Genomic DNA, 144,179 nt, shown 5'->3' with positions numbered 1-144,179 from the left:
AGTTGCCTGCACCACTCGATGATCCGCAATTTGGACTTTGAAAGGTGCTGGTTTCAGGTTAGTAATTCCTATCCTTTGCTGAAGATGTACTCCCAAAATGTTTACCCTTGCTCCTCCATCTAGTATGACGCTTGAGAGTGGTTCCCATTGTTTTCGCACTTTGTAGTCCACCTGAATGAACGGCACTTCATCATCTCTAATCTTCATCATCACTTCAACAGCTGTCAAGTCGACTAATCTGGCCTCCGCCTCAACCTTCATTCACTGCCTAATGAACTTTGCTACTTCAGGTAAAGTTCTTCTAATGTCCTCTAACTCCCAGTGATTTTCTGAATTCTATCACAAATTTTGACATGAATTTCCTGTTTCTCATGATCCGAGTTGTTTTCAAAACTTGAAGAACTAGTAGTATCTTCACAATACCATTTCTTTGGTTCAATGCTTTCAACTCCTTTAGCAGTTCCCAACTCCTCCATCAACCCTTGTACTGCAGCCAACATGGTCTCACGCATCCTAGGCTTCAACTGATTTCGTTGTGTTGTCTCAGACAATTGGGCAGGTATCTTATGAATGACCCGGGCATCAGAACTCTCTGGTTGCTATGGCAGCTTCTTGGCTAAATCCTCAGTGATTTTTGCCGCTAGTTCTCTTTGCTCCTGCCATTCATCAACCACCTTTTCTTTACCCTTGGCCTTCCATACCTCTCTCTGCTGAGTCCATTTGCTACTTTCAGGAGTAACTAGTTTCGCTGGGCTTTCTGGATTTCCTCAATCACCACCCCTTTACTTCGTGTAACTGCTCGTACAGGAACCAATTCTGGAACCTTCGCCTCGGTATTCGCAGCCCCAGGTGTTTCTGGACACTGAGCCACGAAGTGCCCATACTTACCACATGTATAGCAATTCAAGCTTCGATTCTGGAAATTACCACGACCTCGACCCCTGCTGGTACCTTCTTGGTATCTACCGTGCCCTGCACCAGTACCACTTACACCTGGTTTCTCTTCTTGAGAAGCATTGGTAGTTTCCACTCTTATTGGTTCAGCATTGGTGAATGCCACCACTGACAAATCTTTTCCCTTCTTAAAGTGATGAATTCGAATACAACAGTTGTTCCATAGATGGCCATAGGCTTTGCAATAAGTGCATTGTGGACATTCGTTTGAAACATGGTCTTTAGGTTTACACTTGAACACCAGGTTTCCATTCTTCTTACCGGTTGTCTGGTCTGTCTAATTTCAGCAATTTGTCAGGCCATCTCTTCAATCTTCCTAGACCAAGATCTGAGCTTCTTTCATCTGAGTTGCTTTCAGAGCTACTGGAGGCTCTACTAGACTCAGAATCTTCAATAGAAGTACTACTACTACTTGGCCTCCTCTTCTTATGACTCTTTTCCTTCTTAGCTTGTTGTTCTAGCTTCAGGGCCCGCTGCACCAAATCATTGAATTTCTTGGTTGGTACCGGCACCTCCTGTTACCTAAGCTTCTTACTGCGAAAACCATTCAAAAACCATGCTTGCAGCCGCTTTTTGGATGGTGGTTCCTACAGTTGTCTAGTTAGTTCCTTAATTTTCTCAACATAGCTTCTGACTGATAATTTTTCCTGCCTTATCTTATCCAGTTCACAGAGTATATCCTCATCCCCTCTGTTGTCTAAATATTCCAGTCATAAAGCTTAAGCAGTTTATTATATGATCTGAGTTGACAAGCCAAGTAATGGTAGTACCATTTTCTTGCTGCCTCCTTTAATGTTTATGGAAAGTAGTCACCCCAATCATCTTCATCAATATTCTTTAACTCAGCATACTGCTCAAAGGCTTGGATATGAACATCCGGGTCATCCTTCTTTCCCCCTTTAAACATGGGAAAAGAAATTTTCAATGAAGATGTGTAATCATGTCTATCAACCTCATTTCTTCCTCTTCTCACCTTGAAATCCTGACTCCTTCTGGAAGCTTTCTTATAATGGTCCGTGTCTGCATCCCAATTAATTTCTGCCTCCGTCTTAGTTGTTGTTGTTGGGATTATAGCCCAAGTGGACTCTTATACGGATATGGCCGGCGGGCCGCCTAGTTCGCTTATCACTAACTCTTTGTATATACTCACATATACTTGTGTGAATAATAAGATTTCGGAGATAACCCTTCAACGAATTCTCTGCGTACTGTGTAAGCTCTCTGTCCGTGTATCTCTGTGTGTGTGTGAGTCAATCTAAGCTCCGCTCCCGACTTCAATTGGTATCAGAGCAAGGTTCAGTGCGTTTTTCGCGTGATCTCGCGCGCGTGCACTTTTCAGGCATATTCTAGATTCGAAGCTTGGAAATTCACACTCGGCGTTCCGAGAGTATTTCCAGCAGGTGACCTGCAGTTTTACCCCCCTTTCAAAGCTGTTTATGCCCTCAGAATTTTGTTCTCAGCACTACATCAAAAGATAGGTTTCAGCCGCAAAGAAACCCGTCTTGTGTAGATTGGCAAGCAGGAGGTGGTCGGCATCAATATCGGCATCGACATACATCACTCATTAGTCTTCAAAGCATCATCTATAAACCAGGTACACATATATATCATCAGATATATATATTGCAGTCTGCATTGCTACTTCTTGTGCTTGCTAGGTTCTAGGGGAGGTGTGGCCATACGACGGCTTGACACCACTGGCATGTATTACAAATTGATGTACTGGATTGTGGGTCTGCTAGTTGTGAGTCACGCTAGCAGACAAACTGTCGCAGCGGTCATAGGACAGTGATTGGTCTATTGTAGGATGTATGCTAGTTCCGGACAGTTTTCTGAGCCATCTGAGAGGGTCTTGTGTGAGGTTTTTGAAGCCAAGCACTGGGGGCTGGGTTACCCATTGTGAGGTGGATTAGGTTGCTGGAGTTCCCCTCTACATGCATCCTCTTTGGCGACTTTTATCCCATAGGATGTATGACTTTGTGTAGACACTGGTTTGCGTCTTATGCGTCAGGCCGTTGAGGCATTGTTCAGGGTTCAGTCTTGAGACAAATACAGGTTCTATGATCGCCCAGATAGGAGACAATGTATGCTTACAGGATAGCATATTACATAGATTTTTAGATTTGTCATTGGTCAGCTATTTATGGTTTTTTTTTAGCTATCTTTTGGTTTCTAGAGCTTAGTTTACAGGGGAGACTCTGTCAAAAAATTTTGAAATACTGACAGTTCTTGAGGAGAGGTGTTCAGCTTGTTGTTTACAGCTTGTTTATTGTGTACAGAGGCCAGTTTAAAGGGGAAACTCTGCTGGATTTTTCCCAGGAGTAAACAGTTTGGCACACATGGCATCTTCTCAAAGTGAGACTCTTTACAACATAAAGAAGCTGGATGGCACAAACTTTCCATTTTGGAAGAAGCAGATTTGGCAGGTTTTGGTGCAGAAAAAACAAGTGAAGCCACTGAAGCTTAAAGGGGAGAGACTAGAAGGTATGGCTGAAGATGACTGGGAAGATCTTGATGAGTTAGCTTGTTCCACAATCATGTTGACACTGGCAGAAAATGTTTACTTCAACGTAGCAGAAGAGACTACAGCATATGGCATATGGCAAAAGCTATGTGGTATGTACGAGAAACAAAAAGCTGCTTCTCAGATTTACTAGCTCAAGAAATTGGTGGGTTTGAAGATGAAGGAAGGGACAACCATGTCAAATCATCTCAATGAATTTCACACAATTTTCAACCAATTAACAGCACAGGGGATAGTCTTTCCAGATTCAGTGAAGGCCATGTTTCTCTTAATCACTTTGCCAGACAGTTGGGATACTTTTCGCACGGCATTAAGTAATTCTGTCACGCCAGAAGGTCTTACAAGTGCCAATGTAGAAGGAAACTTGCTTACAGAGGAAGTGAACAAGAAGAACATTGACAAAGGCAAAGGCAATAGGGCTTTGCTTGTTCGAGGGAGACAACAGTCTAAAGAGAAGAAGGGTAAGAAGGCACAAAACCGAAGTAAGTGAAGATTGAAGAGGTGAATGTCACGGGATCTGGTTCAGACAGTGATTCTGGTATAGCAGCTGGTGACATCTTCCTCACAAGCAATTTTAATTCTGTTTTCTTGACTGCAGAAAAGGACATGCTATGAGTGATTGGATTATCAACTCAGGGGCATCTTTACATGTTTCTCTGCACAAAGAGTGGTTTACATCATATGTGGCTACTAAAGATTATGTCAGACTTGGCAATGAGCAAGTTTGTGACATACTTGGAGTAGGAGATGTGCAGTTGAAGTTTCACAATGGCTCTTCTTTATGGCTCAAGAATGTCAGACATGTTCCAGCAATCCAAAAGAGCTTGATCAGTATAGGGAAGTTGGATGATGTGGGTTATATGACAATTTTTGGGAACAGCGCTAGGAAGATCTCCAAAGGTTCGATGACCGTAGCACATGGCAACAAGCCAGGAACTCTGTACACTTTACATGTTTCATAGGTTAAAAACCATATAATTAATGTGATTGGGCAGCTAAGTGTGTCACTGTGGCATCGTAGGCTGGGACATATGTCAAAAAGAGGAATGGAAATACTTTCTCGTTATGGTTATTTGCCTGGCTTTTTATTTCAAGAGTTCGAGTTTTGTGAGCATTGTGTTTATGGTAAGCAAACACAGGAACCACACAGATCAAAGAGGAATCGTAGGGATGAAAGGTTAGCTCTTGTGCACAGTGATCTATGTGGACCAATGCCTAGTTTGTCGCTAGGGGGAGTAGCGTACTTTTGTAACTTTATACACGACTATTCTCGCAGAGTATGGGTTTACTTCTTGAAGCACAAGGATGAGGTACTCAAGTTCTTTAAGACATTCTTGAAACTTGTGGAGAATCAGAGTGGTCATAAGCTGAGATGCTTAAGGATAGACAATGGTGGAGAGTACGTTTCCAAGGATTTCTAAGACTTTTGTGAAGCAAAAGGGATAAAGCAGGAACTTACTGCACCATACAATCCTTCACAAAATGGAGTTGCAGAACGTATGAATAGGACCATACAAGAGAAGGTCAGAAGCATGTTGTTAAATGCTAAGTTCCCTGATGGATTTTGGGCGAAAGTAGTGGCTACAACAGTCCATTTGATCAACAAGTCTCCTAGTAGGGTTCTGGATAAGAGTGAAGTGGCCGAGATGCTATGGACAGGCAAAGCACCTTTGTATAAGCATCTCAAACTCTTTGGTTGTGAAGCTTATAGCCATATTTCTAAGTATTTCAGGAATAAGTTAGAACCAAAGAGCAGGAAGTGTATATTTCTTGGCTACAGAGAATCGGGCGAGATGGTTACTGGCTTTGGGATCTTGAGTCCATAAAAGTTATCCGTAGCAATGATGTGCATTTCAATGAAGCCAAGTTTCACGCTAAGCTAGAGGAGATCAGAAGAGTTGTCTTCAAGGAAGATGGACCTAGTGCTAGCACATCAAGACAGCATGGACAGGCTCAGGAACAGCCTATAGTGGCTAGAGAGGCAGAACCAGTTGTGGTGAGACGTTCTGAGCGTGTCTCCAAACCACCTCATCGTTATGTGCCACCTCTAAATTATGTCATGCTCACGGATTGCGGAGAATCATCTTGTTACAAGGAGGCATTACAAGTGGTTGACTCGAAAATATGGCAGTTGGCCATGGAATCAGAGATGACATCTCTGCATAAGAATCAAACGTGGGATTTGGTTCAATTGTCAGAGGGCAAGAAAGCTCTACCTTGTAAGTGGGTTTATAGGTATAAGCTTACTCCTCATGATGGACAACCAAAATACAAAGCACGGTTGGTTGCTAAGGGTTTTCAGCAAGAACACAGAATAAATTTTGATGAAGTCTTTTCACTAGCTGTCAAGATGACAACATTGAGAAGTGTACTTGCTCTGGTTGCCAAACATGATCTGCATTTACATCAGATGGATTTGAAAACGGCATTTCTCATGGAGATTTTCATGAGGAGGTTTATATGCAGCAGCTAGAAGGGTATGTTGAGAAAGACAAAGAGAAATTGGTATGTCTTTTGAGAAAGAGTCTCTATGGCAAAGAGAAGTTTCACCATTTTATGCTTTCTCAAGGATACAAGAGAAGTGAGACAGATCATTGCTTGTATACTCGACAAGCTAAGGATGGTAGCTTGATAATCCTCATCTTGTATGTGGATGACATGTTACTTGCTAGTAGACAAATGGCAGAAATTTCAGCTCTTAAGTCAAAAATGGCAAAAGGTTTTTGACATGAAAGACATGGGTGAGGCAAGTCATATACTGGGTATGCGTATCCAACGAGATAGGTCAAAGAAGATGCTTTACTTATCTCCGGAAGATTATATTCACAAGGTGTTGCAACGTTTGCATATGGACATGAGAAAGGCATTGATGACACCATTACCGTCATATGTGAAACTAAGCAACCAAGATTGCCCACAGGCTGAGGGGTGGATGCATGAATAGGTGGCCCGGTTTTAACCGGTTGAAAGTTGCTTTTGGAGGCTTAAAATTTAGGGGGTATGAAACTGGTGTTATGGGCAAGAATTGTTTGAATTAAATAATCGTGTGGAGGATACAAAATCTTAAAAATCATGTGGAGGATTCAAAAACACGTGTGGAGCCCACGTCAGAATGAATGTTCAGTCGAATGTTTTCATGACTGTGACTTCTCTATATCTCTGTGCCTTTCTCCTTCTGCACCTTTCTCAGCTCACTCTACAACCCCCTGTGCACACTGCTTATCCTTCGCTATGGATAGCAACCTAAGAAAGAGCCCAAGGAATGCAGCCTGACAGGTCTCCCCCACAAAGACCCGACGTTCTCCCACGAAGGTATGTCACCTCTCTCTGTCTCTCTCTGTGTTGTGTACAACGGGCCTGTATGTGTAGTAGAGTACTGAGGTGTGGATACATTGAGTAATGAATATGGATTTATTCCTTTCAGAGACAGAAGTTATAGCCTCCTCCCAAAATCAGCCGCTTTGTTCGCCCCAAGGATGTGGAGGTGCCATTAAAGGCATTCTGCACGACAAAGGAGGATTTTCACAGGGAATATGGGTTAAGTCTTGAGGGGAAAGATGTTAGGAAGCTGACAGATGCAGATGTGCCCATATCCGACTGGATGAAAGTTTTCACGTGTCTTCCAGTGAAGGAGAAAAAAGTGCCGATAAAAACAGCAAGGCCGGATCACTACAAGGCACTCTACCAGCTCTACAAGTAGGTGTACCAATCCAAACCACCAAACTATTTGCTGGGAGTCAAGTTTGCACGCAGATATGTTTATTTCGTATGCACAGGTCCAGTAAAGTGGGATGAGTTTGCATCTGAGGTGGTGAAGAATGTGACCAATGAAGGTCACTTAGATAGGAAAAGAGAACAATGGAAGTTAGAAACTTCCCAAGTATCCACAGGAACCCCAAGTGGTTCTGCCATCTTCTTAGTAAATACCCCATCCGAAAGTACACCAGTCGGAAGTGGGCTTTTTGCGACTACTCAGTCTACGTTTAGGGTTGAAGTATCCACTTCCTTGCAAGAACTTCTTGTTGAGGTTAGAAAATCTCATGACAATGAAGCAGCTAAGTGTCAGAAGGCTAAGGATTCAGTGGTCAAATCTGTTGCTGATGTGCACCGTTGCGAGGGTGCCCTTGACACCATCCGAATGCACTTCCCTGACGATGCCAATGTACCAACAAGCTTGCTTGACAGCCTCAAAGAAAAATTTGACCAAGAAAAATCCACCCTACAGCAGGCACATGTATGCTTTTAACTCCGTCTGATTGTAGTATAATACCTGCAAAGTACCATAAGGTATGATTTTTCATACCGGTAGGATTATATCATATTCGGTAAGGGTAGATGACAATACCGGTAGGATGTTATCATACCGGTAAGATTACACCCTACCGATATGATTACATCCTACCAGTATGATTATATCCTACCGGTATGATAACATCTTACCGGTAGGATTTAGGATATAATCCTACCGGTATGATAACATCCTACCGGTATGGTTACATCCGACCGGTATGGTTAGATCCAACCGGTATGATAAAATCCAACCGGTTTGATGTTAAGCTTTCGGTATAATGTTATCCTACCGGTATGATGTTACCAGATGTTATCCTACCGGTATGATGTTATACTATCCAATATAATAACATTATACCGGTGGGATAACATCATACCGGCAGGATGTAATCATACCGGTATGATAACATCATTATACCGATTTTCAAGCATTCATACCGATTTTATACCTGTTTGACATTGTCTGATAATAGAGATCTCTTGCCTACAGGAAGAATTATCCAAATGCTTGGAGCGTGAGGAAACCTTTGGTCTCTATGTCACGTTTGTGACAGACATGATTAGTCAACCAATGCTACCTGAAACCATAGTCTTGCCTGCACGAGTTTCAGCTCCTGAACATAGTGTTGTTCTCATTGATGTGTGCAATGCTTGTGGTGTAAAAATTCATGATCACAATCGCTCAAGCCATGTTGTTCTATTGCCTTGTTCACATGCATACATGCATTCTGCTATGCTCACTTGGCTGAGAAAGGAAAGTGCATGCTTAAGGATTGCCCCAGAGTTATTTCTGCAGAAGACCAATCCCTTCTAAAGAAGAAGCCAGTTGAACCATGCCCAAAAACAGGTGAGAAAATTGTTTCAATGGGTAATTAGGTGGTTGATTTTTGTCTTCTCTGATGTTTTTTCAGGTGGTTGATTTTTGTCTTCTCTGATGTTTTTTCAGAGTCAAGCTGCTTCAAAACTACTGCCGGTAAAGACACAGGGAACGATGCAGTGACGCCTGCATACAAGACACCTGCGGAGGTATTGCTTGATGAAAATGTCCCTAGTAATGCCGAGAAACCTGTTTCGGAAACAACAGAAGAAGAACAAAACTTTGAGGTAAAGGAGCAGAGTACGACTGGTGCTGAAGGGAAAACCCAGAATGAGGAAGACGATGTGTTGCTAGACACTGGCGTGCGGGTGACAAGATCAAAGACCCCGAGAAAACGAGGCCAACATGGCAAGAGTAAGTTTTTTCATTGATTATGGCTCTAATAAGTGATCTTTTGCTGCACAGCTTTCTAAAGCTGATGGTCGTGTAGATGTCAGGCTGGAGGGAAGTCCCGAGGAGACCCTTGCTTAGCATATAAGAAAGGCAAAAAGAAAAAAAATCGAGAAGACTGGAGATGACAAGCCTGAAATGGAGCAAAAAAGCAAGGAAGAGGAAGAGACCCAGGGGCAGCCAGAAGAGGAGATGGACATAGAAGACACTAAGGAGATGCAGAATACCGGCACAAGTTCTGACCCTAAACCCAGAGCCTGCAAAAGATTATAGTTTGCCCCCCCTATGTTTCTTTTTATGTAACCACTTCTGAAATTAATATAACTTTCTTTCCCATTCGACGTCTCTTTCATCTTGTGCCTAATTTTTGAACATTGTGTATTTTTATTGTATGATTTCTATCTATAGATATATCCTAATTGCATATTTAAATTTGAGTCTTGTGTAATTTTGCATGTGTAGATATGTTTTCAATTGAAGAATGGTGCCTTGCAGATAGGTTCAGGGCTGACAAGCAGAATGGCAGGGCTGACATTCGTGCAATATGGAATTGCGTGTTGTCTCCTGCAGTGCTCGTGTTTCCTCTATGGTTTAGACTAATTAAAAGAATCCCACTGATATGGCCAAGGCCACCACCTCCGTTGAGCGTCCAGCATAGGGTTCTCATTTTGGACCTTAATGGATTACTGCTCAAGAAATTTGATGGAAAATATGGTGAAGAATTGCCCTACTGGCCAGAAATGCGGTATGTTGTTGAAGGGGATACACAGTTTTGGGTAAGGCCCGATGCAGAAGTGTTTCTGAATTTTTGTTTCAGATGGTTCGAAGTGTGGATATGGAGTTGCTGCGAGTTTGAGAAGCTCAAACGCACGCTAGCGACAGTGTTCCCTGACCACCACACAAGATTCAATAGAGTGGTAAGTCAGGCGCAGTGCACAAGGGCCCCTTTTAAATTGGGCATTTGAGTGGGAGTGGTTAGCAGATATATGTCAAATCCCGGCAAGAAACATTGCGAGACAGTGAAAGGTATCATGAGATACTTAAAACATACAAAGAGTATGCGCATATGCTATGGTAGTCAGGATTTGAGTGTCAGAGGATACACTGACTCAGATTATGTAGGAGACTTGGATAAGAGGAGATCTACATCAGGTTATGTCTTTACATTGGCTGGAGGTGCCATATCATGGTGATCTCAATTACGAGATTGTATTATACAGTCTACTACAGAAGCTGAGTATGTTGCATCAAATGAGGCATGCAAAGAAGCTATTTGGCTTGGTAGATTGGTAGCAGACTTGGGAATCAAAGTAGATATGCCATAGTTATATTGTGATAGTCAAAGTGCTATACAATTGGTAAAGAATCCAATGTTCCATTTGAAGACTAAGCATATTGATGTGAAATATCACTTCATTAAGTAAGTACTTGAAGACAAGCAGATACAACTGATGAAGATCCACACCAAGGACAATCCTGCTAACTCACGAAGGGACTTCCAAGAGAGGGCTTTGTGCATTGTCGTGAGTTATTGGGCATTGGATAGATGGCAACCATGTAAATCTTTGTACATTTATGTTCATAGATTTACAGTTACTTAAAGTGCCACATTGGACTTTTTAAAGCCCAAGTGGCCTCTTATACGGATATGGCCTGCCGCCCGCCTAACTCGCTTATCACTAACTCTTTATATATACTCACATATACTTGTGTGAATAATAAGATTTGTGAGATAACCCTTCAAAGAATTCTCTGCGTACTGAGTAAGCTCTCTGTCTGTGTATTTGTGTGTACTGTGTGTGGGTGTGTGTGAGTCGATCTAAGCTCCGCTCTGCGACTTCAGCTGTCTCCTCCCTGGCTTTTCTACTAGAAGTATGACGACTTCCTTTACTTCTTTTGGCTCCTTTGTCTCCATGTGTGGTCCGAGAACTCTTGGCCTTGTGTTGCTCCCTTTCAGCCCTGCGTCTTCTGGATTGACTAGAATGCTGAGAGTCATGTGCCTCATCAGCATGACTGTGTCCTCCTGAGCCTCAGTGTCAGTTACTTGTTCATCCTTGGGATCAGAGTCTCTTTCTGACTCCTCAGGAATAGAGTCAACACGGTAGGATGGTTTTCGGCCACGACTGGGTTTGGGTGCAGTTACTGTAGCTGAAACTCAAACTGGAAGAGGAGTCTGCTGGTCAACGAGCAACAGCTCTAGCCACCATGATCACCAAAATAGAATTGGAGCTGGTCTCTTTAGATAGCTGATTCCAGTGTTAGAGTTTACAGCTACTGGTGATTCATTAGTTCAATCAGTGGAACTGGAGGAAAAGATAGAAACTGAGCTAGAACAGCTATATGAATTGGAATACATCTGCTGAGAAATAGACAAGCTGAATGAATAGAATTAGTGTTCAGATTTAGATTCAGAGTCAGATTTAGAAGGAATGGATACAAAGCATATCTGGCTGAAGTATACTTGACTACTGTATTCAAAATTACAAAGTAAGAGTACAAGTGGGGATAATGTAGCTTAGGAACAGCTTCCACATACTAAGAGTAGGGAGTCAAAAGATAAAACAGCCCAAAAGTACAGTCAACATTGCCAACCCGATTACAATGTAATGAGTCCTATTTATAGACTCTTTGAGTTACTGTGGTAATCGTCATGGTAATTACTGATTGATCCGCTGCTCGGTTTTCCAGGAGCTGGTTCCCACCTAGTGGAACTGCCTCCGCTAGTGAGACTGCCTCCACCATCTACAGACCGCCAGCTCCACATAAATCTGATCCTCAACAAGTTCTCTAACTCTCTCTCTTGTAAAAGTATTGCTCATGCCAAATAAATTAAGTATAATGATTATGTTGCTACCACTAATTAAGTTCACCCTCTATTTTCTCAAAGTAATCTCATAAAAATGTTCGCTATAATTCTCTTAATTTCGTTATTCTCAATGTTCATAGGACATTTGCATTATAGGGTGGAGAAACACAGCTCATTATTGTCAATCATCCAGAGAGGATAAGAAGATTACAAGTATTAATCTTATGCTAAAGGATATGTTAAGTACATACGTTAGTATCAAACAATCCAATTGGAAATTTTATCTCTCTAGTTAGAGTTTACTTCCCATGAAACAAAGCATGTTTCGACTAAGTTTAGTCCCTTCATGTTTAGGTCAATCTCGATCACCAATTATGATGGGATTGTTTACCGTTGAGAAATGATAACAAGTGAAGGACTTAATCTTTACTAATGAGTTATGTCAACATGTTACTTTCATGAAAAGTGAGAAAATGTATCCTCTTGATTGTAATAACTTGTTAAGCATACTCTTGTGAGTTATAAATAGAGTCTACATATTATTCTAAATATAGGTTGGTTATTGTAATAACTCGTTAAGCATACTCTCGTGAGTTCTAAATAGAGTCTACATATTATTCTAAATATAGGTTGGTTATACAAAACGGTTGCAAATAGACACAATGTGGAAAATCAAGATGCTCTTCTTGATTTGATTGTACTCCTACTAAACTGAGGCAGTTGGATGCGGAAAGGATACCACTGTGAAAAACATTAGTGTTCTTATGAAAGAGACACAATGTGAAAAATCAAGATGCTCTTCTTGATTTCATTGAACCTTCTACTGAACTATGTTCCAATCAAAGAGGCAATTGGTACCGAGAAGGATGCCACTGAGAAAAACATTAGTGTTCCAATCAAAGGGACACAATGTGAAAAATCCAGATGCACTTCTTAATATCATTGAACCTCCTACTGAACTATATACCGATCAAAGAGGCAATTGGATCCGGGAAGGATGCCACTGTGAAAAACACTAGTGGTCTCATGAAAATATCATCACTTTTTTAAGGATAAACTTCTCCAAGTGGGAGTAATGTCAGGTCTAAGATGAGATCGGACAAGCCAAGGGCCAGGACAAAGAGGGTCCTATATGTAGTATGGCCAAGGGCCTATATATGCAGTGGTTGGGTAGTGATTTGCATGTACCAGTCCCCACTATCTTAGAGACAAAGTCAGAGATTAAGGGTTTGTAAAGTGAGCCAAAATGAGAAAAGAGATAATCAAGTCCAAAGGAAAGGCTTACCGGATACTCTGAAAACCTTTAAATGATAGCTAGCATGATTAAACTTGAAAACATAAGACTAGCGTAAGATTTAGTTATTCAATTATCATAGCACAAGAAAGAACGAGAGTAAATAACCAAGCTTTAGGAAAATTGAATTATCCCTCTAAAGATGTAGATAATTTCACAACTTGGGAAGCTTGATTGGGTTCAAGCTAGGAGGTTTGGATATGGGGTTTGAGTGCGAGAACTTAATTAAGACTAAGTAAGCTTAATTAGGTGAGAGAGAGAGAGTAATGAAATCTATCTTAATGTTAATTAAGCCTATGAGCTTGGTGAAGATGAGAGAGGATAATTTCCTTAATGAAAATTAAGCTAAGGCTCAATAGAGAGCGAGAGATTAAGGCTCAATAGAGAGCGAGAGATTAAGCTAAGGCTCACTAGAGAGCGAGAGATTAAGGCTTAACTGGCTATGGAGCCTGAAGGAGAATATATAAGAGCTATAACAAAGGATGAGAGGGAGAGATTAAGTGGCTATGGAGCTTGAGGGAGAATGTATAAGAGCTATAACAAAGGATGAGTGAGAGAGACTAGGTAGCTATATGATTTTTTATTAGCTTTGGAATTTGAGAGATTGTTTCTGAGAGCTTAGGGCGAGGGAGATACAAACGGATTGGGTATGAGGGAGGAAGATAGGAACAGAGAACTAGGCAGAAAGAAGGCTATGAGCTTGATTATCTTGAGACGACAGTTTTCCTCACGCCATCGTGAGCACAAGAACAGCTTGAATCTTTTTTTAAATAAAGGAATACCACAGAAGCTTTTTGGAACCCCAAGCACCAAACCAACTTTAATGGGTGCTAATCTCTTTTGATAAGCATTGATAAACAAGCTTGAAGAGTTTCTGCGCTCAGCCCTTCACCTCCCTGCAGCGCTTTCCTTTTTTTGCTCCTCAATCCCCCTCTCTGCTTGTTGCTTGCGGCCCTCAGCTCCTCTGCAGTTGGCCCCCTCTGTTTGTTGCTTGCGGCCCTAAGCTAAGATTCCCTGCAGAGTTCCCTAAACCACTGCGTTGAGTACTGAAGCTCCTAAATCATCAGGATATAACGTGTCCTTAAATCACCCCTTTTCTTTGCAGATGGGTGTTCGGTAAGCCAACAGGCTTCCGCGCATCTGGCCCCCAGTTAGCAACTATCGACTCCATGCAATCTCCTCTTAATCGGGCTCTTCGCCCTCCATAAACCGCCGACTCCTCTGCATGCCTCCTCGTGCTCCCTCCTCACTTGTTCTGTAACGCCGCCATGCAATCCGCTGCAGCTCGTATGTTTTTATTTTGTATATTAATCCCAGCTTAATGTTAAAAAAAAAAACCCTTGCATAACCTTCGTCCTCTTTGCCGGTGCTAAAAAAATTAGCTCCGTCATGGCTTACATATCAACCAAGGCATTGCCTAGTACAACATGCTTCTGCCAAGAACGTGATTTCATGGGAGCATCACATTAGGATGTTCCTTTAATAGCCCCCGTCGAGCCGACAATATCCTCGCTTGCCTATGTGATCGGCTTTGTAAGGCCGCTTGTCTTCAAGACACAAGCATAATTAAAATATTTGGAGAAGGTTCTTCCCATCGCATCTGATTAAAAATAGTCCAAAGCTTCCCAGTCCCACCTAGAATGTATTCAATGTGCTCGATGTCGCTACCAAGAACCCTTTGTACTTTTGTAAGAGATCCACATTTGACTTGTGTATCAACCAAGCCATTGTTGACCATTGTTATCACGGTCAATGTCCTCTAAGTGACTACATTCTAACCTATAGCTCCTCGAACTCCTTAAGTGCACCATGTTAGGCATAGATTTCAATAACTTTATCTTGAATTGAAAACAAAGCACCATATTTTAGTATACCCTGCAAATAGGTCTGCATCCGACAACAACCTCGAAAGAGGCAAGACAATCATGATGCAAAGTAATGTGCTTTGTAGCACCAATATCAAAGTACCAAGCATTTGTCTTTAATTGTAGCAACTCCGACAACAACTTCGAAAGTCGAGGCAAGCAAATCATGATGCAAAGTAATGTGCTTTGTACCACCACTATCAAAGTACCAAACATAGGGCAAACATATGACTTTGTAGCAACTCACATACATGCTCAAAAGTACACTCTACACTTCATGCCCATTATGTATCTACATCAACATCAGAATCTCCATTTACAGAAGATTCTACAATAGTTGCATTGGTAGTAGATCCAACCACTTTCTTCTTCGCTTATTTTGCCTTCAAGTTAGGACATTGCTATATCAAGTGACCATTAGCCTTGCAATAATGGCAACACACCTTCTTCTTGCCTTTTGCACCAGAATTCCTAGACGAGTTGCTACCAATAAAAGCACTAGACATAGGTGATCTACTACTCACAGATGAACCACAAGAAGTGGCTACATTGCTATAACCACCTCCTCTTTGAGCAGCAACAAAAACATGTTCAATCGTGCGTTGGTTAGCCATGTTCTTTCTTGAAAGTGACTCTTCCAATGCTCATAATGCATCAACCTTGATATCTTGAGGGGTTCCTTAGGATATAATTCTCCTAGAACTAGCAAAAGTTTGGTAAGAATTTGACATCGCATCAAGAACAGTCTAGACAAGTGAATTGTCAAAAATAACTTCACTTGCAAAAAGGAGTTGCTCATTAATACCCTTGATGCCAACAAGAAAAGTATCCATGTTATCTTTCCCTTGCATAATCTTTGACTCCAACTCTTTATGCAACAATGCAATTTTAGCCTCATTGCAACTTGCATAAAGACCAGCGATAATATCTCTCATAAAATCTAATATCTAACCAATCCAAATGATTTTCTCATATTAAACTGATCAATTAATGTGGGAGAATAAACAGGAACAAGTGTTAGAATATAGCCATGTGCTTATGGATCTATCTCAACACGGGGCCAATGTTAAAGGGTCCAAATAAGAGATGGTATGTCAAAGAGAAAGGCTAGCTAATGGAGCTTAAAGAACTTAGAGTTAGCTTCATTAAAGACCTCCAAAGGTTAGTGTTAAAAGTCCTTTGACCTTAGGCAATTGACCTTAGGCAAAGCTAGGGTTGTGCTTGAGGTGGAAACCCAGCCCAAGCTTGAGGTGCTTGTCGTGCTTGCTGACTAAGGTGCTTGAGGTGCTTAATGACTAAGGTGCTCCATGCCTAAGGTGCTTAAGGGGTTCAACGTGTTCCCAAAAGTCAACATAATCCCTACTCAAGGTGAGGCGAGCCCTCATTGTAGGATCATGAGAGAGAATACACACACCCTCACACAAGTCAAGCTTGGTCTAAACAAGTAAAAAGGACACTTGTCAAGTTCCTCTTCATGTTGCCCTCATGGTGTGCCTAAAGCCTATTGGTTGGCCTCACAAGGGGTACAATGATAATTTAACTAATTTATTTAATTGATTATGCATTTATCAAGTCTCCTCTCTCAAAGGGGAAAGGGGAACACTTGTCCCAAGGCTAGCATGGTTGCTTCATATGCACCATGCATGTGACTGGCTAGGCTTGTAGGGGTCCAATCATCTTCTAGCTTGAACTACAAGGGGGGGTCAACCAAGGAAGCTAGGGGCTAGCTTGGGAGGTATACTCTTCCCCACACACACACACACACACACACACACACACACACACACACACACACACACAAACATTGTGTGAAGTGCAAAGTGCAAGAGCTCCATCTCCTTCTCCAAGCTTGTTGAGAAGTTGAGAGCCTACACCAACACTCTTGGCTATGAAATGCAAATCCAACCAAGAGCCATGCTTCAATGCTTAAGCTTGCCATCTTCTTCATCATCATTATTATGCTATTATGCTATGCTATGCAAGAAGAGTGATGACAAGTGAGGAATTCTCTCTTTCTTGTATGTTACTTCTTCTTCCTCTTTTCTACCTTCATTCCTCGCTAGCTCTCTCCACCTTCGAAGGTGTTCGAGGCCTTGGGACTGAGGTCGGGGATGGTTAATGCTTTTAAAAAGTTTATGTTATGCTATTGATGCATGCAGCTTTCCATCTTCATTGCATCACCTAGGTCACAAGGAATGCAAAGATTGCATTGTACCAAGTCTCTCTTGATGGGAGAATCTATAATACATAAGTGTATTGGAGGGGAGACCAGCTTCACGTAAATCCAATCCTCAACTGTTGTCAAGTTCTCTAACTCTCTCTCTTGAAAAAGTATTTTTCATGACAAGCTAATTAAGTATAATGGTTATGTTGCTACCCCTAATTAAGTTCACCCTCTATGTTCTCAAAGTAGTCTCACAAAAATGCTCACTCTAATTCTCTTAATTCCGCTATTCTCAAAGTTCATAGGCCATTTTCATTACATTGGTATCAAAGCTATTGGTTTCTCTTTTCTTGCTTAAGAAGAGAGGTCCTTAAGTTATCCATGAAAGATTGGACCTGTACATTGTAATAGGGTAAGTGGGACAAGGATCTGTTATCTTGGTTGAGAAGGACTTAGTTCGAGGTACACCGTTGGGAACTATAGTCTTAATAATGGAGTCTCTCGCGGCTTGCCTTTGGCTTAACCATTATTGAGCTACGAGCAAGCTCAACATCAACCATAATCAACTGAGCAAGGTTAGACCATCTCCACTAGTCTTTGCAATCAACAATGTCTAAACCATGGGTGTGGCTGTTTGAGAACTAATTTTCAAAGGTAAAGAAGAGTAGCTACTAAGGTTTTTGAGGTTACCAAAGCACAAAGTAATTCTATACATAAGGTTAATTAGCATGGCTGATAAGAACCAAGAGAGTAGAATGAACGACGGGGGCATCATCATTATGCTTGTCACTCCAAAAGGGAAGAGAGGAAACAAAGGAAGAAAAAGGTCACCCTCTTCTCCTTCTTCTTCACCTTCCTCCTGTTTCAAAAAAAGCAACAACTATTCTCCTAGAGAATCCAAGAGGAGAGGACATCGCAAATCTTACCCTGCATGGCAAAGGTCCCAAAAGCTCAAGAAGTTCAAAGAGGGAGGAAAGATTATCTCTTTTCTCACCTATGATGGCACCTTTGGTGCTACCGACAAAGCTACTGGCCTTCTTTATCTTCTAGCTAGTAGATTTTTGAGTGGAGATTCAAATTGTTCTTTCTGAACATTTTTTGTACCCAAATCCTTTTTAAGGACCTTGGCCAAGTCACCCTTGACTTGTCATACCTCTTTCTCAAGGTTCTCATCATACCCTATTACTGCATTCTTAACACTAGTCTTGACTAAATTTAGAAGTTGGGATTTCCACTCTCTGAGCTTCTGAAGCTGTTGGTGAAAGCCTCTAAATGAATCTAGCTTTTAAGCTCTCTTGTCTTTTTGGCCTCCTTCTCTCAGTGAGTAGAGGTGTGGAGCGAGCTTTGGAGTGAGAGTTTTTTAGATATTGCTTAACTAACCAATTCTATATAAAAAAAAGCTTGCTCTAAAAAGCTTGCTCCAAAAGTGTTTTTGGAGAGAGATTTTGGAGCAAGCTTCTCTCTCTCTCTCTCTCTCTCTCTCTCTCTCTTTCAATGCATCCATTTTTGACCTCACACACACACACACACACACACACACACACACACAAAAGAAGTTATGATCAAAAGAGTGAAATTGTTGTCTATTAGGTCAAAAATGGATGCATTGAAAGAGAGAGAGAGAGAGAGAGAGAGAGAGAGAGAGAGAGAGGAAAGGAGGGAGAGATAGATGAATAGAGAGAGAGAGAGGAGGTATATAAAAAGGGAGAGGGGATAGAGAGAGACCGATGGCTGCCTCTCAATCTACAATGATCCAATGGTGAGCAAAGGTATGACATGTTCGCTCCACCTACGTACTATCTTTATATTGAATTGATATGAGTTGGGCAGGTCATCGTCAACTCTTGTCGGTGCTCCCCCATGAGTCAATCTAGACAAATGGTGAGCCCACTGATGTGTAGTTCCTTTTTTGACTACTATGCTGAAGTCAAACTCAAGCAATATAGAACAATACGTCCTATATTGCATGGTTTATTCATCAAGTATAATAGTGCTTGATGATCCACAAAGAATACAAATTTATTCGCAAAAAGTTGGTGTCTGAACTTTTTCACATCATAGACATTCCTAACACTTCTCTCTTTGTGGTCGTGTAATTTATATCCGCACTACTAAGTTGTCTACTGGAGTAACAGATGGAAAATCCATGTTGTTCTCTCCATGATGTGCTGAGATACATCCAATTGCATACATTGATGCATCAACATGGACATTAAATATCTTATTCCAATCAAGAGCTTTCAAAATCAAAGTAGAAATTAATCTCTGCTTCAATAGCTAGAATGCTTTCTCACACTTTTCAATCCACTTAAACTTTGTAATGAGAGCATAGAGAGGTTTGGTAATGACAATAAAGGCTTATAGCTCTCTAACTTTTGTGAGTCTTGGAAGAGAAACATTTACTTGTATCTTCTCAAGATTTGTGGAAATGCCATTTTTCGACACAATGTGCCCTAAAATATTTCCTTCTCTTACCATGAAGACGCATTTCTTCAAATTTAAGCAGATATAATAAGTTCAACATTTCTCAAAGATCTTTTTCAGATGCTCTATGTGTTCATTTCTCAAGAGAGAATGCACGTATAAGTCATCCATGTAAATTTCTAAGAATTGTCTTAGATATTCTTTAAATGCATGAATCATCAGCCTTTGGAAGGTGGCAGGTGCATTGGTCAAACCAAATGGTATCACTCTGTAAGCAAATATACCCCACTCTATTACAAAGGCCATCTTATGATGATCCTCTAGCTTCATGGCAAACTGATTTGTAGCTTGAAAAGCCATCAAGAAAGTTGTAAGCTTCCTTGCCCACAACTCTCTCAATAACATGATCAGTAATCGGTAAGGGATAGTTATATCTAATGTGTGGAAACATTTACCTGCTTGAGGTTTACACAAACTCTCAATTCGCCATTTTTCTTGGGCACTGCCACAATTGGTGACACCCGATTTGTATGTTCAATCGCATAGATAAACTCCACTTCCTTAATCTTCTCTATCTCCTCTTTGATCTTTCTGGCAAAAATTTCATTGTATCTATATGCACATTCTCTATGAGGGTTTGCATCACTCTTAAGGGGTATCGTATGTTGCAAAATGCTCAGATCAACTCCATTAAGGTCCTTGTATGACCATGCAAACACGTGTTTATATTGTTGTTTGACTGATGGGTCAAAAAGGCATTGTAAGCATGACAAGGTTTAGGTTATTCTTTGATTGTATGCCTTGCATCCATATAGCATCTTCAAAAGGATAATTCTTAAACTTAATAAGATATCATCGGATAGTCTTACCGCCTCTTAGTACCTTGTCTTCATGTCAGAGAATGAACTCGGGCTGCAACACCTCTTCTTGGTCCTGCAAGACAAAATGTCAGGGCTCAAGAGGAGCAAGGACGGGATAGAGTGGAACCACAGGTTGTGGCTGAGCCTCAGCCACCTATTTTGCGTAAATCGGGACGGATCTCACGACCTCCTGATCGGTTTGTTCCCTCTATGAACTATGTCATGTTGACTGATTGCAATGAGCCTTCATGTTACCATGGGTTGGACATATACCTAGAAGACCCTCGCAATACAGTAAAGGAAATCATACATGAATTTATTGCTTGAATAGATTCCCTTTGGCTGACCCCCCAAAGTGTCTCTGCTATAGACTTTGTTTCCACATAGAGCCTTAATTGAGTTTTGGGCTCTTATTATTGGCTTTTAATTGCTTTCTTAAACTAAAGCTTTGAATCCTTAAACTACAAAAAAAGGCCCTCCCAATCTCCATTCCCTTCCTAATGCACAAGGCTTGATACCACGACCATAGGTGTGCTCCTTTCTAGACTAGAGAATAGCTCTAATAAGGTGAAATACACTTGGAGATTTTGCCGCCCCACTAGTCGTCTCCTCTAGATCATAATTTCCCTTCATAGCTTTTATATTTCCCTCTTTGCCTTCAACTATGCCATGCGCTTTAGGGTTATCAATACTTCCTCCCTGAGTAGTCTCCTTACAACCCTCTTCCCCCTTAGACTCATCCACTAGCCCTATGTGACAGTGTGGAGCCATGTCCTCTTTGGCGTCTTTTCCATTCTTCTACTCCATGTTGGCCCCCTTCTTCCCATTAGCAACCACTACCAAACTTCTTGTACTAGTACTTGCTTCTTGAGTAAACTCACAACCCTTTGCCCCCTCAGCCTCTTCTAGCCCTACCACGCTCCCCTTTCCCTCCTTCCCACTAGACTTCAAGTCTTGTAGTACATCATGTATGTTCTCCAAACTGCCCATGTCCTCAAGCATATGGCCTGCTGACTTTTATGGTCCTTCCCCATCATACTTTACCTCATTTATAGTCTACCCATCTTTTAACACCTTGGTCGCATGTACCTCAGTTGTAGAGTATGAGAAGCATAATCATAGGCACATAAAATCACCATCATGAGGTTAGACCAAACCCTAGTCAGAAAGTGCCAGAAAACGCTAAAATTGGCTTAGAATATTCAAAAGAGGTCTAAAGTGAGCCAAATTTGGTAGGTATAATCTATAGAGAGTGTGGAACTTAATAAAACAAGAAAAGCTTCATTTCAACAAATCTATGTTAACCTAAGGAGAAAATCGTGATTTTTTCTTGAAGGTTGTTGAGAATATTCAAAAACAAGTGGAACTTGGTATGCTTATAGGCCTTGGTGCAAAAAACTCAATGGTATTTTTAAATATCAAATTTGGACACCCAGATGATAGGTTAGGCTCAAAATAGCCAGAAAGAGACCCTAAAACTTCCAAAATAGGGTTTAGGGGACCTTCTAAAACTCCAAATTGGACCAAGCTTGGTGGGTAGACTATTCATAAGGTGAGGGACCCAAGCAAAGTGAAAAAGTTTGAAAAGGATGTCAAGAAAGGATCTTTGAGGGAGAAAATCGTGATTTTTTTCCAAGTACTTCAGAAAAATGTTAGATTAAGCCCAAAGTTGGTGTGCTCGAAGTCCATCATGTATTGAGTGCGCAATCAAAATTTGGTGTCATTTGGACATTAGGAATGCAAGATACAAGCAAAACAGTCTGTCAAGACAAGCTAAAACTACTATTTTCTGTATTTTCCTTTACCAAAAAAGATCAAAACTTGATAAACAAGGTATACTGAGAGTGAGGAACCCAGTGAATTGAGAAAAACTGAAAAAAAGTTGCAAAAAGAATTCCTTGGAGGAAAAAATCGCGATTTTCTTCCAACGCCTAGCTACAGGATCAAAATTTGACAAGACTTGGTGACCTTGTTGTTCATGTATTGTACATTGTAGTGACTAAGGCGGTCACTTTTCAAAATGTATATCATATCACGTGAGTTAACTAAAGAAAATTATTAATTATCTAGACTGAATACTTTTATGTATACATTAGAGGGGGGTGGGAGTTTTAAAGTCGGGTTTAAAATAGGCCCGTAAATATAGGTTGTATATGGAGGTATTATTTACAACCTCTTGAATGCACATGATATACCGAGTTTTGTCTACATCAATTGTAGCAATCTTACAAGAAAACAATGAGAGAGGTTGTTAGAGAATATAGGTAGGGTTGAGGGGTATTGTCAAATGTAGTGATGTATACACAAGATAACTTTGAGAGAAGGTTGTCCATTTTTTGTACTGGGAAAATATATAGATGGGGTTGAGGTAAACTGTAATGATGTCACAAGGAACTTTGAAAGAAGGTTGACCATTTCTTTTTGTCAAAAAATATATACAAGGGGTCGAGGGGATACGCCAACCTAGCCCGTAGATACAAACTATGAACCATTTAGGGCCACCTAATGTAGGGTAAGTGGGAGCACATGAGAGAGGAATTGACCATTTGTATGTTAGAATATATGCACAACGTTTAGGGACACATTGACTAGACATGTAGATGCAAAGTGAGAACAATTTTAAGGCCACTTAATGTTAAAGTGAGAACATGTGAGAATGGGGATCCAAGACTAAAGTCAAGTGGCACTCAAGGGTTTAGATACTTGTATTAAAAAGACAATCTAAATCCCACAGAAAGATCTCAATTTCCCATTTCTTTGCACTAAATCAAGGTAGTCAATCAACCATATCCTATTGATTCATAATTGCAAAGTTTCTCTGCACTAAAATGGATAATCATATTCTAATTGATAAGCCTTTTGAGGATGTCTTCTGATATCTTAATTCTTAAATCTCATACAATGTCCATTACAATCGACCTTTCGACGACTTCCTGTCAAACATCTTCATTATAAAAGGTGACTCAAGAACTCAACTTGTTACGGGGAACAAGATCAGAGGTTTTAGCCAACAATCTTTTCATCTTTCAAGCCTCTATGTGGAAAAAGCTTGCATTTTAGTGGATTGGACCTATTGAACACACCGATGGTTGAAGCTATAACTCATAGAATTGTAAAAAACCTTGTAAGCAACTATAGAGACAGCAAAATTTATTAGCAAGAAGAACAAAATTAACTATGAATCACAAATTGCGAGTTTAAAGAGTCCGGTGATCAACCCAAGAAGCGTAGCTCAGTTGGTAAGACCTTTGTGATGTAACCCCAAGGTTGAGGGTTCGAGGCTCATGGGTTGCATTCTCTTCGGTGTATTCTCCTCCCCTATTGGGGGGGTGGTCCCACGGTTGTCCCACGAGGGTGTAATTTATGGCAATGTATAGTTGTAAATACATGAGATATGTATAGTTTCTCCCTACTACCTTCCCCGCGTTGATGGTAAAAAAAAGAGTCCGGTGATAACAATAGGGAAGTGTGTTTTTTGTTTTTCACTCTTCAAAATGTGGGAAAATCAGCATGACTTTTTTTAAGGATTGATGATCATAATTCAATTTGGAAAAAGATTTTGGCAGAAGCCATTTAACTTATAGCTTGGGTAGCTGCGCAGGGGTTCAAGAAAAAGATTCACTGAAACATTAAACAAAGTCAAAACAATAATGTTGAAATTGGTTAAAAGGGACAAAATTAAAAGGGGAAAGGAAAAGAGGCTTGTAAAATGAGACCTTCGGATTAGAAAAAATTTCCACCTTCCTGGAAATGTTTCAATGCCAGTATGTGATATCAGAAGACATCCTGAAATACCACAAAATAAACGTGCATGCGCGCGTGCACACACAGCTTGCCCATGTCTGTGAGGCTTTAAGAGACTAACCTCTTTAATCCCGCATGAAGGAAAACATATACATCTGTTAAAAAGCATTTGAAATGAAAGCAAAAGAGCTGGTAACATTTTTTCAAAAGAAACAAAAAGCATTGCATGTTTCTACATCAAGCAAAAAATATTCTCTCTTATACTCATACAGAAGAAAACCATATTACAACATCTTTGAGCTGATAGAGAGAATCCTATGGATTTTATGTATTAATGCTTGTAGAACCACACTTAACTTCAATTCATCAGACCTGCCACAATAACCAGATCATGAAGGCTTTGGGCTCACCCTCACGATTATTACCTATTTGCGCAAAAAAGTTTTACTTTGCCAAAACCCTATCACACTATGCTTATACATGTTGAAACCTCTCTTGCCCAAAATAAATACGTCTGTTAATAATAAAAAGGTATCAATATTGTAGCTGTAATCTGTCAAGTGTTTAGCAGTTTCTAGCCTTGACATATATGAGGTGCTCATAGAAGCATAGAAACCTCGTTCATGTCGGAAATGAAAATTAAGGGTGAGTGTAAGACTCTGGAATGGGATCAAGAAAAAGGATTGAAATTAAAAATAATTTGAATGTCTCGAGAAGTAATTCAATCACTACAAAGGCCACTATGGCCTATGATTGAAAAAGATCCACAGCTTATAAAGATACAAGACTATGTTCAACCTTGTACATAATCTTCCAAGTCACAAAAACCACCACAATCAACACTTCGGGTGAAGCTTTCACAGAATCTAAAAAGAATTCTAGATCATGTTAACTTTTCTCCCAAAAATGACTTCCGTGCAGGGAGATCATATTTATGCATTTGCACCATATCGTGCATTTGCAAGTACAGACATGGGGCCAAGCCGGCTACTCGTGTTTTTTGATTTCGCTCCACCTTATCCAAGGTAAATAATATCTAGAAGCAACGGTCTCCATATAGCATAAAGGTGTCATTTTAAGCAGAATGCATAATGATTCATAAAGCAGAAGCTTCAAGGAACAATAGTTTATAGCTTGATCAAGTTTGAAGGGGACCCGAGTTATTTACAATTCCTATTCATAAAAACACCTTTGAATGCTTGGCCTTGATTCTTCCCGGAAGTTCACAAGGTACCATGATAGTGAATGCTGTACAAACGAGAAGAAATGGTATGAACTTACAACGTCACTTCATTTTGGACGTTCTTTTGTATAGTCTACATCAAAGCTTCATGTTTTCCCGGACATGGAGCCCCGGAAACCATCAATTTTGAAGAATTAACCGGAAAGTAGGAATCCAGGTCCAAGCGTTTGAGAATTTCTCCAACATTTGACAGGTATGATGAGTGACCATTAACTAAATCTGTTACATCAATCTGGAGAACCCACGTGGCAGAAAGTCAGCCTAGTAACGATTGTATGTCAGATTGCACACCCTCAAGTTGACATGAGTGCACATTCACAGCAGTTCTTACTAACATGCATTTTAGGTGCCACAGAGATTGAGGTGGGGGATTGAACCTGGCACCTCACAACTCACACACACATCCCAACCAACTGGCCTAACCCATTTTTGGCACTCTCATGCTACCTAACCAAAACAAGACTATGACAAAAGAGGCATTATAACCTCTCAAAAAAGTGCCAATTCTGTAAAATGGATTGCAAAGAGTACACGTCACAGGGCTCATGCAGGCAATGATAGATCAAGACAAGCAAAGGTGCACTTGGGTCGAACAGCCAGCCACTCACATTTTCAATACCAGGAACATCCACCGGTTGAATCCCAGCTATCCCCTGTGACATCAAACTGCAAAAGCGATATGCTAAGAAAATCAGTACACCTTGCACCAGCAGTCTGAAGGTGACGTAAATGCTGGGATGCCACACCTTGCACGGTAAACCACAGCCAGCAGCCAATCATTGGTTGAGTAGGCATTTATAAATCGTCCTGCCACAACCTGTTGATTGAAAAGCCCAGAAGTTTGACACTAAAGTCATTGAATCTCCCACCCTCCCGTCTGTGCATGGGTGCATGCATGCGCATGTGCTATGAAAACACCTCAACTTTGAAATCTCAAAATACAACCCTTGCATGCATCACTGACCTGACGAACAGTTTTCCATCTTTGTGTGTCTATTGAAAGTGGGGCACCAAGCAGAACAACCCTCTCCACAATTCTACCTGGAAAAGCAAGCAAGAAAAAAGTGTATACACTTCGAGTTTTTCTTCATTAAAGCACCACGGTCATGCTGATTATAAGAAATGACTTGCTTTTCTGCAAAACTTTGCATGCATGCAGTGAAAAAGGCTTGATGTTGAATGGCCTAGCTTGCATACCATTCTCTCCTTTCTCCGCTAGTTTCTCTAAACATTTAAAAATCACTCGAGCACCCAAAGAGAACCCCATCAAAGTCACTGGCCTGCCAGAGGACCATACCACATATAAGTAACAAAGATGGTTATTGAGACGACTATGATTAAAAATTAAATCATCTTTCATAAATACATTACCGGTTTCCTTGCAAGCCTCTCAAAAGAACATCAGCAAGAAGCTTGCCAGCCTTGTCAGATCTGCCAAAAAACACATGGTGGGTGACGGGAGCATTGGATAGGGAATATTCCATACTCAGGAGAGATTCCGAATTGAGTTAGAGTTGTGCGGAAGCGATGAGACAAGGACATGGGTTTTGAGTAAGCTTTGAAGAAATGTTGTTGCTTTCTGACAAAGCAAGCTGCTTTTTGGGAAAGCAAATGCTTTCCTGTAAAGGACTATGTAGGCATTGCATCTGTGCATGAGACTGCCTCTAGGGACGCCTACGTTGTGTTTGTATAAGCATAAATTTCAGCTTATAAGTTTTCACTGAGTTTTTAACCGGTTCATACAATTTTTAGAAGTGCCCGGCCGCCCACTTAATACGTGGGCAGGCGATAAAAATAGGGCACCCCCACTCTCTCTCTTTTCAGCAGGAGGAAAAGCGAACCCTCTCTCTCTAGCCCTACGCACCCCCAAACTGCCCTCTGTATGTTGGGAAGACCACCTCTATTCCTGCCAGCTGCCAAAGGCTATAGAAGTGCCTCCTCTCTCACACTCGGGCATCAAAAAAGCCAAGCACCAGAGTTCAGCCCATGCTGCTGCAAATTTCAGCCAAGAAGCAAAAGAAGAACACGACGCCAAAGATTCCTCTATGCTGCTACAGATTTCAACCGCAAAGGAGATGATGCGGACAACCTCTATGGCTGCCCCAAGTGTACTAGACGTCCAATGAATAAGTAGACCAGTTCCATCATGAAGAAGTACCTTCGGAGATTATCTCCATCGCGATAAGCTGCTGATTTTCTCTGTTTTCAGCCCATACACATCATAGTCGGGGCTGATCTAGGAGAAGGAAGCCGAGAGCACACCTTTCCGTTCTGTAGATCTGGACAAGAAGGTCCTCTACATAAAGCTCTGTTCTGAGGAGTCGCTTTCTGAGTTTCGAGTCTTCACAATTGATGCTTTTCATGCTTAGATGATGTGATATATGAGTGTTTGTTTGCAAGTGTACTCACTTTGCACGAGGGAGTAGGAGTAGAGGAAGGCAAGAGCCTCTGAGAAAAGCGCTTTGTGGAAACAGAGCCAGATCAATCCAAAGGGTAAGATTGGGGGTAGATCCACAGATCTGCCGCTTGAGTCGGAAATCAAGGAGTGGAGGTACTTCCTGTCCAAGATCTGAAAGGTAGATGCTATGGAAGAGGACTCTGGGAATAGAGTTGGAATAGACTAAAAGGGATGCCATGCCCTAAGACTCAAAGGTATTTATTAAAGATTATTTGATATTGTTATGCGCTCCCGTTTGTGATAGTGGTATCGCAGCAAGGTCTCCTCTCTTTCTCTGCAATGGAGGACAACAGTAAGAAAATATGGGAAAAATCCATGACAAGTCAAGAGAGAAGCAAGCACGAGAAGCTTTAGGACTTGCAACGAAAGCTCACAAAGTTACAAAAAATTTTCTTTCTGCAAGAAGTCCACAAGACATGGGATTCTCTGAGAAAGTAACAAGAGCAAGATGATCAAGAACCTAGAGGGTCCGAGGAGCGGAATCCTCGAGATCCTTTAGAACCCACGAGTGAGCCAAATTTTCCTATCTCTGTTCAAAGGAGCCTAAAAGAAGTTTCTCTAACATCCAGTTTCACCTCACTCCTCTTTCAAAATACCCATGAACACCAAGTCCAAAACCATAGTCAAGAAACCCCTCCATTCCGAGAAGGATATGAAGGTCTCCAGACTTGAAAATAATCCGGGCAAGTTTGATACTTTTACTTTTGATAGAAGCGGAGATATCCCAAAGGTTATCTCTTTCATTCAACAGTTTGAAGTTGCCTTGGCCAACAACAATTTTTTAGAAGAGTCAAAGATGAGGCACGTGGACAAGCACCTCAAGGGGATTGCGAGTACTTGGTGGTATACCAAAGCTTTACAGGGAACTCAAGAAAAGACCTAAGTTTAGTTCAAGGCCGAGTTTTTCGAGCAAATTTTTTTTCGTCCACAATTTGAGGAAGGCATCAAGAAGAGTGGGATTTGTTTTCCCAAAAGGAGCAGGAATGAGTTACGGACTATGTGAACACATTATTGGTTCACTCTTTCCAAGGTGGCTCCATGACGAAAAGATGAAGAAGTTCGATGAAGAACTTCTACCCGAACTTCGTAGAAGCATGAAGATGTCTCCGCAAGATACTTGGTATGCATGGTAGAGTCAACAATGAAAGCTAAAATTTTACACTTCAATGTACGAAGAATGTAATCTCCGCAGTGGGATGAGAACCATAGAAAAAGGAAACAATACTTTTGTTGCCTCCCCTACAAGGATATGTTGTTATCCTTTAGGATGTTTTGGAGTATAGGAATTCGATTGAACTCCTGAGTTTTAAAGACCCTCAAATTTAAGTGAGAGGGCAAGTCTTTGAGAAAACATAAAGTGCGTTTTTGCTTATTTGCTATTTCGCACGAGACACGGATGTGTCTACCGAAGATTGATCACTCTCGAGTGTTTATGAGTGTAGAAGCAAGTGTTTTGTCCGACAAATTGGTTTGGTCTGACGAGTTCCACTCCCAGATCACTGGCCCCAAAACCCTGGCACCCCTTCCGGTATTTCTTTTATATTGCTTGACAAAAGGTATAACTACCGGGCTGCTCTTCCTTTGCTTCTGCAGACGCGAGAATGCCAAAGTGAGCCCCAAAGGGCCCTTAGCCTCAAAAGAATCACTTGTGAAAAGCATGCACCCATTGATCTGTCTCCACAAATCGTAGACTGATCCATACAATGTGTCATGTCATCATCCGTAAAACGTTGAGCGTTTGTACAATGGCTGCCATGTCAACACTTTTAGGTTTAGATGTCCTTCAGCCATTATTGTCCATTGCAGCCCATGGGTATCCTCTTTGGGGTCATGCCATGTCCCCAACTTGTGACAAGTTCTCCATAAAATTACTTGCTACTATGGGTAGGATACTACAAAGGAATCCTTTAGAGACTTCAACAACAGTCTACTTTAACTAAACGTGAGTATCTTCGAAGTCCAAAATCCCTACCAATTAAGGGAAGCTATGGTGATGCTTACAAGATTAGAGGTGTTTACAACATCTGTTAATCTATATATGAACACTCTCTCTTTATGAGGGAAGGAGCAACAGAAGCCTACAGCCCGTGCTCGAGAAAATTGCAGGACCGGAATCCACGTTACTTGACGAACGAGTTTGCTCTAAGATCGAGTTGAGGGATCATCAAGTTGAAGGTTTTCACCAGATAATTTTTCGTCGCGAGGAAATCTCCCGAGTTCAGCCACGCTCAGACACATCATGAGCATTGTTTCGACCTTCGCGTACATGGATACATTATGTAGATGCAGACCTTGTTGCCAAAGTGAGTCGACCATTGGTCAAAATCTTCTTTTCCCTACTTACCTCAATGAGATGAGCCAATTTTCTTTCAAGAAGTTGGAATTTGAGATACTCTCTTGGGCGCCTTTTTGTGCGCAATGATATTCCAACACAGAATCTCTCTTTAAGATGTGTTTGATCCATCTAAGTTTCTCTATTGAGAAGTGATCTCTAATGGTCATTTCAAGATCATTGAGTGAGCTAGGTGGTTTGGCCACTAAAGTAGCAAGTTATGGTTGAATTACGCTTCTCCATAAGCGAGCCCAAGAACATTGGCATATTGATAAGTGAACATGGGTTCATATGTTCGGGATGAGTGTATGATCGGCTAACCATTACGAGACGGAAGACCAACCTTAACCACTTATGGAAGAACAAGACCGAATCTTACAACATTCATCTCCCTAAGATTCAAAATGGTTCCATCTTATCTGAACCGAGTTCACGCATACGTTCAGAGGATACTATGGCTAGAATTCTATTTCCTTGCCACATGAAACTTCTTGAAGACATTTAGCCAATTTTGGCAAGATGGCTATCACAAAGTGATGACGTGGCATGACCTAAAGGATGGAGGCCGGACAGAAGGGGCCAAAACCCTAGCAAAAGAGGTAGAAGAAGTTTTACCAACTTGCAGATTATGGCCGAGTGGCCCAGATGAGGTTAGGTTTTTACCAACTTTTGGAACCTAGTTGAGGGGCCTAGAAACTGTTAAATAAAAGCACAGCCCCAAAATTTGCGTAGCGATGATGACGTGGTAGGCTGTACGAATGCCCAAGAGAGTAAATGTTATGGATGTGGGGAGCAAAGGCACGCTCTTGCCAAGTGCCCTAACAAAGCGTCCAATGATCAAGTCGAGGACAAGCTAGAGAGTTTCAAAGCGGCACAAGAGCGAGCAAAGAAAGAAAAGACCAAGGCAAGACTGGTTCCAGACTTTGTGGGGACTGACCCAGAATAGATGGCCGAAAGTATGGAGCTCTATAGAGTGGGGGGCGAAGTACGAGATTAGGAAGCCCTTATCTTCTTCGACAGAGGAGCCAAGGCCAACCTCATTTCGATTGAGTTGGCAACTCGACTTGGAATCATACCCGAGAAAATGGGACCACTGGCAAAGGCAATTCTAGTGGCACCAGAACGGGATGTTGCCATTACACCTATCATAGGCAAACTTCGGTAGCATTGTCAGGAATATGTAGGGCAAGAGGAATTTTACATCATGCCTTTTGAAGGGTGTGACGTCCTTTTGGGAATCCCCTGGTACCACAAGAACAACGTTGTGATCGACTATAGGGCCAGAAAGGAAACGTTGAAGAATGAGAAAGGGTAGCTTGATGTGAAATCAAAGGGCGAGTCCGTCCCATTTGTATTGGCTTCAAACATTTCAAAATTAATGAAGTCTAGCCTTTTTGTTTAGTCGATTTACTTGAATGAGTTAAACGACAATAAAATGTCAAATATGTCAGACCTAGAGAAGGAACGACAAGACAATCTGCAAGCTCAAGCCCATTGTTTCTCCGAGGGTTCGCATGGAGAGTTACCTCCTCAGTGACCTGAAGATCACACAACTGATTTGATTCCCTGCAGCACGCCTCCGAACCGGCCATCTTATAGAGTAAGCAGAGCCCATAATTAGGAAATTATGAACAAAGTGAAAGAGCTTTTGGAAAAGGGTCTAATTCAGCCCGGTACATCATCTTATTGTTTGCCAGTGTTGCTTGTATTCAAGAAAGATAGATCTTGGAGACTGTGCATTGACCACATAGCTCTCAAGAATCACCATCAAGAACAGGTTTCCAATATCTAGGATCGATGATATACTGGATAGGTTACAGGGTTCTACATGCTTTAGCATAATCGACCTGAAAAGTGGCTACCATCATATTAGGATCGCTACTGAAAATGTATATAAGACCGTGTTCAGGACGTCCTTCGGATTGTACGAGTATTTGGTGATGCCTTTTGGTCTCACAAATGCCCCTACAAAGTTCAATAGGATGATGGACATGATTTTTCGAGAGTACCGGTCATTTGTGGACACCCTTTTTTGATGATATCATCGTATTCTCCAAGAGTGAGGCAGAGCATAGACACCATCTCTTACAGGTTTTTCAAGCATTATGGAAACATAGATCGGTGCTTAATGGGAAAAAGAGCTAGTTTTTCTTATCAGAGATACACTTTTGGGACACATCGTCTCTTCTGAGGGTATAAACATGGACCTGGCCAAAGTTGAAACTATGAGAGACTCGCCAGATTTGAAGAATGTACATGAAGTTCGCAGCTTTTTGGGCTTATGTTCCTACTACAGGTGGTTCATTCAAAAGTTCGCGGAGATTGCTTCTCCCCTACACATTTTGACTCAAAAAGGAGTGCCCTTTACTTGGGGACCATCGGAAATTGGTACAATTCAAGACTCTTAAGAAAAACTTGGCAACTGGTCCGGTGTCGACTCTACCAGATTTGCAAAAACAATTCGATGTTTACCGTGGGAGCGGTCTTAATGCAAGAGGGCCATGTTGTAGTTTATGAGAGTAGAATGTTCTCACACTAGAGCGGGTTGCATAGATCTACGAGAAGGAACTATTGGCCGTCGTAGATGCTCTTACTCAGTGGCGCCATTTTCTACTCGGAGCAGACTTCATAGTGTTCATTGATCACCAGAGTTTGAGATACTTCTTGTCCCAGAAGTAGCTTTCAGATAAGCAGATGAGATGGGCAAACATTTTGTTGCAATTTCATTTTCAGATAGTCCACGTTAAGGGAAAGAAGAATTTGGTGGCACACGCATTGTCTTGGAAGCCAGAAATATTGGATATTTTGGCAATACACCATCAAAAATTCGAGGATACGGTTGATGAGAACGCCACAGATTCAGATTTTGCAGACATCTTTGACCGGTTACAGAGTGGGAGACAATTATAGGCCATGCTCTCAACGAAGGTTATTTAATGCCAAAGACAATGTTGTAGAGGTTGAGGAACAAAGTTTGACAGAGTGACATAGTCCATATTTTGCTGGGCATCGAAGGCGTAGAGAAATATTTCTATTGGCCATGGCTCAAAAAGGATGTGGACCAGTTCGTTCGCAGTTATTTGGTATGTCAGAAGGTCAAGTTTGATCAACACAAGGCACCTGGTCTCCTACAACCTTTACCTATTCCTAACCAACCTTGGGAGAGTATAGCAATGGACTTCATTTTTTATCTTCCAAAGACTCAAAGTGGGCATGATGGCATTTGGCGACGGTTCACTAAACAGGCTCACTTTATTCCCGTAAAGAAGACAATTAGAGACGACAATTGGCTAAGCTTTTTGTCTCGCAGATTTTAAGGTTACATGGTTTGCCTGAATCTTTAGTATTAGACAGAGATCCCGCTTCACAAGTTTGTTTTCGAGAGCAATCTGGGAGAATATAGGCACATGATGAAGAGGGGGAGTGGGAGCACACCCAGATACACACAGAATTGCCTCCTTATAGCTCAAGGCATTCACAACATCCCACTCCTCTCAAAAACACCATCGAAACGACACACTTCCCAACAAATACACACTCGGTTGCACACGCCACACACAATCTCTCTCTCTCTCTCTCTCTCTCTCTCTCTCTCTCTCTCTCTCTCTCTCTCTCTCTCTCTCTCTCTGTAAAACCAAGGTCATGGTATTTAATACCATCCCACAGTGGATCGGGAGGTCAGCGCCCGCATTCACATACGGCCAGGAGACGGTGGAATATACAAATGCTTACACTTACCTTGGAGTGGTTTTCAGCGGACCAGCTTTTTCAGTGAGGAGAGCAGCAGAGACAAGACTGACCAGAGCCCACGTAGCATTGGGTAGATTGGAGAGGATGTGTTCACATGTTCAATTTCAGGAGCCTCGGATGAAGCTCTGGCTCTTGACACTTTGGTGGCTTCTGCATTGCTCTATGGAGCTGAGATTTGGGGACCTTCATTGGCCACCATGGGAGGACAGGTCGCACTGATGGATGGGGGGACATGGAGAAGCCACTAGTCTCTATGATCTCACGGCTCATTAGAGCCAAGGCTTCAATACCACGTGCCATTATCCGGGCAGAGCTAGCTGCCCCCCCACTAGTGGTGGAGGCGCTCACCAGATCTCTCTCTTTCATACACCGCATGTGGGAACTTCCCAGAGACAGATATGCCCGCCTTGCACTTGAGTCCTCTCGACAGTTAGCCATGCAGGGAGATACAACATGTTGGTATGGGGAGATGACATCATGGTTTCAGGCGCATGGGTTCAGCATAGACAGATTGCCCCCCTTCCAGTACTCATTGGATGCACCCTCTCTGACTCTTACATAGTCCGAGACCACCAGGCTCATCGGCCAGGACCTGGCTCAGCTAGACACCAGGAGGATATGGATACAGCCAGCACAGGAGTTGGGCACGAAGATGACTTTCCACAGAGATCATCTTCTCCAGCTTATGGAGGACGGTTTTGTGATGAGGCCCACATACATGGACACCCACTTGTCTCATGGGATACGATGTGCTATTGGCCAGATACACACATCTTCACACCCAGCTGCGGATCGAGACTGGGAGATACAGTGGAGTACCAGCAGAGGCCAAGACATGCCTCTTGTGTGACATAGAGCCTGCGACAGAGTTGCACTACACTTGCCACTGCCCCGTCTACTACGAGATACGTGGCCGCTTCCATTGCTTGTTTAGAGAGGGCTTCGGACCGCTCTCCTTAGTCATGCGATACGAGGATCAGAGATGCTTGGGTCTGTTTTTCCTCGAGTTGTGCAGACACAGAGAGAGCCTGATGATGGGAGAGGCTAGCCAGTCTCAGAGACGGATTACAGACTTCTTCAGAGCAGACATTGGACACCCGGAGGAGCTTCTACCATCGGAGAGCTTGTCGCCTCACACCAGAGGCACACTGATCGACCGAGCGACCGAGCTAGGGAGATCCAGACGCCCACGACCAGCATCGACGGAGGCTGCATCAGAGGATTTGGATCACTTTGGCTCGACATGCACGACGCCCGATCAGGCTATTGACCATGGAGGAGATTGATGAGATCCGCCAACGACCGATGTTGGATCTTTTGTGATTTAGCTATCCCACCTAGTTGCTTAGCTCACACCTAGCAGTTTAGGATTCCATAGTATTTTATTGTCATTTTTGTTAACTCTAACCTTGTATCAAATCCACCACATTGTAACTTTCGGGGCTCATAGGTCACTTTGGCCTTTTGAAGACGTTAATATAACATTTCATTTCATCATCTCTCTCTCTCTCTCTCTCTCTCTCTCTCTCTCTCTCTCTCTCTCTCTCTCTCTCTCTCTCTCTCTCTCTCTCTCTCTCTCTCTCTCTCTCTCTCTCTCTCTCTCTCTCTCTCTCTCTCTCTCTCTCTCTCTCTCTCTCTCTCTCTCTCTCTCTCAGAGGGGAGACAGTCGCAGCTCACAGACTTCTTTCAGAGGATTGCCGCCCCTCCCTCACCAGACACTCAAAGGGGAGTGACACTCCCACAGGCGGAGGTGAGCCGAGCTAGACGACGACCACGAGTCACAGGCTACAGGGGCGCGAGCTCCCACCACCGACAGATCGAGGAGATCCGAGCCCGGGAGCGCCGTGCCACTGAGGAGCGAGTGGCTCAGATGAGGGCCGACCCGACAACTTTCATCCGGGTAGCCTTGGCACCAGACCCGCCCATGTACCACATCTTACATCCCCCCATTAGTACAGGATGGAGCTAGATAGCTTGATGCATTCTCATGATTGTACTACCTTGAGCATATAGACATGCATATACCCCTAGAGATAGAGCTCCATCCCTCCTCAGATACTCCACTACCTACATTCAGTTCAGTTTTGTATCAGTTTTGTTTCATTTGTCTTTCCGATAGACGGATGACATACACACCATGTACATTTGATTTGTCTCATAGGCCGATTTCGGCCTGACATAGACGTTAAAAATCTTTCTTTCTTTCTTTCTTTCTCTCTCTCCCCTCCCCCCCCCCCCCCCCGAGTTCAACTCTCCTCGTCGGATAGATCTTTAAGGTCTCTTGGGATAGTTTCCTACGACGTTAAAATTCTCTTCTTCTTCTTCTCTCTCTCTCTATGTGTGCACACCAAAAGCAGTCCGGGGGCACACCCATACAATGGCATCGACACACCAGGGGAAGAGAAGGGTAGTGGATAGACAACAAAATGAAGAAGCTATGTAGCTTGATTCACTCAAAAAAACACCACACAAACGTTCTACAAACTTGACGGCTCTTCCACTAGCTTGTTAGGCAAAAAAGCCTCGAGATTTTACAACTTTGGTAAATTTTCCTCATTGGACATGTGTCCGAGCTCATTTTGGCATTATTTGCATGATGATTTCTCCCTAGTAGGGCGGTGCCGACTTTCCATATTCTCTCTCTCCTAGTATTCCACATGAACACACCCTTCCTCCCTCCAAGCACTGGCAATATCGCTTGGGGGGTTGTGGGGGGGGGGGGGGGGGGGGTTCTTTATGCTCCAACAAAGGGGAGGCTTTATGGCCCTCCAGTGTGAACGGCCCCCATTGGGCGCCACATAGCAACACTAGAACCACCACCAGCGGCCACTACCGCCAACGCACCACCACCAGCAGCCAAAGCCATTCTCGATAATCTCAAATAGTACCTTCCCCGTAGACATCTTATTGCAGGCAAACATCTTCTTGACACTCTCGATAATCTCAAATAATACCTTCCCCATAGACATATGAACCGTGTTATTGTAGGCAAACTCCCCCAAGGGCAAATACCATGTAATTGACAAATCTGTGAGACAAACAGCTTGGCCAGATGGTTGGCGTTAATTGCCTTCTTTACCAGACTGAAGCGAGTTTGCTTGTTGAATCAATTAATGACTGTCCAAATGCCATCATGCCGACTTTGAGTCTTGGGAAGATAAAAAATGAACTCCATTGCTATGCTCTTGCAAGGTCGGCTAGGAATAGGTAGAGGTTGTAGTAGAGCCGGTGCACTATGAAACCGGCCCGTAGGGCGGTAGGCGTTGGCTTTCACCCGTAATTCTTTACTTTAGACACAAGGAGACCTGTAGCGGGAATTAACACTTAATCACACACACGGCTCGGAAGCTAGAATGCTCCGAGCAGACACCGACAACCTGTAGGCCCCAAAATTGGCGCCCCTTTCGGTATTTCTTTATTCTTTATCAAAGGGAATAAAACCTGTGATCTCCCACAAGCTGCCCCGCACAATCTAGGCTAAGAAACACTTGTTCTGGCCCGATTTCGGCAACATAACTGTACTAGGACGCTTCACAGTCAGTATCCCCACACAATAGGTGACATTCCCGACGCATACGGACACTTTGCAAAACCTGGCGAGAATCTGCAGCACGCTAAATTCTCTGTTTTCTGCCCCGAAAATGCGCCAGTTCACCTGTACATCGGTCCCCTTGCGTCCCCGAACCTCCTGGGGGTATTAGGGTCCGTTTAGGGCCGAAACCCTAAACCTGCAAAAATACACAGCAGGCTGTAATTCCCTGTTTTGGGCTCCGTTTCGCGTGCCGGTCGCATCTATAGCAAGACCTCGAGCTCCCGCACCTGTAGGGCTACTTGCCCTTTGAATCGGACGAGATTTCTGGCGTAAAACCTCTCCGAATTCACCTGTACCTGCGGGGGATTAGCCGCTAGCTAATCCAGTACATGTGCAAGAGGCTCTTGCCTCGGCAATCGCGCATGAACCCACATAACTGTACATTGGTCAAATGAAAAGCCCACTAGTGGGGCATAACATACTGCTCGTAGGGGAGAGAGAGGGCAGTGCGTAGCGTGCAAGGCATCACTCCTGGCACCGCACTGTACATAAGAGGGAAAGGAAGCACTCCATAGCTCTTAACCTGTGAGACAGATTGCATAATGAGGCCTCTCCCAGCTTAAAAATCAGCGCCCATTTTTCTGCAAGAGGCAAGTGCATGAGAATTTGCAACTTGGCGCATTTTCAAGCATTTTCCTGTTTCGGGTTCGCCGCTTAAAAATATACTGACCGGTTGCCCAATTGACTTCGCGGCAGAGTTGTAAAATGTTCCCCTAGTCATACCGAAGGTAATGACGCGAACACATTTCTCGGCCCAAAATAGCAGTTCCCTAAATTTTAGGAGATGCTTCCGTTGGGCTCCCACTGGTCTTCGATCATCTATCCTCATTGGGACCGCATCCAAAAATGCAATGTGGCCCAACTATCGCATACTTTCTGTTGGTGATCCCACCTTGACTTTATGCCTTTATTGAGTTCACTTCCTAGTATCCACCAACTTGCTAAGTGCGACGGGGGGACCTATATGATCTTGCTCTGAGCCTAGACATCCTCTTACCATACGAATTCCAATGCCGACCACTTCCCGTCTGCGGGTGAATCTACCGTTCACATTGGCCATACGATGTCCGACCGTTTGCTACTTCAAAAAGAGGGTCTCAAAACAAATAAAATAAACCCCATTGGAAAGAAACCAACAACCAAGGTTAGCAGTTGCCACATCCTTGTGACATGGTTAATAACTGCCACGTCCTCGTGACATACCCCCCTCTTGAAATGGCAAACGTCCTCGATTGCATACCATAAATACACGCCACTGATGATCTTGTGCTATTAACACTCTTTTATCATCGCATGTATCCGCAAGAAAGGTCGTAACATACATAGATACAAATGACTTAATGAGACCTTCATACTTTTGCCATTTTCATCTATGGCACTGAATTCATATGTACATTTGATGTACTAGCTCTATCATTACCCCTCCTTTACACACGTTGGGTTGGGGCATAAGTAGGCTGTAACCCAAAGGCTTCAAGGTAAAGCTGCAATACATTTGGTGACTCTGACAATTCATGCTCTTCCATCCACTTTGCATCCATAGGCGGATAGTTCTTGAACTTCACCAAATAGCGTCTTGCAACTTGTCCTTTAACTTTTCTGTCCTTATGTGCCAAAACTTGCTCAGGTACCAGGATCTCATCAAGTTCCTCAACTTCTGGCTGATCCTCAACTGGCATATCTTCTGGCACATCACCCGCGAAGGGTCTCAGAAGACTCACGTGAAACGCATTATGAATCTTCCATGCATGAGGCAATTTCAGCATGTAAGCCACATTGTTGATCTTGTCAAGCACTTGAAAAGGCCCATAGTAACGCATGCTGAGCTTAGGAAACAGCCGTTCCTTGCTCTTCATCTTCTTTAACCTTGCCTTTTTGAACCTTAACAGAACCCAATCACCAGGTGATAGTAGCAATTCACGACGGTGACGATCAGCAGCCTTTTTCTGTTTTTCCTGAGTCTTCTCCAAGGCAACTTTAATCTTCTTATACATCTCATCCATGTTCTCAACATATCGATCTGCCTCAAAGATCTTGTCCTTTGTATGCAAAATGGGAGGAACCTTTTTGCCGCCTTCAACAATCTCAAAAGGTGCTTTGCCAGTAGACGAATGCACCGTATTATTGTACGCATACTCAAGCATAGGCAAATACTATTCCCACTTGCCCTTATTATCTGACACATAGCATTTCAGCAGATCTAAGACAATAGAATTAGCCTCTTCTGACTGTCCATCAATTTGAGAATGAAACGAAGACGAAAACTTGAGCGTAGTGCCCATGTTCTCAAACAATCCTCTCCAGAACAAATTGGTCATGCGAGGATCACGATCACTGATAATAGATTGTGGCATACCATGGTACTTAAACACATTGTACATAAACAAGCGTTCCATCTGATCAGATTTTATCTTCTTCCTAACAGGGATAAAATGGGCCTGCTTGCTGAACCTGCAGATAATGGTCCATATACCATCATTCCCTGTTGGCGTCCTTGAAAGATCAAAGATAAAGTCCATAGCAATGCTTTCCCATGGCTTATCCGGAATCGGCAGTGGTTGTAACAACCCTGGTGCCTTTTGCCTGTCAAACTTGACCTTTTGGCAAACTATGCATGCTCGCACAAAAGCATCCACATCTCTCCTCAAGGTAGGCCAATAGAAGAATGTCTCTACCGCTTTAACTGTTGCATCAATGCCACGATGCCCTGCATACGGTGGGACATGACTCTCTTCCATGACCTTATGTCGCAGTGGCCTAGTGACACAAAGTCTACCATGCATCATCATAAAACCATCTCTGAGGAGGTAGTGCTCGTGATGTTGCCCCCCTTGTAACTGTTCAAAGATCCTTGCAAAATCTTCATCAGCAGTATACTGTTCCTTCATGTCATCTAACTCATGATGATAAGGAATTGATACAGCTGAAATTTGTGGCTTTCTTGATAACGCATCAGCCACAACATTCTTCTTGCCTTCCACATGCATAATCTGGAAGTGGAACATGGAAAGAATGTTTGCCCATCGCATATGCTTTTCGGATAACTTTGACTATGTTAAGAAGTATCGCAAGGTCTGATGATCTGTTTGGACAACAAAATCAGCACCTAAGAGGTAGTGCTTCCAGCTAGAAAGCTCATGAATCACGGCCAAGAGCTCTTTCTCATAGACTTGCATAGTCCTCTCTAGCCCTTGCAAAATTCGGCTTTTATAAGCTACTACCCGTCCATCTTGCATTAGCACTGCTCCGATGCTACTGCCACACGCGTCACACTGGACCACAAATGACTTCCTAAGATCTGGCAAAACAATAACTGGATCTAAAGTCAACTTTTCCTTTAAGAGACTAAAAGCTAAAATCTCTTTTTGGGTCCATCTGAAAGTGACCTCTTTCTTTTGCAATGCGTGAAGAGGCGATGCTATCTCTGCAAAATTTCTGATAAACCTTCTATAGTAGGAACACAATCCCAAGAAGCTTCTGACATCGTGCACAGTCTTCAAGTCTGGCCATGTCTTGATAGCTTCGACCTTTGTGGGATCCATTCTAACACTATCCTTTGAGACTATGTGGCCCAGAAAGTGGATCTCCTCGAGGAAGAATTCACTTTTCTTAGGATTGACAAGTAACCTGTGACTGCGCAGCTCTTCGAACACAATGGTCAAGTGACGCCTATGCTCCTCTTCATTCTTCGAATACACTATCATGTCATCGAAGAACGTTCCAACAAACTGTTGATGCGAGCGCAAAATCCGGTCCATCATTCTGTTGAACGTGGCAGGAGCATTTGTTAGCCCAAATGGCATCACTAGAAACTCATAAAGACCAAATGTCGTTCTAAACGCAGTCTTGTGCACATCCTCTGGCCTTATACGAATCTGATGGTACCCACTCTTAAGGTCTATCCTGCTGAAAATTCCAGCACCCTCTAAACGATCGAGAATATCATCAATTCTAGGAATAGGGAACCTATTCTTGATGGTATTCTTATTCAACGCACGGTAATCAATACACATGCGCCATGAGCCATCCTTCTTCTGCACTAGGAGCACTGGGGAGCAAAAGGGTGAAGAACTAGGCTGAATCAGCCCCTTCTCTACTAACTCCTCAACCTGGCCCATAATCTCTTTCTGCTGCGCCGCACTAACCCTGTAGGGAGGTCTATTTGGTGGGCTACACCCTGGCACCAAATCTATCCGATGGTCCTCAGGTCTCTCTGGCGGCAATTGCGACGGTAATGAATCAGAAAAACAGTCACTAAACTTTTGCAAAAATGCTGACCTTTCTTTATCTAACACAGATAAATTTGACTGATCACTATCTGAGACATCACGTGCAAAAATCAGGTACACAGAAAGATGATTCTTTATTACAGAAGTGATAGCACAAGCAGATACAATAGGGACTGACTCTCCTTTAAGCTTTACATCCAAGATGTGAGTTTTGCCCCTATGCTGTACAGTGATCTTTTTGTTGTAGGCATCCAAGACTCCATGCACTCGGAACATCTACGGGATCCCCAACAAGGCGTCACAACCTTCCAACAGCATGATGTAAAACTCTTCAGTGTCCACATACGACTGAATATGCAGACGCAGCTTTCCAATGATGGGAGTAACACACTCTGAGTGGCCAGGACATGCCAACCCTGCCTCTGTTGTGTACCCCATCTCTTTAGCTCTGATGCCCAGCTTCATAGCTAACTCTGGTGAGATAAAGTTGGCTTTGGTACCTGGATCAAAGAAGATGAGTGTCGTCTGATCCCTAACTTTACTCCATGCCCTGTATAATTCACTGGCATCTATGCTGGGCCTGTTACCCACCATGTCTGGCACTAAACCTACCGTGGGTTTTGGCTTCTTGCCTTTCTGGTCTTCTTTATCCTCTGGGTCAGCTGGCCTTTTCCTTTGTGGACAATTGATAGAAAAGTGACCAGGCTGCTCGCATATAAAGCATTTGTTCTCAGCCATTAGGAATTCTTTTCCTCGAGCGACTTGCGCACAAAAGGCTTCCTTTTCTGTTTCTTTGCCTGCGCTCCAGAAGTCCCAGCTGAATCCTTGTCTTTGGTGGCCTTTTCTGACCCCTGTGATGCATCAGGAGCCCTTTTCTTCGCTGAATTTTTCTTTTGCTGCCCTCCTTTGTCACTGCTCGGAAATCCAGTCCTCTCCTTTCAACAAGGCAAGACCAGTGTTCACAACTTCCATAAGCTAAGTAAGGGTAGCCACTCTGTTATTTGTACAGTAATCGCGAAGCCCTTTAGGCAGCCCACAACAGTACTTCTCTATCTGCTCTATCAATGGCACAAATCTGTAGGAGGTCACTGAGAGTAATGCTTTACAAAACCTCCTATTGTACTCCAGCAAGCTCTTGCACGAAGCTGAAGTAAGTTGGTGCCAATCTGTCAGGACGTCGGCTTCAAATTCATTTGATAGCCAAGCAGATGCAAACATTTGCTTGAAGTAAACCCAAGTGGCGGGTGCCTGTCCTTGCATTAACAATGTCATCCACCATGTAAGCGCATTGTCCTTTAAGAAAGTGGCAGCTTTCCTGACCTTCGAGGCCTCTGTAAAATTCCCTCCCGCATAAGCTGTATCAAACTGCTGGAGGAAAGTGAGGGCCTTTGTCTTATCCTCGAAACCACTGAAGGTACTGAACTTTACCGCTGCACCACCTTCTTTGTAAGCCTTCGGCTTCTCTAGTGCCCCCAAATTGTCATACGGAATGGTCTGCAACATGGGCACTGTAGTAGGCATGATCGGCACGCCTTGGCCATTCACATTTTGCGTCAGAGGTGCGATATCTGGCTGCTGTCCAGATAAACCAGCCATGCCAAAATGACCCTGTGGCACCCTAAACTGGCCCTGGTTGCAGTGGAAACCTTGCTGCATGCCGCTACTACCATACATGGGGTTTGGCATGATGCCTTGCATACCCCCGAACACTGTTCCTGGCATGTACGGCTGACTTCCAAGCGCATAACCAGCCATACTTTGGAACACTGATCCACCCCCGAAATACCCAGGATGTACCGTGGGTGGTGGAAAAACTAAGTGCATTGCCTGATATCCAGCTCCCTGTCCATTCAAGACAGCATGCTGGCTCTGAGAGGTGGCGGGCTGAACTGGCATAACCTGTGGAATAGGCGTTCTAGCCACCTGTTCAAGCACGGGAGGAACCTGCTTTGGAGCCCCCGACTCCGCAACATGCGAGTGTTCCCTTTCCTCCTGCGCCACATGAAGTACCTAGGCTTGAGCATCAACAAGCTCCGTATGCGGCGTAGGTTGCCTATTTTGCTGTTGCACTGGTGGCGCTTGCAAGAATTCCATAAACCTCGGATTCTGCACCAGCTGCGAAAAGACATTCACCGCGGCAACCAACTGAGTCTTGAACGCATCATCCTCAAGTTTCCCAGTCATAAAGCCCTGTACTACTGGAGGAACATTCATGTTGACAAGAGGTACAGACTGACGTGGCCGTGAGCCCTCGCCAATCTCAAAAACCATAGGAATCTCCTGCTTGTCCTTTGAAGAGGAACCCTCTTCCATAATTCCCTTCCCCTTGTCGGCCATAGTGTAATCCCCGCGTTCCTGCACTCTGTCTTTACCCTAAACAATCCAGGCTCACTCTTTAAGGAAAAAGTGATTGAAGTCCAGGCGACGGAACCATGAAACCGGCCCGTAGGGCGGTAGGCGTTGCTTTACTTTAGACACAAGGAGACCTGTAGCGGGAATTAACACTTAATCACACACACGGCTCGGAAGCTAGAATGCTCCGAGCAGACACCGACAACCTGTAGGCCCCAAAATTGGCGCCCCTTTCGGTATTTCTGTATTCTTTATCAAAGGGAATAAAACCTGTGATCTCCCACAAGCTGCCCCGCACAATCTAGGCTAAGAAACACTTGTTCTGGCCCGATTTCGGCAACATAACTGTACTAGGACGCTTCACAGTCAGTATCCCCACACAATAGGTGACATTCCCGACGCATACGGACACTTTGCAAAACCTGGCGAGAATCTGCAGCACGCTAAATTCTCTGTTTTCTGCCCCGAAAATGCGCCAGTTCACCTGTACATCGGTCCCCTTGCGTCCCCGAACCTCCTGGGGGTATTAGGGTCCGTTTAGGGCCGAAACCCTAAACCTGCAAAAATACACAGCAGGCTGTAATTCCCTGTTTTGGGCTCCGTTTCGCGTGCCGGTCGCATCTATAGCAAGACCTCGAGCTCCCGCACCTGTAGGGCTACTTGCCCTTTGAATCGGACGAGATTTCTGGCGTAAAACCTCTCCGAATTCACCTGTACCTGCGGGGGATTAGCCGCTAGCTAATCCAATACCTGTGCAAGAGGCTCTTGCCTCGGCAATCGCGCATGAACCCACATAACTGTACATTGGTCAAATGAAAAGCCCACTAGTGGGGCATAACATACTGCTCGTAGGGGAGAGAGAGGGTAGTGCGTAGCGTACAGGGCATCACTCCTGGCACCGCACTATACATAAGAGGGAAAGGAAGCACTCCATAGCTCTTAACCTGTGAGACAGATTGCATAATGAGGCCTCTCCCAGCTTAAAAATCAGCGCCCATTTTTCTGCAAGAGGCAAGTGCATGAGAATTTGCCAGTTGGTGCATTTTCAAGCATTTTCCCGTTTCGGGTTCGTCGCTTAAAAATATCCTGACCAGTTGCCCAATTGACTTCGCGGCAGAGTTGTAAAATGTTCCCCTAGTCATACCGGAGGTAATGACGCGAACACATTTCTCGGCCCAAAATAGCAGTTCCCTAAATTTTAGGAGATGCTTCCGTTGGGCTCCCACTGGTCTTCTGACCATCTATCCTCATTGGGACCGCATCCAAAAATGCAATGTGGCCCAACTATCGCATACTTTCTGTTGGTGATCCCACCTTGACTTTATGCCTTTATTGAGTTCACTTCCTAGTATCCACCAACTTGCTAAGTGCGACGGGGGGACCTATATGATCTTGCTCTGAGCCTAGACATCCTCTTACCATACGAATTCCAATCCAATGCCGACCACTTCCTGTCTGCGGGTGAATCTACCGTTCACATTGGCCATACGATGTCCGACCGTTTGCTACTTCAAAAAGAGGGTCTCAAAACAAATAAAATAATCCCCATTGGAAAGAAACCAACAACCAAGGTTAGCAGTTGCCACATCCTTGTGACATGGTTAATAACTGCCACGTCCTCGTGACGCACTATGCCTTACAAACTTGACCTTTTGGCATAGCAAGCAATTGCGAACAAATTCGTCAACATCTTTTTTGAGCCTCGACCAATACAAATACTAGTCTTCACCTCTCAAAGTGGCCTCTATGCCGCGATGGCCCGAAAAAGATTAACAGTGGCACTTTGTAAAAACCTTGTTCCTCAACCTCTTTGTAACACAAAACATAGTTTTCCGCATCAAATAGCCTTCCTTTAGAAAATAACCTGCAACTGTCTTCCCAATCTGTAACCAGTCAAAGATATCTACAAAAGCTAGATCCGTGGCGTACGGATCAACCATATCCTCGGAGTTCTGATGTTGAATCACCGAAATAACCGAAATTTGTGGCTTGCAAGACCGCGTCTGCCACCAAGTTCTTTCCTTTAACATGGACGATCTAAAAGTGAATTGCAACAAAATATTTATCCATCTCATCTACTGGTCCGAAAGTTGTTACTGGGACAAGAAGTATCGCAAACTCTAATGATCGGTAAACACTGTAAAATCGGAAAATGGCACCACTGAGTAAGAGCATGGATGACTGCCAATAGCTCTTTTTCATAAACCTGTGCAGCCCGCTTTGGTCGCGAGAACATTCTGCTCTCATAAGCTAGCTCCCTGACTGCGACCACACACCTCACAATAAACCTCAAATGGCTTTTGCAAATTTGGTAGTACCAACACTCGACTAGTTGTCAACTTGTGTTTTAGAGTCTAAAATGTTGCAATCTCAAATGGTCCCCCAGAAAAAAGAACCCCTCTCTGTGTCAGAATGAGTAACGGAGAAGCCATCTCCGCAAACTTTCAAATGAACCGCCGATAATACGAGCACAAACCCAAAAAACTGCAAACTTCATACAATTTTCAAATCTGGCCAATCTTGAATGGGTTCAACTTTGGCTGGGTCAATTTTTACACCCTTTGCTGAGATAATGTTTCCCAAAAAGTGTAGTTTTGGTAAGAAAAATTCTCTTTTTCCCATTAACCACTAGTCGATGTTGCCTCAATGCCTGGGAAATCTGTAGCAGATGGTGTCTGTGCTCTGCCTCACTGTTGGAGAATACGATGATGTCAACGAAAAAGGTGCTCACAACTGTCCTGTACTCTCTAAAAATCCTATCCATCATCACATTGAACATTACAGGAGCATTCATGAGACCGAGAGACATCACCAAATACTCGTACAATTCAAAGGATGTCCTAAACGCGGTCTTGCATACATCTCCAGGAGCGATCCTGATCTAATGATAGCCACTCTTCAGGTCGATTTTGCTAAAACGAGTAGAACCCTGTAGCCTGTATATATTTGATCCTAGGTATTGGAAACTTGTTCTTCATGGTGATTTTGTTGAGAGCTCTGTAATCGATACACATTTTCCAAGATCCATCTTTCTTCAATACCAATAACACTGGCAAACAAAAAGGTGATGTATTGGGCTGAATTAGGCCCTTCTCTCACTTGGTTCATAATTTCCTCGGTTTGGGCTTTGCTAACTCGGTAAGGTTGCCAGTTCGGTGGCCTGCTGGCGAGAATCAAATCAATGGTGTGATCTTCAGGACGTTGAGGATGTAACTCTTATGGTAAGCGTTCAGAGAAACAATCAGCTTGAGCTTGTAGAAAATCTTGTTTGTTCCTTCTCAAGGTCCGACAAATTTGATGTTTTATTGTCATTTAACTCATGCAAGTAGATCGAGTAAACAAACAGATTGGATTTCATTAAATTGAAAATGGCCGAAGCTGATACAAGTGGGACAGACACGCCTTGTAATTTTATTTTACATCAAGCACTATATCTCTACCCTTCTCCTTCTTCAATGTCGCTTTGCTCGCTTTGATACCACTATAATGGACTTGGACACCCCAAGCCAAAGCTCTAGTGCAACACATGCGAGAGAAAATGAAAGACTGAACAAAACTTAGAGAGAGACGACACAGCATGGCGTAGTTCCGTGCCCAGAAGTATTGGCCCCCAAAGACTGGCGCCCCTTTTCGATATTTCTCTTGGGATAGTTTCTCACGGCGTTAAAATACTCTTCTTCTTCTATTATTAAGCTTCAACAAGTAAAATGTCTGAGGGTCCTCTCGCTCTGTAGTGCTCCCAAGCAAATCTGCCGGAAGAGGGACCCTTGCAATTCTTATATAGGCCCTTGGCCTGGCCTAAAAGCAGTTACATGAAAAGCATAAACTCCCACAAGCTTATGGCATCCCAAAGCTAGCACCCTAGGGATTGACCGTATGTTGCTCCCACATCAGCCTCCTTCCACAAAATCCACTGCAAATCGTGGGCATCTGTACAATTTGCCATGTCAGCAGTCGCTCGCTTATTTTAGGCCTAGCTTTAATTTTGAAAAGTCTAGGCCCCTCGATTGGAGTACCATAAGTTGGAATAATTTATTGAATGAATTCTTCAAAACTTGGGCCTCTCCGTTGAGTTTCATAAGTTGTGTCAAACTTTTCTCGGCTCTTTCCCTAGGGTTGGCCCTTTTATGTCCGACCTTTGTCCTATAGGCCGTGCCATGTCATCACTTTGTGTAAAGGGGGGGTGGGAGAAGTTGCATGCAACAATTGCAAGAAAGACACATCAACGCACAGGAGGTAAGGGGAGAAGAGTGCGCCATGATGCCATCAAGAAAACGATCAAGCGCGAGGAAGTTGGCAGGGCGCCCAGAGAGCCCGGTGGGGTATACCTCTCTCTCATTTATCATGAATGCCATGTTGGTTTTGCGTCGTGATGCACATAGGATAGAACGTATATCTTGTTGTTTTTTTCATGCACAAGTTTTTTTTTGGAGTGGATTAATGCTTAGAGTGTGAAGCTATTGTGTAACAAAGATCGGAGCATCATCCTCCTGCCTAGCCGTGTGATTATCTCGCTATGCACCATATGGCGTAGCTATCACGAGGTCGCTACTTCCAACGTCACGACATCACCGTGCCTCCTCTTTGATGTGGATTGTTGCTAAATGGACTATTTTCTTATTTTCTCGAGTAATTTCTTTTTATTGAAATTAGGATATTTACATGTGTGCACTTGAACCGTAAGGTTAAGAACTGTAGATCTCCGAAATAATTACTAAAAGCCATCAGGAACGGACAACTCTGGTGTGTCATATGATGGGTGACATTAAGTATCGCGAAGGCGTTGTACCGTTAGTTCGGTAGGAGAGACCGGGAAACGGATATTCTTGATGCGTGCGTGATGGGGTGACAGGAGCATCGAAAAGGGAATATTTTGTTGGTCTAGCAAGAACCTGAACTGGAAAAAGGAATACGTGTAAAAACGCGAGCACAAAAATAAAGATGGGTTCTGAGAACTTTTCCGAAAAGCGGAGTATTTTTAAGTATTTTCCGAGAAGCGCGAATGCTTTACTGCGAGGAATCTGTGTTTGCATTGCATCTGTGCCTGAGAACTACACCTAGGGACGCCTGGAATGTAATTGCATAGCATAAATTTTCAGCTTACTGAGTTTTGTCCAGGTTCACATTTTTTTAAAGAAGGGACCGGCCGCCCACTTAAACTAAAGTAGGAGTTTATAAAAAAAACACTAGCGATCTCTGTGCGGCTGCAAATACAGCCAGCGCTGGACTTTCTCTCTCCTCTCTCTAGCTGCCAACGCCAACCCCCGCTCTCTCTCCTCTCTCTAATTGCTGGCTGTCAGCCCTCACTCTCTCTCTGCTTTTCTTGTGCCCCAAGCTTGGCTATTTCTGCCAGGCAGTCCTCGCTATTTGTGCCAGACCCCAGGACCTATAATAAGAGCAGCCAATGTTCAGTTTTGGGGGAGAAGAAGCCAGCACTGGGAACTGGGAGGAGACTTTGCCGCCAAGTGCTCGCATGAAGACAGCATACGGAGGTCGTTTTTCCGGTGCAAGGAGCGACACGTAAAGCTTGAGAATACGCTCTATGAGTTGTTGCTTTGTGTGTTTTCCGTAGGTACCTCATTGCGAAGGAGAAGCGGGAAGGCCTCGCGAGGCCTACGCTTGGGAATTCCGAGAGCGGAATTCGAAAATTGTCTGTGGAGCCTCGACTCTGAGTACAGACGAAAAAAGGATTGAGAGCTCGTCTCTCAGATTTCCCTCACAGAAAGGAACAACCATCGAGTCTGAGAATAGAACAGAGGGGGTTTCTCCGGTTCTTGTGCTTGTAAAAAAAGATTCTCCCTAATAAAGACTCTCTTTAAAGGGGGGGGGACCAACCCATCTTCTAGTCCCAAACACTGTGTCGATCTTGTCCCGTATCTCTTTTATTTTCAGCTTGTTGATTATTTGCGTGCGCTCCCGTTTGTGACATGGATTCTCATGGTGGGTGAGTGTTGTTCTCCCCACTTCCATTAGAAGCATGATGTTGAGTGTCTCACCATATCACTGCCCGTCACACCCTCCGTATGTGTGACCCCTGGTTGTGGATTTGTTGCGTCATAGTCGAATACCCGCTAGGTGGTGCCCCCATTTCTCTTTGGATGGAGCTTCTCTCCCTGAGCTGATAGGTGGCTCGGCTAGATGGAGGTGTAGAGGCCACCCCCACCCGACTGCGATTGTTCCCTCTGCCTTTGCGAAGGGAACAATCGCAGCCAAGTGGAGGTGGCCTCTACACCTCCATCTAGCCGAGGCCACCTATCACCTCAAGGAGAGGAGCTCTATCCAGAGAGAAAAGGGGGGGCATCATAGAGCGGGTATGCGGCAAGCATGTAACAAATCCACAACAAGGCGTCACACATACACGTAGTGATACAGTGAGACACTCAACATTATGCTTCTAATGGAAGTGGAGAGAACGACACTAACCCACCACAAGAATCCACATCAAAGAGAAGGTAACACGATGTCATGACGGTGGAAGCAACGACCTTGTGATAGCTGTGCCATATGGTGCATAGCGACATAATCACACGGCTAGGTGGAAGAATGTTGGCGATGCTCCCATCTTTGTTCCAACAATAGCTTCACACTCTAAGCATTAACCTACTCCAAAAAAAAAATCGTGCACAAAAAATACCAACATATACGTTCTATTCTATGTGCATCACGACACAAAACCAACATGGCATTCATGATAAATGAGAGATAGAGGTATAGAGAGAGAGAGAGAGAGAGAGAGAGAGAGAGAGAGAGAGAGAGAGAGGGAACAATCACATGGCCCCCAAATCCCTAGACATAGCAAGCAACTTACAACAATCTACGTGGATGCGCATGTCTACTCCATGCGTATGAGGGTGACATTGCTCATGCTCTTGGTGCCTCATTCTCCTGGTGTGTGTCTTGACTGATCTCACTTTCTCTCTCTTCTCGAAGAGACCCCTTTCCCACCTTTTAGAGGTGATCCTGGATACTAGAGATGAGGTTCGGCTGTGCCATGAGTCGTCCATGACATAATCCACTCTCCTGGCTCCATGTCTGTGTGGAAAGCATGTTGAACCTCCCGCAACGGGAAATCTCTGTGGGCCATTCAAGATGGCCAATCCATGTCTATCAAGTGCCGTCCATACTCAGTATGTTCCCCATCCTGTGATAGTCTGGATAGGCCTGTCTCTGCAACATCCAGCTCTCTCAGCATCTCCTCTGAAGTATCATAAAATATTGTCTGATGATGGGCAATCCTAGCATTGAAGTCCCCTAGAATGATAATGTCACCATCTCTAGAGAATTCCCATATGTCATCATCCAAAATAGAGAAGGGGGACTGTCCTCTGGGTGGTGCATATACTGATGTACTCAGGGGAAAGTAGCAAATAGCAATGTAAAGATATCTGCCAGTCTCTGCTCTCAATCTCACCCACATGTACCTAGCTTGCTCATCCCTGCGGGCTATACGTATCAATGGCTGCAACTCCTCCCTGAATAACACTGCCACTCCTTCTGAGCCCCGCCCTCGGTGCTCTGATTGTGTCTTCTGTCTACAAGCTGTCTCCCATCTGTATCCACTAATGTGAGGCATAAACTTCCCAGGGGCCTGATGTGTCTCAGAGTAGAAGATGATGTCTCTCCCGGTAAAACTCTCCTCAAAAGCACCCACATAAAGACGCATAGATCCATTACAATTCCAAGTAGCAACTTTGAGTGTGGTCCCATAGGCCTCACACCGTCATGTGGAGCGTGGCCCCAATATCACCACTCTTTCATCTCGGTACAAAGCAATCTTACCTTTTTCTCTTGCTGCTCTAATCTCTGGTATTACCTCCTGCATATGGGCGACTTGTGAGAGGGTAAGGTCATCCCCGAGAAAGATACCCGTCTTCTTAAGAGTTGGTCTCTTCTTCAAAAAGTCCTTCGCTTCCATGGAGGGAAAACGAAGGATGAGTGCCCTTTCTTTCGAGGTTTCCCCCTTGCTCCCATTTTTCTTGTTGCCCACTCTCCAAGCTCTTGAGTGCATCGGCTCATGAGCCCCCATCAAAGAGTTCTTTTACCTCTTCGTCTACATTATCTTTGTCTTTAAGGCTGCAAATTCTCACATGTAGAGAGCGTGCACGTCTTCTTTGCTCCTCTTCTAGTGTCAGGTTGATAATGGTGGGTGTGGATGTTGTTCCTTGCTTTTCCCTTTCTTGGCAACCTCAATCCATTTCTCAACCTCATCTGCTTTCTGTTGAGTCTTTGTAATAACGTCCACCCAAGAAGTTGTCATTTCTTTATGCTGCTCTTCCCCCTCTTTGATGGCTTGCACTTACTCTTTGATTGTGTTGAGTTTTTCTATTAAAGAGGGTTGCAATTCTCTCTCTTCAAGCGTGTTTCTGATCGTGCCTCAGCGAGCTCCTTCTTCAAGGTCCCTCCTCCTTGGCGTTATGGAAGGGTGGCGGCAAGCTGCCCCTCTTAGCTTAAAAACATTTTTTGCTTAATAAGAGAATCCTCTCATGGGCTAGTTCCCGCGGTCGAGAGTGTAAAAACTCTCCGAGATCTCCCCAATCTGAGGGTAAAACCAAGAAGTCCGCCATGCCTGAATCGTTCATGGTAAAAGTGGTCTAAAACTACCTTGCCATACCTGATTGGAACACCCATAATGTGCGTCGAGAGCTTCGTCCCGGACTAAAACCTCTTCGAGATCCCTTTGTGAGTTTCTTAATCTGGCATACATCTCAACCAAAGCATGCCGAGCATTTCTCCTTAAAAAAACTTGATTAGCTGCGTGCTATTTGAAAAGCGGCTCTCAACGTTTAAAAATCTCTCTTTACAAAAATGGAGAAAGGCCATACTACCCACTATCTTGCCATTAAGGTAGGTTTATATGCAACAGCAAAGAGCAGATTATCCATTTCACGAGGAAGCTTGTTCGTTACTTTCTGTCAGTAGAATTGGGTAGTTTTTCAAATACGAGGGCCATAGTAACTTAGGACACCATCATTTGGCCAATATATATAGGTAAATTAGAGACGTTGGTTCACATACACATAGAGCCCACAACTTGATGGTCAAAGCCTTAATGCTGATGCATCTTGCTGGAGCAAAATAATTCATTTGTAAATTGGAGGAAGTGCTAAAGGGAAGAAAATGTTAGGAAAGAGCCAATGTAGAAATGTGAGACCCCATTTGAACAAGAAGTAATTTTTTGTTTCTCAAATCTCTTCATCTCACTACTAATAGAAGACTCGTATTGTATTGGGTTGAGCTAGCAGAGCTGCAAGTCTTCAAATCATTCAAGAAGAAACTAGGGTCGAGTCTCCTTGTGTCTTCTTCTCAAAATATAAGGGTTTCAGCACGTGATATCCAGTGGTTTAGCTCAGACATATAAAGCATACTCAAAAATTATTTGCCAGCATTGCCACACACACAAGTTCCCGAACAAAATAGCCATACCTATCTACAGCAACAGTCCACTTGCTGTCTATAAAATCGGTTAAACTAAGAAGGGCAGTTGGCCACGCTAAAGCAGTTAAAAGGGTACTAAGAACAGTCAGCATAGCTCCTTGCTTCATCAACTCTTTCGAGATATCTGCATTAACAATGTTTCTTGTAAGAGAGGAAACATTCTTGGTATTAGAAGAAAGCAGAACATAAATGATAAGACATTTCGCATGTTCTCTCTCATAAAAACCCAAATTAGACATATCATAGTAAAATCTAAATCCTCTTATCACACACATGCATCATAAGAGTAACGTCCATTTTCCTTCTTGGAGATATTCAAGTGTATAAACAGGAATATTTGCAGTTATGTGCTGTACTGTGTGCATAGAATGAATTGTATGAATGCAACCAAACTTTCCATGGCAAACACTTTTTTGAAATCATAAGTTATTTGTAAAATGTGACACTTTGAGCTCTGGCAGTGACTCTTGTTTTCAGTTGGCCATCACAAGTGTCAGGCAGTTACAAACAATGTGCATGGTAGTATAGTTTTATGCTCGTTTTTACAGTGGAATGAAATATAGAAAATTTCTTGTCATTTCTCAAGTTATTTGGTTCTGTACCAATTATTCCACCATCCTCCCCGCGGTATGTATCCTAGTTGCCCGTCCTTAACAACTCGGTTTTAGTTTATGTGAGGACACCCTTAGCTTGCTAAACTTCCTCGTGATGGCATGTCATGAAAGTCATATGTCCCCATGCATTGGGCATTCCTCTACCGTGAAGTCATAGGACACCATCATGTTCCTTAGTGAGCCAAAAAGATGGGGAGGCAGCATCATACCAAAAGGGGGAAACTGGGCATTCCTCTACCGTGAAGTCATAGGACACCATCATGTTCCGTAGTGGGCCTAACAGATGGGGAGGCAGCATCATACCAAAAGGGGGAAACCACTGTTGCACCCGCCAACCATGTCTGCCTCGTACTGCCACACTGTGCAGACTATTGTGCACATTTGTAAAAAGTCAAAGACAGACTCCAGTTCAATCAACAGCTAGAAGGGAGAGATATTTCTTGATTTTTTGGCAGGATTGTGTGTGTGTGAGACCGTATCAGACGTGATGTTATCATCATAGATAAAGCATAAAAGGAAACATCCTAAATCCTAAAACAATCCCAGTAGGAGTCGTCACTAGAGTGTCAAAAAGCCAGAGCTTTGTTCGCGGTTCCTGAAACTGCACCTGCAACGAACACATCCTCTCCAGTCCTCCCAAAGCTGCATATGCTCTCGTCGGTCTAGTCTCTGATGCTCTCCTTAGTGAAAACACCGGTCCACCGGAAACTACCCCAAGATATGCATCTGTGTACTCCACAATCTCCTGGCCATACGTAAATGTGGGTGCCGACCTCCTGACCCACTGTGGTGTGGTGTTGAACACCATATTCTTGGTTTTTCCCAGGTTGACGCACAATCCATTGTCACGAGCAAATGTATGCAGAGCATCCGAATGACGTTGCATCCCCTTTGGAGAGTCTGAAATCAGCACAATATCATCAGCATATAGTAACAACGGAATCCATTGCCCGGCTAGCTGAGCCCCCCTGTCTCCCTGACGCTCTACATAGTCCGAAAACTCATCCACATACATCCCAAAAAGAGTCGGGAATAGGGGGCATCCTTGCTTCACTCCAATAGTGGTGCGTACCCGCCCCATCACTGTCCTATGTAGAGCCAGAATACCCCATATCAGCTCTGTAGGCACACCCATGTCTTGTAGTCTGCGTATAAGTCTGGCTCTCGGCACTGTGTCAAGAGCTTTGCGGAAATCCATAAAGCTACAATAGATCCTCTTGACATGGTGTCTACCCTCCTCAACAATAGCTCTGAGTGTCAGAATCTGGTCAAGAGTGGAGAAACCTCAGAATCTGGTCAAGAGTGGAGAAACCTCTCCTGAAACCTGCTTGCCCTGGTGCTCTTATGCTCTCTCGCTCTGCCCATCTACTCAGCTCTTGCTCAAGAACGGATGCATACAGCCTAGCTAATGTGTGACCAACCATGATGGTGCAATAATTCCTAGGAATCATGGGATCTCCTCACTTGAAGACAGACACAATCGTAGACATACTCCCAAGTCTCAGGGAAGCCTTTATACATGGCTCGATTAAACATCATAGCCAGGAGCTCTGCAAGCATATCTCTGGCATGGATGAAGTGATTTGGTACCAACCATCATGATCATGTGCTCTCCTTGTCTTCATCCTATCAATGGCTTTCCTTACCCTCTCGGCAGTAAAGAAAAAACATGTCTCTGGGCACGTCTCTAGTGGGTCCGGCATAGGTGGTTGCCCTAATGCTGTGTAGAGAGATGTGGCATATGCCCCCCATGTCTCAGTGGAGGTGACCGCTGGGGGTGGTGAATGCTCGTGGAATAGCCTCCATGCTTCGCCAGAGTCCTAACTAAAAAGCTGATACAAATCCCACTCTAGTTGAAATAGATAAGCCCTTTTCTTTCGTCGCACTAGGTGGTGAAAGATAATCCGTGACTGTCTATATGTGATAATTCCCATGAGCACTTCCCTCTGTAATTTGATCCTTGTCTCTCTACACTCGTCATCATACCAGCTGTTCTCGGGCATGCTCCCAGATCGTCTCCGTGTAGGCTAGCTATGTGGGTATGCCTCTGATGTTGCTTCATGGAGCGTCTCTGTCAATATCTAAGTGAGTTCATCTAGTGGCCGTCCCGGCTCCTGGGTGCATAGCTGCCTGTATATCTCATCCATATACACAGAATCCGTCTCCCTCATGAAGGTATACCGAGTGTATGTGGGGACCTCTCCTAATGGAGCTGTGCTGAACTCAAACGTCAGGGTGAAAGACAAGATAGCATCATCAACTGCTACTCCTATTGGCCTAGTACCCACCATGAAATCCTGAAAGAATGGAATGAGACCTGGCTAGGCCATAGCATAGTCCACTGTGCTGGCACCATGTCGGTGCGGAAAGCAAGTAAAACCTCCAGTTGTCCAAAATCTTTGTAGGGCATTCAAAATGGCCAATCTATGTGCGGTTCCCATATCTATTAAGTATCTGCCATACTCAGTGTATTACTCATCTTGTGATAGTTTGGATAGATCCATCTCTGTAACGTCCAACTCCCTAAGCACTCCTCGGAAGTATTATAAAATAATGTATGGTGGTGGGCAATCCTAGCATTGAAATCACCTAGTATGATAATGTCACCATCCTTGGAAAACTCCCATATGTCATTATCCAAAATAGCAAAGGGAATTTGTCCTCTAGGTGATGCATATACTGACGTACTCGGAGGAAAGTAACAGATAACAATGTAGAGGTATTTGTCCGTCTCTGCCCTGAACTCACCCACATGTACCTAGCCTGTTCATCTTTGCGCGCTATCTGTATAAAAGGCTGCAGCTCCTCCCTAAATAGAACTGCCACTCCCCCTGAGCCCCGTCCTTGATGTTCTGATCTGGACACCTGTCTGCAGGCTGTCTCCCATCTATATCCGCTCACCTGTGGCATGGATTGCCCAGGGGCTTGATGCGTCTCAGAGTAGAAAATGATGTCTCTCCCTGTGAAGCTATCCTCAAAGGCCCCTACATCAAGACGGAGCGACCCATTACAATTCCAGGTTGCCATCTTTAGTGTGGTCCCATACGTCTCGCACCGTCATACGGCATCGCTCCAATATCACCACCTTTCCATCCCTGTAAAACGCAATCTTCCCCTTTTCCCTTGCTGCTCTATTTCCGGCATTACTTCTTGCATATGAGCAATCTACGAGAGGGTGAGGTCATCTCCAAGAAAGATGTCAGTCTTCTTTAGAGTCGGTCTCTTCCTCAAGAAGTCCTTCGCTTCCATGGAGGGGAAGCTTCGAGGTTTGTCCGTTGCTCCCACTTTTCTTAGTGCCCACTCTCCAAGCCCTCGTATGCGCCTGCTCGTTGACCCCCACTAGAGTCATGAAGTCTTTCACCTCTTCATCCACATTATCTTGGTCTTTGAGGCCACATATCCTTACGTGTAAGGCTCACACACGTCTCCTTTGCTCCTCTTCTAGTGTCAAGTTGATGATGGTTGGTGTGGGGGTGGGGGTTATTTCCTTGCCTTTTCCTTTCTTGACAATCTTGATCCATTTTTCGGCCTTTTCTGCTTTTTGTTGGGTCTTTGTGATGACATCTACCCACCAGGTCGTCATTTCTTTTTGTTGCTCCCCACCTTCTTTGATGGTCCGCACTTGTTCCTTAATCGTGTTAAGCTCTTCAATTACCAAGGGTTGGAGCTCTCCCTCTTTGAGGATATTCTGCGATCGCACCTCTACAAGCTCTTTCTTGAGTAGTGCCATTTCCTCATCTTGGGCCTTCACGCAATCCTCGAGTGTATGTATCGTGCTTTTCTGTGTTGCCACGCGCACGTCAAGTACATAAATAGTACCTAGGAGGTGACGGTTGATCTTGCTGATGGACTCGCTCAATTCTTCTTCGCATTGTTGGATAGCATCCTTCTCCAGGTCATCCTTGCCATTCTGCTTTCTCATGATTGAAAGGCCGCAACAGGAGAGAGAGAGGGGTAGAGAAGTGAAGAAGAGGCTTTTTCTCTCTCTCCTGTTGGATGGCATCCTCCACCGGGTCATCCTTGCCATTCTGTTTTCTCATGATTGAAAGGCCGCAACAGGAGAGAGAGAGAGAGAGAGAGAGAGAGAGAGAGAGAGAGAGAGAGAGAGAGGGGTAGAGAAGTGGTTTTAGTGGACCAGCATTTTCATTGAGGAGAGCAGCAGAGACTAGATTGACCAGAGCCCATGCAGCATTGGGTAGATTGGAGAGGATGTGTACACAAGTTCAATTTCAGGAGCCTCGACGAAGCTCTGGCTCTTTGACACTTTGGTGGCTTCTGCATTGCTCTATGGAGCTGAGATATGGGGACCTTCATTGGATCATCACGGGAGGACGGTCGCAGCTCATTCGAGCCAAGGCTTCAGTACCACGTGCCATTATCCGAGCAGAGCTAGCTGCCCCCCCACTAGTGGTTGAGGCACTCACCAGATCTGTCTCCTTCATACACCGCATGTGGGAACTTCCCAGAGACAAATATGCCCACCTTGCACTTGAGTCCTCTCGACAGTTAGCCATGCGGGGAGATACACCATGCTGGTATGGGGAGATGACATCATGGTTTCAGGCGCATGGGTTCAGCATAGACAGATTGCCCCCCTTCCAGTACTCACTGGATGCACCCTCTCTGGCTCTTACACAGTCCGAGATCACCAGGCTCATCCGCCAGGACTTAACTCAGCTAGACACCAGGAGGACATGGATACAGCCAATACAGGAGCTGGGCACGAAGATGGCTTTCTACAGAGAGCATCTTCTCCAGCTTACAGAGGACAGTTTTGTGACGAGGCCCAGATACATGGACACCCACTTGTCTCATGGGATACGATGTGCTATTGGCCAAATACGCACATCTTCACACCAGTTGCGGATCGAGACTGGGAGATACAGCGGAGTACCAGCAAAGGCCAGGACATGCCCTCTATGTGACATGGAGCCTGAGACAGAGTTGCACTACACATGCCACTGCCCCGTCTACTACGAGATACGAGGCCGCTTCCACTGCTTGTTCAGAGAGGGATTTGGACCACTCTCCAGAGTCATGCGGTACGAGGATCAGAGATGCCTGGGTTTCTTTTTGCTCGAGCTGCGCAGACACAGAGAGAGCCCGACGAGAGGACAGGCTAGGCAGTCTCAGAGACAGATCACAGACTTCTTTAGAGCAGACACTGGACACTCGGAGGAGCTACTACCACAGCAGAGCTCGTCGCCTTACACCAGAGACACACTGATCGATCGAACGACCGAGATGGGGAGATCCAGACGCCCACAATTGCGAAGGACTACATAGCATCGACGGAGGCTACATCAAAGGATCCGGATCACTTTGGCCCGACATGCACGGCGCCCGGTCAGACTACAGACCATGAAGGAGATTGATGAGATCCGCCAGCGACCGATGCTGGATCTCTTGCGATTTAGCTATCCCAGCTAGTCGCTTAGTTCACACCGAACAGTTTAGGATTCCATAGCATAGTATTTTTATTTTGTCATTCTGTTACTTTTGTTACTCTAACTTTGTATCATATCCACCACATTGTAACTTTCTGGTCTCATAGGTCACTTTGGCCTTTTGAAGACGTTAATATAACATTTCATTTCATTTCATCTCTCTCTCTCTCTCTCTCTCTCTCTCTCTCTCTCTCTCTCTCTCTCTCTCTCTCTCTCTCTCTCTCTCTCTCTCTCTCTCTCTCTCTCTCTCTCTCGCGCGCGCGGAGAGAGGCTCTCTCTCTACACTATACATCTCTCTCTCTACGCTACTTTTTTTCCCTCTTTCTCTCTCTACACAGGTTCCCCCCCCCCCCCCCCCTCTTTCTCTCTCTACGCAATTTTTCTCTTTTGCTAGGTTGGGGAGTTGCGGGGAGAGCAAGAGGGAGTGGGGGCAAGGGCACAGCACGCGTGCAGACGGCAGCGGGCACATCAGTGCGCGCAGGGGCCGGGGGGGGGGAGCAGCAGGGGCAAGAGCGAGAGAGAGTGTCACCAGGAGGTGTATTTTTCCTGTTGCCTTCCATAAATAAGGACTAGATTATTTTATTTATTTTTATTTTTACTTGTTTTCCCCGAACCCTTGAAAAGGTGCAAGTGGACATTGCATGGCCAATGTGAAACGGCTACGGCCGAATAGGTTTCTCACATCGGGAGTCTGGGTTGGTCAGTTTGGGATTGGTCGGGCCAGTTAGCACTGAATTCTGATGAGTATGGAAGCCTGTGTGCGCCAAATGAAGTTTGGGCCACTCGGAAAGTCACTTATAACTTTATAAGTCAGTGGGAACTAGGGAATTAACTCAAAGGGGCAAACTGGACACTTGGCAGGAGGAGAGCAGCCTGCAGGACACCTCAGCAAGAGGAGGCGCCCATTTGAGGCTGGGGCTGGATTTTTACACATAAGTGACCTACAGTGTGTGTGTGTGTGTGTGAGTAGTGGGTGCAAGTCTACATCTTTAATGGAAAGCTTGTCTTCTCCTCTGTCTCATGTAGCGCGATGATTTGCTCTCGTGCATCTCTCTCCCCTTTGGCACATATGGTAATGCCCCACTAGTTGGGCTACTCAGATGAACATGTACAGTTCTGGTGGTTTATGCACGTTTGCCAAGGCAAGAGCCTTCTGAACAGGAACCGGATTAGCTAATTGCTAATCCCCCACAGGTACGCATTGTTCCATCGCGAAAGATTGCGAGTTTGGAGAGTTTTCTCGCCTGAAAACTCGTCTAATTCACAGGGGACATGTCCCATTGTGTGCGGGAGCCCTTGGGACACGCATAGGCGCTATGCGTGTTCGCTCCACTAAAAACGATCCGAAACAGGGAATTACAGCCTGCTGTGTTTTTCTGCAGGTTTAGGGTTTCGCACCTAAACTGCAAGGAACACGAGGGGAGCCTCGTGAGAGCCTTGGGATGCGTGTACAGGCTTTTGGGCACCCGGCAGTGAAAAACAGAGAATTACAACCCGCTGAATTTCTGTGACAGCTCACCAAAAAGCTTCCAGTTAGCGAGGGAATCCGCTCTAGACAGGTTCTTTTGACCTGCAGGGGTTTTTGCGCCGTTATGCTGCCGAAATCAGGTCGGAAACTTGCGTTTTCAGCCCTCGCCAAGTTTAGACAGCTTTGTGAAAGATTGTGCTAAGTGGTCGGATCGTCTACCTTAAATTAATAAAGAAATACCGAAAGGGGCGCCAGTCTTTGGGGCCTACAGGGTGTCGGTCTCGTGTGCGCAGTGACATTCTAGTCGCTGGACGCAACTGTGTTCTCTTTCCTTCTCAGTGCTCTGTGTAAAGTTAACGGGTAATTGAAATAGTACCGCCCTCTACGTTGTACAGGCCGGTTATAGAGAGAGAGAGATGATGATGATGATGATGTGTTTACGTCCTCGGGGGGCCAAAATGACCCATGGGACCCAAAATCTCATATATGAGACTCCCCCCTTCCCATGTGAAGGAGAGGACGTGTCATGATTCTGTGGTGATTTTGTTTGTGAGTGTGGTGTGATGTTCTAGCACTTTGGCAAGATAGATGCCTAGTGCTACTGGAGAGGGATGTGTTCTTGAGAGAAGCTCCTCAAATGTAGTACATCCTTGAATAAGTTGGGGAGAGTCGACCCGAATGTGTGCATATGCTGGACATTCAAGGGTTACATGTGCCTCATTTTCCAATGAGTTCAAGTTGCATTGAGTGCATCTCCTCATATTTGCATCAATATTCAGCCATCCTCCCGTTTCACTTTTGAGCATGTGTGATCTTGTCCGCATCAAGGTGATGGCCCGTCTCGCACGGTAAGACATGGGTGTCCTGATATGTATTTGGGTTTCCCCGGTCTTGTACTCTTTCCAGTATCTCGTGTTTATGTGCTTGCAATAGTATTCAAACTTGGAGCTGTGCATTGCATTCTTCCATTTGCTGTGGAGGGCCTCAAGTAATTGTAGTTCAAAATTCAGCTCGTGCTCATGCTCGGTACCTGCCTCTACATGCATGTCCACATGTGCTCCCACATTCCATTTAGAGAACCATTTCCTGATGTCCTCAACAAGGCTAGAGGTGAGAAACTTGCTTTTGTGGTTCTTTTGCGGCTTACATCCTACCTCCCATGCTATGTGAGGCAAACGGTTATGAGGCATCAGCTTCACCTTCAAGAGATATCTATGCATTCTTTGCAAGGCAAGCCTTTCCAATGGTCTTTGTCTAGTCTCCATAGCATCACTGAGTATGGTGTTGTGGTTTTTATCCCCATATGTCTACATAAGAACTTTTTCTGAATTTTCTCAATGTCATTCCATGTGCTGGCCAGAATACTTGGTCCCCATACCTCTACCCCATACAATAGCGTTTGGACCACACACGCATTGAAAGCCATGGACTTTATTTCCCACCTTCTAGTGACGCTTTGTTTGCACATGTTTTCAAACTCGTAATACCTTGCTTGTCCTGCTTCAATTCTTCTTTTTGCACATTGCCCCCATCTATGATTCGAGGGTATAATGATGCCCAAGTATTTAAAGCTGTCCGCTGATTGAATCTCTTGCCCATCATACATAAGGGCGGGCTGATCCTTTGATTTGTGTGTACAAATCGCCATACATTTTGTTTTCGTGACATTCACTGAAAGTCCTGTGGCTTCGCAGAAAGTATGTACCGCATCCAAAAGTTTTTGCAAGAGAGACATGCTATGCGCTAAAAGAACCACATCATCAGCATAAATGAGGAGCAGCAAAGTAATGAGACCTATGTTTGGTGCATCTCCATTATCTTGCGTCGTTTGGCAGATAAAGTCCTCAAGCTCATCTATGCATAGCCCAAATAATGTTGGGGACAGAGGGCATCCTTGTTTGACCCCTATTGTGCTAAAGAACTCTTTGGAGAAGCCTGTTTGCATCTTCAGTTTACATCGAACCGCATGGTATAAGCGTGCCACCGCAACCCTCAAGTGTATGGGAACCCCAATGGTCTCCATGCGGGACCATAACCCATGACGATGTACCGTATCAAACGCTTTCTTAAAGTCCACAAAACAACAGTACATGGTTTCCCCTTTGAGTTGCGCCTCTTCCATCATAATCCGGATTGTAATCAAGTGATCTATGGTACTATGTTTTGCTCTAAAACCTGCTTGACCGAGAGCCCTCTTTCCACTATTTTCAGCCCATGTGCTAATATCCTTTTCTATCAGGCTCCCAAAAAGTTTTGCCATGCAAGAGCCCACCATGATGGTGCGGTAATTCGTGAGTAGGTTACGGTCTCCGCCTTTAAACAAAGCTTTGACCCAATTCTCTTGCCAATCTTCAGGCATGCCTTGGTGGATAGCTTGATTCATCATGCAGTGTATCCATTTCTTGGCTTCATTGCCTGACCATTTCAGCATTTCGGAGTTGAAGTGCAAAATGTCAGAGGCTTTCCCAGTGGCTAGTTTTTTCAAACCTCTCAAAGCCGCTGCAAAAGTTATAGGTTCCTTAGTGTCAACCTGAATTTCAACATTCATCATTATTTGAGCATCGTTGGGAACATAGAGTGTTTGTGCATATACATACATTTCGTCCATGCTGAAATTTCCCATTATATCCTCCTTTTTTCCTTTCATGTTGCGCCATGCTTTCTTGGGCTCTCTCTTAAATCTGATCACCTCTTGCTCCTTCAAAAGTTCATGCATCCTTCTCTTTTGCCTTTTCAGCATCTTGTATTCCTTGGCTGCACTTTCCCACTCCTTCGTGGACTTATTGAAGCACTTTAACTTGCGTTTGGCTGCTTTACATTCTGCATCAAACCATGGGTTATGAGGGAGACCTTTCACTTGTTGGTGATTTCTTTTAGATCGCCCCATAGTGACCTCTGCAGCCTCTTCTATTGCTTGACGAAAGGTAGCCCAATTTTCTGAAATGTTTTGGGACATGCATTGGCTACTCAATAGGCTGTCCAGAAAAGTGGCATAATCAAATTTCTTTGTGGCTTGCATTCGATATGCCCAACTTGTCGCCTTTTGGATGCGTTGTGTAGGCATGTGTGGGAGGTCTAGACATACATGAATTGGAGTATGGTCCGAGTTCGGTGACCGAGCCCCAATTTTAAAGTGTCCAATTAAATCCAATGCATTGTGGCTAACTAACGCATAGTCATTAGTGCTTCTTCCATGGTTTGATGTATAGCATGTGTATGTTCCGGAGCTTGCAATTTTCTTGGTGCCATTCATGGCTACAAGTTGCATAGAATTCATCATGGATATCAAAGCCGAACCTTGTTCGTTCATGAGGTGATCGCATGAGCATCTATCCCATATTGCATCTAATACAAGATCGCCATCTTTGTCGGCGGGATGGGTTGAGTAGTCAACCAATTGAACCTATATGTTGGCTATGCGAGCATTAAGATCCCTGAGTATCATCACTGCCCCCTGTGGTGTGTAGGTTGCAATATCTGTATATAGGTCAGCAAAAGGGTCATTCTTGGAGAGATTATGCAAATCATAGAACGGGGATTCCCGATGTGGGATGTAGCATCCCGCAATGAACATCGATCTCCCAGATGTACAAATCTCAGCCCATATGTATCGTTTGTGTTCATCTATCTTGCATATCTTAACCTGATTTTGCATTTCCTCCTTGTACATTATAGCAACACCCCCTTGCCCGCGCATCTTAGTACCACGCCACCAAACCGAGTGTAATATATCCTCGAATACTTGGTAGTCTACATGTGTCCTGTTCCCACGTTTCAAGTAGAAAAAGTATGTTTGCTTGTGGTAAAACCTCTGTCAATCCTTCCCCTTTGTGCCAAGGGAAACCTCGGCAATTCCAACTTGTGACGTGTATGTCCGTGGTCCCATGGGTTTCCCCCTGTCATGCTTCTGGTGGTGTTGCCCCTGTGGGGGTGGTGTTCTTTTTCATTCGTTCTTCATATGCCTGTCTTCTTTCCTTTTGTTTCGCGGGTGTCGTGTCTTCACTGATGTAAATTGGGCTGTCCCTTAGATAAATGCGAGCATTTTCGAGTATGATGGCTCTTTTACGTGCATCCAACATTGTGCATACAATTGCGCAATTGTTCTCAGGTCTCTGCTTACCCACACGGTGTGCCCCATACACCACTACATCATGCATGCCAAATGTGTTTGCAAGGAGGTCCGTGACCTCCGCATTCAACATGAGTACTTTCTCATTGTCAGATTCGGGTATGCCTCAGATCACAATATTCATACTGCGTTTCTCTCGCTCATTATACTCTGTGTCATCTACATTTGCATATGTCTCATGTGTCTGCGGAATGGCATTTGGAGTACTTCTTACTACATGTGCCTAGGAGGTCGTATTTCCTGTTGCATTATCACTGATGTGTGCAAGCTTCTCGTCGTGTGTAGCTAGAGCGTCTTGCACATTGGAGACCTGTTTGTTTAATGCATCTTGCAGGGCCTGAATTTTCTCATCTTGATGTAGATTCTGCATTTGGATTGTGTGCTCCAATTCCTGGTTCTTTAGTGCAAGATTTTTGATGTCTTCACCCTGCTTCATCACCATTTCCTGTAAGGATGAGATAAAACCCCAAATGTCTTGCATCGAGCATAGCACCAATTTCTCGGTTCCTGCACCTGTGTCTTTACCTGTCCCTGTATTTGTACCTGTACTTGTATCCATCTTGGATGGGGGTGTTTGTTTATCCTTTGCATTTGGCATGTTTCTTGTCGGTGACGATCGCACGGAGAAACCACTTCTTGAAACCCGCAGGTTGACTGGTTCACTCATTCATATGGGGTTCACCCTTGCTGCAGTGTTGCGCACAGGTGTCCACGGCAGTTCTGCGCAGTGTAACAGGGCTGAGAGAGAGAGAGAGAGAGAGAGAGAGGAGGTTGTGCTGCAGGCAGTAGGCCTGCTTCAAGTTCAACCAAGGGTTGTGCTTCAAGCAAGTAAAGCCCTCTGCTTATTAGGAAATTAAAACCTTAGCGAGAAGAGTTGTATGTTGAAACGGACTAAATGTGCCAAAGGCTTTGTAGAGAAGAATTTGCGCGCGCAGGGATTTGGGCTGATGCTGACGCTAACGCTAGAGGCTGAGACGTAACCTGCTGCTCACGAACACAAAAGGCAGAAGGGCCGCATTTTATTCAGCAAATTAAGCTGTAAGCGTCACTGCCTTGCTTGTAATACTTGCTACTAAGAATGTTTATAAAATGTGGGGTCTGTAGCACCAAAAAAACCCTCATTTTTGTTTGGAAAAGAAACAAGGAATAGCTCAGGCTTGCACTTTCAACTCTTTCTTCCTAGTACAAGACCAGAACATAAGCACAGAATAGATTTGGAAGTTACTTGAAGTGAGCCAGTCTTGTATGGCAGTGCTTACAGCCAATAAGGTCTTTGTTTCCCACCTGAGTGCATACCTGATATGACCACCAATATTCAGTATTAGGTTATGAAGCAAAGCAAAAGTGACCTCAGAAAAATTCCATCTAACACAGAATTTGAAGGGCCACTAAGTTTCCAAAACTTGACATGTACATCCAAAATAGATTTCAACCGTTAACTTCATGGAAAATCCCAAGTCATTGAGTATTGAAAAAACAAGGACCTCACCAATCAAAGAACTCAAATTAATTTTGATAAATGTCAAAGCAAAAGTGACCTCAGACACATTCCCAGTAACACAGAATTTGAAGAGCCACTGCGTTTCCAAAATCTAACTTGGCGTGTACATCCACAAAAGATTTCAAACGTTAACTACCTGAAAAATCCCAAGTCATTGAGTATTGAAAAAACAAGGACCTCACCAATCAAAGAACTCAAATTAATTTTGATAAATGTCCTTCGCATTCCAGTAGACAAAATCTTTAAAAGGATCATTCATCTAAACAACTAATCCACGAGGGCTCTGTTTCCCAACCACCTATGCATATTTGAAAGTGCATGTTTGGAAAGAACCAAAAAGGCCATGATTTTAATCACTGACACCAGCCAAATTCTATGTTTGCTTTGTCAGCTGCTCTCACTGCTTTAAGAAAGTGTAAGGGAAACTTTATACTCACATCTCAAGATCATTATCTTTTCCTCTCCAAGGTTTTGTGAAATCCTCTGGGTCGTTAAGAAATCCAGAAACTGCAATGCCTACTGCCAAACGCTGCAAGCTTGAGTCGCTCAGACAGATGCACAATCGACAGAAAGCTTTCCTATCCAAGGAAGGCACCAAAGAAGTTCCTTGCCACTCTTAAGAAAAGATTTACCCCTTGTTGATGATTTTCTCCAAGACCTTCAAATCCAAATTCCTCAACCCCTCCTGTTCTTCTGGCCATTTTGGACCCTGTAAGACCAGCACCAGCAGCTGCAAGGGGTGGAAAAAAAACCTATTCTTATCATTGTGGATCATGACAGCAGAACGGGTTTTAGCATATCAAGTGACATTTCATACTAAAATCGCAAAAAACAACTAGTCAACTATGAGGCAGTTTCTCTTAATAGAAGAGTTTGGATTCATTTAATAGAAGCAGCTTTTTTTTAACAACGGATTGCATATAAAATCTGTAAGCCTGTAGCACAAGCGTCATTTTTATTGTTCAGGTCCATCAATAAAAACTTGCATCTTCCATGTTTAAACTTGCAAAGCTACTACCTCAAAAAAGATGGACAAACTTTGACAATTGAAAAGCCTCATGAGTATCCCTTTGCATTACTGCCATCACTCTTATAGACAGCAAAAGATTTGCAATGTTAAGATTTTGTATTTTGTATTATTAGACATTCTTTTGAATGGGAATGCCTTCCCTTGAAGCATTGCATTGAAGATTCATGCCTGCAATGAAAAGACATGCCATTTTACATGAACAAATATGAACTCATAGACATGGTTGTTTCTTGCGCAGTGTTCCACATGCCACACAAGAACAATCTTTTGGGACCAATTCTATGATTGACACAAATACAAATCAATAAACTGCTAAGTCACCAACTTTATAAGTAGATATTTTTGAGGGCTCGTCATCGGTACGGCTAAGTTGCGTGGTGGAATCACTCAAATATAGATCTGTTTTGCATTAGAATCTAAATTATACCTGAAATCTAAAGCTTTCCCTGGCCAACCAAAATTTTATCTTGATGGATTGGGTTAGGGTATATTCCAACCTATTTTGGCATGTAATAGAGTTACAGTTGTCCATCCCTCATAAACATAAAGGTTATTCCATATGATTTCAAAAAAGCATTTCATTTGAATGGAAGCGCGTGGTTCCTATTCAAAGGATTGTGGTCACAAGCTATAAATGCAATGCTTTGGGTCATCTTGTTAAGAATTATCACAACCATGGCAGACTTAGCCCAGATCCACAAGGCAGCATCAATAAGAGAACATGGGCCACAGTCAATAACCATTCTCGGGCAGGATAAGACACAGTAGGGCTCACAAACAGACAGGCAGCTACACAGCTGATCATCCTTTACACAAGGAGAGAGAGCACCTATAATGGGTCAGGAGTGGCCACCCCCAGCCTGATAAGAGAGTCAGCCTATGCAAGAATCTGAAATTTCACTCACATAGGTCCCTTCTATAGTGCAGCTTTCCATTGGAGAAATCGCCTAGACTGTAATTAGGCACTAGAGATAGTCCACAGAAGTCCCTCTCTCCACGACCTCAATGTGACTCTCCTTTAGATTTCCCCTTCTCCATGTGTTTTCGTAAGTCCTTTTATGCCTTGGCCCAAGGAGATTGTTAGAAATTCACTTCTTGTCTGGTGGTGGGTCCAGTATCTCCCAAGAGAAAATTAGGGAGTGAGAATTATTTGATGGTTAGGCCATGCCATACCTTAGACCTTTTATGCCTTGGCCCAAGGAGATTGTTAAAAATTCACTTCTTGTCTGGTGGTGGGTTCGGTATCCCCCAAGAGAAGATTAGGGAGTGAGACTTGTTTGATGGTTAGGCCATGCCATACATAAGGTAGATGTGCCTTCACAAGGCCCGTCCAGCCATGTTGTGCCTGCCCAACTTTAATCCGTCAAATGCATGTGGCATTAGTTTGGATGATGTGGCAGAAGTTGCCACATGGCAACTTAGGCACATGTGGCATGTTTGTATGGAGCCCCTCATATTCGAATGTTGTGGGGGTCAAATCTATGAGTCAGGCTTGCATAGGGGGCCCCTAAATAGGGGACCCCTGCCCCCTTTGTGTGACACATCACTACAGCTACAGTGCAAGCATTTTGGGTTATCGCTCTCTTCAGGAGATTGTATGAGCACATGTTGCAAAGACTTGATCTCATTAACCAAGGCGGTCACATGGGGCATGGTGGACCAAGGCCTCAAGCTCGGCGCTCTTCTCTCTGTGACAAGCCCTCCTATGGGCGATGTTATGGCACTACACGTTTGGTGACTGTTCACTTGAATGTTGCTGCGAAGTTCGTGGAGCCTTTCAGGAGCAAATGATCGGTGCCTTACCTGATGTTGGAAGTAAGTGAGGACATTGCAGTTCCTACATTCGTGGAAGGCAACATTGAGAGGCTATTGTCACAAGTTGGTGACATGGCAACACCCAAAGTACAGGGGGGTTAGGGATTTTAACACTAAACGATGACCAACTTAAAGGATGGCCGAGGGACCTAAAACCTAAAGAAGAAGAACCCTAAAATTGCGTTGCATGCTGACGTGGCAGCTGCCCACGATTTTTAACAAAATTGCTGACGTGTCATTGTTGTACGGACAAGGCCGCGTTTTGTGCTGCTAGCTCTAGGCCCCAGATTTTGCGCTTCAGTGCTTTTGGAGATGCAGCTTTTCATAGCAGATGCTTTTGGGGGGCCAAGAGCCTTTAAATATGTACATGGGGGGTCTCCTTCTGGGATTCTAAGTTTGCAGAAAATCAAAGGAGCCCCGCAGCTTGTAACCAATGGAAGCAGTATAAAACTGAAAGGGGCCCCAGGGTTTTGGGGCCAGTGCAACTCCGCCTCTATGGGTGAGGAGATCAGTACCTACTTTCAAATATGGTCAGGAGATTGTGGAGTATACAGATGCATACACTTACCTGGGGGTAGTCTTTACTGGGCCGAGATTTTCTTTGAGAAGAGCAGCAGAGACTAGACTAACTAGAGCTGGTGCGGCTCTAGGAGGAATGGAGAGGATGTGTTCGCAGGTTCAGTTCCAGGAACCTAGGACAAAATTATGGCTCTTTGATACTTTGGTTGCTTCTACTATGTTATATGGGGTGCAAGTTTGGGGACCTTCTGTAGGCTAGGATGGTTGGAGGCGTATGGAGAAGCCCCTGGTATCTATGATCTCTCGGCTGATTAGAGCCAAGGCTTCCATACCGCATGATATCATTCGAGCGGAATTAGCTGCCCCCCCTATGGAGATTGAGGCGCTTACCAGATCAGTCTCCTTTGTACACAGTCTATGGGATACTACCAGAGACAAATATGCCAGGGTGGCTCTAGAGTCCTCAAGACAATTAGCTCTTGATGGGGATACATCATGCTGGTATGCACAGATAGCATCATGGTTTCAGACACATGTTTTCACCATGGACAGGTTGCCTCCTTTTCAATACTCTCTACAGGCACCCTTGAGGTCTCTGACACGGTAGAGACTAATAGACTCATTCGTCGGGATCTGATCCAGCTGGACACGAGGACATGGATAGAGCCAATATAGGAGTTGGGCACAAAGATGGCTTTCTATAGAGAGCATCTTCTCCACCTCACGGGGGATGGGTTTGTGATTCGACCTAGCTATATGGACACGCATCTTTCTCATGTTTTGCGTTGTGCCATTGGCCAGATACGCACGTCCTCATAATCAGCTCGAGATTGAGACTGGCAGATTCAGAGGGACACCAACAGATAACACGATATGCCGCTTATGCCATCTAGAGCCAGAGACAAAGGTACATTACATATGTCATTGCACAGTGTACTATGAGATACGAGGCCGCTTTCATTGTCTATTCAGAGAAGGTTTTGGGCCTCTATCTAGGGTCATGAGTTATGAGGATCAGAGATGTCTATATCTACTCGAGTTACACAGGCATAGAGAAAATTTACTGAGGAGAGCTGAAGAGAGACAACCCCAGAGACAGATCACAGATTTCTTTACACTGGATAATGTACACCCAGAAGAACACACAGAGGAGCAGCCAACAGTGGAGAGGTCTGCCCGCACTACTGGCGTTCTCATAGACCGAGCATTGGAGCTAGGGAGATCTAGACGACCCCGATGGAGAAGAGGAGCTACACAATTTGGAAGGAGGCTATAGCAAAGGATTCGAGCCATACTTTTTCATCTACCAAAGCGCAGATGAAGATGAATCTCTATGAAGATGGATCTCTACTTCCCTCCCATATTGTCTACACATTGTACTGCTTAGTTCACACATTTCACGCCTTTCACCTTTCACACCTATCAGCTTAGTTTAGGATTCCATAGTATTTATATTTTGTTATCCTAGTTTAATTTATTTTTTGTCAATCTGACTTTGTATTAGAGACACCGCATTGTAAATTTTTGGTCTCATAGGTCACTTTGGCCTTTTGAAGACGTTAATATAACATTTCATTTCATCATCTCTCTCTCTCTCTCTCTCTCTCTCTCTCTCTCTCTCTCTCTCTCTCTCTCCAAGTTGTTTTGAAGTGCTAAAAGTCTGTTCTTTTCGCTTGGCACATGGTGCCATCCCGCTATAGTGGTATCAGAGCTTCAGGCGTCTGCTTTTCTGAAAGCACACTGGCCCATCCCAAACAAACAAGGACAAGATCGCGGTTCTAGATTCTACGGAGTATTTGTAGTTCCTTCTCAACAAACTCTGCGACATACTCTTGAGGCACCCTGAGCAAAATCTCCCAATTCTACAGAGGTTATATACTCTTGAGGCACCCTGAGCAAAATCTCCCAATTCTACAGAGGTTTCAACAGTTTTTGAAGTACATGTTGCCACCTCTCTTGCCTCAAGTTTTTCCTCCTCCAACACTAGAAAAAGCAAGGGCTCCTTCTCGACAACTGTCACAAAACGGGAGCGTACACGAGCCTTAGAAAATCTGAAAATTATAATTCTTTGAAAACATGAGAGAAGGGAGAAGATCGACACAGTATTGGGGACCAGAAGATGGGCTGGTCCCCCCCCCCCCGTTAAGAGTATTCTTTTATTCAGGGAGAATTCGTATACAAGCACGAGAACCCGAGATAACCCCTCCGTTCTGTAATCTTAGACCCAAAGGTCGTGCTTTCCCGTAAGGGGCTTGGGCACAAGGCCATTCCTTCCCGTAAGGGACTTAGGCGTGAAGCCGTAATTTCTCGTAAGGGACTTAGGCGTGAAGCCGTACTTCCCGTTAAGGGCCTTTCCCGTAAGACGGGAGATTCCTGCAAAACAAACCACACAAAGCAATAATTCTCAAAGCGTATCAACACCTTATACCTGTCGCTTCTTGCTCGGAGAATCGATCTCCGTACTCAGTCGTCACGCGAACACTTGCAAATTATGTCGCCAGGCTCTACTCCAGAATCCCAGCGCTAGTACTTCCTGCTGCTCCCGGCGTCTGCAAACTGAAACGCTGGCTACCCTTTTATAGGGTCTGACACCCGGTAGGAATAGGGGTCCAAAAGCAGAGCTTGGTGCTCCTAGAGAGAGGAGAGAGAAAATTACGTTTTCTAGAGAGAAGAGAGAGAAAATCGCATTTTCTAGAGAGAGGAGAGAGAGATCGCAATTCAGCCCCCCTGCCTTGGTTTTAGCGCTGGCTTTTTCTATAAGAGCCTTGCCTGCTTTATTTTATTAATAAAGGGGCCGGTCACTTAAAAGTGACCGATCACTTTACAAAATAAAGTGTGAACCTATTCAAACTTTAAAAACTCACTCAGTTAGTGAAAAAAATGCTACACGGACACATTCCAGGCGTCCCCGGGTGCAAGACACGACACAGATGCAATGCAGACACAGACTCCTCGCAGGAAAACATCTGTCCTCCCGCGACCGTTCCTGCTTTTCGTAAAAAGCGTCATTGAACCCATCTTTATTCTTGTGCTTGCGTTCTTACACGTACTTTCTTACTCAGTTCGGATTTCCTCCTTAGCCTACGGGATGCCCCCTTACTGATGCACCCGTCACCCATCATGTGACGCATCAGAGGCACTCGTAAGCCTTTCCACCGAACTTATGGAAACTCCTTCGCGATGTTTACCGTCACGCATCAAATGACACATTAGAGTTGTCCGTTCCTGTAGCTACAATCTTTTTAACAGTTCTTAGTGCACACAATAAAATATCCTAAAAAAGAGATTAATCATTAAAAAAAAGAAAATAGTCCAATTAGCAACATCCCTCTGGCTTCTAAATAGTTGACCTCAACTGTAGTGCTTGGACTTATACCTCCAGTATCTCGGGATAAGCTGGTAATTCCTCCTGCGTCAGCCACTGAGCATCTAGATTCGAATAGTTCTTAAACTTAACCAAACACTTCCATGTTATCTTTCTGGATTTGAGAGACCGCTCCTGATGACTTACTATCTGCTCTGGTTGGAGTATTTCCTCTGTTTCCTCAACCTGAGGAGGTTCCTCGGCACTAGGCTGGCTTGGAGGCAGTCCCACATACGGCCGAAGTAAACTGACATGAAAAGCATTATGGATCTTCCAATTAGGCGGTAGCTCTAATCGGAAGGTGACATCATTTACTTGCTCAGTGATCTTAAACGGCCCATAATAACGGGTAGAAAGTTTTACCACCTTCCCCTTATGAGACGCTTGTTTCTTAAGTCTTGCCTTCTCAAACTTGAGTAAGACTAACTGTCCGACTGTTAAGTCTAGATTCCTCCTGTGCTTGTCTGCAGCTTTCTTATGCTTTTCCTGAGAGCGTAGAATAGCTCTCCTAACTTGCCCGTAGGCTGTGTCCAAATCCCGGACAAATTCATCTGCTACAAAGATCTTATCCTTAGTTAAAAGGATCGGTGGAAGCAAAGGCTTACCATAGAGAATCTCAAAAGGTGCTTTCCCCGTCGATGAATGTATGGTATTGTTATACGCATACTCGACAAGAGGCAAATATTTCTCCCAGTCAGATTGCCGGTCTGACACATAAGCTTTTAACATATTCAATACTGTGGAATTGGCTCTCACTTTGCCCGTCCGTTTGAGGATGGTAGGCAGATGAAAAATTCAGCTTTGTACCAAGATTATCCATCAAGGCACGCCAAAAATTTCCTGTCATGCGAGGATCTCGATCACTCACAATAGACTTAGGCATTCCATGATGCTTAAAGTTGTGCTAGAAAGACCCTAGCCATATGATCTGCTTTGATCGTTTTCTTGAAATGTATAAAGTGTGCTTGCTTGCTAAACCTGCCCACAATGGTCCAGATCGCGTCATTTCCAGTCTGAGTTCTAGGGAGGTCCATGATGAAGTCCATGGCAATACTTTCCCAAGGTTCATTAGGCACAGGCAAAGGTTGTAGCAACCCAGGCGTCTTATGCCGATCATACTTCACTCTTTGGCAAACCAAGCATTCCCTGACATATTTATCAATGTCTGCTTTAAGGCTAGGCCAAAAGAAATATCTTTCCATTGCTAAGGTCGTAGGGAGAATACCCCGATGACCCGCATAAGGTGAAGCGTGTGCTTCATCCATGATCTTCTCTCTTAATGGTTCCGCCACACATATGGCCTGATGGTGGTAGAGATAACCATCCCGAATGGAATAGGGAAACTCATTCTCTCCACGATGTAGCTTTCCCCAAATGGTGGAGAAGTCTGGGTCATTCGGATACAAATCCGGTAGTGCTTCTAGTTCTTGGTGATACACCGAGGTGATAGCGTTCACCCTTGGCCGTCTAGACAATGCGTCCGCGACCACATTCTTACTCCCAGCCGTGTGAAGGATCTGAAAGTGAAACATAGACAAAAAGTTGGCCCATCTCATCTGCTTCTCAGATAGTTTCCTTTGCGTAAGAAAATACCGCAAACTCTGGTGATCAGTCTTGATCACAAAATCCGCTCCTAGAAGATAGTGCTTCCAGTTGGATAAGGCGTGAATCACAGCCGTGAGTTCCTTTTCGTAGATTATGCATGCAACTCTGCATCCCTAAGCCGTCTGCTTTCGTAGGCCACTGCATGGCCTTCTTGATTTAACACTGCTCCGATGCAATCGCCCGAAGCATCGCAGTGAACCTCAAATGGTTTCCTTAAGTCAGGCACTATCAAAATAGGTCCATGGCTTAGCAAGTACTTGAGCCGATCAAAAGCTCCTTGTTGTCTCGATCCCCATCTGAAAAGAATCTTCTTCTTTGTCAAATCATGAAGGGGTCCTGCTACATGAGCAAATCCTCGGACAAACCTTCGATAATACGAACATAATCCCAAGAAGCTACGTACATCATGTACCGTAGTGGGAATAGGCCAATGTTCTACCACTAGGATCTTGGCAGGATCCATACTCACTTGATTGTGAGAGACTATATGGCCGAGATAGTGTATCTCTGAGAGAAAGAACTCGCTCTTCTTTGCATTCACATGCAACTCATGCTTTCGCAATTCTTGAAACACTAAGTCCAAGTGCTTCCGATGTTCCTCTTCTGACCTAGAGAAGATGAGTATGTCATCAAAGAATACTCCCGTAAAAGCTCGATACGGGCTGAAAATGCGGTCCATCATGTGATTGAATGTCGGAGGAGCATTGGTCAAGCCGAAAGGCATTACCAAAAATTCATATAGTCCAAAGGTTGTGCGGAAAGCAGTCTTATGGACATCCTCAGGGGCGATCCGTATCTGATGATACCCACTCTTTAAGTCTATGCGACTAAAGACACTTGCACCCTGCAACTTATCAAGTATATCATCAATTCGAGGGATCGGAAAGCGATTCTTGATCGTGATCTTGTTTAAAGACCTATAGTCTATGCACATTCGAAACGTGCCATCTTTCTTCTGCACCAGTAGGACTGGAGAGCAGTAGGGTGAAGCACTTGGCCGTACTAACCCTTTCTCTAGAAGCTCGTTGACTTGCTTCAGAATTTCCTCTTGCTGAGCAAGACTTACCCGATAAGGGGGTTGATTGGGAGGCGAGCTACCCGGTATGAGATCTATGCGGTGATCTTCCGGGCGTACCGGAGGGAGTTCATCAGGAAGTGTTTCTGTGAAGCAGTCTTGTACTTTTCAATAAATTGAAGACGCTTAATTTCCAGACTAGAGAGAGAGTCCCTACTAGTTTTATCCTTCTCACGTGCAAAAATCAAGTAAGCAGAAACACACTTCTTCATTTCTTTCTTAATGGAGATATGGCTTACAATTGGGAACTGCCAATCTCCTGCATCAGCTTGAATCTTTATTTTCTTACCCCCATGATGAAAAGTGAGTGTCTTTTCCACATAATCGGGAATAGGTGTCATGTGAAAGTGCCATGGCATACCCAAGATGATATCGCATCCCTCGATAGGTGCCATCAAAAATGATTCGCGGTCCTTGTACTCACCAATCCGAAGATTGAGCTGTCCTTGCACGGGAGTTGCATTGGTTGTCAACCCCTCGAATGCCGATCCGGATGTAACCGGTGTGCCAAGCTGAGCCGGTGTGAGGCACAATCGTTCCGCAGTATCCAGGGAGATGAAGTTATCCGTGGATCCTGGATCATAAAGAATCAGTACCCGCTGGTTGTTCAAAGACCCCCAGCCCTTCAGAAGTTGACGCTTTCCTTTCTCCGTTTCTGTGTTTCCTTGAACATCTAGAATTGAGTTCGAGCTTGGTGGTGCGGGTGCCTTCCTTGCTTTCTCTTGCCTCGTAGAGGCTTGTTCTTGCCGTTGCTGCTTTAGCGGGCAATCCGGCTTCATATGTCCTTTCTCGCCACAGTAGAAGCATCTTCCTTCCTCTCTGAAAGTTTGAAGTTGAGTAGGAGAAAGATACTTAGTTCGCTTGCCAGTCCCCTCTGGCTTCTTAGAATGATCATCGTCTCTAGATGGAGGACGTTTTCTTCCTTGGCCCCCATGGTCATCGTAGACCCCTATTTGCCTTGCACGGTAAGTGCTATTCTCCATCTTTCTGGGCGTCCCAGTTGAGTGCAAATCCTCAACAATGATTGCTGACTCCATCATCCTTTGAAGAGTATCATGCGGATACACCTTCATACTCTTTCGAAGCTGCGGTTGGAGACCTACTTCGAATTTTCTTTTCTTTTCCTCGTCGGCAATCTTCATGAAGGGAGTGACCTTCAGAAGAACCGACCAATACTTGTCCACATAAGTCGTTACTCTTTCATGTTCCTTCTGGGCAAGCCAGTCCCATTCCTTCCGTATGTCCTGCTCGAAGTCAGGCGGAAGAAATTGTTCATAAAATTCAGATTTGAAGCTCTCCCAAGTTCTGGCCTGAGAACCTTCCAGAATCTTGGCTAACCACCAATTACTTGCCGTTTCCTTGAGGTGCATCCCCACATGGCGTAATTTGGATTTTTCTGTGAAGTGCCCATTGGTAAAGGCGACTTCAAACTGTCTGATGAAGGGCAGTGCTTTGGAGATGTCTCTCCGTCCGTTGTAGGTTTCGAACTTGATGTCCTTGTCACCTAATTTGAAGACTCTCATGCGATGTTGAGACTTGCGACCTTGCTTCTTGAATCGAGGCTTATCTTTAGGTTGATGTAGGGTAGTGGTAGTAGCGGCTTCCTTCTTCTGACGAGATGATCGAGAAGTAGAAGTATAATCAGGAGAGTAAGATGGTGATGAGATTGAGATGTCCTCGCTCTCGTCTAGCAGAGAGAGCGCTTTTTCCTGGCCTTTCCTTGAAGTAGGCCGTTCATTCCGATCCGAAGATCCTTTGTGCACCCTGGCACGTTCTTCTTCTCTTGCCTCCTGTGGTCTCACGTCAACAATGTTGTCTGGATGCTTGGCCGCATCAGTTCCATTCGTTTTCTTCATTCCGCCCAAGAGCTTTTGGACGTCCGGCAACAGTAAGATTTGTTGCAACTCCGCAAGCTGAGCTTGCACTTGTTGAAGCTCCTCTTCAACGCTTCTCCCTTGGCTCAACATGGTTCTTCCCGTTCTTCCCGGAATCGTCCTTCTTTGCAGAGAAAGAGAGGAGTCCGGGCTCTGATACCACTGTCACAAAACGGGAGCATACACGAGCCTTAGAAAATCTGAAAATTATAATTCTTTGAAAACATGAGAGAAGGGAGAAGATCAACACAGTATTGGGGACCAGAAGATGGGCTGGTCCTCCCCCCCCCCCGTTAAGAGTATTCTTTTATTCAGGGAGAATTCTTATACAAGCACGAGAACCCGAGGAAACCCCTCCGTTCTGTAATCTTAGACCCGAAGGTCGTGCTTTCCCGTAAGGGGCTTGGGCACAAGGCCGTTCCTTCCCATAAGGGACTTAGACGCGAAGCCGTAATTTCCCGTAAGGGACTTAGGCGTGAAGCCGTACTTCGCGTTAAGGGCCTTCCCGTAAGACAGGAGATTCCTGCAAAACAAACCACACAAAGCAATAATTCTCAAAGCCTATCAACACCTTATACCTGTCGCTTCTTGCTCGGAGAATCGATCTCCGTACTCAGTCGTCACGCGAACACTTGCACATTCTGTCGCCAAGCTCTACTCCAGAATCCCAGCACTAGTACTTCTTGCTGCTCCCGGCGTCTGCAAACTGAAACGCTGGCTACCCTTTTATAGGGTTTGACACCCAGTAGGAATAGGGGTCCAAAAGCAGAGCTTGGCGCTCCTAGAGAGAGGAGAGAGAAAATTGCGTTTTCTAGAGAGAGGAGAGAGAAAATCGCGTTTTCTAGAGAGAGGAGAGAGAGAGATCGTAATTCAACCCCCCTGCCTTGGTTTTAGCGCTGGCTTTTTCTATAAGAGCCTTGCCTGCTTTATTTTATTAATAAAGGGGCCGGTCACTTAAAAGTGACCGGTCACTTTATAAAATAAAGTGTGAACCTGTTCAAACTTTAAAAACTCACTCAGTTAGTGAAAACAATGCTACACGGACACATTCCAGGCGTCCCCGGGTGCAAGACACGACACAGATGCAATGCGACCGTTCCTGCTTTTCGTAAAAAGCGTCATTGAAGCCATCTTTATTCTTGTGCTTGCGTTCTTACGCGTACTTTCTTACTCAGTTCGGATTTCCTCCTTAGCCTACGGGATGCCCCCTTACTGATGCACCCGTCACCCATCATGTGACGCACCAGAGGCACTCGTAACCCGGCCGTTTCCACCGAACTTACAGAAACTCCTTCGCGATGTTTACCGTCACCCATCAAATGACACATCAGAGTTGTCCGTTCCTGATGGCAGTTCTTGTAGCTACAATCTTTTTAACAGTTCTTAGTGCACACAATAAAATATCCTAAAAAAGAGAATAATCATTAAAAAAAAGAAAATAGTCCAATTAGCAACAACCTACACAGTTCTCTATACCAATGGGAGGAGTTTTTAAGAACATGGTGCACCCATGTGACTTCTACCCGGTGCAATCGCCTTTGCCACCACCTCCTTCGCCGCCACCCAATGCTTCCAAAGAACTGTGCACAGCATATGGGGAGATCAATGGCTTCGAGGCACTTATCTTCTTCAACCAAGGAGCAACCGAGAATTTAATCCATGCAGAGTTCCTCAAACAGATGGACTTTGAACATGATCTGTTTGCTAGAGGACTAGAGGTCGAGTTAGCCAGAGGACAGACAGTAAAGTTGTACCGCTCTTCCAATCACCATCCAAGGGTACCATGCAAGGCAGACTTCCACATCATGAAGTTAGGACATTGTGATGCTCTTTTGGGCATGCCTTGGCACGACAAGAACAATGTTACCATTTAGATCCGGAACCAAACCATTACTTTGGTCAGATTGGAAAACCAGTCATGCTTCGAGTTTGATTGACCGAGACAAACCCAGAATGATTGTAATATGCTTTGTATTTAGATACTTTTGAATTCTGCTTGAGAAAATTGTTTCTAATTTGTTCAAACCAGAATTTATCTGTTTTGAACTTGCCTTGGCGCCATTGAGTATGCTTGTTTTTTGTTTTTATGTTGGTTTCAATGTTGTTTAGAAAACCTCTGGATGACGCAAGCTGCAATCTGGGGAGAATCTAGTTGTATATGGCCTCTAAACGACGCAGACTGCGGTCTAAAGAGCGTTCAATTGTAAATAGAAACCTTCGAGCGATGCAGACTACAGTCTGATAAGCGTTTGGTTGTATATCTTTACCTCTGAATACCTCATGGCCCGGACTTTGGTTCTAGGGGGGAGTATTCATGGGGGAGTTTAGGTCATTACTCGTAATTGCATCTCTAATCATCTGTGTTGCATCACAATTTGTAAAGCATATGAATTTGGTGTATCAATACTTCCAAATTGGGTAAGATTGCTTGGGTACGTAATCTTAGTGCATCAAGACACCCCTTTAGAGATCGGCGTGGTCTACTGTGCTACCCTGGAATATCAAGAGCTATGATGCCGGATGCGATGACTAGATGACCCTCGGATTGAGTTTTGCAGGTTCAACACGGATGATTACTCTTCTTTCAAGAGGGGGATATGGCACAAGTTGGTGACCTGGCAACATCTTAAGTATGGGGGGTTAGGGTTTAACACCCTAAGGGGGGTTAGGGTTTTGAACCCTAAACTTTGACCAACTTAAAGGACATGGCCGAGGCACCTATAACCTAAAGAAACGGACCAACTTACAGATTATGGCCGAGGGGCCTAAAATCTAAAGAAGAACAACCCTAAAATTGCGTAGACATGGGAGCTGCCCGCGATTTACAAAAATCTGCTAATGTGTCACTGTTGTACGGACAAGCCGGCATTTTGTGTTGCGAGCTCTAGATGCCAGATTGTGGGCTTCAGTGCTCTTGGAGATGCAGCTTTTCATAGCAGATGTTTTTGGGGACCAAAAGCCTTTAAATATGTACATGGCGGGTCTCCTTTTGGGGGTCTAGTTTTGCAAAGAAGTAGAGGAGCCCCAAACTTTATAACCAATAAAAACATTGAACCACATAAAGAAATATCGAAAGGAACGCCAAGGTTTTGGGGCGAGTGCACTCTAGGAGTGGAACTCTGCCACACTGTGTCTCTCACGTAGATTCTCTCTCTCTCTCTCTCTCTCTCTCTCTCTCTCTCTCTCTCTCTCTCTCTCTCTCTCTCTCTCTCTCTCTCTCCATAGGTTGTGTTTAAGTGCTAAATGTCACGTGTGCACTGCACTTGCGCTACGTGGACATGTGTAGCAGACTTGGACACTCCAAGTCAAGAATCTACCGCGACAGCACCAAATAACCACTTCAAAACAATTCACAGTTCACAATTGATTCAACATTGGCTCGGCGGAGTTCCGTGCCTAGAGATATTGGCCCCAAAGACTGGCGCCCCTTTCGGTATTTCTTTTTGTATTAATCTAAGTTCAAAGTACAAGAGTGCGGGCAGGCGCTCACACTCAAACTCTGCCTCCAGATGCTCTTAGTTGTGAGAGACCAGCCCGTTAATTTAAAGGTTACATGGGATGCCAAAAGCGGAGCCCCCAAAAGCTAAAAATCAAAAGCTTCCTGAAAATAAAGCAGAAGATTTTTTTCTCTCTCTCTCTCTTGCTTAATAAAAATAAAGCAAAGAGGCTTTCTCTCTCTTTGCTTAATAAAAAATAAAGCAAAGAGGCTTTCTCTCAATTGCGTAGAAATCAGCAGCCAACAAGAGCGTAGAAAAAAGCATCGCCCAAAAGCTACCAGAAAAATCCCGCAAATTGCGCCGCGAATCCCGGAGATTCCATACAGCAGCCACGTGTCGGCCCAACACGTCAGCAAATCAGTAAATTAGGGTTTCTGATTTTCTGCATTTAGGGTTAGGGTTTCAACAAATTAGGGTTTTTGATTTTCTGTAGTTAGGGTTTCTTGCAAAGCGGGCAGCCACGTCATCACTTTGTGACATACCCCTGCTTGAAAGCATTATAATCACCCTCGATTACGCCTACAAAACAGACAGAGGCCATAAACTGTCTTAGCAGACACTGACTGTTAGTACCAACGCACTAGGAACACACATCTAGCACATGTACTAATCGACAGTCACATCACACGACATCACAAGACATCACTCACATGACATTCAACATTCATTCGGATCTTAGACCATGATTTATCGGCAATGTAGCTAGCAATCGCATCTAGATCCAATCGGGACCTCACAGATGCCCGATTGACTAATTCCTATTGCAACCATGTCTATTCGAGATCAATTAGACCAAAATGCTGCAATCATTTCGTCTATCAGTTCCTGCACTTAAAAACAAGTCAAGAAAAAATCAGTTTCATATTCCGGAATTCCATTTCATAAAGTCATACAGCAGAATACTGTTAGCTCTCACGGGATCTCAGTATCCCCTGAAGCTCAAAGAGACATCAGTGACTCTAGTATTCTAAAATCAAGGCATCTGTTGACAAAGGAGCGGAGTAACTCCCCTCTTGTGCATCCCACTACACCAGATCTACGGCCAAGCTGAATTCTGGGTTCCATTTGGAGTAGACTATGCTAAACCAAAAGCTTCAAGGTAACGTTTCACAATCTGAGGAGTATTTGCTAGGTCCTCCTCCTCCATCCACTTCGTGTCCAATGCAAGATAGTTCTTGAATTCAAGAACCGCCTTCTTACTTTACCCTTATTCTTTGTGTCCATATGTGCCAAAATCTGTTCAAGCACAAGGATCTCCTCGTTTTCTTCCACTTCGGGTTGCTCATCGGGCTCCCCATTATCAGGCACATCACCTTTGAAAGGTTTCAAGAGACTCACATGAAATGCATTGTGAATCCTCCAAGTGTCAGGCAATTTCAGTCGGAAGGAGACATCGTTGATCTTTTCGGACCTCTGGAAAGGTCCGTAGTATCTCATACTAAGCTTTGGAAAAGGCCTCTCCTTTCCCTTTTTCTTTCTCAGGCGTGCCTTCTCAAAACGTAAGAGCACCCAATCATCCTCCTTCAATTTCAAATCGCAACGATGGCGATCCGCTACCTTTTTCTATCGTTCTTGAGATTTCTGCAAAGCCTCGCGGACCTTGGCAAAAGCCGTGTCTAAGTCGCGCATATACTCATCAGCTTCAAAAATCTTCTCTCTCGTGCTTAGGAAGGGTGGAACCTTCGCAGCACCTTCAACAATCTCAAATGGCGCCTTCCCCGTCGAAGAGTGTATCATGTTATTGTGGCAAATTCCACCAAAGGTATATACTTTTTCCATTGACTCTTCTGATCCGAGATATAAGACTTCAATAAATCTAAAACCACTGAATTGGCAATCTCAGATTGCCTGTCAGTCTGCGGGTGGAAAGATGACGAGAACTGCAACCGCGTGCCAATGTTCTCCCAAATTGCCTTCCAAAACATACTCGTAAATCTGGGGTCCCTGTCGAAGACAATCGTCTTAGGCATGCCAGGTAATCTAAAAATCTGGGCCACAAACAGTCTCGCTAAGTGATCCGGCTTGACTGTTTTCTTCACTGGAATGAAATGAGCCTGCTTGCTAAATTTGTCAATAACAGTCCAGATACCATCGTGACCACTCTGTGTTCTCGGGAGATCAAAATTGAAATCCATTGCAATACTTTTCCATGGGCGGGTGGGTATGGGCAAAGGCTGTAACAATCCCTATGCTTTATGCCTGTCAAACTTGACCTTCTGGCATACCAAGCAACTGCGCACAAACTCTTCCACATCCTTCTTGAGTCTCGGCCAATAGAAGTATCTCTCTACCCCTTTCATGGTGGTAGCAATGCCGCGGTGACCCGTAAAAGGTGGACAGTGGCATTCAGTCATAACCTTTTCTCTCAACGGTTGTGTAACGCACAACATGGTTTTCCTCATCAAGTAGCCATCCCGAATGAAATATCCCGCTATTGTGTCCCCATCCCGTATCCGTGTGAAAACGTCTGCAAAATCTGTATCCGTGGCATACTAGTCGACCATATCCTCGAAGCTCCTATGATGTATCGCGGAAATAGCCAAAACCAACGGCTTCCGAGACAAAGCATCTACCACCAAATTCTTCTGACCCTAAACATTGACGATCTGGAAATGAAACTGTGACAAGATGTTCGCCCACCGCATCTGCTTGTCCGATCGCTGCTTCTGTGACAAGAAGTAGCACAAACTCTGATGGTCTGTAAAGACAGTAAAATCTGCTCCGAGTAGGTAATGACGCCACTGAGTAAGAGCATGGATAACCGCCAAAAGCTCTTTCTCATAAATCTGGGCTGTCAATTCTGGCCTTGAGAACAATCGGCTCTTGTAAGCAATGACATGGCCTTCTTGCATTAAGACCGCACCGAGACTACGACCACAAGCATCACAATATACTTCAAATGACTTCTGCAAGTCCGGCAAAGTCAAAACTGGTCCCGTAGTCAATTTCTCTTTCAAAGTGTGAAAGGCAGTCACCTCTGTGGGTCCCCACAAGAAAGGGACTCCTTTCTGTGTCAAGATATGCAAAGGGGAAGCAACCTCTGCAAACTTTTGAATGAACCGCCTGTAGTACGAACACAGTCCCAAGAAGCTTCTAACTTCATGGACATTCTTCAAATCGGGCCAATCACGGATAGTCTCCATCTTGGCCGGATCCATTTACACTCCTGCTGCTGACACTATGTGTCCCAAAAAGTGTATCTTTGGTAGGAAAAATTCACTTTTGTCACGTGACACATCCAACCCTATGTGTCCGTGGACAAGCTACACCATAGCAGGGTTCTCGTTAGTCAAGTCAGTTTAGATTAGCAGTGATCTGGCACTTTTGTGAGTCTATTCGTAGACCGTGCATGCCCAGTCACTTAGAGTAGATGTATATCCTCTGGTTGCATAAGCATAAGCATAAGCATTTCTATCAGATTCCATCAGAGACAGTTTGGGGATTTTTCAAGTGACTTTAGCCTATTTTTCCCTATATTTAACATTTTTCACTTATTTATTAAGTGACTTTTGTTGGGTACTCAGTAGGGCAAATTGGGTAAGTTAATATATAAGCAAACCCAAGTTAGCACAAATTAGAGATGAGCCAAGGAGCACAGCACGCTACCAAGCAACAGGTGTTCCCTCCCTCTCTCAGCAAGACCCTCTCCAAGCAACTTGGTGAGGCCCATTCACCCACAGCCATCATCATTCTGGGATCGCCCCCTCTTCTGGCATACCCTTGCGTTTTCCTCCCACCGCATGTAGCATCACCATAAAGCCTCATCTCTGGCGTTTTTTCCACGACAACCACAGTCAGCCCCTTAGCGTTTTTACTAACGCTAGACAGCCAGCAATTCATCAGCGATTTCAGCCCTAAGTGCTACCGTTTTGGGATCGCAGGACCTCAGCAATTCAGCGTTTTGCTAGCATGGAAAACACTGCTGATCAAACGTTTTTCAGCATGCAACAGTAGCACCAAAAACGCAGCCTTATGGTGACAGAACATCAGCGTTTTTGTCTTCAGCATCAACCTCGATACACCCATCGTTTTCAGCCATAGGGACAGCAGTACCACAGTCATTTTCAGCCCTGAAACAGTCCAAGAAATTCAGCATAAAGAAGATCACAGATTTCAGCCATCAAGTCGCCGTCGTCATCACCATCGTCGTCATCGGCATAGTCCCATTGCATCAGTCCATTGCATACGCATTGTACACCTTTGTGCAATCAAAGTAGACCACTCTTGCCGACGAGAGTGGGGCCTTCGAAGGAGGGTTTTACAACCTCTCGGCTGTCGTATCTCTTCTCTCTCCTTCTCTCAGTCTCATTCACTTGCACGCACAATATCCACTCACTTTGTTCGTGATCATAGCACTCTCCATAAGACGGAAAGCTCTCTCTTTCCCTAAGAACTAAAAGGAACCTTGAGCAATAAAGATCACTAATCTTGAGAAAATACAAAATTCATTCCGCTGCACCTTACATTGGTATCAGAGCTTTGGCAGTGTTCTGTATCACTCAAGGAAAGAACCACAAGATTTTTTTTGCTTGTTGAGGTCGCACGAACCCAAGTTTACTTGGGTGTGGCGATTCCTAATCGTGTTTTGTTGAAGAGTGACAAGAATCCCAAGAAAGAAGGGCTTGTCCAGCCTCCCCTTGTGTCTCTTTTCACTCATTGAGAGCGGACCGTGCACTTAGCGGCCGGCCAATCGACGTGAGGTGGGAAAAAGCAACCTTGGTGTGAGCGCAAGTCCGCCAAGGGGTGCCCCCGCAGAAAAGGGTAGAACTCGGGTGAAGAGAAGATCCTTCTCCAACGCGATTTGCAAGCGAAAAAAAACCCCAAGAACCCAAGACCCTCAAGACTCAAGAACCTCAAGAACCCAAGATTCCCACGAATCAAGGACCTCAAGAACCTCAAGACCCTCAAGAACCCAAGTTCCTCGCGAGCTTAAGATCCCAATATCATAGTGCATGGTCATCACCCGAAGTGGAATGGATACTTCGCATACAGATGATGAGCATGAGAGAGGCGACGGAGACTCGTCCCCACCCGGAGATGATTTCTTCAACCCTCCCCCTTCGCCATCTACGCCACCAAGTGCTATGGAGGCAATGGTCAAGCAGATGATGGCCATGATGGATAGACAAGAAGCAAGTCGCCTTGCTCAGGACCGTGAGCGCCTTGCTCAAGAACGTGAGCGCATTGCTCTTGCCGCAAAACAAGAAGAACATCGACTTGCTTTCTAACGTGAGCGCGATGAACGAGAGGCTCAAAGGGAGATTCGTCAGCAAGAATTTATTTCCCACATCCTAGCCTCGAAGACCGAACCACCCAAAGATCGTGGGAGTTCGTCAAGTGGCGCAAGCCACGACGTGGATTCCAACCATACAGTTACAAAAAAGTCGACTTTCAGTAAGTATGACGGTAAGATGGATGCTACAGTTATTCATTCTTGGTTGCATCAATTTAATGTTTATTTTGCGACAACTAAGAAAACAGGAAATAGCAAAGTTTTGACGGCAGCTATGTACCTTGCCGGTGATGCCATCAATTGGTACCACGCATGGCAAGAAGCACAGCTAGCCGCGCACCTAGAGACAGCCGACGATTTCACGCCCCTCTCTTTTAGTTGGGCTGATTTCCAAGACAAGCTCAAGGCGCGGTTTATGCCACCTCAGTACCTCGCACGATTGAAGGACAATTGGTGCGCTCTCAAGCAAAATGGTATGCCGGTTATGTCTTTTTCTAATCGTGTTTTGCAGCTAGGTACCCAATTACGCATGTCGTATGATAAGCGCAAAGAGGCTTTTCTCTTTGGATTGGACGAGTATATCAAGTACGATGTTAATATGCCAGTTGTACATGCAAACACACCCAATCTTCTACATCCTTTTCATATATGTTGACTAGCAATGATTATGTGATGGATGTCACTGATTATATTTTTATCATTGTAGCATGTACAACAGGCTCTACAATTGTCTCTTTGAAGTATCTTTGCAAATTGACACTTGAGGATGTGCATATTGTTTTTGCAATCAGCCCCTTGCCCTACCTATGCAATCTTTCTAATTGAACACATTCATTCAAATATCGTTCTTGTAAATTTTGGCGCATTGACATGGGTCTTTCTGCTCTCCAAGTAGTTGTTCTGAGATCCCTTTCCTTCTTGGTGTTTTGGATTCTTGTAGTTTTTTTGGCATTCACAATTCTCTTAATTGGGAGGGCTAAAGGTGCTGTTGTTGGGGCTGTTCTCAAACTGCTACCTTGGCGTTTTATGTATAAGTTGGGGCTGACGAGCAAGAGATGAATCCTTTAGAGGTGAGAAAAAGAACAAATTTTGTATACCAGGCTCGCGAAGCTTGTTTGAGACCATATAGTGCCTTATGGAGTTGAGCAACAAGGTCTTCTTTACCTGGAATAACAAACCCTTCTGGTTGTTCCATATAAATTTCCTCTTCCAAGTCACCATTAAGAAAAGCAGTTCACACATCCATTTGATGAGCTTCTAAATCAAATTGAATAGCAAATGCCAATAAAACTCGAACACTTGTAATGCGAACAACTGGAGAAAAAGTCTGTTGATAATCAACACCAGCTACTTGGGAGTAACCTTTTGCAACTAAGCGCACCTTGAACTTGTCGAAAGATCCATCTGCTTTTACTTTTGTCTTATATACCCACTTACATTTAATAGTTGTACGACCAGGAGGTAATTCAGCTAGTATCCATGTACCTTTAGAGATAAGAGAATCGTACTCTGCTTCCATAGCCTCTTGCCATTGATCCTTTTGTGGTGAAGAGATAGCTTCATCATAAGTAACGAGATCTTCAGAAGTAGAAAAAGCATTATCAGCAATATCGTCATCATAAACATGACATGAGCCATGTTCAAAATGAATAGGCAGATCAACCAAAATATCAATATCATCATTGGCAACATTTGGAATGGATGTTTGTGAAGAGGAAAGTTGATCTATAGGAAGAGTTTCATCTTCTGAAAGAAATAGAAAAGCTTGAAGCAATGATTTAGTATCATCAGAATCATCCATGGACCATGAGCCTCCCATAAGCTGTTCGTTAAAAGTAGCATCACGATTCACAATTACTTTCTTGGAGGAAGGCTCATAGAATTTGTATCCTTTGGAAGTGTCTGAATATCCAATAAAAATAACTTTAAGACCAGGAGCATCAAGCTTTGTTCGTGTTTCTTTGGGAACATGAATATGAGCAATACATCCAAAGGTTCGAAAATGAGATACAAAAGGAATGTCACCTGTCCATGCTGTGATGGGTATCTTACCAGAGGGTGCAGTAGTAGGAAGATGATTCTGAATAAATGCTATTGTCAAAGTAGCTTCAGCCCAGAAAACATTCGATCCAATCGATCTCAACAAGGCGGTAGCGATTGCTCTCGCACAGGAGATGAAGCACAACAAGGGAAAGCCTAAGGAGAATAAGACTTCCACAAGTACCTCGCAGACTTCTCAGAACCCGCAGAACGGTAAGAATGGTACGAATGATAACTCTTCTAACCAATCTTCCAACAGTCTCTCATCAAAGAATTCTTCCAATGAATCTAAGGGTAAGGCTAACACAATTGCTAAACCTAAGTTTACTCCAGATGAAAAGGTAGCACAAGGAATTGTAGGAGGTTACATCACTTCGGAAGAACAAAGCACTTATTTTAAGGAAGGTCGTTGTTTTCATTGTGACATTAAGGGTCACATAAAAAGAACATATCCTAAGCTTGAATCGAATGAGTCTAAAGAACCCACAGCACCCACTACATCTGTCAATGCAATGAATGATAACACGATTGTGCCCAAAGTTTCTCAGGACCCTCCCATTGATGATTCTCTCATTAAATGTTATGGTCGTACGTCGGGGCACCGTTTTGTCATATTGTTTGACCCAGGTAGTATGCATGATGTGATCAGTTCCTCTCTTGTTGAGAGAGTCCGCCTCGAAGTTAGTCCGAGATCTCCTATCGAGGCCTCTGGCTTTCGTCCCGATATGGACGCTCTCATCATAGAGGAATGCCTTGATGTGCTGTTTGCAATTCAACAGACTGCCTTCACTAGAAGATTTATTGTTTCTCCTCTCTCAGGATGTGATATGATTTTAGGCATTAAATGGTTTCGTGATAATGACGCTCTAATGAAATTTTCGGCTAACACTATGACTCTCAATGCCGACAATGATTCTCCTATTGTCATTCATGGAGAGAACATTGCTCCTTCTCCATCTCTCATTGCTACTATGCAGGACAAGGTTGATAGGATACGGGATAAGGAGATTCTCTCAATCTCTTTTTCTCCACAGCATGATACACAGGATTTGCATAATTATGAGAAGCATGATGATTTGAAGGATAATGATTTGCATGATAATTTGGATGACAATGACAAGCGTGATGATTTGCATGATCAAGATGTGATTTCTCACAAGCATGATGAGCTGCATGAAGATGATGTGATTGTTCACAAGGATGATGTGTTAGTGGATGCTTTTACTAGCGAAGCTAACCTCGTTGTAGATTCGATCAAGCACCAAGAATCAATCTTGGCTTTCGAGTCGAGGTCCACAGATCCCCCACAAGAAGATTCGATAGATCCCGAAGAAGCGATCTTGGCTCTCAAGCCTTGGTCCAAAGAGCCTTCACAGGAAGTATTATGTGTTCGCATGATTGATACGCACGCATTGTTCGAGTGTTTCATTCGTGAAGGTTTCCTGTATTTTAGTCAACATCGTTATGTGATCCCTTTTCCTAGGCATGACATATTGCATGTTGAGCAGGTTTCTCTCATGGATGAGCACGAATGTATGCGGATTGTTCATGAAAAGCTGAAAAGTTTGTACGTCAGGAAGTCACATTCCATGTCTCTTCCTTGGCATGACACAGTTTCCGAAAGAGCACATGATAGTATGAGCACCAAGCATGGGCATTTCCATTGTAATTTGCCACAGTTGATTGTTTTCGATCAACCGAAAAGATTCGAGCGCATTGTTTGCATGTGTTTGATGAACGGGTTGTCACTCCATCTCTATGTTCATCTACATTGCATACACAGTCTTTAGAGAAGAAAAGATTTTTTTCCTTCACTTTACATGGAATGGGTATATTCATGGTTTTGTGTTGGAGATGGTTTCAGGAATTTTCAGCCATGGAGATTCTTGAAGACGAAAGAAGCAGATCTCTAGACGAAGTTGACGCAAGAAAGGAGATTCAAACGACTTTGTGTCGCTTTCGGCGCGGCCCAAAGAAGCAAGTGTTGCAGACCTTTATGAAGTTCAAGTACCGCTCGACCCACACAGCAGAGTGGGCCGGCGAAGAGTCCCTTCCAGGATTCCAGATGCTATTGGCGATCTCCCTCGACGCCATACAGTTCGGTACCAATACCTCACTCTGAAAAGGAGGAGATATCACATGACACATCCAACCCTATGTGTCCGTGGACAAGCTACACCATAGCAGGATTCGCGTCAGTCAAGTCAGTTTAGATTAGCAGTGATCTGGCACTTTTGTGAGTCTATTCGTAGACCGTGCATGCCCAGTCACTTAGAGTAGATGCATATCCTCTGGTTGCATAAGCATAAGCATTTCTATCAGATTCCATCAGAGACAATTGGGGGATTTTTCAAGTGACTTTAGCCTATTCTTTCCTATATTTAACATTTTTCACTTATTTATTAAGTGACTTTTGTTGGGTACGCAGTAGGGCAAATTGGGTAAGTTAATATATAAGCAAACCCAAGTTAGCACAAATTAGAGATGAGCCAAGGAGCACAGCAGGCTACCAAGCAACAAGTGTTCCCTCCCTCTCTCAGCAAGACCCTCTCCAAGCAACTTGGTGAGGCCCATTCACCCGCAGCCATCATCATTCTGGGATCGCCCCCTCTTCTAGCATACCCTGGCGTTTTCCTCCCACCGCATGTAGCATCACCATAAAGCCTCATCTCTGGCGTTTTTTCCACGACAACCACAGTCAGCCCCTTAGCGTTTTTACTAACGCTAGACAGCCAGCAATTCATCAGCGATTTCAGCCCTAAGTGCTACCGTTTTGGGATCGCAGGACCTCAGCAATTCAGCGTTTTGCTAGCATGGAAAACACTGCTGATCAAACGTTTTTCAGCATGCAACAGTAGCACCAAAAACGCAGCCTTATGGTGACAAAACATCAGCGTTTTTGTCTTCAGCATCAACCTCGATACACCCATCGTTTTCAGCCATAGGGACAGCAGTACCACAGTCATTTTCAGCCCTGAAACAGTCCAAGAAATTCAGCATAAAGAAGATCACAGATTTCAGCCATCAAGTCGCCGTCGTCATCACCATCGTCGTCATCGGCATAGTCCCATTGCATCAGTCCATTGCATACGCATTGTACACCTTTGTGCAATCAAAGTAGACCACTCTTGCCGACGAGAGTGGGGCCTTCGAAGGAGGGTTTTACAACCTCTCGGCTGTCGTATCTCTTCTCTCTCCTTCTCTCAGTCTCATTCACTTGCACGCACAATATCCACTCACTTTGTTCGTGATCATAGCACTCTCCATAAGACGGAAAGCTCTCTCTTTCCCTAAGAACTAAAAGGAACCTTGAGCAATAAAGATCACTAATCTTGAGAAAATACAACATTCATTCCGCTGCACCTTACATGTTGCTTGGAGAGGGTCTTGCTGAGAGAGGGAGAGAACACCTGTTGCTTGGTAGCCTGCTGTGCTCCTTGGCTCATCTCTAATTTGTGCTAACTTTGGGTTTGCTTATATATTAACTTACCCAATTTGCCCTACTGAGTACCCAACAAAAGTCACTTAATAAATAAGTGAAAAATGTTAAATATAGGGAAAAATAGGCTAAAGTCATCCCCAAACTGTCTCTGATGGAATCTGATAGAAATGCTTATGCTTATGCTTATGCAACCAGAGGATATGCATCTACTCTAAGTGACTGGGCATGCACGGTCTACGAATAGACTCACAAAAGTGCTAGATCACTGCTAATCTAAACTGAGTTGACTGACGGGAACCCTGCTATGGTGTAGCTTGTCCACGGACACATAGGGTTGGATGTGTCACGTGACAACTTTTCTTTTCATTGATCACTAACTTGTGATCTCATAATGCCTGAAAGACCAGAAGCAGATGATCTCTATGTTCTGCCTCATTCTTGGAGAAAACAATGATATCGTCAAAGAAAGTGCCAACAAATAGCCTATACTCTCGAAAAATCATGTCCATCATCCGGTTAAATGTCGCAGGAGCATTGTTTAGGCCAAAAGGCATCACCAAAAACTCAAATAACCCAAAAGTCGTCCGAAAGGCCGTCTTGTAGACGCTCTCGGCGCGATTCGGATCTGATGATATCCACACTTCAAATCAATCCTGGTAAAGCACGAGGATCCCTGTAATCTGTCGAGTATATCATCGATCCTAGGAATCGGAAGTCTGTTCTTGATGGTGATTTTGTTGAGAGCTCTATAATCGATGCACATTCTCCAAGAGCCGTCTTTCTTCAAAACCAACAACACTGGAGAGCAATACGGTGAAGAACTAGGTTGGACAAGACCCTTTTCCAAGAGGTCTTTTACATGGTTCATAATCTCTTCGTTCTGTGCTCCGCTCACACGGTAAGGTGGCCGGTTCGGTGGTGTGCTTCTAGGAATCAAATCAATAGTATGATCTTCGGGACGAGCAGGTGGTAACTCGCTTGGCAGGACCTCTGAGAAGCAATCAGCATGAGAGTGGAGAAAATCTTGGCGTTCTTTATCAAGTTCAGACATATTTGTCCTATCCTCATCACTTAGCTCTTTCATAAAGATCGAGTAAACAAACAAACTGGATTTCATTAATGTAGAAATGGCCGAAGCCGATACAATAGGGACAGACTAGCCCTTAAGTTGGATGTCAAGTACAATTTCTGCCCTTCTCTATAGTCAATGTCGCTTTCCTTGTCCGATAGTCGACCACAGCGTTGTTCTTGTGGTACCAGGGAATTCCCAAGAGAACATCACAACCTTCCAAAGGCATTATGTAAAAGTCCTCATGCCCCAAATACCCCTGACAATGCAACCGAAGTTTGCCAATGACAAATGTAATGGCTACGTCCCTGTCGGTTGCCTCTAGAACTGCCTCCGCAAGTGGACCCATCCGATCGGGAGTGATCTCAAGCCGCGCCGCCAATTCCGGTGAAATGAAGTTGGCCTTGGCTCCTCCATCAAAGAAGATCAAGGCCTCTTCGTCTTTCACTTTGCCCCAAGCTCGGCAAAGTTCTGTACTCTCGTCCAACGTGTTGGGATTGGTACCCACGCAATCTGGAACCAGTCCTATTTTCATCTTGTCTTTTCTTCCACGTTCCTCAGCTGCTCTCGAACTCTCAGGCCTTTCGTCGTCCTTGTCATTCTGTTCTTTCTGTGCCTTTTTAGGGCACTTCGCGGAGATATGCAGTTTCCCCACATCCAAAGCACTTCCCCTCCCTGATGAAGCAAGCTCTCTCCTGAGGAGTAAGCTTGGGTCGTGTATCTTTCTTTTCTGAGTTGCTCTTTCTCTTTCTACTTTCATTTGTCGAAGTCTATTCAGCTCTTTGTGTCATGATCTCATCGGTGGGGTAAGTGAGATTGCCAGAGTGGATGGCAAAATCCTGTTTCGCATGACTCATCAACTCCTAAATAGAAGCTGACTTCTGTTCCAAGCAATGATCTCGGATCTCTGTAGGTAGACCCAAGGTAAACCGTTCAATCTGTTCCTTGAACGAGATTTTCCTTAAATGAAGAGGCGGGTAGAAAAGAGCTCCAGAATCTCTCGCAATAAGCGTCCACTGTATCTTTCTTGGTCATCCGAAGATGGTTCCAAGCAGTTCGTATATCACATTCATACTCTCGAGTCAACCAAGAAGAAATAAAAAGCCTCTTGAATTTCAGCCATTTAACTAGCGCAGTCTTGCTTAATAGAAGCCAAGACCACCATCCGAATCTTAAGAGTGCTCTGAGTAACGTCCTCCCACGAAAGCCATGTCAAACTGTTGTACAAAAGACAAAGCCTTCGAAGCATCTCTATATCCCGAAAACGTGTCAAATTTAATTGATTGTCCACCTTCTTTAAACTCTTGGACTTTCTTGCTTTTGTCTTCCAGAAAGTCATTGGTTGGCTTTGTAAAAATTCTTCGACTTTGCATAAAAGTTGTTGTCATCAGAGTCTGAACTGTCTGTAGACGAGTCCTCTGTAGAACTCTCACTCACGGGGCGAGATTTAGACTTCTTTGCCTTTTTCTTGCCCTTTCCGAAGCGTTGTTTCTTGCTTCGCTTTTTGCCTTTGCGGTCTTCTTTGCTCGAGTCAAATGAGCTAGAAGAACTGTCAGAAGAAGAAGAAGAAGAAGAAGAAGAAGAAGAAGAAGAACTAGGTACTCCTTCAAATCGAACACGCTTCTTCTGTTTCTTTGCCTTTTCAAATGTCGATTGACGACCCAAATAGCCCGGGAAGTCGGTGCCTTTCTTCTGCCGTGCTTTTTAGCTTTGTTCTGCGCGTCAAAAAGCTGAGCAATTCGTGCATCAACCACCTCTTCTAATTGCTTCTCTGTATATTTCTTGTGAGCAGAAGGTTTCTTGAGAGCGGGTTTTGGGGGTGGTGTTGTGGTTTTCTGCCACTGCTCGTGCACCTCCTGGAAAGAAGTCTCGCTCGTATATTTTGCAAATTTTGGGTCCTGCGCAAAACTGAGCATCATCTTTGTTGCATCGCCAATCAATTGACGACGCTCCATCTCTCGACGCTCTGCCTCAGTAGGCCGAGGCGGGCCATACTCCTTGCCGGAATCTTCGTTGTGATCCCTTCCCGCATCTCCGGATGCAGAGGGAGTCGACGGATCTTTGCCTGAAGCCATAGGTGCCGCGGAAAAAAAAATTGGGATCGGATTTCCCGTAGAAGAGAAATCGACCGTGCTCTAATACCACTTTGACTTGGACACTCCAAGTCAAGAATCTACCGCGACAGCACCAAATAACTACTTCAAAACAGTTCACAACTCACAATTGATTCAACACTGGCCCGGCGGAGTTCCGTGCCTAGAGATATTGGCCCCAAAGACTGGCGCCCCTTTCGGTATTTCTTTTTGTATTAATCTGAGTTCAAAGTACAAGAGTGCAGGCAGGCACTCACACTCAGACTCTGCGTCCAGATGCTCTGAGTTGTGAGAGGCCAGCCCGTTAATTTAAAGGTTACAGGGGATGCCAAAAGCAGAGCCCCCAAAAGCTAAAAATCAAAAGCTTCCTGAAAATAAAACAGAAGATTTTTTTCTCTCTCTCTCTCTCTCTCTCTTGCTTAATAAAAATAAAGCAAAGAGGCTTTCTCTCTCTTGCTTAATAAAAATAAAGCAAAGAGGCTTTCTCTCAATTACATAGAAATCAGCAGCTAGCAAGAGCATCGCCCAAAAGCTGCCACCAAAATCCCGCAAATTGCGCCGCAAATCCCGGAGATTCCGTACAACAGCCACGTGTCAACCCGCCACGTCAACAAATTAGGGTTTTTGATTTTTTGCAGTTAGGGTTCAGGTTTCAAAAAATTAGGGTTTTTGATTTTCTGCAGTTAGGGTTTCTTGCAGAGCGGGCAGCCACGTCATCACTTTGTGACAACAAGCTATTGCTACAGTCTAGCATCAATCTTAGTTAGCTTAGGACCTAGCATGGCACCTTTGTGAGCCTCTAGCAGGACGTGTGAAACCTGCCCGTAGGGCGGTAGACTTTAGCTTTGATCCGATTCTTTACTTGAACTTTATGACACAAAGAAACTTCGCAAATAAACCTATGACTAGAATTAACACTTCACATAAAGCACGGCCTAGGAGCTAGAGTGCTTCTAAGCAAACAGCGACACCCTGTAGGCCCCAAAAACGGGCGCCGCCTTCGGTATTTCTTTATTCTTATTGCAAATAGAACACTTTCACCGAGCTCTCGCCAAGCTGTCCATGTCTGTATTGCAGGGTTTTGATCCAATTTCGCCAAAATAACGGCGCAAAAACCTCTTTAGGTCAAAAGTACACATCAAGGACACTTTCCCTTGCGATTTGGAAGCTTTCCAGTGAGCTGCAGGTCAATTTCAGCGTGCTGTAATTCCCTGTTTTGTCACTGTTAGGAGCCCAAAGCCCTATTTATGCATCCCAAGGGTTTCCTGAGGCTCCCCTGGCGATGTCTTGCAGTTTAGGTGCAAAACCCTAAACCTGCAAAAAAACACAGCAAGGTGTAATTTTCTGTTTTGGGCGGAGCAAGCACGTCTACACGTGTCTCAGGTGCTCCCGCACGCAATGGGACAGTTCCCCATTGGAACGGACGAGTTTTCATGTGAGAAAACTCTCCATTTTTGCACTCCTTCGCCATGGGAACTGTGCGTACCTCTGGGGGATTAGCAATTAGCTAATCCGGTTCCTATACAGAAGGCTCTTGCCTTGGCAAACGCGCATAAAACCCTCAGAACTATACATGGTCATCTGAGAAGCCCAACTAGTGGGGCATTACCATATGTGCAGAGGGGAGAGACAGATGCGCGAGAGCAAATCATCGCGCTACATAAGACAAGGGAGGAGACAAGCTTTCCATTAAAGCTGTGATCACCTACACCCACTACTCACACACACATTGTAGTCACTTATGAAGCCACAAATCAGCCCCTCACAAAATGGGCGGCCCCTCATGGATGAGGCTTCTGGAGAGTGTGTGTGGCCTACAAGTTGCTCTCCTACTGCCATGTGTCCAGTGCCTCTTGAGTTAATTTCCTAGTACCCACCGACTTATAACGTGTAGCGAGGGGCCTAAATGACTTTGAACTGAGCCTAGACACCCTTTTACTCCTCAAATTTCAATGCCGACCATCTCATGGTGACCTGCCCTTCCCGACTGCGGGTGAAACTCTTGGCCGTTAGCCATTTCAAAATGGCCACACGATGTCCGACCATTTTTTACTTCAAAAAGAGGCTCCAAAAAATTAAAGAAAAATCAAGGGAAAGAAACCAACAACTAAGGTTAGTGGTTGCCACAGCCTCATGACATTACCCCCTCTTGAAATCGCAAACATCCTCGATTGCATGCCAAATACACGTGCCATAGATTATTTAGTGTGACTAGCACCCTTTTATCATCACATATATATGCAAGAAAGGTCATGAAACATAGATATAAATGACTTAATGAAACCTTCATACTTTTGTCATTTCATCTACGATAGAAGTGAGCATAATACCTTTAGCATTTGTAGAGCAGTGTCCACTTCTATTGCACTAAATCCGTACGCACATTTGATGTGCTAGCTCCATCATTACGCCTCCTTTGAGCATGTTGAGTTGGGGCATAGAAGGTTGTAACCCAAAGGTCTCAAGGTAAAGCTGCAATACATTTGGTGACTCCAAAGTTCACACTCTTCTATCCACTTTGCATCCATGGGTAGATAGTTCCTAAACTTCACCAAATACCGTCGTGCAACTTTTCCCTTAAACTTTTCTTTCCTTATGTGCCAAAACCTCCTCAGGTACCAAGATCTCATCAAGTTCCTCAACTTCTGGTTGATCCTCATCTGGCATATCTTCTGGCACATCACCCACGAAGGGTCTTAAAAGACTCACGTGAAACGCATTATGAATCTTCCAAGTATCAGGCAATTTCAGCCTATAAGCAACATCACTGATCTTCTCAAGTACTTGAAAAGTCCCATAGTAACGCATGCTGAGCTTCGGAAACAACCTTTCCTTGCCCTTCATCTTCTTTAACCTTGCCTTTTCAAACCGTAAAAGTATCCAATCACCAGGTGAAAACAACAATTCACGACGGTGACGATCAGCATCCCTTTTCTGCTTTGCCTGAGTTTTCTCCAAGGCAAGCTTGATCTTCTTAAACATTTTATCCATATTCTCAACATAACGATCAACTTCGAAAATTTTGTCCTTTGTGTGCAAAATGGGAGGAACCTTTTTGCCACCCTCAACAATCTCAAAAGGTGCCTTGCCTGTTGACGAATGCACTCTATTGTTGTACACATACTCAAGCATGGGTAGATATTGTTCCCACTTGCCCTTATTATCTGACACATAACATTTCATCAAATCTAAGACATTAGAATTAGCCCCATCTGAATGCGCATCAGTTTGTGGATGAAATGAGGATGAAAACTTGAGCGTGGTGCCCATATTTGCAAACAAGCCTCTCCAAGACAGTCTCCTCATAGGAGGATCACGATCACTGACAATAGACTCTGGCATACCATGGTACTTGAAAATAATGTACATAGACAATCGTGCCCTCTGGTCAGACTTTATCTTCTTCCTGACACGAATAAAACGGGCGTGCTTGTTGAACTTGCAAATAATGGTCATATACCATCATTCCCTGTCGGCGTTCTTAAATGATCAAAGATAAAATCCATAGCGATGCTTTCCCATGGCTTATCTGGAATAGGTAGTGGTTGTAATAACCCTGGTGCCTTTTGCCTGTCAAACTTGACCTTTTGGCAAATCACGCATGCTCGCACAAAGGCATCCACATCTCTCCTCAAAGTAGGCCAATAAAAGAATGTCTCATCCGCTTTCACTGTCGCATCTATACCACGATGCCCTGCATACACTGGCTTTCTACCATAACTTTATGTCGCAATGGCCTAGTGACACATAGTGTGCCATGCATCATCATAAAACCATCCTTGAGGAGGTAGTGCTCATGGCGTTGCCCATCTTGCAACTGTTCAAAGATCCTTGCAAAATCTTCATCAATAGCATATTGTTCCTTCATGTCATCAAGCTCATGATGATAAGGAATTGACATAGCTGAAATTTGTGGCTTTCTCGATAACGCATCAGCCACAACATTCTTCTTGCCTTCCACATGCAGAATCTAAAAGTGGAACATAGAGAGAATGTTTGCCAATCGCATGTGCTTTTTGGATAACTTTGACTGCATCAAGAAGTATCGCAAGGTCTGATGATCTGTCTGGACAACAAAATCAGCACCTAACGAGTAGTGCTTCTAACTAGAAAGCTTCAATTCGCAGGAAACCTCTGAACGAGTGAGCGTCGTAGCCAATCGGTCAAATTGTGGAATAGTAGGCGGAAGGGTAAATGTCCCAAAAAGGACTGCCCTTTCGCCGAAACTCACTAACACTCTTTGGTCTAGAGCGATTGTTCTAATTCAAACACTCAACCAAGATGATGTGGGTTCAATTTGCAGAAAACCTCTGAAAGGGTGAGCGCCGTAGCCAATCGGTCAAACCGTGGGGTAGTAGGCGGAAGGGTAAATGTCCCAAAAAGGACTGCCCTTTCGCCGAAACTCACTAACACTCTTTGGTCTAGAGCGATTGTTCTAATTCAAACATTCAACCAAGCAAGCCCATGAATCACGGCCAGTAGCTCTTTCTCGGGCCTAATTGACTTTAAACTGAGCCTAGACACCCTTTTACTGCTCAGATTTCAATGCCAACTTGCCCAACCATGTTGTGGCGACTTGCCCTTCCCAACTGCGAGTGAAACTCTCGGCAGTCGGTCCTTTCACACTTGCCACACAATGTCCGGCCATTTGTGACTTCAAAAAGAGGGTCCCAAAAATTAAAGAAAAATCAAGTGAAAGAAACCAACAACTAAGGTTAGTGGTTGCCACAGCCTCATGACAACGTGAATGCTTAGTAAATCAAGATATCTGTGAAAAGATCAGCGCGGTCTGGATGTGATTACTTAATGGTTACAATGATCATGATTTGTATCTGAGACCCTCAACAGAAATGTGACTGATCAATGACTGATGTCTTTGTAGAAGTGATGGATTTGTGGAAGTCTAGTGCATGGGTACATAAAGTCAATGTTTACCGAAGAAAGTTTCTGTCCTATGGCTGTTTTATAGGCATAATCAAGGGCAATTACAGTTCTTTCAAGAGGGGGGTATGTAGCAATTTACAAAGTGATGACTTGGCATGCCCAACTAGAAAGAACTGGCCGCGAGGACAAGAGGTTAGAGAATCCAGAAGAATTGAACCCAGAAAGTGTGGCCGCGGGGCCTAAAGCAGAAGGGGGTTAGGGTTTTTAATAAACCTAACCCTACCGACTTATGGAGCACCGGCCGAGAGGCCTAAAACCTTAAAAATCAAAAGCTTGAACTCTAAAGGGATTTCCGTAAATTGCGTGGCTGCCACGTGGCACTTCTGTACAGATTTGCACGTTTTGCGCTGGTAGTTTTGGCAGTTTTTCACTGTGGGCTTCTGAGATTTAGTGATTTTGTAGTTTTTGTTCGTGTGTTGCTATTGATTTTGTAGTGATTGTTCGTGTATATTCTCAAGTTTAGTGATTTTGTAGTTTTTGTTCGTGTGTTGCTATTGATTTCTTGCTTGGAGTGTCCAAGCCTGTAACATGCACTGGCTCTTGGTTGTGGGTTGGCCACCCGCACACCTGTAGGATTGGGACCTAAAGCACACTTAGGGTTTGCACCTGCACTTTGCCCATTTCAAGCCTGTTTTGGCCATTTTTTTCATTTTAATGAAAGGGTTTTATTTTTTGGTTGTGACAAAGATATTTTTCCGACTTTACCCTCGCTCAATCTGGCCTAGGGGGCTCTCTATTCTTTGTCTTGTGTTTGTATCATTCTCAGAGTTTGTCCTCTAGAGTTATTGGACTCACCAATCTTTCGTCCATCTATCTCTCTTCTCTCTCACACGAGTGCCACCGTATCTCTCTTCTGCTCCACACTCGTAACATGAACAAGGCTAATGAAGAGGAGCCAGAGCACCAACTAGATAAGTTGTTGAATATGGAGTTTATTTGTCCCAATATAAGTCCTTTTGCTGCTCCAATTTTGTTTGTTCGTAAGAAGGATGGCTCATCGCGGTTATGCGTGGATTACGGCCCTCAATGAGATGACGGTCAAGAGTAGATTTTCTATGCCCTGCATCGACTACATCTTGGTGGGACAAAGGTATTCTTGAGGAGAGACCTCACAAGTGGCTATCACCAGGTAAGAACCGGCGACCGCAGAGAGAGACATTTATAAGACGGCATTTAGGATTGAGCGTGGTCACCACGAGTTCATTGTTATGCCATTCGGTCTTATTGGTGCACCTGCTTCACCGTATGCTACTCAAACGATGATGCGTATTTTCGTAGACTTGGTTGGTAAGTGCATATTCATCTTATTGGACAGCATTCGCATATAGTCAACATATACAAAATTTTGCACACATTGTCGTACCATTGTCCGACATATTAAAAGAAGTCAAAAGTCACCTTCAACACGTTGTTTTGATTGAGGCTGTCAACACTGTTTTTGAAGCGCTCAAGGTAGGATTTGTCTCATAGGCAGAGTTCAGCCTCTAGAAGACACTGATAAAATCTTTTTTTTTTTCTCTCTCTCTCTCTCTGTCTCTCCTGCAGTAACTCACTCTAGACAGATCGCCCTCTTTCTCCCTCTCTTCCCCATTGTGTTTTTTGGCTTTGCAGGTAGGGATCAGGTTAAGGAGGCTAAACTAGACAGCCACATTGCAGAGCCTTCATCTCATTGGGCTGCCCAAGCACTCCTTGCAGCAGATCCATCCCAGCATGTGCAGAGCAAGATCTACAAGAAACATTTGAGGCCAGATGGCTGTCAATTCCTGCAGAAGGTTGTCATCACCAATTGCTGCCATGTTCATCATCCAACTCACCTCTTCCACTGCCATTTTGATTCTCAACCAAGAGATGCACCCCTAAACTTTACACTATTCCGCACCACTTGGTCCTGTTTTCCAGCAGAAATTTGGAGCCCCTCCCATGTTGTGATTCTCCACTCATGATCATCCCTGGGATGGTGAGCTGCTGGGGTTTTCCCTTTTCTGCAAGACTGACAGAGGGTCAGGCTTCAGCAATTCCTAGTATTTCAAGCCTATCAGTTTCTCGCTCGGTGTTCATTCTTGCTAGTAAAAGTTTTACTTCCTTTTTTTTTGGGAAAAAGATCCTTCTATTAGTTAATGAAACTGCCGATAGGGCTACAACCACCTCTACAAGAGAGGGCTACAACAATCATGATGGGGAAAAGTTTTACTTCTTAGGTCACCACCCTTGGTTTTTTTAATGAGTAAGTCTCCTTCCACACTTTCAATATTGAAACTTACAACTAAAGAAAACTTTTGTTTCCTGGCAACAACATTATACTGGTACTATCTACAGATTTCTTCTCTCAATCTAACTAACCTGAAGTATGGCATTATATTTTACAACTAACACAGCCCATAATTCTTGTGGCTCTCTTCCTCACTGATGTGTTTCACATTGTCTGTTCATGTTTCTGCATCTTCACTGCTGCAAACTGTTCTTACAAGGCACTTGCCAAGCACTCCAATGAGCCTTCCTAATTTCTCCGAGTCAGCCACTTACTCTGTGATTCCATGCTGAGTAATTAAAGACATAAATCCCCCACTACTCCTTGGCTAAAGTGACAATTTCCCATTCCTTGAAAAGACATATAATATCTACATGGGCAATGGAACTTGAAAGATCTTTTTACTCCTTGTGCAACTGCGAATCCCGCATAACTTGCAGATCGAGAACTGGTTACCTCCAAAAGATGCAGCAACTGCAACAGAGCCCGCAGTTGACCCAGCAACAGCAGCAGCAGCAGCAAACCCAGTTGAGCCAATGACTGGTACAATAGTGCCAAGGGTTGGCGCTAGAGCAGACAACCCAGCAGCAATAGCAGGTGCAGCAAGACCTACAAAATGATACTGATAAAAAATGGAAACTAGAGAACTAGGACCTTGCAGCATGCCCAAGTGACATTTAACTTAAGAACCTTACCTCCAGTAAGAGCGAGCAATGCTCCTCCTGTCACAGCAGCAGCTCCTATCAAACCACCCCGCTTCCACTTCGCCCAGCTTTTAACCTCTTTTTCCTTCTCGTCTTTGTTCTCTTCAGCATCCTCTTGAGCTGCCATCGCAGAATATGCAACTAAGACCTCCATTGCTGCCTGCATGGGTGCCCAAACCAAGAATGACAGTGTATTCAATGTAAATACTCAAGACTGCGGTGGCACGTTGCAAAATTGCGCACCACTTTATTCCACTTCACATCAAGCCAGGTTGCCAAGAGTCGAAGTGCTACGCGCTGGCGAGCATCATAGCCTCGCCTTGTCTTTGATGCTTTCTTCCCATCCTCTGTGGGGATGTCAGCAACAACTGCAGATAGAAGCTCAAAAAGCACTGCTACCTTTCTCCTTTGAGTTAGAAATCTGCCCTCCGCAATCAAGCTGCCAGTAGGAGAAAAGTCTTTGAGAATGTGGTCATCTCCAACAGAAAGTGATTGAGACCTGCCTACAGTCTCTATATCTACTGCAGACTCTGAACATCCTTCACATTCTCTTTGGCCTTCCACTAGATCTGCCTCCCTCTCAGCAACTCTAGAAGGAGAGGAAGCGAAGTAATCTTCTTTTAGCAATGACAGCTTTCCTGGACCTTGGGAGGCGTCAAGGATTGTGCTGTCAGACTTGCAAGCATGCCTTGATGAATCTTCATTCAAGATTCCCTCTTTGTGACCTTTTGCATCTGAAACTTCAGAATGCCTAGCAGAATTCTCCTGGCTCGTTGCAACAGAAGAAGAGATATTCTCAAATTTAAGAGCAAGATTGTCTACAGCTTCGGATAACTTTATCTCGGCAGTGTTTGATGAGGAAGCACAATCTTCATCATCTGATAAAATTCTCAGAAACTGCAGCAGAATCAGATCAAAACGACATAAGAGCACCTTTTTCAAAGCTTCTAGAAATTTCTGAGAAACAAACATATCAGCATAAAAACATTTTTAGGAGAGGCATACAGCTCCTAAGTGCAACTTTGCATCCATAGATATAGCTGTTTGCTCTAGTCCAACCCATGCTTTGGCATCTATTTTCAAAAACCTGCAAATAAATGTGATGATCGACTTAGCATCTCTTCCTCTCTCAAACTTCACACATCTAAAACAGCCCCATCTCTCTTGCAATAAAGAAAAGCCTACCTGAATATTGGACGCAGTAAGCAAGTATGTTGGCTGGTCCACAAAGAATCAGTCTTTTCTTTGTGGTCTGAATCTATTGAGCAATGTTGTGGCTCTGTTAAAAGTCCATCAGGCTGACAAGGCAGAGAGCCCTGATGTACTTGAGCTTGGTGAAGAGCCAAACTTAGCAATGCGCCAGCTGCATAACGATGCACTGGCTGTAACTCTGCCATAAAACAGCTACCTCAAACACTGCTCTGGTTTTGAACCAAACACGAAACATTTATTAGTAATAAGCCGTTTGGGTCAAAGCAAGTTAGTTGAAAAGTAGCTTTAGAAGAGGCTGCACAATTGATGAATCTCTTACATGGTACTAACCCGCAACAGGATGACCACCTCGTCGAGTCAAGAAAATCAAGAACCCTTGAATGCTGGCACGAATATTGTCAATGACCCCCTCCGTCTCTGCATATCACCAGCTATTAACTTTTTGTCACCATCACATTCAGCTCACCCCATTGAGGACACTATCATTGTATTTTCATGAGGATTCAGACATTTCTACATGGATTTCTCGCACAGCCCAAAGTTCTATGGCCTTTCGCAACCATTAATAATGACGCTTTGCTATGAACCGGAGAAAGAACTATAATGGTTGGCCATGGAATTGAAACTCTCAACACTTGAAGGCCAAAGCTGACAAGAAGGTGGCTAGAGAGGTTTGATTGCACACTCTCTGACACACCATGTTAGTCAGCAACAAGCCTCTTTGACCAAACACAAGAAACTTGCGACACTCTTTGCTTAAGCTTCTACCAAAGCCTATGCAAGTGCTGGTGCATCATCGCTCGAGAAGATTTGACTCAATAGTATGGTGGCACGATGGACATGACTACTATTTACTCATGGGTGCATCAATATAATGCTTGTTGTCTATAACATCACGGTCCACCAAACAAAAATAATCAAAATTTCATGCATCTAGCATTCTATGATATTGGTTGGACAAGAAACCAATCAAGTATGTGAAAGCCCATGCCAAATCCAATACCGGACGACTCCACCTACAATTGGGATGAATTTCATGAGAACTTAGAGACTTGTTTTCCCCCTTCACTCATCCTAGTAGATTTTAGAGCTCTTAAGTGAAATGACACATCTGTGATGTCTTATTCTAGCAAACTGATGCTTCTTGGTGTGCAATACAAAAGCCAGAGAGGAAGAATAGTTTGTTGGGATTGTGGGCTTCGGTCTAGCTTGGATATGAAATATGTGAGAATGATCTCTTGTTTCCTAAGTGGATTAGGTGACCTCAAGCATGTGGGATGTTGCCAAAGAAGCTGAGGTCATGGTACTACCCATGGGGGCTCTTTTTACACATAGTAGGGTCAATTTGGAGTAGTTTGAGTCACCCTAAAAAACCCTAGAAATGTGGATCCGAAAATCAAACCTGCATGTGCATGTGGCAAGTGGAAAATGCCTCTCTTGTGTTGTTTAAGCACCCCTTGTAATCACTTTTTTAAGTTAATCTAGTATGCATTTGAGTCTACTAGATCTAGACGCCCACGACTGCGGAGGATTACACAACATCGACAGAGGCTTCATCAGAGGATCCGGGTCACTTTGGCTCGACATGCACGACGCCCGGTCAGACTACTGACCATGGAGGAGATTGATGAGATCCGCCAGCAATAACTGATGCTGGATCTCCTTTGATCTAGCTATCCCAGCTAGCTGTTTTAGCTGCTCAGTCCACACCCAGCAGTCTAGGATTCCATAGTATTTTATTTTGTCATTTTGTCATCTTGTTACTCTGACTTTGTATCAGATCCACCACATTGTAACTTTCTGGTCTCATAGGTCACTTTGGCCTCTTGAAGACGTTAATATAACATTTCATCTCTCTCTCTCTCTCTCTCTCTCTCTCTCTCTCTCTCTCTCTCTCTCTCTCTCTCGGGGACGACCTCACACTCGCAGATTGCTCATATGAAGGAGGTAATGCCAGAGATTAAAGCGGCAAGGGAAAAAGGGACGATTGCTTTTTATAGAGATGGGAGGGTCGTGATAATGGAGCGACGCTCCACATGACGGTGCATGACCTATGGGACTAAATTAAAGGTGGCCGCCTGGAACTGTAATGGATCTCTCTTAATGTAGGTGCCTTTGAGGATAGTTTCACTGGGAAGGATATCATTTTCTATTCCGAGACACGTTAGGCTCCTAGGCAGTCCATGCCACAGGTGAGCGGATATAGATGGGAGAGCTTGCAGAAAGGAGACCCGATCAGAGCATTGAGGACGAGGCTCAAGGGGAGTGGCAGTTCTATTCAGGGAGGAGTTGCAGCCATTGATATATATAGCACGCAAGGATGAGCAGGCTAGGTACATGTGGGTGAGACTAAAGGCAAAGATAGGCAGACATCTCTACATTGCTATTTGTTATTTCCCTCCTAGTACGTCAATATATGCACCACCTAGAGGACAATCCCCCTTTTCTATCTTGAATGATGACATATGGGAGTTTTCCACGAATGGTGACATTATCATACTGGGGGATTTCAATGCTAGGACGGCCCATCATCAAACAACAATCTATGATACTTCAAAGGAGATGCTTAGGGAGATTGATGTTACAGAGACGGGCTTATCTAGACTATCACAGGATGAGGAGCACATTGAGTATGGCAAATACTTGATAGATATGGGAACTGCACATGGATTGGCCATTTTGAATGGCCTACAGACATCGGGAGGTTTTACATGTTTTCCACACCGGCATGGGGCTAGCATAGCGGATTATGTTATGGCCCAGCCATGTCTCATTCCATCCTTTCAAGATTTCATGGTGAGCACTAGGCCAGTTGGAGTAGCAGTTGATCATGCTATCTTGTCTTCCTCTCACGTTTCAGTTCAGCACAGCTCCACTAGGAGAGGTCTCCACACACACTCGGTATACCTTCACGAGGGAGGCGGATTCCATGTACATGGATGAGATATACAGGCAGCTATGCACTCAAGAGCCAGGACGGCCACTATATGAGCTCATTCAGATACTGACAGAGACGCTCCATGATGCAGCATCAGAGGCATACCCCCACAGTCAGCCTACACGGAGAAGATCGGGGAGCATGCCCCAGAACAGCTGGTATGATGAGGAGTGTAGAGAGACGAGGATCAAATTGCAGAAGGGGGTGATCATGGGTACTACCACACATGTCTAGACAGTCACACATTGTCTTTCGTCGGCTAGTGCGACGAAAGAAGAGGGCTTATATATCTCAGCTAGAGCGGGATCTGTATAAGCTAATTATGAGCCGGGATTCAAGCGAGGCATGGAGACTATTCCATGAGCATTCACCACCACCAGCCATCACCTCCACAGAGACATGGGGGCAATATGCCACATCTCTCTACACATCATCAGGGCAATAACCTTTGCCAAACCCACCGGAGACATGCCCTAAGACATGTACTTTCTTTATGGCCGAGAGAGTAAGGAAAGCCATTGATAGGATGAAGACAAGCAGAGCACTTCATCCATGCCAGAGATATGCTTGCAAAGCTTCTTGCTATGATGTTTAATCGAGCCATGTATGAGGGTTTTCCTGAGACTTGGGGTATGTCCACGATTGTACCTATTCTCAAATCAGGAGATCCCATGATTCTCAGAAATTATCGTGCCATCATGGTTGGTCACAGATTGGCTAGGCAGTATGCATCTATTCTTGAGAGGAAGCTGAGTAAATGGGCAAAGAGAAAGGGTATACGAGCATCAGGGCAAGCAGGATTCAGGAGAGGCTTCTCCACTCTCAACGAAATTCTGACACTCAGAGCTATGATTGACAAGGGTAGACACCATGGCAGGAGGATCTACTGTAGCTTTGTGGATTTCTGCAAAGCTTTTGACACAGCGCCGAGAGCGAGACTCATACGCAGACTTCAGGACATTGGTGTGCCCATAGAGATGATTTGGGGGATCTTGGCTTTATAAAGGACAGTGGTAGGGCAAGTATGCACTACTGAGGGTATGTCTGACATGATTTACTCCACTATTGGGGTGAAGCAGGGATGCCCCCTATCTCCGACTCTTTTTGGGATGTATGTAGATGCGTTTTCAGACCATGTAGAACAAGAGGGAGACAGAGGTGCTTAGCTAGCAGGGACATGGATTCAGATGTTGTTATAAGTTGATGATATAGTGTTGATTTCTCACTCTCCAGAGGGATGCAACGCCATTTGGCACGCATTTGCTAATGATAGTGGATTGTTTGTCAACCTTGGGAAAATCAAGGTTATGGTGTTCAACACCACATCACAGTGGGTCAGGAGGTCAGCACCCACATTTACTATGGCCAGGAGACTGTGGAGTACACAGATGCATACACTTATCTTGGGGTAGTCCTCAATAAACTGGTGTTTTCATTGAGGAGAGCAGCAGAGACTAGCAGCACCGATGGAGATGCATGGAGAGGCCTCTAGTCTCTATGATTTCTCGGATGATTCGGGCTAAGGCCTCAGTGCCACATGAGATTATCCGAGCCAAGCTAGCCGACCCACCCCTTGTGGTCGAGGCATTGACTAGATCAGTATCCTTTATACACGGTGTATGGGACCTCTTCAGAGGATAAGCTCGGCTAGCCTTGGAGTCATCCTGACAGCTAGCACTGTAGGGTGACAACTGTTGGTATGGGCAAATGACATCATGGTTTCAGTCACATGATTTCAGCATGGATAGATTGCCTCCATTCCAGTACTCCTTGGATGCACCCTCCCTATCTCTCACACGGACAGAGATCACCACACTCATACGTCAGGATCTGATTCAGCTAGATTTCTGGAGCACATGGATACAGCCGCCGCAGGAGTTGGACACGAAGATGGCTTTCTATAGAGAGCATCTTCTCCAACTCACAGAGGACAGTTTTGTGACTAGGCCTGCATACATGGATACACACTTATCTCATGGGATAAAATGTGCTTTTGGGCAAACACGCACATCCTCACATCAGCTTCACATTGAGACTGGCCATTTCAAGGGGTACCATCAGAGCTAGGATATGTCATTTATGTCGCCTACAGCAAAAGACAGAGTTGCACTACACGTCACTGCCCGGTATATACCGAGATACGAGGCCGCTTCCACTGTCTATTAAGAGAGGGTTTTGGACCATTCTCCAGAGTCATGAGATACGAAGATCAGAGACGTCTTGGATTGTTTCTACTAGAGTTGCGCAGACATAGAGAGAGCTTGCTGAGGACATCACGGGAGATCTAGTCTCAAAGACGGATCACAGACTTCTTTACACCAGCCAAGGGACAGCCAAAGGAGCAGTCATCACTGCAAATCTCAGATCCCACCCACACCATAGGCGGATCCACGCGCCCACGACCACCAGGGGCCTCACATCATCAATGGAGATGGCAACAGAGGATCCAGGGACCAAGCCATCCTAGCTCGACATGCGAGACGACCAGTCACAATATTGACCATGGAGGATATTGATGAGATTCGGCAGCGACCAATGAGGGATCTCATGTATCTCATTTGATCCATCTTTGTTTCAGCTTTGTATCAGCTAACCCAATATATCAGGCTTCAGCCCTCACCCCATCACCCCTCCCCACCTATTTCGTCTCAGTTTCAGTTTTCCAGTCCTCTGTACTTTTTGTACTCGGACACTGTATCAGATTCACCAATTGTAACTTTTGGTCTCATAGGTCGATTTTGGCCTCTTGAAGATGTTAATATAACATTTCATTTCATTTCATTTCTCTCTTTGAATGATTAAGCTAGTGATTATCATACTACTAACATGAATGCTACACTTTCTAAGCCCCCTTATCTGTCAACTGGTATCAGAGCTATTAGCATGATTAGTATCTTCTAATCATCATTAGATCCGTAGTTAGTAGTGTGAGTGCGCGTGTGCAGAAGCGTGAGAGAAGAGGGGGGAGAGAGACAGTAGACACAACGCAAAACGCCAGAGATGGGGAAAGAGGGGGCGATAACTCCCCCATGACTACCAGAGCAAAAGAGACCAGTACAATGCCAATCGTATATGAAATGGGTACCCCCGTGGCCCCATATATATGAGTGCCCAAGGGAGTCCATACTGGGCAAGCGGCCGCCCCAAACCTGGGCGGCCGGAGTGCAACCTAAGTATGCCGTAGACCTATGTGAAGCCCCTCTCAGCACCTGATCCTGAACAAACCGCACGAAGCCGAAGATGTGAGGCAAGTGATGAAGCGGTCCAGGGTGTACCAACCTCCGAGAGATCTCCATGGTAAAGTGCGTCACGAGCAGTTGAGCAAACTGCTCTACTCCGCCGATACAGGGTGAAAATACTGCATGAAGGTCCCGAATTGAGTGTGGAAAACAACTGCTTGTCATGAAAGGAGTGCCAATAGACCTACAAGTGTCCTGCCCGATAGCATCTGTGGTGTCTACAGTCAAACCGTCTGGAGAAAATGGGGAAGCCCAGGAACCGTAATGAGCATGACCGGAAGCCTATCAATGCATGGACCTGTAACCCAGTGTGGACAAGTGGCTAAGCTGTGGAAAAACTCCAAGAAGGCCAGATGTAGCAATCTACACCGTAAACGTCCTCCGAAACAAGGAAAGCCAGACTAAACAGTCTGCACTGTAGAAGCTACCATAAGCTGCTACAGTCACTGGGAGACCGCACGGACCACCATCAGATGGCGTCCTATCAGTAGGTAGGGTAATCCAAGATGAGGGAAAGCCAGACTCAGCAGTCAGCGCTGTGAATAATCTCTGAGAAGAGGAAAGGCCAGACCAATCTGTCTGCACCATCTTGCCTGTATCTCCTACCTCCAATCCTCCGGTGTCAACCAAAACAGAATCCACGCCAACAATGCCACCAAACCGCATCTTAGTATGGCTCTCAATATAAATGAGTTGGGAGTGGCCTGCTACCCAGGTTGGGGTGCAAGTCTGTTGTGAGGGTACGGAGGGTGAGTGAAGCAACTCTGAAGGTAGCAATCCAAATGATCAGAAGTATAGAAGAGCAACTGCACTACCATCCAAGCCAAGCTCTAGGTGACTTCAAATGTAGTCGCGTAATGATGCCATATCTCCCACATCTTGCGGGTAAACTCTCCAAGAGAGTCCAAAGCACTAAAGTCCCACTCCAGCCACTAGATCCAAGCAATGAACCTGTCCAAGAAGAGATCCAAGATCATCTCCCTAAGTCCATGTACATGCTCCTGTGTAAGCAAGTGATCTGACGTGTCGAGGTCAAGTGGTAAGTGTCTGTCTACCCAGATGGTGGTGTCTTCTCCGGGAATGTCAAAATCCCATATGCCATGAGCATGGCCATATCTCGTGTGAACTCCTCTGATGAGTGCATAGGTGTGTCCATAGCAAACCACAAGTCACCACCCCCTCTACAGTGCGCAACCACTAAATGATGGCTGGAATAAATGGATCTCCCAAGGATCGTACGCCCATAGATGATCAAGCCGATGTCAAAGACACCGTGTACTGCAGCAGTCACTGAGAGACTGCATGGACCACCATCGGAAGGTGTCCTCGCAAGAGGTAACTTCCTCCTCTATGAAAAACACAAGTCAAGAAGCTGCTATCCACCCAAAAACACAACTGCGAGGTGATGAAAACGATGCTATCCAGGGATTTTCAGCGTGCTCATACGCTCCCGGCAGGGTCCAGAGCGGTGCAGAGGGTGTGAGGAGGATGACGAATCCCTAGCACAATCCCAAGTGGGCTGGAAACTGAGAAAACAGCAGGTGGCTAGAATGCTCGGAGCAGACGCCGACAACTTGTAGGCCCCAAAAATGGCGCCCCTTATACCACCTGTTTTGGCCAAATTTTGACAACATAACAGCCCCAAAACTTGCGCGAAACCTATTCCCCTGATGGAACTCACTTCTACTGGCATAAACCCTCTAATTCCTGCCCAAAAACAGTAAATTCAGCACGCTGTATTTACTGGTTTGCCCTGTTTTCAGCCCTAAACAGTCCTTGAACTGTCCTCTGTCAATGGGGCACTGTTCCAAATGGATTTGGCGTCCGTATGGCTGAAAAACAGTCAGTTTACAGCGCATAACCAGCGCTGAAATTTCATCTATACGGTGAGGTTATCACCCTCACCGGCGCCTGCTTTTGTAGTAGCAGTTAGCTACTCCTGTTCCTGCTCAAGGAGGCTCTTGCCTCAGCACAAAAGCATGAAACCACATAGTTGTACATCAGTCAAATGAAGAGCCCTCTTGTGGGGCATCACATAACTGCACATAGGGGGGAGAGAAGGCAATGTGTAGTGTGTGAGTCATCACTCCAGCACCACAATGTACATAAAGAGGAAAGGAAGCACTCCATAGCTCTTAACCTGTGAGACAGGAAACTAAGAAATGAGCCTCCCAGCTATAAATTCAGCGCTACCTCTTCATGCATGAGGAAAGGCATTAAAATGCGCCACTTGGCACGATTACAAGCATTTTCTCGTTTCGGGGTTGCCGCCTAAAAATCTCCTGATTGGTTGCCCAGTTGACTTTGCGGCAGAGTTACAACGTTCCCCTCGTCATACCGGAGGTAATGACGCAAACACATTTCACGGCCCAAAATAGCAATTCCCTAATTTTTAGGAGATGCTTCCGTTGGGCTTCCACTGGTCTTCTGACCATCTATTCCCATTGGGACCGCATCCAAAATGCAATGTGACCCAACTGTCGGATACTTTCTTTGGTGATCCCACCTTGGCTTTGTGCCTTTATTGAGTTCACTTCCTAGTATCCACCAACTTGCTAAGTACGACGCGGGGACCTACATGATCTTGAACTGAGCCTAGACATCCTCTTACTATACGAATTCCAGTGCTGACCAACTTCCCGTCTGCGGGCGAAACTACCGTTCACATTGGCCGTACAATGTCCGACCATTTGCAACTCAAAAAGAGGGTCTCAAAAATAAAACAAAAATCATTGGAAAGAAGCCAACAACTAAGGTTAAGGTTAGCAGTTGCCACGTCCTCGTGACATAGTAAACAGCTGCCACGTCCTCGTGACAGTTGAAACATACAGGAAGCATAGGCATATGCATATGGGTATGGAAGTATGTTTTTAAGTATGGCTCAAAGCGGTAGCCTTAAACATGTGACCCTAAATTTTAGCCAATTTTGTAGGTAAATATGTTATTTAGTTTTAGATCCAAACACTGCATGGTCAGCTGGTTGATTACAACAAAATGAGACATAAAGGATGGCTGCCAAAAGCTGAATATTACATTATAAGGCTTCAAAGTCCTGGCAGCAAAAGCTACAAAAAAAGAGAACATGAGAGTGAGCATTCAATACTAGCTTTCATTGCTCATGATAAAGCTCCAAATACTGCAAGGTAAACTTGTTGGTTACAACAAAAGGAGGCTTTTTTCAGGTTTTTAGACTTTTTTTAAAAGTCAAGAATGTTTGGGTCAAACATTCTCCTGAAATAACATACGTTTGCAAACGTATGTTTGGCCAAACATACGTGTGTTTCAAGCCATGCCTCACACATTACAGTAAGTGAGGCTTGAGCCTAGATCACTAGCGTGAAAGCCACGAGCCTCACCAACTAAGCTATGGTTGTTGGGCAAATGTAATTGCACCAAGAGTCTTTATTCCTCAAAAGTTGCGACTCTGCAATCGGCTCCTCACCTTATTCGCCCGCAGTTTTTCTTGCTTTCCTGTCTTTGTTTGCAACCAGCCAGACATTCTTATTTACCAGCACGTCACCGAGCTCTAAAAATCGAGCCATAGCTCGTTGCGTAGACAAAAATTGGGCCTGCAACATATCTCCTTAGTCCGTCTTGCATTAGCACTGCTCCGATGCTACTGCCACACGCGTCACACTGGACCACAAATGACTTCCTAAGATCTGGCAAAACAATTACTAGATCTGAAGTCAACTTTTCCTTTAAGAGACTAAAAGCTGAAATCTCTTTTTGGGTCCATCTAAAAGTGACCTCTTTCTTTTGCAAACCTGAAGAGGTGATGCTATCTCTGCAAAATTCCTGATAAACCTTCTATAGTAGGAACACAATCCCAAGAAGCTTCTGACATCGTGCACAGTCTTCAAGTCTGGCCATGTCTTAATAGCTTCGACCTTTGCGGATCCATTCTGACACTATCCTTTGAGACTATGTGGCCAAGAAAGTGGATCTCTTCCAAGTTGGTTACAACAAAAGGAGGGGCTTTTTTCAAGTTTTTAGACTTTTTTTTAAAGTCAAGAATGTTTGGGTCAAACATTCTCTTGACATAACATACATTTGCAAACGTCTATTTGGCCAAACGTACGCGAATGTTTCAAGCCATACCTCACACATTACGGTAAGTGAGGCTTGAGCCTAGATCACTAGCGTGAAAACCACGAGCCTCACCAACTAAGCTATGGTTGTTGGGCAAATGTAATTGCACCAAGAGTCTTTATTCCTCAAAAGTTGCGACTCTACAATCGGCTCCTCACCTTACTCGCGCGCAGTTTTTCATGCTTTCCTGCCTTTGTTTGCAACCAGCCAGACGTTCTTATTTACCTGCACGTCACTGAGCTCTAAAAGTCGAGCCATAGCTCGTTGCATAGACAAAAATTGGGCCTACAACATATCTCCTTTTTTCACTTGCAAACAACCGGTTGTGGGGACTGTTCCCATGGCAGGGAACGACTGAGGCTGAAAGGAACCTCTTGAGCATGTTTCCAAAAGGTCAAAGGCTTGTTCTTGCGCACATCTTAAAACCCGTTAAAGGAGCTCATCCAAGTGTTTTTCCTTGCAATGTGTGTAATCATCCTCTTATGGAGATGAGGTTTTTTTTTTTTTGACCGTGCCTTGTAAGGAGTTTAGACACCCGCTTGAGGAGTGTCTCCTAAGTTAAGACCGCTAAAAAAATTGATGAAAGACGCACACTTGGGCTCTCAGAATACGACCAAGCACACAAAATTTGGAGGAGGAAACTTTAGCTTTTTGCGTAGCATTTTTAGCATGTTGTTGCATGTCTTTATAACGCATAAAATAGAGCTTGATTCCGCATCAAGGGAGGAAAGAAGCATTTGCTCAAGGGGAGGATACGAAGATGAAGATCATGAAGCAATTGAAGACAAAGTGTTGACGAAAACAAAAGTGCTCTTCAATTAGAGCGAAGCAAACTTTTCTCGTGGATTCAAGATCGTGCTCTTGGATTAGAGCGAAGCGGATTTTTCTCATGAATTCAAGATCTTACTCTTGGATTAGAGCGTTGCTTTTTGGCTCCTAGATTGGAGTGTTACAATGTGTGCTCCTGGATTGGAGTATGTAGTCACTACTCTTGGATTGGAGTGTTGTTTTTCTTCATCGAGTTGTAGCCCAAAGCCCGAGGGGAGGATTTTTAGGATTGTGGGCTTCGGTCTAGTCCAGATATGAGTATGTGAGAATGATCTCTTGTTTTCTAAGTCGATTAGGTAGCCTAAGGCATGTGAAAAGTAGCTTACATCATGGTACTACCCATGGGGGCTCTTTTTAGACAAATAGAGTCAACTTGGAGCTTGAGTCACCCTAAAGAGCCCTAAAAATATGGATTCGAAAATCAAACCACTATCTTTAGCATGTGCATGTGGCAAGTGGAAGATGCTTCTCTTGTGCTATTTAAGCACCCCTTGTAGTAAGTTAATCTCGTACGCATTTAAGTCTCTCTCTCTCTCTCTCTCTCTCTCTCTCTCTCTCTCTCTCTCTCTCTCTCTCTCTCTCACAGTAATTAAGCTAATAATTATCATTCTACTAACATGAATACTACACATTCTAATCCCCCTTAACCTTTCATAGTTGTGGTTTGAACAGCCTAATTAAGTAAGTACAGGCTTTGTATGTATGTATGTGTCTCTAGGTGTGCATGGATATATGTGCATGTGTTCAAGTTAAACAACATCATCATGGCTACAGAGGTTCAAAAAGGCAGGAAAAATACATAGTTTATGCGTCCCATAAGGCCAGGCAAGGACGCACTGAAGGCCCGGAGAACATTTCAATGAGAAAACCGTGCAAGGATAAGGTTAGTGGAGTTCTAAACATTTGAATGAGATAAGACCTTGCGGGTTGCTGATATTTTCACTGTGATGGCAAGCAACTACCATTCCCGTGACTGCCTTCTACAACCATTCATTACAACAACCGTGCTACACTGGCCCTTACATCCTCTGCATGCAAGCTACGATCCGGTTTACCCAGATCAGAGAACTAATCGGTTCCATTGTTGGCGATGGTGTACAAGGAGCTACAATTCAGCTTGAAATTAGTAACAAAGAGAAGCACCTGTGAGTAAATGAAGGACGATCGACAGTTGCGGAGGACGGCACGCGTTATATGTCTGCTGCGTGTCTCTTTTGAAAATCATTGCACTTTTGCGAAGTATCATAATCGATAGAAAAATTACCCCCCCTGATGTGGAAATTACCAAAATATCCCTCTAAAATAACCCATATACTTTACCAAGAATTCCCAAAACTTTCACAAAATTCCCAGACTACCCCTTTTAATCTCGCAAACATCTCCAATGGTTTTTTTTTTTGGGCAACTCTTGAGAGGAAGATTGGTTCAAGATGATAGATCGAGGATGTTCGATGGAATTGGCGACTCTCGAGAAGAAATGGTTTATTGTTTGAAGACATGATTGCCTATATTTCTAATATAGTCTGTTGGACACCTGCAGCCTGGCAACATTGCTTCCCGAGCTCTATCCGCCCCATTTGACTTGCCTCGCAAGTTGTTACAAGTTCAAAGCATTTTAAACTCAAGTTTTGCTACTTGTTTTTTGGTCATCTCCATCGGCTTCACACGAGGAAATTTCCACAATTATGAAGATTTTCTTTTTGGTTCTTGTTTATCAAGTTTTTTTTTTTGAAGCTCACAAGCCTCAACTATCGAAGCACTTCAAGAAAGGTTTGTAGCTCCTAAGGTTGAGCAAATTGGTATTCCTTTAAAACTAGAAATGCATGTTATTATCACTTACATTGATAATGCTACCAAATGGAGGCTACATAGAAGGTACACGATTCACAACAACGACACAATGCTTGCAAATTTGACAATTGATGTAATACTTGTGCACAAAAGCACCATGCACATACGGGATTACAGACACAATCTACACAATGTGTGTATGGTAAGACCGCCCATCATCATGAGCGCACACACACACAGATATCACACATAATATGTATGTGTACTTTACAACATTGACCATGAAGGCCGCACTCTCAACAAACCGGACCAACAACATCAGTGAAAATGAACAACATCAATGAAAATGAATATTTGCACATGAAGATGAAGAAGACGACATAAATGATGACACACACTACAAGAGGTACTTCACATTAGCAACACTCGCAGTGCGACGCTCAAAAGTGAAAATCCACGGCATCGCTATGAGCGTCGCTATAGGCGTCAATATTCTATTTGTTGCATAGCAACGCTCATGGTTACGCCGACAGGGGTAAAAAATAAACCAAAAGCGCCAAAAACTAAGATCTCAAAACAGAGTTTTCGATGCTCAAGCGAAAGAGGTAAGCCGCGCTCTCCCTCCCTCTCTCTCTCTCTTTCTCTCCCCCCCCCCCCCCCCCCCCAACACACACACACACACACACAAGGAGAGGAAGGAGAGCTAGGTATGCTCCTTCCCTCTCCTCTCTCTCATGTTCAAATCCCCTTCCCCTCTTTCTTTCTCTCTCCCTCTCTCTCTCTCTCTCTCTCTCTCTCTCACACACACACACACACACACATTGTGTCTTTGAAAGAAAGAGAGAGAGAGAGAGAGAGAGAGAGAGAGAGAGAGAGAGAGCACATGCATAAACAAAAAAACACATACATACACACACATTGAGATATATATATATATAACAAAGCGAGAGAGAGAGAGAGAGAGAGAGGAGAAAACAAAGAGAAAGAGGGAGAAAGAGAGAGAGAATAAAAAACCAAAGAGAGAGAGAGGGGGAGAAGATGAAAGAGAGAAGTAAGGGGAGAAAACAAAGAGAGAGATTAGGTTAAGATTTAAATTAACTTTAACATTAGGTTAGATTACATTTTAAATTTATGTTTATGTTGAGTTTAAGATTAGGTTCTATTTAGATTTACGTTAGATTAAGATTAGGTTAGATTTAAAATTAGGGCAAGATTTAAGATTAGCTAGCTATGTTAGATTTAAGTTAGATTACTTAAGATTGGATTAGATTTAGATTTAAGATTTAAGATTGGATTAAATTTAGGTTTATGTTGAGTTTAAGATTAGATTAGATTTAAATTTAAGAGTAAGATAAGATTTAAGATTAACTAAATTAAATTTAGATTTAAGTTAAATTACATTTAGGTTTATGTTAGATTTAAGATTAGATTAGATTTAGGTTTATTTTGAGATGAAGATTAGATTAAATTTAGGTTAGATTTTAGTGCATGTCAATGAAGGCGCGCTTTGTCCAAAGAGCAAACACTAGTTACACAACAATATGTATGTTCCCATCAGAATCTGACACCTATTAACTCACACACTAACCATATTCAATTAGCCGCGAATCACCATATGTTCAATTAGGTTAGATTTAAGATTAGATTTTGGAATTAGTTTTTATATTAAAGTCTACCTTCGGGATTACGGTAAAAAAATTAGTTAGGCGAACGGTGATCCCTCTCTTCCTCTCTACTGATGCGACCTTAAGTTGGAAAGCTTTCAATGGCATGATACTCAGATTGGAGGCCAACATGTAATGTGCTAAGTAATCCCTCTAACAAAGATCTACTGTGAAGAGATGTTAAGATGATGTGAATTGCTACAGCTAGAGAAGAGGCAAAGGGGTTTTGTCCACTACATGCACTATCATGTAGACGTGGGTGTGTAGATTTCTTGTACCCACAAATATAGGCATTGACCAATAAAGACGAGATTATAACCCGGTGGTTCTGATCTCCGTGCACCTCTAGACTGAGGTGTGTAGGGATTGGACATGGCTAGAGAATGTGAGGTAGTTTACAATGCGAACAAAGAGAGAGAGAGAGAGAGAGAGAGAGAGAGAGATAAAAGATGGAGGATTCCAATAGAAGATTAAATTTATGTCCAGGTTATAAGGTTTTTACCTTCATTATGAGTAGTGACGAGGATGTGGGGCCATCCAACCAAAACACCTATCTCTCAACAAGGATCTTATGTCCTTGTAATCAATGCAAGCATGTTGTGCGATGGACAAGACGTGTTTCTTTGCAGCACGTTCGCGAATTTGGCGAGTTCGATCCATCTATTATAGATCGAGTTGTTGCCAATTATAACTCGTCGAACTCTGACGCTGGCCAACAGGTAGCAATCTTGCAACCCAATAGACATGTTCGCAGGCGCTTTGGTCAAGCAACATACGTGAGGCCACAAGATGTAACCTTTAACAGCTCGGAGAATGATCATGCAGACCACATTCCCAACGAGGCAATGTTTGAGCCCGAGATCGATGAAATGATCGAGACGATCATGGATTCAGAAAGGCTTATCTATGATGATATGAAAAGTGAAGCCGATATGCCATTGTATGATGGAGCACGTCTGTTTAGATTGAAGGCACTCCTGGTTCTCGTCTCAACATGCAGGCAAAGTTTGGATGGAGTGACACTAGCATCACAACGCTTTTCAGGTTTGTCTCCTGGCGTCCGTAACACAATCTACAAACTTGAGAAGTTGGTGCAATGGATCTCACAAAAGGAGATCAATCATGACTCCATACCATTCGCCAAACTAAACGCTGCGGAGGTTGTGTGCATGTTTGAGAAACACTTTCCTACTACCATGCTAACCATTCAGGTGCATCTTCTTGTTCACATAGTTGATGAGGTGGAAATAGCTGGCACAGTACATTCCAGATGGATGTTCTTTTTAGAACGTTTCATGAAAACACTTAAGGGATATGTGTGGTAGAAGGCACGTCCGGAGGGTAGCATGGCAGAAGGTTGGTTGGTATCAGAGTCCCTAGTTTACATTGGAGAGTGGCTAGATGGATTTGATAAAGCCCAGGACACGCTATGGCGAACCATAGATGATGAGCGCATATCTGGGATTGTCATGTGCAATCTCGGTGTTGAGAAGAAGATGACGGAAGATCTAGAGGCTAAAATCAATCGATTTTGCATGCTTCACAAACGAGGATGCAAAGCAAGAGCGACAAAGGGCAAGGATCGAGTGGAGACGGGGAAGACGACCATCGATGCATTATTCGGCGGGTCTATAGAGCCTTACAACATTCATGAGCTTAAGATGACTGCACAACCAATTGAAAAGGGCACAACTGTGCGGTGAAGAAGTGACTGAGGAGGAGTGGGAGTACTCTCGGGGTTGCGCGACCAAGGTAAGTTTGCAATGTACGACTAGTGGCTTTCTAGATGTTTGAACGGCCACTCATAATCTTTGTTGGTTGTAGTATAATTCATACACAGCAGCATGGTGTAAAGGGTGGAATGGATCAACAAAAAGCGTTTTACTCAAGATTGTGGAATCATGGCAAAATTTGAATAGTCTAATTGACGATGGTCCTCTGATGCAGATCCTGTGGTGGAGAAATTCACTTACTTCGGCACGCTTCAAGAGATTTTGAGGATCGATTATAGAGGATTTTTTGTCGACTTGTTCAAAGTGCAATGGTTCAAGATAAACATGGAGGGTCGCAACACTACTGTGCGCAGAGGAGAGTCTGGTTTCCTTGAGGTGGATTCAACTAAAAAATGGACCGACCTAAGAGACACTTTCGTACTACCCGAGCATTGTGAACAAGTAAGCATGTAAATAGTTAACATCCAATTTTAGAAGTTATGTGCTTGGAAGCTCTCATGTAAGTAATATGGCTCTGGCAGGTGATATTTCATCCTACAAAGTCTGCAACAAACTGGTGGCACGTCATAGAGGTACCCCTTGTAGTGCACAAACGTATGAGGGCTACCATGTGCCAATCACAGCGGCATCAATGGAGGAGACTGGAGAAGATGCTCAGTCAGAAGCCGCTGAGGTGGTGCCAGACGAGCATGAAGCTGCTACTCTCTATGGGGTGCATGCAGAGGATCTACAAAATGAAACAGAGGACGCCTGCCTAAACGGAGAGCTCTATATAGATATAGGGAGTTATGTTGAGCTATGCGAGGATGAGAGAGAGACCTCTTAAAGCCATAAACATTGTATTTGAATAATTTCTCTCTGTTTTATAATATATATTGTATTCAGGTGGCTATACTCGAGAAATTTAAATTGTGTTTAATCGTCATTGCATCCACTCCATGTACGAATGCTCTAGGTATGTTCTCACAAGCAGGGACACTCCTTGGTGTGTCGTGAAATTTTGATATGCCGACGAGCACTGCGCTCCGAGTGCGATGGAAACTGAGGCTGCAATCGCGAAGGAGGTGATATGTCTCTGCTCATAGATGTTGCACGCTCCGAAGCTTCGGCGTCGACGAGACGATCTTCACACTCATCTAGGCATCGACGCTCTAGTGGTGGCGACGATGGTTGTTGTGGGGATGCCGCCGTTGATGCCTCAACACCGCCTAGTGTTTGACGAGGCTCTTTAGCTTCCCCTTCTTTGCCCGCCCCCACACCAGCCACGACATCGCCATCTATGCCAGGTTTTGCGCGGCTATGGGCCGTTCCTGGCTACACACCACTACCTACTCCTCCGAGAGTCAAACCCCAGTTGACACTCCTTGCTTCGGGGCCCATACTCCAGTGAAGACACCTGATGTCCGTACCCCCATCGACATGCCGCTAGAGACCCCTCCCGGGACACCCAGGTTCACGCGTCACAGGTGAGAGGGCTTGCCGTACTCCGTTGACTTCAGTGACGGCATAATCTTGGATGATGAAGGCAAGAAGGTGATCTCGTGCATGTGCGGTCTTTGCTCTCAGGTGTTTAGACACTACATACTAAACACCTGGAGTGAAATACCAAGTGAATTAAAAGACAAAGTCATCAGCATGCTGCATGACGAGTTTCTCGTGTCAACACGGGATGAGCGCTTCAATGAAGACCTGATGAACGTTCGAATGCGTGAATACTGCAAGCACAAGCGTTCTGAAGTGCAAAAAGCAATAAAGCATGGGTGGAACAAACCAGATTGGACAGCCAAAGAAGATTGGAAGAATGCGAAGCGAGCAGCGCGCGAGAATCCTGACAAGTGGAAGCAACAAAAGGAGGCAGCCAAAGCGGGAGTAGAGGCAGGGAGCTCGCACCACTTGGGGAGCGGCGGGTGGACATCATTTGAGGCTGATTTTGTAAGTGCTTTTGCATTGCTCTTTAGGTTTGGTAGTTATGTCTATTTGTACTTTTAAATTCTAACATAATGGATTATTTGTATGTTTTGAATAGTGGTCGATGACAGGACATGACCCCACACCGTACGAGCACGAGTATGCAGGCAGAAAGGGCTTAAACGCCCTGATGGACATTCTGAGTTCTCGCAGTGGCATGGTTAGTATTAGGGTTTACTCTTGTCTTTTTGTTGTATTGTTTTGTAAATTACATATTTATACTTACAAAAAGCTGTCTTATTGTTTTTTTTTTTGCAGAATCCGATAGATACGCCACTTGGACGTGATGAGACGTCTCATTAGACGATGTCAGTCTAGTCGTAGCTAGATAACATTAGTTTCCTTTTGTCATAGCATGTATAATGAGATGACGTGTATACGTCTTTTTGTAACTATTGGAAAACAATGTATATTTTCTCAATAATGACAATGGTGTCGTAACTATTACATTTGCAAAGCTTAACACTCAAGTGATTTTGCCTATGATGTGTACAATTGTCATTGATTTACTTTCATCAATTTATTTTTGTTAGTTTTGTATGTTTATTCTGCAAACAATACTATGGATGATGGAGTTAATGGTTATATTGTCTTGTGGGTGACTACTTTGGGTCTATACCTTGCACTTTATTTCCAAGGTGAATCTGGGCTTATCTTGGATTCATTTAGGTTTACTCTATTATTGAAACATTCAATATGGTTGATGGGTGGCAGGTCATTCAATGCCTTGCCACCCAAAAAAATTTACTCTCGTGCATCGCTATAAGCGTCGCTATATAAGGCTCTGCAACGTCGCAATGAGCATCACTATAGGTAGCTTGTAACCGTCGCTATAAGCATCACTATATGTGTCGCTATATAGTGATGATTATAGCGACGCTCATAGCAACGTTATTTATTAGTGACGGTTTTAGCGATGCCGGGGAGTATAAAAACCCAATGTATTTTCGTCGCTAAAAATGTCACAAGTGCACACAACCTCTTGTAGTTGCATGACAAAAATCATGACATGAAGATAAGTGTGTGTGTGTGTGTGTGTGTGTTTTTTTCAAATTTCAAGGCAAGTTTTTGAAGATGTTTGTTAGAGGTGGTAATCCAAAAGAGCTAATCAATAGCCGCAAGCAATTAAAACCAAGATCAAGAAGAAAGCGGTTACCACCACAAAGGATAAAAGGACAAAGAAGGGTAAACGGGGGGGGGGGGAGAGAAGTAAAGGGTGGGTAAAGCCTGTGAATTGGGGGCATAGTGGCGAATAGCTACCAATGTAATCTTTATTTAGGCTATGGTGTAATAAAAACGGCCTACGAACGTTGAGAATAGCGGAATTAAGAGAATTCGAGTGAGCATTTTTGTGAGATTACTTTGAGAACATAGAGGGTGAACTTAATTGATGGTAGCAACATAAACATAGAACTTAGTTAACTTAGCATGAACAATATTTTTGCAAGAGAAAGAGTATCAAAGAACATGACAATAGTTGAGGACCGGATTTACTTTGAGCGGGTCCCCCCTTCAAAAGGCGTTTGTATTATAGATTCTCCCATCAAGAGAGACTTGTTACAATACAATCTTTGTGTTCCTTGTGACCTAGGTGATGCAATGAAGATGGAAAGCTGCATGCATCACAAGCATGCCATAAACTTTGCAAAAAGCAATAACTACCCCAAGCCTCAGTCCCAAGGCCTCAAACACCTTCGAAGGTGGAGAGAGCTAGCGGGGAATGAGGGTAGGGAAGAGGAAGAAGAATCATCCATAGGAGAAAGAAATAATTCATCACTCTTCTTACTTAGCATAGCATAATAACATAGTAATGAAGATGAAGAAGATGGCAAGCTTAAGCATTGAAGCATGGCTCTTGGTTGGATTTGCATTCCATACATAGCCAAGAGTGTTGGTGTAGCCTCTCCACTTCTCAACAAGCTTGGAGAAGGAGATGGAGCTCTTGCACTTTGCACTCCACACAATGAGAGAATGTGTGTGTGTGTGTGGGAGAGTATACCCCCCTCTCATGCTTGGTCCACACCTCTCTCTCTCTCTCTCTCTCTCTCTCTCTCTCTCTCTCTCTCTCTCTCTCTCTCTCTCTCTCTCTCGTATTATTGAATTATTTCATTTGGACACGTGTCCTCTTTTTCCTCTTTGAGGAAAGAACTTAATTATTTATTTTTATGCATCTAAATTCTCATTGGACCCCTTTTAAACCTCTCCAATAGGATTCAAGCACCTCATGAGGGCCACATGTGGAGGATCATTTGAACATGTGTCTTTTATGCTTCTTAAGTCGTTTGGTTCGAATTGAATACTTCAAGCACTTAGTCAATCACGCATGGAAACCGTTGATGCCTCTTGAGAGTTTATCTTTGAATTGAACACTTCAAGAACCTTAGTTATTTAAGCATAAAAATCACCTCAAGATTTGGGCAAGGTTCCCACAAACATTTTAAGCACTTTAGTTAGCAAGCCGACAATCACCTCATGCTTGGGTAGGGTTCTCACCTCAAGGTCAGCCCTAGCTTGCCTAAGGTCAACACACTTTTTAACACTAACTCTTGGAGGTCTTTAATGAAGCTAACCCTAAGGTCTTTAAGCTCCATTAGGTAGCATTGCTCTTTAACATACCATCTCTCATTTGGATCCCTTTAACTTTGGCCCCGTGTTGAGACAGATACATAAGCACATCTCTATATTCTAACCCTTGTTCTCATTTATTCTCCCACATTAAATGATCAGTTTAATATGAGAAAATCATTTGGGTTGGTTAGATATTAGATTTCATGACATTACCTCTCTCTTGAAATCATAGTCTTCCTCGACTATGAGGTAGAAGAGATAAAGTTTTATTCATTAGTCTACGTTTCTTAGCGGGTAGAGGATCCCTTTTCTCCCTACGACATCATTCCAGAATGGATGACAAGTCCATTTGGTGCTTGGGAGACGTAACTGCCGCAAGCATGTCTGCTCTTTAGTCCATATCATACTCCCAAAGTAGAGTGACAAATTCTACTTGGTGTTTGAGGGACGTCGTCATCACAAACATGATTCTAAGCATGCATACTATTTAAATTTGTGCATAAAAAAGGATTAGTCTCATAAAACAAAAACATTGTTCATTTAGAAAGCATTTACATTTGCTTACTCTAGTGCAACATTTTAAGCATTGACAGGGTTCATACTATCCTTAAGTTGTATTTCTTGCATCTATTTAGCATCTTCAAAAGGATAGTTTTTGAACTTAATAAGATACCGTCAAATAATCTTACCATGCTGTAGTACCTTGTCTTCATGCCAAAGGATAGCTTCGGGTTATAGCACCTCTTCTTGGTCTTCGATTTCTGGAAGGATCTTCAATAATTGGTTCTCTTGGTGGCTCTCCTTTGTGTATGATCCAATGAATGGGCAGCTTGAGTTGATACGCCATGTCATTGATTGGCTTTAACATTTAGAAAGTACCATAGTATCTTTTTGCTTATTTAGCATAAAACTTTTGATGGCCTGTAGCATTTTTTCCCTTCGTTTGCCTCAATCAAGCCTTGAAAAACTTAAGTAAGACCCAATCATTTTCTTTGAACGTTAAGGACCTTCTGTGCTTTGTTGAAGATGATGAAACAGGAAACAGAAAGAAGACAACAACTCAGAGTAGGAAGAAGATGGAGAAGGAGAAGACACAGAGCTTGCGTACGAGATCTCTGTAGAAGCTTATATGAAATCCAAAGACAGAAGGTGTCCTTTCACACCAGATGTCCAAGGGGAAAAACCCAGTGGGAGAAAAGTGCCCCTGGTGAAGCGCGTATACACACTAACACTACTACATGTCTACAAATCCCCCCTGTAGTGATAGTGTGAATCCGTACAAGGTAGCAGATCATCATGTGTATGAGAGTAAGCCCAAAGCTTTTCGGAAAGCTTCAAACTTTTCTCGTGATAACGCCTTCGTAAATAGATCTGCAATGTTATCCTGTGTAGGACAGTACTTTAGTGTGATCTCCCCTGCATGTAGCCTTTCCCTGACATAGTGGTAGTGAACCTCTATGTGCTTTGTTCTTGCATGAAATAGTGGATTCCTTGCAAGTGCCATAGCACTCTGACTGTCAGTGAAAATGGTAGTGGGTGCCTGTTGACACTCACAAAGATCTACCAATAACCTACGTATCCATACACAATCAACTATTGCCGTGAAAGCTGCCCTGTACTCAGTTTCACAAGTTGATGTAGCCACTGTGGGTTGCTTCTTGCTTAGCCAAGATATACATGCATTTTCCAAGAAAAAACAATTGCTACTTGTGGAATGTCGTGTGTCAAAATCACCAGCCCAATCTGAATCGCTGTAACCAAGAAGCTGCATAGAACTGTGCTTTCCATACATATCCCCCCTTGGAAAGAACATGGCAAGATTAGGGGTACCTGAAAGGTAACGAAGTATGCACTTCACAGCCTGCCAATGATGCATACCTGGGCTGTGCATAAATCTGCTTGCTTGTGAAACCCCAAATTGAATGTCTGGACGAGTGTTTCCTGCCAAATATATCAAGCAACCAATCGCTACTGCATAAGTATGTACATCAAAAGGTTCTCCAGCATTGTGCATGCTCAACTTTGATCCAGTTTCTAGGGGTGTAGAGATTGGTTTACAAGTTTGCATACCAAACTTCTCCAAAATTTTATGCAAATATTTTGCCTGCAACATGTATATGCCATCCTCTGATTGCACAAACTGAATACCCAAGTAATAATGTAGCAAACCAAGATCAGACATCTCAAAGGTTTTTCTCAAAGCATCTTTAAACGCTTCAATTTCATCTGTAGTATTGCCTGTAAGAAGCATATCATCCACATAAAGTGTTAGCATAATGAGAACTCCATCTCTCTTTTTGACATACAAAGTACTTTCTGTTGGACTATTCTGAAATCCCTGGCCAATCAAATAAGTATGTATCTTCTCATACAATGCTCTTGCACTACAAGAGGTTGTGTGCTCTTGTGACGCTGTTAGCGACGGAAATACATTGGGTTTTTATAACCCCCGGCGTCGCTAAAACCGTCGCTACGAGCGTCGCTACGAGCGTCGCTACGAGAGCGTCGCTATAGGCGTCGCTATCAGCGTCGCTATATAGCGACGCATATAGCGACGCTCATAGCGACGCCTATAGCGACGGTTATAGCGACGCTCTCACAGAAGACTATAGCGACGCTCATAGCGATGCTATAGAGCCATAAATAGCGACGCTTATAGCGACGCCCGAGAGAATATTTTTTTGGTGGCAGGGCATTGAATGCCCTGCCACCCATCAACCATATTGTACTTGATTCACTTTTTAAAAAAAGTGCAAAGGTAGATAATAGACCCAAAATAGTCACCCACAAGACGCATTGTTTGCAAAATTGACAATTGTACACATCATAGGCAAAATGAATTGATTGGCAAATGTAATAATGACAATTGTACAACATCATAGGCATAAAGAATTGATTGGCAAAAGGAACTGCGGTGACAAATGTAATAATATACATGGTTCAAAAAGACGTATAAAATTCGTCTCATGATACATAAGCTACGAGAAACCCTAAACTAATGCTATCTAGCTACGGCTAAACTGACGTCGTCTAGTCAGACGTCTCATCGCGTCCAAGCGGCGTATCTGTCGGATTCTGCAAAAAAAGACAATAAGACAGTTTTCAGTAAATATAAACATATAACGACATTTATAAAACTATACAAAAAATAAAAAAGAGTAAACCCTAATACTAACCATGCCGCCGCGAGAACTGAGAATGTCCATCAGGGCGTTTAAGCCCTTCCTGCCTGCGTACTCGCGCTCGTACGGTGTGGGATCACGTCCTGTCATCGACCACTGTCAAAACATACAAAGATTTCATTATGTTAGAACTAAAAAACTCATAAACCCTAAACTATCGAACATGCATAAAGAGCAATGTGAAAAGACTTACAAAATCGGCCTCAAATGATGCCCATCCACCGCTCCCCAAGTGGTGCGAGCTCCCTGCCTCTACTCGCGCTCTGGCTGCATCCTTCTGTTGCTTCCACTTGTCGGGATTCTCGCGCGCTGCTTTCTTCGCATTCTTCCAATCTTCTTTGGCCAGCCAATCTGGCCTATTCCACCCATTCTTGATTGCTTTTTGCACTTCGGAACGCTTGTGTTTGCAGTATTCGCGCATTCGAATCTTCATCAGGTCTTCATTGAAGCGCTGATCCCGTGTTGGAACGGGAAACTCATCATGAAGTATGCTGATGACTCTGTTTTTTAAATCACTTGGTACTTCACTCCATTTGTTTAGTATATAGTGTCTAAACAGCTGAGAGCAAAGACCACGCATGCGCGAGATCACCTTCTTGCCGTCATCATCCATGATGATGCCGCCGCTGATGTCGACGGAGTAAGGCAAGCCCTCTGGCCGGTGACGCGTGAACCTGGGTGTCCCGGCAGGGGTCTCTAGCGGCGTGTCGATGGGGGTACGGACGTCAGGTGTCTCCACCGGCGTCTGGGCCCCGAAGCGAGGAGTGTCGAGTGGGGTGGCTCCTGGCGGAGTAGGTAGAGGTGTGTAGCTTCTAGGAACAGTCAGCCGTGCAAAACCTGGCGTAGATGGCGATGCTGTGGCTGGTGTGGGGGCGGGCAAAGAAGGGGAGGGTAAAGAGCTTCGTCGAACATGAGGCGGTGTGGAGGAATCGGTGGCGGAATCCCCACAACAACCGCCACCGCCACCACTAGAGCGCCGGTGTCTAGACGAGTGTGACGCTCGTCTCGTCGACGCCGAAGCTTCGGAGCGCGCCGAATGCTCCGAAAGAGAGGGAGATGCGGATGGTGTAGGAACGCGCGATGATGCGCCAGAGCGATGACGCTCCACGTACCACTGTCTCTGCTGCGGTGACAAAGAAGAAAGAAACTCCTCATCATCCATACCTGCATTAAACACACGAATATTTAAACTTAATATTGAATGAATAGAGTAGACAATGACGCAAAGACCATTAAATACAATGACGTAATGACGCATATAAATACAATGACGCAATGAATCGAGTGATAGAAGAGGCAAGTCGAAAACTCAGAATTTTCAATCAAAAGGTGTGAGCGCGAGTAGAAAAGAGCGTTATACACCATGGAAGGTACTTAGAGAGCCAGAGCTTTTACAACACGGAGCAAAATTGTTCAAATACAATATTTGTGGCTTTAAGAGATCTCTCTCTCATCCTCGCATAACTCAGCATAACTTCCTATATCTATATAGAGCTCTCCGTTTAAACACATATCCTCTGTTTCATTTTGTAGCTCCTCTGCATGCACCCCATATAGAGTAGTAGCATCTTGATGCTCGTCTGGCACCACCGCAGCGGCTTCTGATTGAGCATCTTCTCTGATCTCCTCCATTGATGTCGTTGTGATTGGCACATGGTAGCCTTCATACGTCCTTGCACTACGAGGGGCTACCTCTATGACGTACCACCAGTTTGATGTAGACTTTGTAGGATGAAATACTACCTGCCAGAGCCACATAACTTACATGAGAGCTTTCAAGCACATAACTTGTAAAAGGGGGATGTTAACTATTTATATACTTACTTGTTCACAATGCTCGGGTAGTACGAAAGTGTCTCTTAGGTCAGTCCATTTCTTAGTAGAATCCACCTCAAGAAAACCAGACTCTCCTCTACGCACAGTAGCGTTGCGACCCTCCATGATTATCTTGAACCATTGCACGTCGAACAAGTCGACAAAAAATCCTCTGTAATCGATCCTCAAAATCTCTTGCAGCGTGCCGAAGTAAGTGAGTTCCGCCACCACAGGATCTGCATCAGAGGAACGTCGTCGACTAGACTGTTCAAATTTTGCCATGATTCCACAATCTTGAGTAAAACGCTTTTTGTCGATTCGTTCCACCCTAAAATGTCGACCTTTACACCATGCTGCTGTGTATGACTTATACTACAACGAACAAAGATTATGAGTGGCCGTTCAAACGTTTATAAATAAAGTCACTTGCTAGTCGTACATTGCAAACTTACCTTGGTCGCGCAACCCCGAGAGTACTCCCACTCTTCTTCAGTCACTTCGTCACCGCATTGTTGTGCGCTTTTCAATTGGTTGTGCAACCATCTTAAGCTCATGAAGGTTGGTAGGCTCTCCAGAACCGCTGGATAGTGCATCGGTGGTCGTCTTCCCCGTCTCCACTCGATTCGTGCCCTTTGTCGCTCTTGCTTTGCATCCTTATATTGTGAAATCCACTTTTGCATCACTGGATTGTGAAGCATGCAAAATCGGTTGATTTTAGCCTCTAGATCTTCCGTCATCTTCTTCTCAACACCAAGATTGCACATGACAATCCCAGATATGCGCTCATCATCTATGGTTCGCCATAGCGTGTCCCGGGATTTATCAAATCCGTCTAGCCACTCTCCAATGTACACTAGGGACTCTGATACCAACCAACCTTCTGCCATACTACCCTCCGGACGTGCCTTTTGACGCACATATCCCTTAAGCGTTTTCATGAAACGCTCTAAGAAGAACATCCATCTGGAATGAACTGTGCCAGCTATTTCCACCTCATCAACTATGTGAACAAGAAGATGCACCTGAATGGTTAGCATTGTAGTAGGAAAATGTTTCTCAAACATGCACACAAGCTCCGCAGCATTTAGTTTGGCGAATGGTATGGAGTCTACGTCGATCTCCTTCTGTGAGATCCATTGCACCAGCTTTGCAAGTTTGAAGATTGTGTTACGGATGTCGAGAGACAAACATCCCTCAATGGCAACCGGTAAAATAAACTGTAAAGTATGTGTAGCAATGATATTAAAGTCCACATTTTATGCAATGATATTAAAGTCCACTATGAACGTACCTGACACGTTTTATGCCAATCGTGTGACTTCAAACCGGTAAGCTTTCCTTCTTTAGTAAAACACGTTCGGAGCGAGTGCATTACGCCAGTGGGGGTCCGCAAAGATCGAATGGCCTCTTTTACTTTGCGTTCTTGGGCTCCTGTGAAAATCCATGGTGCTTTAGGGAGTTTTATCGATCCATCAGACGCTGTTTGCGGCCAATATTGCTCCATACGATCCACATTTCTAAGGTCAACTCTGGCTCCCAAAGTATCTTTCTTGCCGGTCAAATGGTCCCATAGTAGATTACCCACATTCTTGAATATGTGCATTGGATCGAGCAAGTGATTGATCACGAGTCGGGGCCAGTATGGTAACTCGTACCATAGAGATAGTCTCTTCATCCCTGGAGGCAATCCGTCATCGCACATCTCCTTCTGCTCTAACCATGCTTGTGCAGACATCCTTGGTGGCTCTCTTCCCAAAAAGCCGTCGCGTAACACATGATTCTCTGGAAGATACGCTTGATGACCTTCGTAGATTTGCTTCTTCAGTGAGGGTGCCCTACGTGCATTCAGTCTAGGTCCACATGTGACACATGCTCTGTATCCGCTTGTTTGAAGCCCTGCATGTATACACATGATAATAGATCAACTATGGGAAAAAACAAGATTTACAGTGTCTGAGTGAGGAGTGTCAATAGATCACCTGAGCATTCTGTTAGCCTGGGATATTCATGCATGGTCCACATTAGAATACCTCTGATCAAAGCATTCCGTCGTCCTGTGTGTCGGCTCATATCCACCACCTCTATGCCAATCCACAATTGTTGTAGCTCTTCCAATAGTGGACGAAGATACACATCCATATTCCCCACTTTATATCGCCCTGGCACAATCAAGCTTAGCCATAGGTGCCCCTTCTTCGTAGTCAACCACGGGGGAATGTTGTAGTTGACGATGACAACGGGCCATACACTGTAAGATGTTGATCTTTGACCAAATGGATTTACGCCATCCATAGCTAGGCCTAAGCGCATATTTCGAGCTTCCCTGGCAAAATCCGACCATGTTCCATCTATATGTTTCCAGGCTGCGCAATCTGCAGGAATTCATAGCACACCATCCGAAGATTTATTCTCCTCATGCCATGATGCTAGGGCGGCCATGGACTTACATTCGAAGAAATGCTTGATGCGAGGAAGCAAAGAAAAATGTCGCAAAACCTTTTGTGGAATTTTTGTCCCGTGGAGATCTACTCGATATCTTTCGGAATCACATTTCGGACACTTCTCCATGTCTGTGTATTCCCCTCTGAAAAGAATGCAGTCATTAGGACAAGCGTGGATAGAATTGTAATCCATCCCCAAGTTTCGCAAAATCTTTCTTGCTTCATCTCGGGAATCTGGCATCACATTGTCAGCTGGTAGTATGTGCTCTTTCAGCAATCTACACAACATAAAAATATGATACAGTCGTGTAAAAATCTATCAGATCATTATACATTTAGAGTTCTATTAAAGTAAACTAATTGTAATAGATCACCTGAAAAGCGCTGTGACGCTAGTGTCACTCCATCCAAACTTTGCCTGCATGTTGAGAAGAACCAGGAGTGCTTTCAATCTAGACATACGTGCTCCATTATACAATGACGTATCGGCTTCACTTTTCATATCATCATAGATAAGCCTTTCTGAATCCATGATCGTCTCGATCATTTCATCAATCTCGGGCTCAAACATTGCCTCGTTGGGAATGTGCTCTGCATGATCATCCCCCGAGCTGTCAGAGGCTACATCTTGTGGCCTCACATATGCTGCTTGACCAAAGCGCCTGCGAACACGTCTATTGGGTTGCAAGATTGCTGCTTGTTGGCCAGCGTCAGAGTCCGACGAGTTATAATTGGCAACAACTCGATCTATAATAGATGGATCGAACTCGCCAAATTCGCGAACGTGCTGCAAAGAAACACGTCTTGTCCGTCGCACAGCATGCTTGCATTGATTACAAGGACATAAGACCCTCGTTGAGAGATAGGTGTTTCGGTTGGACGGTCCCACATCCTCGTCGCTACTCATAATGAGGATAAAAAACTTATAACCTGGACAAAAAATTTAATATTCTATTGGCATTCTTCGTCTTATCTCTCTCTCTCTCTCTCTCTCTCTCTCTCTCTCTCTCTCTCTCTCTCTCTCTCTCTTTACCTCACATTCTCTAGTCATGTCCAATCCCCGCACACCTCGGTCTAGAGGTGCACGGAGATCAGAACCACCGGGTTATAATCTCGTCTTTATTGGTCAATACCTATATTTGTGGGTACAAGAAATCTACACACCCACGTCTACATGATACTGCATGTAGTGGACAAAATCCCTTTGCCTCTTCTCTAGCTGTAGCACTTCACTTCATCTTAACATCTTTTCACAGTAGATCTTTTCACTGTTCGTCTAACTCTAAACCCTAAACCGTAAGTAATTCTTGCGTGGACTCGATCTAACGTAAATAAACGTAAATCTAACTAAAAATAAAGCTAAATCTAATTTAACGTAAGTCTAATGACTAGAGGTTGTCTAGATGGTCATTGTGTCGGGGATGTAGTGACTCTTGCCGCCCTGAAGATCCACCTTCTTCCCTATCTTCTGAAGACATTTCACCAGTACTTTTGGATCGACGGAGCCCACCATGAGTGAAGGCAGCAATACCCTATATTCCATTGAGGGCTTTCTTCACCCGCTTCATGCAGGCATCGCAGTCTATGGAGACCTAAATCTAATCTAATATAACGTAAATCTAAATCTAGCTTAAATAAACGTAAATCTAGTTAAAAATAAACCTAAATCTAATTTAATGTAAGTCTACATATAACCTAATCTTTAACGTCTTTTAAGATAGTTTCCTACGACGTTATAACTCTCTTCATCTTGTGTGTGTGCGCGTGTGTGGATGTGTGTGCCAATAAAAAGAGATAAATGGTATAACCTTTCTATCACCCATGCCAAGTATGATAGATTGATTATGCCATTTCCCTCTTGAATAATAGGTCTTCAGTTCAACTCCTCGTCGGCTAGATCTTTAGGTCTTTTAATTTTAATTAGTTTCCTACGACGTTAAATTAGTTTCTCTCTCTTTCTCTCTCAATGTGTGTGTGTTTTTTTGGATCGTATGCATGTTTTCTCTCTCTTTTCCTCTCTCAATGTGTGCGTTTTTTGTTTATGCATGTTCTCTCTCTCTTTTCCTCTCTCAATGCGTGCGTTTTTTGTTTATGCATGCTCTCTCTCTCTTTTTCTCTCTCAATGTTTGTGTGAATTCTTTGTTTATGTATGTGTGTGTGCGTTTTTGTTTTTGTTTGTACTCTCTCTCTCTCTCTCTCTCTCTCTCTCTCTCTCTCTCTCTCTCTCTCTCAAAAACACTATGTGTGTGTGTGTATGTGTGTGTGTGAGAGAGAGAGAGAGGGAGAGAGAAAGAGGGGAAGGGAACATGAGAATGAGGAGAGGGAAGGAGCATACCTGGCTCTCCTTCCTCTCCTCGTGTGTGTGTGTGTGTGTGTGTGTGTGTGTGTGTGGAGAAGAAAGAGAGAGAGAGAGAGAGAGAGTGAGGGAGAGCGTTACCTGCTCCTTGCTTGAGGGCGCCAAAAAACTCAGATCTGAGATCTGAGTTTTTGGGCGCGCTCGGTTATTTTTTTTACCCCAGCCGGCGTCGCTATGAGCGTCGCAAATTTATTTGTAAATTTGCGACGCTCATAGCGACACCGGGATTTTTTTTTTTGAGCGTCGCTAATATGAAGAGCCTCTTGTAGTGTTGGAGCCTGTTTGAGACCATACAAAGCTTTACGCAATCTACATACCTTTTTCTCTTGACCTTTTACAACAAAACCACTTGGTTGACTTACATAAACTTCTTCCTGCAAATCACCATTCAAAAAAGCAGTTTTGATATCCAACTGATGCACTTTCCAACCATGATGAGTAGCAATTGCAACTAGTGATCTAACTGTGGACACACGAGAAGTAGGAGCAAAGGTTTCATCATAATCTATGCCTTTCTGTTGCGCATAGCCTTTTGCCACAAGCCTTGCTTTGTACCTGTCAACAGTACCATCTTGTTTCCTTTTTACCTTAAAAACCCACTTTGTACCAATAGGCTTTTTACCTGTAGGCAAGTCCACTAGATCCCATGTATGATTCTTATGAATAGAATCAATTTCTTGCTGCATAGCATCTTTCCACTGAACACACTCTAAAGCTTGTTCAAATGAATCAGGCTCATCTACATCACAAAGAGTGCTAAAGCAAGCCAAATCTGCTTGCTCTCTGACAAAAGTAGTACCAGCACGTGTTTTTCGTGGTAACGGTGCATCCAACTTGCTATCCTGCAAAGTTTTCTGAACCCATTTAGGCAAGGTTCTTTCTTCCCTGAGAACTTCTTGCTCTTCACGCACAATTTCCTCTACATCATGAGGTGTCACATGCTGATCAAAAGATTGATCAAGATTATCAACCTGTTGTGATTCTTGATTCTCCACAAAAGAAGGAAGCAAACCTTCAAATACATCATGTGTCTGCATATGCGGTACATCAAAAGCAACCATAGGTTGAGCAGTAGTTTCTGCAAAAATTACATCACGACTTTCAAAAATCTTGTTTGTAGTAGGATTGTAAAGTCTATAACCTTTACTTCCACTACTGTACCCCACAAATATACATTTGATTGCCTTATCATCAAGCTTCCCACGTAACTGCTGAGGGATGTGAGCATAAGCAAGACAACCAAAAACACGAAGATAACTGACTGAACGTTTTCTGTCATACCAAGCTTCATATGGAGTAATGGTCTTCAAGGCACGAGTAGGACACCTGTTCAAAACATGTGTTGCACAAGCAACTGCCTCCATCTATAGCTTATGAGGCAAACTCTTAGCCTTGAGCATACATCTAGCCGTCTCCATTAAAGACCTGTTCTTCCTTTCTGCAACACCATTCTGTTGTGGTGTGTATGGCATAGTGCATTGGTGTTTAATGCCTTTCTTTCCCAAAAAATCCTTAAATGCACCTGACATGTATTCACCTCCTCGATCGATACGAAGAGTCTGTACTTTGCAACCTGTTTCATTTTCAACCATGGCGACATAATGTTGAAAACTTGCAAACACATCTGACTTTGCTTTGAGTGGATACACCCAACAAAACCTGGAAAAGTCATCAATGAAGGTCACAAAATAAAGGCTGTTTCCTATAGATAGCGTCCTCATAGGACCACATACATCACTGTGTACAAGCTGCAACTTTCGTGTCGCTCTAACTGAACCATCCTGAGAAAATGCAAATCTGTGCATCTTTCCAAGAACGCAACCTTCACATACATGTCTTGGTGGCATCTCCAATAAAGACAAATCATGCACCATATTATGACGTTGTAAAGTCATCAAACTGCCATAACTAACATGCCCAAATCTAGCATGCCACAACTCAGCATCCTGCATGGCCTGAGTCTTTGTTTCTGCAATACATACCTAAATCTGCTTTTCATAACGATCTAGCACAAATAGTCCATTTTCCAGCGTACCTGTAGTGATAAGAGAATAACCATTCTCTCGATCTCGTACAACACATATGTCATCCTCAAAAATGACCCGAAGACCATTTTTTTGCAAGAGAGGATACAGACAACAAATTCTTCTTGATCCCTAGAACATATAAGACATCTGGCAAGCATAAATCTGAACCATCTGAAATGGTAATCAAAATCTTACCAACGCCTTTGATTGGATAAGAAGCATTATTTGCACATGTCACCTTCTTTCCTGATGGAGCTGCATCCAATGAACAAAACAAATCCTTCCTTGAAGTAATATGCCTGGATGCACCACTATCAAAGTACCAAATCATTTGTGTCTTGTCAACACTATAAGCAGAAAAATCTGAACATACTTCGAAAGCATAAGAATCCTGCACAAAGTTTGCAGACTCTTCTTTAGCTGTAGAAGAATCACCAGAAGCTGAAACAACCAAACTTGACTCTTTCTTCTTTTCTTTAGCAATTCGCTTTTTACACTCACTAATGTAGTGACCAGGTTTCTTGCAGTAGTGACATTTACCTTTCTTCTTGGACCTATCGGAATCACCTTTAGACTTCTCTGAAGATTGTCCTGCACTAGACTTGGAGTAAGGAGCACTCTCTTTACCCTTGTTTTTGTTCTGTACAACAAGAGCATGATCCATACCATCCACCTGTAAAGACTTGTTCTTACGTGATTGATCCTCCTGCAATAGCAAAGCCACTAACTCTTCAAAATGAAGAGGCTCAGGATTAGCTAGCAAAGACAGAGTCAAAGAAGTCTGAAAAGTCAGATAAGATGGTGGTAGTGAATTGAGTGTTTTGGAAACCAAGTCCTTCTCTAGAATCACTTCATCAATGCTAAGCATTGCTCTTTAAGATCCCTGATTTTTGTAAGATGCTCGACAATATCGTCACCTTCGTCCATCTGTATTTTGTCAAGTTGTTTATTGAAAAACTCTATTCTGGTAGCATTTCTTCCTCCAAACATAGCTTGCAGAGTGTTCCAAGCATCCTCAGAAGTTCTGCAAGATCTGATATGTGGTGTGATTGTCCTCTTTATGGTTAAGGCAATCACAGCCATAGCTTGTGCATCTTTAGTATCCCATCTCTTTTGCTCTGGAGTGACTTGTGAGGGTCCTGTACGAACAGCTGCACCACGACCAGTCGTGGCAGGTGCAATGCTACCTGTACGAACTTCATCTCCAGATACATAATCCCACAATCCTTTACCAACCAAAACATTTTTGGCCATAAAAGACCAAAGAGAATAGTTGGTACCATCCAATTTGTCTTCGGATGTAAACGCACCAAAAATCTCTTTCTTCGTAGATTGAGCCATACTGTGGATGCACACAAGAGAGAAAAAGAACCTCCAAGAGATTCACAAATCTCCTCTCCAATCCAAGCAAAAATCTACACAAAATCTCAGCACAAAGCTAAGATAAGCTGCTTCCCAAAAGAACTGTTTACCTGAAGAAAATCTGTCAAAAAGCACACCCTCTTGATCTAAACGCCTCCGAAAAGTAACTTCTGCTACGCTGCTAAGAACAAAATTCTGAGGGCTCGAACGGCTTTGAAAGGGGGGTAAAACCCCACGTCGCCTGATCAGAATACTCTCGGAACGTCGAGGATGCTCCCACGAGCAAATTTTCCAAAAACTGCCTGAAAACTGCGATTGCGCGTGCGGACGCGAAAACGCAAGTAGAGACTCTGGAAATCACCTTGCTCTGATACCAATTGTTGAAGATGATGAAACAAGAAACAGAAAGAAGACAACAACTCAGAGTAGGAAGAAGATGGAGAAGGAGAAGACACAGAGCTTGCGTACGAGATCTCTGTAGTCTGTCTCTCTGTATTGGAAAAATAGAGTATATACAAACTCAGAGCTACAAAGCTTATATGAAACCCTAAGAGATAAGGTGTCCTTTCACACCAGATGTACAGGGGGAAAAACCCAGTGGGAGAAAAGTGCCCCTGGTGAAGCGCATATACACACTAACACTACTACATGTCTACATGCTTCTCAGCAACAATTTTTTTCCTTTGTTGAGAGATGGATATAGCCTCCTTAACCTTTTGAAAAGATTCTTGTAGGTCAGGGCTATACTATTCAGCAGCGAAGATCTTCCCATGTATTTTAAGTAGCAAGGGACTTTAGTTCTTTCCTCTATGATCTCAAAAGGTGCTTTTCCCGTAGTAGTATGGACAGTATTATTGTACGCATACTCTACAAGGGGTAAGTACTTCTCCCATTGTGAGCATTGATCTACTTCTGTAACATAAGTCTTTAGTAGATCGAGTATTGTAAGATTGGCTATCTCACTTTGACCATCCATTTGTGGGTGATAGACCGAAGAGAAATTCAATCTTGTATCTAGAATTTCAAAGAGACCTTTCCAGAAATTGACACGATGGATGTTGGTAATCCATGGTGTTTGAAAATGTATCTGACATGATGGATGTTGGTAATCCATGGTGTTTGAAAATCTGAGATATGAAGATGGTTTCCATTTGGCGTGCCTTAATAGCCTTTTTGACAGGAATAAAGTTGCTTGCTTGCTAACCCTATTGACTATTGTCCATATTTTCGTATTCCCATGGATAGACATGGGTAATCCAAAGATAAAATCTATGGATATACTCTCCCATGGTGAATTAGGGATTGGCAATGACTGGAGTAATCTAGGCTTTTTCCCTCTATCATACTTAGTCTTTTGGCATACCACACATTTTGAAACATACTCTTGTATGTCCACTTTCATGGTAGGCCAATAGAAGTATGTCTCTACTCCTCGAAGAGTAGGTCAAATGCCTCTATGCCCCGCATAGGGAGGAGCATGGGATTCATACCTGACTTTCTCATGAAGGGAGTGGGTAACACATAGCCTACTGCCAGGGAGAAGTAACCATCCTGCAAGGTGAATGGTTCCTCTTTCTTCCCCAAAGCAAGGACTGACATTATATCTTTAAAGTCAGGGTTAGTAGCATACTCATCTATCATAGAAGATAGATCATTGTGAGTTGCTATAGACATAGCATTGACTTTTGATCGTCGTGAAAGTGCATCGGCCACTTGATTGTGCTTACCAGCAATGTGAGCAATATGAAAATAAAATTGTGAAAGAAAATTTTCCCACCTCATTTCTTTGTCGGAAACCTTGGTTTGCGCCATGAAGTACTTGAGACTTTGGTGGTCTATTCGTAAAATGAATGGAGTCCCCAATAATAGTTCTTCCATGTGTCTAGGGTATGTAGAATAGCTAAAGCTCTTTCTCATAAATGCCCAAGACCCGTTCATCCATATTGAGCCTTAGGCTCTCATATGTTATGGCATGCCCTTCTTGAAGCAAGACTGCTCTAAGGCAATCACCACAAGCATCACATTGGACCTCAAATGGCTTTGAGAGATCCGGAAGGATGAGGACTGGTTGAGAGGTAAGCTTCTCTTTGAGCTTGCCAAGAGCATTTTTCTCCTTAGCAATCCATGAATACCTAACATTCTTCTTTGTTAAGTCGTGTAATGGTGCTGTTATTTGAGAAAATACTGCTATCAAGCATCTATAACATGCACACATAAAATAAAACTTCTTTGTTCATGTAGATTCCTTGGATTAGTCCATGCTTTTATTACCTCTAACTTTGATGGATCCATACGGTTACCATATTGAGAAATAATATGACCTAAGTATTGAATCTCTTGCAAGAAAAAATCGCTTTTCTTTTGGTTGAGAAAGCTTGTCCTCCCTCAATGCTTGAAAAATCACTTGGAGATGTTGCTTGTGTTCCTCCAAGGACTTGGAGTAGATGATGATATCATCAAATAACACTCCAGTGAACTTGCAGCAGGGTCTAAATATTTTCTCCATGAAACGATTGAATGTGGAAGGTGCATGGGTCAAACCAAAACGCATGACTAGATATTCATAAAGACCAAACGTTGTACGGAACGCGGTCTTTAGGATATCTTCATCCACTATCCTTATTTGATGATAGCCACTTTTAAGCTCAATCCTACTGAAGTGGGTAGAGCCTTGTAGCTTATCAAACAGATCTTCTACCCGAGGCACGGTAATTTTTTTTTTGATAGTGATATGGTTTAGTGCTCGATAATCCACACACATACGATATGTACCATCTTTCTTTTGCACTAAAAGGACTGGAGAACAAAAGGGAGAGGATCTAGGCCTCACCATCCATTTGTCTACCAATTCTTGTACTTGCCTCATAATCTCCTCTTGTTGAGCTTGGGAAACTCGATAAGGAGGATTGTTAGGCTGTGAGCTTCCAAGTAGGAGCTCAATTCGATGGTCATCATCCCCTTGTTTTGGAGGTAAGTCCATAGGGATATCATCAATGAAAAAATATTGGAATCCATTTAGAAAAGTAGACAAGTCTAACTCTTCTTGATTCCTACAATTTTCATCTGATAAATCAATAGCGTCATTAGTGGATTCTTTGATAAAAATCATGTACGTAGAAATCGAGCTTTTCATTGACTTATCAAAAGCTGGTGAATTTACCAGTGATGTAGTACAACCAGACTCATTAGCATCTATATACATGTTCTTTCCCCTGTAGGTGAGGTAGATTCTCCTTTAAGGGAACTTCATGTTGGTAGCCATGCGAACCATGGCGCCCCTAGGATAGCATCCTCATGTTGGAGAGGAGAGATGAAAAAGTCTTCTTTGTCGACATAGCTTTGAAAATGAAGCCTCAACTTCCCAATCAAGGGTAGCCATGTGAACCATGGCGCCCCTAGGATAGCATCCTCATGTTGGAGAGGAGAGATGAAAAAGTCTTCTTTGTCGACATAGCTTTGAAAATGAAGCCTCAACTTCCCAATCAAGGGAGTAACGGAGGCTTACATTCCCTTGAAAGCTGTGTCAGCCATTACAATATCTCCCATCTCGAAATCTTGAATGCTCAACTTGGTGGCTAACTCTGTTGATATGAAGTTATGAGTAGAGCCAGGGTCAAACAAGATGAAGGCATCATGCTTCCTTACCTTTCCCCAAGCATAGGAGAGAGATGATCCTTTGCAATGAGCATCCTCTTTTGGAGCTTTGATGGTGGAAGCCCTAGGAGTCTCATTGCGAGCATTTTTCTTGGGGCAAGAACGATCGCCATGTCCTTGCTCCCCACACTTAAAACAGTTATGGTCCTTGCGAAAAGCTTCAAGCTCTTCATGAAAGAGTTTGTTTTTATATTTGTAAACTTCCTTCTCCTTGGACCTATTGTTGTTGTTGTAGGAGGTGCCTTGGGAAGCATTTTGGGCATTAGTTTCCCCATTTGCATCATTTTTGTCTGGTTTCCATGGGTTTGACATTCCGTCTAGCCTTTTGTTAGAAATTTTGATGCGGGAAGCAACCATGGTATGGTGGATTACCTCGGCGATAGAACCAGGCCGTTGGGACTTGACATACTCGGCCATCTCTTTAGATAATTCTGCACAAAATTGTTGCTTTTGGTCGGCGAAGTCTATCTTTTGGAAGACAGTAGCCTTGAGATGTAAATCCCAAAACTTCTCCGCATATTTGTGAATAGACTCATGTGAGAGAAGCTTCAAACTGTGCCATTTGATAAGTACTTTGTCCTTTGCATCGCTTGCAAGGCGTTGCATCATGATGGAAACTTGTAGAGTTTTCCATGTCTTTGGGGCGTCACCGTTGCCACGAAGGCTAGCCCACCATTGACGAGCCGATTTCTTGAAGTGCATAGCTACATGGCGTAGCTTGGAGGACTTCGTGAAGCCCTCGTCTCCAAAGGCCACATCAAATTATTGGATGAAGGCCAATATTTTGTCGGTGGCACCAAAGGTGCCATCATAGGTGAGAAAAGAGATACTCTTTCCTCCCTCTTTGAACTTCTTGAGCTTTTGTGATCTTCGCCATGCAGGTGAGAGGTGGAAGTGCAAAACAAACCTGGTGGCCTCTACACCAAGACTATGCACAATGGCCTCATCATGGGAGGTACACAATAGGGGCACCACCTAGCAAGATTTGCAGGTAGGATGCATACATATACACAATCAAACATGCCATGGAAAACAATTTCAAGATCCACGTCCAAGTGTGGGATGGGGTGGTTGGAAAACAAGATGAAAGGAATGGTGAGTGAGTGAGAGTGGGTTTGCTACTCATGCATGTAGTAAGGAAGAAAATGAGGTAAGGAAAACATGCAAGTATGCTCACTTCTCATACCAGAGGTGGTGAATCCACACACCTTAAGATGCAAGTAGCAAGATGATAGGAATATGAGAGGGAGAGAGAGTGTGTGTATGGTGGCGAATCCGCACACCTTAACATAAGCAAAATGGAAAGACAAGCATAAACCATACTCAGAATGAAGTGTATCCCAAACGACACAAGGTATGGTACCAAGATGGAGTGTGTTGATTGCTTGCAAAAGATGAATACAATAGGTAGCATAGGGAAAGAAGATGAGAAAGGGACAAGACCGTATGAAACATAATGGAGGGATAGGAGTTGATGGCAAGGAATATCATGAGTGTAGCCGTCATTCTTCTTCTTGAAATTGTGCCTTCAATCCTTCATTAAAAGTGTTTGGAGATATGGTGCTCATTTTGTGCATGGTGATGGTGATGGTGTTGTGATCATGTGATTAGTGTTCATGCTACTAGCATATAGCACAAGGATGTGTATGTGTAGGTGTGTGGTATGTGTATGGCATTGTGTGTGTGTGTGTGTGTGTGTGTGTGCGTAGCGTAGTCTCCATTTACAAAAGAGAAGGCCTCCTTTTATAGGCCAAGAGAGTGATCAGAGAAGAGATTATGAGAAAGAGGAGTTATTACAGAGTAGCCTCAGTTAGAGGCATTCCCCCAATGAGAGATCTCTGTGTGCCCTGCTTATTGACCAATTTCCTCCTAATCGCCTTCATCATGGCGAGCCTTGTCTCCATGCCACCTTCCATAACTTGAGTCCAAGACAATCTTGATAAAATAAGAAAAAATAAAGCAATAACGAAGAGAAACCTATAAGAAATTGTGTGTGTGGAGTTGGATAATCATGA

General features: G+C 43.9%; 1 protein-coding gene across 6 annotated transcripts; it reads right to left on the bottom strand.

Annotated features, from left to right (window-relative positions):
* Nucleotides 1-25,059: 25,059 nt before the first annotated feature.
* LOC147425021 (transmembrane and coiled-coil domain-containing protein STS1-like) lies at nucleotides 25,060-116,869 on the bottom strand. 6 transcript variants are annotated; one of them, XM_086500201.1, is made up of 17 exons: nucleotides 116,747-116,869; nucleotides 104,826-104,923; nucleotides 104,480-104,715; nucleotides 104,300-104,381; nucleotides 103,538-104,191; nucleotides 103,286-103,454; nucleotides 103,047-103,199; nucleotides 67,375-67,472; nucleotides 67,180-67,271; nucleotides 66,467-66,537; nucleotides 53,572-53,707; nucleotides 26,807-26,866; nucleotides 26,633-26,715; nucleotides 26,400-26,476; nucleotides 26,182-26,252; nucleotides 26,044-26,101; nucleotides 25,060-25,667 (listed from the first exon to the last, which is right to left on the bottom strand). In XM_086500201.1, exons 3-17 carry the CDS (start codon nucleotides 104,689-104,691, stop codon nucleotides 25,509-25,511), a joined length of 2,175 nt encoding a protein of 724 aa, XP_086356327.1. In that variant the 5' UTR covers nucleotides 104,692-104,715; nucleotides 104,826-104,923; nucleotides 116,747-116,869; the 3' UTR covers nucleotides 25,060-25,508. The 6 variants fall into 6 exon arrangements, with proteins under 6 accessions (XP_086356327.1, XP_086356330.1, XP_086356333.1 ...); XM_086500204.1 differs by having other exon boundaries at nucleotides 104,480-104,710; XM_086500207.1 differs by having other exon boundaries at nucleotides 104,837-104,923.
* Nucleotides 116,870-144,179: the final 27,310 nt, after the last annotated feature.

The sequence above is a fragment of the Adiantum capillus-veneris genome, chromosome 25, assembly GCF_014529385.1.
Source record: "Adiantum capillus-veneris isolate H3 chromosome 25, ASM1452938v2, whole genome shotgun sequence".
NCBI lineage: Eukaryota > Viridiplantae > Streptophyta > Polypodiopsida > Polypodiales > Pteridaceae > Adiantum > Adiantum capillus-veneris.
This window is presented reverse-complemented; position numbering and strand designations above follow the sequence as displayed.

Bases quoted from the DNA above. Each gene is read 5' to 3' on its own strand.
- LOC147425021 (XM_086500201.1), bottom strand. From the start codon at position 104,691: ATGGCAGAGTTACAGCCAGTGCATCGTTATGCAGCTGGCGCATTGCTA. The intron at 66,538-67,179 runs GTGAGTATAAAG...TGGTCATATCAG, and splicing joins AAAGATAATGATCTTGAGAT to GTATGCACTCAGGTGGGAAA. The intron at 53,708-66,466 runs GTAACTTCCAAA...TTGTTAATGCAG, and splicing joins ACAAGACTGGCTCACTTCAA to ATATCTCGAAAGAGTTGATG.